The 144,179-nt window shown below is 44.3% G+C and overlaps 4 protein-coding genes across 5 annotated transcripts in view; 3 read left to right on the forward strand and 1 right to left on the reverse strand.

Moving 5' to 3' along the window:
* Window positions 1-10,686: 10,686 nt before the first annotated feature.
* LOC137414863 (TLC domain-containing protein 2-like) lies at window positions 10,687-28,308 on the forward strand. The gene is made up of 4 exons (XM_068100417.2): window positions 10,687-11,022; window positions 17,276-17,358; window positions 24,721-24,803; window positions 26,762-28,308. The coding sequence occupies exons 1-4, from the start codon at window positions 10,724-10,726 to the stop codon at window positions 27,167-27,169; spliced, it is 873 nt and encodes a 290-aa protein (XP_067956518.2). The 5' UTR covers window positions 10,687-10,723; the 3' UTR covers window positions 27,170-28,308.
* An 11,169-nt stretch (window positions 28,309-39,477) lies between these two features.
* C6H1orf50 (chromosome 6 C1orf50 homolog) lies at window positions 39,478-68,929 on the forward strand. 2 transcript variants are annotated; one of them, XR_010981950.2, is made up of 6 exons: window positions 39,478-39,627; window positions 40,983-41,098; window positions 41,214-41,300; window positions 51,567-51,698; window positions 60,467-60,635; window positions 67,463-68,929. XR_010981950.2 is itself a non-coding variant. In XM_068100418.2 (5 exons), exons 1-5 carry the CDS (start codon window positions 39,582-39,584, stop codon window positions 67,616-67,618), a joined length of 537 nt encoding a protein of 178 aa, XP_067956519.1. In that variant the 5' UTR covers window positions 39,482-39,581; the 3' UTR covers window positions 67,619-68,929. The 2 variants fall into 2 exon arrangements, 1 of the variants encoding a protein (XP_067956519.1); XM_068100418.2 differs by lacking the exon at window positions 60,467-60,635 and having other exon boundaries at window positions 39,482-39,627.
* Window positions 68,930-71,329: 2,400 nt separating this feature from the next.
* Window positions 71,330-118,689, forward strand: TPI1 (triosephosphate isomerase 1). The gene is made up of 7 exons (XM_068100419.2): window positions 71,330-71,722; window positions 89,708-89,831; window positions 89,953-90,037; window positions 101,578-101,710; window positions 102,013-102,098; window positions 103,915-104,002; window positions 118,251-118,689. The coding sequence occupies exons 1-7, from the start codon at window positions 71,611-71,613 to the stop codon at window positions 118,367-118,369; spliced, it is 747 nt and encodes a 248-aa protein (XP_067956520.1). The 5' UTR covers window positions 71,330-71,610; the 3' UTR covers window positions 118,370-118,689.
* Window positions 118,690-138,162: 19,473 nt separating this feature from the next.
* LOC137414867 (SPRY domain-containing SOCS box protein 4) overlaps window positions 138,163-144,179 on the reverse strand; it is a 293,071-nt gene continuing 287,054 nt past the window's right edge. The window contains exon 4 of the mRNA XM_078780885.1: window positions 138,163-138,557. Coding sequence (XP_078637011.1) covers window positions 138,430-138,557 — 128 coding nt within the window. The 3' untranslated portion in view covers window positions 138,163-138,429. The remainder of the gene's footprint in view (window positions 138,558-144,179) is intronic.

Genomic DNA, 144,179 nt, shown 5'->3' on the forward strand with positions numbered 1-144,179 from the left:
TTCAAAGCGAGGCCCAGCACGCACCGAGGGCCCGATTCGGCTAAAAGTCGACCTAACCTCTAACCCGTTTAATGTCGATGCTTCACCTGCATGCTTACACCCCGCAGCCCGTTCCTTGCTCACACATCCAGCCGTTTCCATGCCCCTCGTACCTTTCCTTACACACCTCGGTACACCCATTCCACTCACAGCCTTGGTCACACACCTGACCACCGAACACTTTGGCACACATTCGTTGTTCGCACACCTCACCAATACACCTCTTCGCGCCCCCTCCTCGGTCACCTCCTCTGTGACAATCACAGGTGTGCTCTCATTCGCACACCCAACCACGTGCCTCACCACCAACTCCAGCGTGCATTCCCACTCACGCTCTACCATTCCAGGTGTGCATCCTTCCATCCCAGGTGTACATCCTCGCTGACCTGTCACAACTAACTCACGCTCCTTGTCACTCTCAATACTCTCACCTCCACTCTTGACAGCGCACTCACCCTTACTCTTGACAGCGCACTCTTTCCTCATGCACCTGTCCGTTACACACCTTTCTCGCGCACACTCTCCCGTCACACCCTCTGTAACACTCACCACAGGTGGACACTCTTCCTTACTTCTGACAGCGCACTCTTTCCTCATGCACCTGTCCGTCACACACCTTTCTCGCGCACACTCTTGCGCACACTCTCCCGTCACACCCTCTGTAACACTCACCACACCGCGCTTCCATGTGCTCCCTCGCACACACGCTACGACCGACTCATTCTCGCCAACACCCTCACTCCTTGGCACGCACTTTTTCCTCACACACCCCAGAGTCGGACTTTCTCGCACACCTCCTCTTTCGCACACCAGACCTGTCGCACACTTCACCAACGGCCTCTCACGAACACCCGGGTCTATCTCGACCCCCAAGCTTATTAAATCACCTGGCGCATCATACGCACGACCATATTGGTCACCACTTACACCGGGTCCTCTTCCTCTTCGCTTCTCCTCCATCACCTGCGAATCCCTCATCCGGTTAACGAGCACATCACGATCCAAACACAGACTTTGGACCAATTCTTTTATCTCCTCTTTTAACTCTTTGTTATTCCCTCTCCGTCGCTTCTTAATTTCGCTCACCCCTTCTTCCACTTCTTCTAATTTGTGCCTCACCTCTTTTATTCCCCGGTACGTCTCCTCAAGCTCGTCCTCCAAGGCTACCTTGACCGTTTCCATGTGCGTCCTCACCTGCCGGTCCTTCGTCTCCATTACCTCTACCACCTCGTCCAACCTCGTTGTCAGTCCCTCACGTACCATCTGACATTCCCTCTTTGTCGCTATTAAGTCGTTTTTTATGTCGTTTTGTGTCGCTTTTAAACCTCCTAATACCGCAGTGTTCCTTTGAACCTGCTCCACTAACTCCGTTTGTCCCACCGTCAGCTGCTCCACCTCCTGCGTCAGGTCCTCTATGCCCCCTTGTAACTTTACAGTCCCCTTTCTCACCTCCTTCTCCATGTGCTCCTCACAGTGCCTCACCTCCTCGCGCACTCCTCCGACCTCCTCACTCACTCCTCTTCTGATCTCCTCTCCCATCACTTGCATCTCCTGCCCAGATGCCACCCTCATCTGCTCCATTTCCTCCCTGTGAGCATCCAGTTTGGTTTCTACCCCCATTCTGACCCCCTCTATCTGCTGCTCCATTTGTTTAACTTCCCTTTCCGCTTGGTCCCTCATGTCCCTCAATTTGCCTTCCATACTGTTTTCTAACCCCTCTAACCCATTTTTCACTCCCTCTATTTGATTCTCTTGAGCGGCCATTCTGTTTTCTACCCCCGTTAACCCATTTTTCACTTCTTTTATCCCGTTGTCTAACCCCTCAAAATTATTGTCTAACTTCCCAATTTTCTTGTCTAACTCCTCAAAATTATTGTCTAACTTCCCAATTTTCTTGTCTAACTCCTCAAAATTATTGTCTAACTTCTCACCGGTACCCCTCATTTGGCCCTCCAATCGCTCACCCTGAGCATCCATCCGGTTCCCCATTACCCCCATTTGGCCCTCTAATCGCTCACCCTGAGCCCTCATTCCCACAATTTGGTCTCCCATTCGTTCCATAAGGGCCCTCATTTGCAACATAAAAAGGTTCGGATCCACCAGGGGCGCTGCCACGGTCGCGGGCGCGGTGACCAGCGAGGCGCCATTTTGCGCGTCTGCTACCCTCGCTGCTTCGCTCTCCTCACGTCCCTCAATTTGGTCCTGGACCGACCCTGCCTCACTCTCCCCTACCGGACCCCAGCCGTCTTGATCCGCCATAGCGCGACTTGCAAAATTCGAGTTTCGTAAAACAAAACAAATTTCGGCCGCTCCAAATTTTGACCAAATTTTTTTTTTCCTCTATTCGTTTTTTTTTTTTTTTTCAAAATTTGGTCGGGCCTCGAATCTCACTCCCGACACCAATTGTTACAGATACGACTTTGATGGTATGGTGGGCCGAGCGGGATGGCCGCCGTATCCGTACAAGTTACCCGATTGTGCCCGAACGTTGACTAGCCGCGCTATGCTGGCTCAATAAGAAAAAGAAGACACCCGGCTGGATTACAATCACACAATACGACACCAACGTTTCGATTCTCAAGTATATTCGTACGGAAAAAGGTTAGATTACAGGGGCTAGAGGTATATTACAGGAAGACAGGCACTTAGACACACTCTTATATTAACCCCGGACAGACGACAGACACACGGGACAAAATGCTGACTCACACGGGGGTTGATGAAAAGGAAAGGCAGGTCGCGATGGCTCAAGGTGCACTCTTGGCTCAAGGCAGAATCGACTCGGTCCGGTCCAGAGATGCGGGGAGGTATCGTCGCGCTGGGGGTGGCGGTGGCTTCTCTCTCCAGTCTCCAAGCTGAGGCGCATCTGACGTCACATCCGGCGCGGGGCCGCGTATATCCGGCGGGGAGTGACACGCCCTCGGCTCGTTAGCTCCGCCTCGTGGAATCGGCACGTTGCTTCTCATTGGGTGCGTGCGGGGGGGGTTACTGGCTCCGCCCCTGACGAGGAGCTGACAGCCAGCCCCTTCGGGGTAACCCCGTGGAGCGCATGGTCTGGAGCTAATCGAGCCGGTGTGAGGACGCATCCTCCCCCGCTCCGCCGCCATCTCCTCTGTTGTTGTTGTAATTGTTGTTGTAGTTGTTGTTATTGTTGTTGTTTGGGGAAGAAGATGGGAGGAGGTATGGGAAAGGTCCTAAACTCACTACTGATGCCATATAATCACATTCTGGTGCAACGAAGAGTCATAATTAATGGAGACGAGGCCTTAACTGACATAGAATAAGAATAACTAGGAAGATGTCCGAAAGTTGTCCACGTGTGGTGCGGTGGACCTGGGCACGACATTTAATGGGGGAATAAGGGGAAGGTCGGCTCTACTGATTGTTATTTACATGCAATGGGACTAGGGAATGGGGGACTGGGGAAAGTTGGGGAGTATTGGAGGAAATAGGGGAATATTTACAAGCGGATATGGAGGCCAAATTCCATATTCGCAACAATATATATAAGTGATAAGATATATAAGTGATAAGATATATATAAGTGATAAGAAATATATATAAGTGATAAGATATATATAAGTGATAAGATATATATAAGTGATAAGATATATATATAAGTGATAAGATATATATAAGTGATGAGATATATATAAGTGATAAGGTATATAAGTGATAAGATATATATAAGTGATGAGATATATATAAGTGATAAGATATATATAAGTGATGAGATATATATAAGTGATAAGATATATATAAGTGATAAGATATATATATAAGTGATAAGATATATATAAGTGATGAGATATATATAAGTGATAAGGTATATAAGTGATAAGATATATATAAGTGATGAGATATATATAAGTGATGAGATATATATAAGTGATGAGATATATATAAGTGATGAGATATATATAAGTGATAAGATATATATATAAGTGATAAGATATATATAAGTGATGAGATATATATAAGTGATAAGGTATATAAGTGATAAGGTATATAAGTGATAAGATATATATAAGTGATGAGATATATATAAGTGATAAGATATATATAAGTGATAAGATATATATAAGTGATAAGATATATAAGTGATAAGATATATATATATAAGTGATAAGATATATATATAAGTGATAAGATATATATAAGTGATAAGGTATATAAGTGATAAGATATATATATAAGTGATAAGATATATATAAGTGATAAGATATATATAAGTGATAAGATATATATATATAAGTGATAAGATATATATAAGTGATAAGATATATAAGTGATAAGATATATAAGTGATAAGATATATATAAGTGATAAGATATATAAGTGATAAGATATATATAAGTGATAAGATATATATAAGTGATAAGATATATATAAGTGATAAGATATATATAAGTGATAAGATATATAAGTGATAAGATATATATAAGTGATAAGAAATATATATAAGTGATAAGATATATATAAGTGATAAGATATATATAAGTGATAAGATATATATATAAGTGATAAGATATATATAAGTGATAAGATATATAAGTGATAAGATATATATATATAAGTGATAAGATATATATATAAGTGATAAGATATATATAAGTGATAAGGTATATAAGTGATAAGATATATATATAAGTGATAAGATATATATAAGTGATAAGATATATATAAGTGATAAGATATATAAGTGATAAGATATATATAAGTGATAAGATATATATAAGTGATAAGATATATAAGTGATAAGATATATATATAAGTGATAAGATATATAAGTGATAAGATATATATAAGTGATAAGATATATATAAGTGATAAGATATATAAGTGATAAGATATATATAAGTGATAAGATATATATAAGTGATAAGATATATATAAGTGATAAGATATATATAAGTGATAAGATATATATATAAGTGATAAGATATATAAGTGATAAGATATATATATAAGTGATAAGATATATATAAGTGATAAGATATATATAAGTGATAAGATATATAAGTGATAAGATATATATAAGTGATAAGATGTATAAGTGATAAGATATATATATAAGTGATAAGATATATATAAGTGATAAGATATATATAAGTGATAAGATATATATATAAGTGATAAGATATATATAAGTGATAAGATATATAAGTGATAAGATATATAAGTGATAAGATATATATAAGTGATAAGATATATATATATATATATAAGTGATAAGATATATCAGTGATAAGATATAAGTGATAAGATATATATAAGTGATATGATAATGGGGTTCGGGATTTTAAGGGGCTATCGCTGCCTTTTTTATGAACATATAAATGATAGAACCAAGTATCAACCAGACTAAAGAGTGGAGGTGTAATCAACCTTGGTATATAAATGGAAAAAAAATGAATGTGAAAAATATCAAATAAGTCCTATTGAAAAGGGGTAAAAAAGTTCACAAAACAAATAAGAGAATTAATTTAAATACCGGTGAGTTGGATGAGATGGTGAAGAGAGTGGTAAGAGAATTAAATTATTTCCCACACATAAACAAATATTTGTAGGATCATTGTTTGAGTGGTCTACTAGATGATCTGCCAGTGTATAAGGACCTGTGCTCAGTGTCAATAGTGCTCAGCTGGGAGGTGTGACGATTTTCAGAAAACTCGTACACAGTTCTTTTTAGTCGAATTTCAATTTTTTTTTTTTTTAAAGACTACATATATAATGCCATTTAATACACTGTAACAAAGACATTTTAAAAATGTAATTCATGTTTGAATTGGGTATAACAATGCAAGTGGGGGGTCTAGCGCATGCGTGATGGCTGTTGGTTACTCGTTGAAAGGCGCCATTTCAGTAGCCATGGAGCTGTGGACGATTGAACATCGCGTCTTTGTTGTTGAGACGTTTATTCAAACGGGTAGTTCGGTGGTGCTTACACAGCACAGATTTCGTACTCACTTCAATGTTGGTCGACATGGCGCCGTTCAGTCTCGAAACACAATATTGAAGTGGGTAAAAAAACTTCAGGACAACTGGATCTGTGAGGCCGGGAGCAGCTCGGGGAGGTGATCGAACCGTTAGGACCCCGGAAAACATCGAAAGGGTTCGACAAGCTGTGGAGGCCAGCCCTCGTCGGTCGGCGGTACGGCATGCTCGCGCTCTACGGATGTCAGACAGATCAGTTCGTCGAATTTTGCACTTGGACCTTCATTATCACGCGTACAAAATCATGGTGGTTCAAGAACTGCAGCAGAATGATTTCGTACGGCAGTTTACGTTCGCAGAAAGAATGCTGGAACTGCTGAGGGATGCGGCTGTGCTGAGAAATGCTGGAACTTTTCCACGCGTCTGCAAGAATGCTTGGACAAGAACGGCCGCCATTTAGATGATGTCATTTTTCAAACATGAATTACATTTTTAAAATGTCTTTGTTACAGTGTATTACATGGCATTATACATGTAGTCTTAAAAAAAAAAAAAAATTGAAATTCGACGAAAAATAACTGTGTACGAGTTTTCTGAAAATCGTCACACCTCCCTGACGGACCCTGCACTTCAGCCAGCAATGCAAACACTTTAGCCAGCATTGCAAACACTTTAGCCAGCATTGCAAACACTTTAGCTGGCATTGCAAACACTTTAGCCAGCATTGCAAACACTTTAGCCAGCATTGCAGACACTTTAACCAGCATTGCAATCACTTTCGCCACCATTGCAAACACTTTAGCCAGCATTGCAAACACATTAGCCAGCATTGCAAACACTTTAGACAGCATTGCAAGCATTTTAGCCAGCATTGCAAACACTTTAGCCAGCATTGCAAACACTTTAGCCAGCATTGCAAACACTTTAGCCAGCATTGCAAACACTTTAGCCAGCATTGCAAACACTTTAGCCAGCATTGCAAACACTTTAGCCAGCATTGCAAACACTTTAGCCAGCATTGCAAACACTTTAGCCAGCATTGCAAACACTTTAGCCAGCATTGCAAACACTTTAGCCAGCATTGCAGACACTTTAACCAGCATTGCAATCACTTTCGCCACCATTGCAAACACTTTAGCCAGCATTGCAAACACTTCGGCCAGCATTGCAAACACTTTGGACAGCATTGCAAACACTTCGGCCAGCATTGCAAACACTTTAGCCAGCATTGCAAACACTTTAGCCAGCATTGCAACCACATTGCAAACATTTTAGCCAGCATTGCAAACACTTCAGCCAGCATTGCAAACACTTCAGCCAGCATTGCAAACACTTTTGCCAGCATTGCAAACACTTTAACCAGCATTGCAAACACTTTAGCCAGCATTGCAAGCACTTTAGCCAGCATTGCAAACACTTTAGCCAGCATTGCAAACACTTTGGCCAGCATTGCAAACACTTTAGACAGCATTGCAAACACTTTCGCCAGCATTGCAAACACTTTCGCCAGCATTGCAAACACTTTCGCCAGCATTGCAAACACTTTCGCCAGCATTGCAAACACTTTAGCCACGATTGCAAACACTTTGGCCAGCATTGCAAACACTTTAGCCAGCATTGCAAACACGTTAGCCAGCATTGCAAACACTTCAGCCAGCATTTCAAACACTTTGGCCAGCATTGCAAACACTTTGGCCAGCATTGCAAACACTTTGGCCAGCATTGCAAACACTTTGGCCAGCATTGCAAACACTTCGGCCAGCATTGCAAACACTTTAGCCAGCATTGCAAACACTTTAGCCAGCATTGCAAACACTTTAGCCAGCATTGCAAACACTTTAGCCAGCATTGCAAACACTTTAGCCAGTATTGCAAACACTTTAGCCAGCATTGCAAACACTTTAGCCAGCATTGCAAACACTAGCCAGCATTGCAATCAATTTAGCCAGCATTGCAAACACTTTAGCCAGCATTGCAAACACTTTTGCCAGCATTGCAAACACTTTAGCCAGCATTGCAAACACTTTAGACAGCATTGCAAGCACTTTAGCCAGCATTGCAAACACTTTAGCCAGCATTGCAAACACTTTAGCCAGCATTGCAAACACTTTAACCAGCATTGCAAACACTTTCGCCAGATCTTACGGACAGTCGAATGATTGATTTCAAATTGTTTGGAGATCTTTTTAAATCCCTTCCCAGACTCGTAGGCATCTATAACCTTCTTTCTGAAGGCCTCAGAGAGCTCTTTTGATCTAGTTATGGTGACGCCGCACACTTCAACAACAAAGAGCAAACCAAACTAAATGTCTGAGGTTTAAATAAGACAGGTTCCTCCAAGATCCTCTCTGACGATGTTCTAATCATTTGCACCTGAGCTGGTGCACCTGATTCTAATTTTTAGGTGTTTGAAGTTGTGATAAATGTCGGGGTGTACTTACTTTTTCCACATGCGAAATTTGCATTTATGTTTATTTAAATTATACAATGGACTACAAAATGTAAATGTTTCATGATATTTGTTATGTTATATCACCTTTATCTATCAATATTGTTGAAATGAAGATCAAATAGCTGTATGTTGAAATATGTTGAAAAAGTCAAAACTTTACATGGGGTGGACTTACTTTTTCACGTGACTGTATCATGTATATGTATGTATCGGATGTGCATTGGGGATTAAACAAATGTGGCTTGTTAACTTAACTTGACGTCGAGGTTGAAACAAACAAATTTCCCCCTGCACCCTCTTCTATATATATATAAAAGAAAGTTTTTCTTTGTTTGTTTGTTTGTTCGTTTGTTTGTTTGTCTGCACGAGCTAATCTCCTGAACTGTGAAAGATAGGAGGAAACCTCTGAAACAAAAAATGTCCGGACGGGCCCAGGGAAGGTTATAGGCTAGGTGGCGAGGCCGGTCAAGGCCTCCTCGGCCGGGCTGGGCCCATTTTGCAATAAACAGCTGAGCTGAATTATAGTAGTCAATCTTCTTCGGCCACGAGTAAAAGCTGAATTATAGTAGTAAATTCATTCAAAAAGAACTAAAAATGTTGGGACGGGCCCCGGGAAGGTTATAGGCTGGGTGGCGAGGCCGTTCGAGGCCGCCTCGGCCAGCCTGGGCCCATTTCGCAATAAATCTTCTTCTTCTTCTTTCAAAATTATCTTGAAGTACAACTTAAGCACTTAATAGGAATATTTGACTGATTGCAAAACATGCTTTCAAAATTCTCTCTCGCGGGGCCCGACAGAAGAAAGAACAAGGAATTGTTGAGCACTAACTGATACTAGGCTCGCGTCAAACCGATGTACAGAAGATTAAATTCATTCAAAAAGAACCCAGGCAACGCCGGGGTGCATACAGCTCGTCTTACTATAATTCACCAAATCTCCGTCTGTCCGTTCCCAGGTACCGCAAAAACGGCTGAACCGATCGCAACAAAATTCGCAACGTCAAATCGCAACGTCAACGCAGACTTTAACTTCAACGCAGACTTTTAAAATGTCATTCACGAAAAATCTCAAAGGTTTTTTGTGTGTGTATGTGTATATGTGTATGTGTATGTGTATATGTGTGTGTATATGTGTGTGTGTGTACGTGGATGTGTGTGTGTATATGTGTGTGTACGTGGATGTATATATGTGTAGTGTGTGTGTGTACGTGGATGTATATATGTGTGTGTGTGTGTGTGTGTGTGTGTGTGTGTGTGTGTGTGTGTGTGTGTGTGTGTGTGTGTGTGTGTGTACGTGGATGTATATATGTGTAGTGTGTATGTGTATGTATGTATGTATGTGTGTGTGTGTGTGTGTGTACGTCGATGTATATATGTGTATGTGTGTGTGTATATGCGTGTGTGTGTGTGCGTGTGTGTGTGTGTGTGTGTGTGTGTGTGTGTGTGTGTGTGTGTGTGTGTGTGTGTGTGTGTGTGTGTCTGTGAATAAGAGAGAGACAGAATTGTGAGGAACAGAACTGAAAAAATGAGGTGTGTGTGTGTGTGTGTGTGTGTGTGTGTGTGTGTGTGTGTGTGTGTGTGTGTGTGTGTGTGTGTGTGTGTGTGTGTGATTTGGGAGGGTGGGGTCGGGGAGGCAGAGCATTTCAGCTCTTGAAGTCACATTTTACATGAGATGTAATCACACATTTCAAACTGTATTTCCCATGTGCACGTACATGCATTCATATGTTATCAGAAGTAAATGCATTGTGTAGATGACATCATTTGTGCATCTGATAAATTTCCAGTAACCATTTTGTGAAACTGAATGTGCAGCATCAAACTCAAGATGTCCAAATGTGACACACGTCCATGCCCGTGGGATTCCCACGGGTGACCCCACTAGTCTTACTTTTATTCACCAAATGTCTGTCCGTCTGTCTGTTCCCAGAAACCGCAAAAATGGCTGAACCGATCGCAACGAAATTTTGGGTGGGTAATCCTGGGACCCCCTAGAATAAAACAGGCTATATTGTTTATCCAATTTTTTCCCAATTTTCCAATTTTCCAGTTTTTCCAAACATGATGGAATAATATTTACCGATATGAACCGTGATGAGGCTTTTGTTGAAATTCTACAAATAGTGTTTAGATTTTCATGATTTGCGTGTGATATGATTTAACGGATGTTTATATAAATCGTTTAAAATAAAAAAAGCCTTAAACTTCTGATATTTTGCCTTTTCATTTGGGCCTCCCAATGGAAGCTCCGCCCATAGGGCGGGTACCGTTGCTGGTATGATGAATACACTTTTTTGAATGGTTCCCAAAACAACTCGAAATGTTCCCGCCTTTTTTCCATTTCGTCATTTATGGCTCCCTAACAATTTTACTCAACTCGTCCCGTCTCTCGTCGATCGAGTCGTCACTCGCTCTGCGATGGAGCTGTTATTTGAGGTTGTTGTGGTCGCCTCTTTCGTCGGAGCTTTCCGTGTGTTCAGAGACTTTTTGGGATCGCTTCCCATCCCGGAATCGGCGGAGCGCAACCGCTGGAAATGGAGGAACAGTTGCACATCTCTCCTGCACAGCCTGAGCACTGGATTCGGAACCTTGTTTGGGTGAGAAAACTTGCGAGTCAAACGACTGTTTTTCCATCCTTTTGCTTTAAGTTTAACCGAGCTGTAAACAACGTGCTCTGATTAAGTGTACCTGTTGGATTCTTACCTTTAACCCCATTTGCTGTTTAACTCGTTTTGACAATTATTGGACGAATTTTGTTCCCAAACAAAACTCGGTGGTGTGATGTTTAGACAGTCCGCTCTGAGTCTGGGAGGTTGGGGCTGCGCATTTAAACGTTCAGGTGACCTGCTTGCTCAACATTAAAAAAACCAAAAAAACAGAGCACGGACAAACTTGGGAATACGTGGACACACTTTGATGAGACCAGTCGCCTATACCTGCATTGAAGGTCCTTGTCCTTGTAAGAGGAGATTGTTGTCTTTAGGATTGTAGAGTTACTGCATATTCAGGTTTTTGCTGTAAATTTCGAGCTGCTGACATGTCAAACTTTCTCACGAAGAGCTTGTGACGTCACAAAAATTACGAGTGCACCTCCCATAAGGGTGTTGGTCGGAACTGAACTGACACACGACAACATGGTTACGGGGCACTTAATAAATAAATAAATAAATAAATAACCAGTTCAGAAATATTTTTTTATTTTATTTTAAAGTAACATTAAATTCTGTTCATATTCTTCATTGAGATATATCATGTGTACACTTTAAAAAAAAACAATTTTAGTTATGGGCCCATTCTGCATGTGGGCCCAACGTCGAGGCACTATTTGCAAACCCAGTTTTGGTCCTGTCAAGTGTATTTAACGTGCAGGATTTTAAACTTAGGTTTTCTGTGTAAACTCTACAATGTTTTTCCGATCCCCGACATGCGCCTCGATGTACAGAAGGGTAATAGATGGGAACCCGGCGCCGGTTGCTGCCAACCCGAGCCACACATCCACCACCCAAAATACAAGCACAACCGAGAAGAGGTTGCAGATGTGACAAACCGCCAAACCGAGTTGCCCGGCTGGTTTTCTAATTAAGGAAAATAATAATACTGCACGCTGTTTGGTGCTTGTGTTTCATGGCGGAGCGTTGCACAATGGGGCACACCACCCTTTTGAAATATACTTTAAGTTGGTTCTCCAATATGTGTATTACATGTATATATATATATATTTATGTATATTTATATATATATATATATTTATGTATATTTATATATATGTATATATTTATTTATATATATGTATGTATTTATTTATATATATGTATATATTTATTTATATATGTATATTTACATGTATATATTTATTTACTTTTTCCACATGCGAAATTTGCATTTGTTTATTTAAATTATACAATGGACTACAAAATGTAAATGTTTCATGATATTTGTTGTATTATATCACCTTTATCTATCAATATTGTTGAAATGAAGATCAAATAGCTGTATGTTGAAATATGTTGAAAAAGTCAAAACTTTACATGGGGTGTACTTACTTTTTCATGTGACTGTATATATCGCTCTTTCACGAGCCTCGATTCAGTATACAAAAAAAAAACACAAAAAAAAATATCACGTGTATGTCTGTATATATATATATATATATATATATATATATATATATACATACATCTGTATATATACATATACATATACATATACATACATACATACATCTGTATATATATATATATATATACATACACGAACACACACATATATATATATATATATATATATATATATATATATATATATATATATATATATATATATATATATATATATATATTATATATATATATATATATATATATATATATATATATATATATATATATATATATATATATATATATATATATATATATATATATATAATTATATATATATATATATATATATATATATATATATATATATATATATATATATATATACATATATATATATATACATATATATATATATATATATATATGTATATATATATATATGTATATATATATAATATATATATATATATATATATGTATATATATATGTATATATATATATATATATATATATATATGTATATATATATATATATATATATGTATATATATATATATATATATATGTATATATATGTATATATATATATATATATATATGTATATATATATATATATATATATATATATATATATATATATATATATATATTTATATATATATATATATGGCAGTCAACAAATCCAATCCGATTAGGCATGGGTCACACACCTCTGCCAACCAAACTTCTATCTCCCTCTTTACCGATCCCAACTTGAGGGTTACAAAACCACGCACTAACCCTGGTGTTGGGCTAGCGGCTAGGGTGCCGGCTTAGGATCCTAGGATCCTGGGTTCGAATCCCGGTCGATCGCTGAATTAACGCCAGGGGGGTTGACTCAGCCTGTCATGCCTTCCGAGGTCGGCAAATTTGAGTACCAGTTCACTGGTAATTCCCTGTTTGTCGTAAAAGACGACAAAAAGGGTTGGCGGCAGGAAGGGCATCCGGCCGTAAAACATTGCTTCAAAAGGGGACCGAAAAACAACAACAACCACGGTCCCCGAAAAAGGCCAACCCCCGCTTTGCGGGGAAAAATGGCCTCTAAAGGTGGTTTTTTTAGTCAACAAATCCAACCCGATTAGGCATGGGTCACACACCTCTGCCAACCAAACTTCTATCTCCCTCTTTACCGATCCCAACTTGAGGGTTACAAAACCACGCCCCATGGTGGGGGCCGTTACCCCGGTAGCCAACTGCAAACTATGATTTTCCGACTTATATAGTGCACCGACTTATATAGGCACGCCCCGCGAACCTTCTAGAACTCACCAGATGCGCCTCTCCACGCCCTCTCATGCCATGCCGTTAGAGCCCTGGTTGGCTGGTGGCTCTTACCGTCATCGCCTCTGATGCTCCGCCTTGACGCCGCCCCCACCCCGACCCCGCGCTCCTCCTTCTTAGGCATACCTCGTGTTACTCGAATAGTGAGTGAGCAAAGGGCAGCAAATGCTGTGGGCAGCCAAAGCGTAACAACTGAGCGGGCAGCCAAATGGGGAGCGGGATCAATTACGCCCATAGAGGTGGAATTGGAGGGTGGACGCAAAAATGAGCAGGACCTAATCTCATGTCTTTACACAATGCAGATATTAATAGGGGAAATGGCCTATACTTACACATACTATGGCATAACTAATACTACAAGTGGGCCTACGTGTTGCTCGTGGAACTAACTATGGGGGGCAACCCTTTAACCTTGAATGATCAATATGTGCAATCGCAAAACCGTAGCAATATATATATATATATATATGTAGGAAAAAAACACGGGCCCAAAGCATCAAAAATCTACATATATCGAACAAACCGTTTCAAGTGAAGCAATTGCATCAGACCTGGCAATAAATCTGAATTTTGGTCCCAGCTTTCTGGCTCGATGACAGAAGACGCCATTTGCATTTTTGCCCTCTGTCCCTACATAGTTTAAATCCCGTGCAGGTACGGGAAACTTGGAAGTGATATAATGAATGGCTGGATAACACCTGGCCGTCTAACGCTGCACAGTGCTTTATTAACTTTGGAGTTGTCTGAATCTGTGAGCAGTGTGCCCATCAGAGGAACTTCCTGCATGTTTGTCACGTTCCAGCATGGCATGCTTTTGCAATGTGATGGAAAGATCAAATGGAACCGTGTGCTAACACCAGCCAGGCTCCTTTGGTTGCATTAACAGTTTTTGAGATAATGGACCATATTTGTAATTTTGAGATACTGTTTTTAAAATCTCCAAAAGCACTTGCTTCCATCACCATGGGTATCCTCAAGTGTTTGCTTTTTAAAACTTCTCTTCTGGTTTTTTTTTCACCAAATAGCTTTCCTCACTTGCTTCGCTAATTACTTCAGGGTGTGGCTGTGAGGCTTGGTGCAACATTTATACTGCCGCCCATACCTCAGGCAGCAGGAGACGGGGTTTTGCAATCGTGTATATGTGTCATTGGGTGTTAACTCAATATGTGCGTTTTGGAGGGTGGAACGGAGCCCTGTCAGGTCTCAAAGTATCCAACGGTGTGTGTGTGTGTGTGTGTGTGTGTGTGTGTGTGTGTGTGTGTGTGTGTGTGTGTGTGAGTTATTGTTTCCTGCTATCTCCATACGTGTGTGGCACACCTACCAGGTCTCAAAGTATCCCCCTCCTTTGGTGTATGTGCGTGCGGGCGTGTCAGTCCAAGCCATAACATTTTTACCATTCAATAATTATTCAACCTTTTTTAAAATCAAATTTTCAACCAAATGTTATTGTGAGAATATGGAGAACACCAACCAATCATGGGGTCAAAATGTCAAAGTCACCGTAAGTACAAATAGGCCTCATTATCCCATCTGCCACACAACATTAGATGGCCAGGGTTTAATTTTTTTAATTTTTTTTTATACAAGATCGAGGCTCGTGAAAGAGCTAACATTAATCACACAAAAAGTCAAACCGACACATAAAACATATAATAAGGGGAGCGGTAGAAAAGATGGGGAGAGAAGGGGAAGGACACATACACAACATTTGAGAGCAGGGACATCGATAGATCTGTGGGAGGGAGAGGGCTTGGAGGGAGGTGGGAGAGGTATAAAACACATGGACAAGGCAAGGACTTCCAGGAAAGAAGTTGGAATTTCAAAAAAGTAGATCTGGGGTGAATTAGCAGGGGGTAGAAAAGATCAAGGTTTTGGATGGGGGAAGATAAGAGATGGTGGTGAACAGCTGTTTTAAGGACCTGGAGGGAGGAGTGGGATTGAAGAGAGTGAGGGAGTTTGTTCCAGAGGCGGGAGAAAAGAGGAATGAAAGAGTGAAGGTGAGCAGAGAGCTTAGATTTCGGCAGTTTAACCATAAGAGGGTTGCTGGCAGATCTTGTGCGACCTGTAGGAATATTTGGGGGACAGAGCCCAGAGAGAGCTGGGGGAGCAAGACCGGAGAGGAGTCGATAGAAGACAGAAAGACCATCAACCTGCCTGCGGTGAGTGAGTGAAAGGCCCTCGGAGTTATCTTCATCGTGGGAGATTCCAATGATTCTGAAATCTTTGGTTTCAACAGCGTGAAGCCGAGCTAGGTGTGAGGCAGGAGCACTGGCCCAGAGGGAAGAGCAGTATTCCATTGAGCTGCGGATGTAATGTGTTTTGTAATGCTTTTGCTGCATTTTGTAATGTGTTTTCTTTATTTATTTACCATTTCAGCTTTAGTGTGTCTATCCAGGCTGCAACTCGTTTATTATTTAAGCTTTTATAATTAAATCCTCAACAAACCTTCATTATGAGAATATGGAGAATACTAATTATAATTGATAATTAAAAATTTTTAAAAATTTTAAGCTGTTGTTTCAGAAAGTTTAGTTCGAGTACAAAGTGGAACTGGATGGGGTTTGCATTTTAAGATGTTTTCTAGTTAGCTCGTCTCCCCCAATCAGTTTTGCAATCGCTTCTGTGTGTGTGTCTGTTGGTCAGTCTATCTGTCCAGGCCATAACTGTTTTACCATTTGAGCTTTTGTCATTACATTTTCAACAAACCTTTATCATGAGAATATGGAGAAAATAAATAAAATTGGGTCAAAATGTGAAAGGACAAAGTCATAGTGACTATAATTATCCCTTATTAGCCCCGCCACATGGCGTCAAGCATGAGACGGCCCATTTTTTAATTGCTTCCTTGTTTTTTTTTATTTAGCCTGGTGTTGGCTTAGCGGTTAGAGTATGGCTTGGGATCCTAGGCTCCTGGGTTTGAATCCCGGGCGATCGTTGAATTAATGCCAGGGGGGTTGACTCAGCCTGTCACGTTTCCTAGGTTGACAAATTGAGTACCAGCTCACTGGTAATTCCCTTGTGTCGCCAGAGGCGACTAAGGGTTGGCAGCAGGAAGAGCATCGGCCGTAAAACATTGCTTCAAAAAGGGGACCACGGTGCCCAAAAAAGGCCAACCCCTGCTCTGTGGGGGAAAATGGCCTCTAAAGGCGGTTATTTCTTAATTTATTTACCATTGATCTCCAGTGTGTCTGTCCAGGCTTTAACATTTTTTACTAATTGAGATTTTTATCAAATCTTCAACAAACCTTTATTATGAAAATCTGGAGCACACAAATGAATAAAATGTACATTTTCAAACGGTCGTTTTCATCAAGTTGAGTTTGAGTACAACGCGAACATGGTCGCGCTTTGCACTTTGAGTGGTTTTCTACTTTCACTGTGACTGTGTGTGGTTTACAATGTGCCAATGTTGTCTGCATGTGTAGATTCTATTTGCATCCAGAGATGGCCGAAGACATGATCAATACACACGGCCTCTTCTCATATTACCTCGTTTCGTTTTCTATAGGTGAGTCCAAGATTCACCAACCCTATTATCTTCCTCCTCTTCAGTTTGCTACCGAATTGCTTGCTTTGAATTACACGTGAGTATGTGCATCTGTTCCTCAACCTACACCCTCTTGAATCTTTCATAAGTGTTCCTTTACACAAATGGCAAGAACGTGATTCATATTCTGGTCTTCTGCCGGAAGGTTTCTTCGCAAGGGTTACACTGGGTGGTTTGCCGTTGCCTTTGCAGCAGTAGTTAGGGCAGGAATTTGGAAGTTATTCGGGGTACTGGCGATAGGTCACCTCCTCTTCATGTAGGACACTGCGTGATATTTAATGTCCACCAACTAATGCCAGCAAATGGGACACCCGGTTTAACGTCCATCTGCGGGACGACACACATTGACGAAGCACTCTGCCTGTTTTCCCCGGGATGCGAGTTTATAGCTGGGTCGGGATTCGAACCCAGGCTAGACAGCTTAGAGGTGAGTGTGTGGCCCTTGAGGCATGGAGGCCGTCTTGCCAACTCAAGAACATGATATTACACTTTAAACAAATCGACTCAGTATATGCGATTTGAATTGTATGTCACAGCATCATGTCACACAGTTCTCAGATTGAAACGCTTGAATTTCTTAAGAGCACGAAGAGCTTGAAGCCTGAATTTAAGAGCCGGAAGAAGGGCCTAATGACCCTAAAGTCTTGATTTTCTTAAGAGCATTCATTGTATATTTGTGGATAAAATGAGGACAATAACTTTGGTTCTGTGAGTTTGTTTTGTAATGCACCTATTGTTTAACCCTACATGTGTAACTGATGATGAGCAGCCCTTCCACCATAACTCGTCTTCGTCATGTCACAAGATGCACAACTCGAGCAATTGAATGCACATGACAAAACAACGCACTTGCCTGTTTCGTTTAACCATCTGATAATGCACCGTGTAAACTCTATTCACTCCAGGGTACTCTTACTTGGTGCAAAATCCAAAATGGGACAGCATTATAGCAAGCTAAATGAGCTCTTAGGGGACGGACATGTCCATGCGGCACGTACAATTTTATGCTCTAACCAAGCAGCACATTGCCATTTTAAGCAGATGTTCTAACCATCGCACCACCCTTATTGCTCTTGATTTGGAATGTTGCATTTCTGGAATGATCACATGTCCCAAAATATTACTAAAAACAAGGCAGTGAATGTGAAGAACACCCTTATGGTGTTGCGCAAGTCTGATCACATGTTTTGTGCTATGTCTGCTTTTTCATCAAGCATTTAAAAATAGTCACATACAATTGATCTAAACAAGTAAACAAGAAAGATGCTTTGCCTAGCGCGATACTTGGGAGTGCAAGACCAGAAAGGAGGTGGCATATACATAGAGACCAACAACCTATCTGTGATGGTGAAGTTATCGACTCCGATTCATCACAGGAGATTCCATTAATCTTGTAGGCCTTGGTTTCCATGGCCTAAGGCTGAGCAACATGTGAGGCAGGGGAACCAGCCCATAGGGGAGAGCAGTATTCCATCAAGCTGCGGATGAAGGCATTGTAAGTGGATAGGAGATTAGGCGTACCAAGGAAGGACTTTATATGGTGGAGAATGTCCAGTCAGTAGCTGTCTTTGGGGGCCAACTTTGAAATGTGTTTTGCCCAAGAAATATCATGGCTGAAAGGGAGACCCAAGAGTTTGAATGACTGAACTTCCTCCAAAGGATTGTTAATAAAGTAGATGGGAGGGTTTACCAGGCGCTCCTTTTGGAGAGAGATAGTGAGAGTGTGACATTTGTCAGGATTGAAAGACATGTTCCAAATGTTTGAACAGCTTGTGATTTTTCTCAAAGTCTGCAGAGAGGGAAGAGGCTGTGGCCTGCCTATCTGAAAGATGAGGGACATTACAGCAGACGTGGAGCCATCAGCAAATTGATGAAGAGGATTTTTATAGTTTTCACTGTGATTTATTATCCAACCAATCAGAACTTTCAATGCAAGTGCAAAAACCTTTAAAATCCAGGCAAGTCACACAATGCCCAAGAGTAGTAATGCGTGTCCAGAAATGGTGTCTGGAACTGAAGTACTATATACGTATAGCATGTACAAATCAAAGTTTTCACTTGTTAAGGATTTGAAACATTTTGACAATATTCCCTGTTTCATTTTGAACTATATATGCGAAACTCTGAAAAGGGCACATGAAACATTGTCTTGTAGAACTAAAAAAATTAACTGGTCAAGTGAGAAAGCCGAAAGTGACGTGAAAAGAATCTCAGGATTGGATGTGATGAAGACAACCTAAGTCGTCTTTCATCAAAGTTGTTGGTGCAAAGAAACGTCCTTTTTGGCCATTCTTGTGGAAAAGAAATTTTGGAGGATATGCAGCACAAATCATATTTGGACTTTCGCACAAAGATCTTCGTTTTTACGATCCCGTGAAAAACGAACATAGAGCCTCAACGGTTTGGTGTACTCGGGGACGGTGGACTAATATAGCACAGGAGAATGCTGCTATGAATCATTCACATGGTTTCATTCACTTTTGGTTTTGATAAGTTGTAGAAGATGCCACGTGCTCTTTTCTCTCTCCGCAGTGAAAGCAGGGTGAGGGGGAACATGCCCGGTTCATCTACGTGACCAGTTCTGGAAAAACAAAGATAGACAGAGATGGACAAAGATAGACAGAGAATGGTGTGTTTAATTCCATCCTTTTTTAAATTTGGCTTTATTTTCAGATATATCAGACATCACTATTTTTTCCATGTTATATATCATACTAAAATACGCAATTTGGTGTCTGTATGTCTGTATGTCTATGGCTGATGCATTCGGTCGTTACTTATCCAATCTCAACCAAAGTTGCTAGGAGGACTAAAGGTCATAATACAAAGGTTGTAGCTATGTGGTCCTCCTCTCCCACCCACCCCACTCCCCCTAGGTCGTCTGAAGGTGGGGCCAATGCAAATTCTCGGCGTAAATGTATACCGTGTAGCGCCGCTCCCAGTGGTGGTAGGAGAGGGTATTACAGTGTCGCTTCAGAGGCCTCAATTGTATCACGAGTAAGAGGCCTTCATTTTTTTATTTGACTAGTTTAGCCTACGTTACTTTAGACTCGACTACAAAAAATCCGGAGGAATTTCTTTGTTTTATCCCTTTTTCTGCCATTCAAAAACACCATGTCAATGTGTATATAGCATTTTGAGTATATACATATGTTTGAGTTTTGTGGCGTTTTCTTCCAAGGCTGGTTCCGATAACAAAAGTAATATCCACAACATCAGCAAGGACAATTGATAACATCAATAATTTCATAGCAATAATAATTGGCAATAATAATGATAAGGATAATAACATAACCCCCACCGCTTCCCTCCTCTCCCCCCCCCCCCCCCCCCCCCCCCAATTTCAACCCTGGCCGCTCCTGTAGGGAGAGTGAGTTTCTACTGTGTAGAGATTTAAAAATCGGAGTGTCCCTTCAGATATCTGTGTTATTTGTGTTATGAAGGCAGATGTACAGATGGTTATTTTGTAATCTGTACTTTATCTTGTAAATTTTGGATTTAATTTAATTGCCCAACATATATGTATATATGATCCACCACGCGGTAACCCGGGTTGCCCCGTGATTTTTAATCACTTAACATAATTAATTAATCTATTTTAGGGGGAGTGTAACCTGGGTTCGTGTGATAAGAAAATCCTTTGTGTCACAAAAATTTCCTATCACGTGAACCCGGGTTACACTCCCCCTAAAATAGATTAATTAATTATGTAAAATGATTAAAAATCACAGGGCAAATCGGGTTACCGCGTGGTGGATCATATGTATATATGTATATATATGTTGGAACCCATCTGTGGATCGGTCCCATCGGCCGATGGGTCTGACCCATCTGTGGATGCACGAGAAATGACAATGCAGACCCATCGGCCGATGGGTCTGCGCCATCTGCGGATGTGTTGTTCACCTTGAAGGAATGTGTATGCATCAATGGTGGATGAGCATGTTTATTTGAACCTAAAAATAAGCAATTGATGTCATAAATGTTTATAAAGCAGTCCGTGACATGTGTTTTGTCGATAACCATTTGTCGATAAGATAAAAATAAGATAGTCACTCCTTTTAAAAACGCTGGTCTACTTCGCTGGTGGCACTGGCAGACTCAGCTCTCCATTGTTTATATAGCAATGTTGAAATAACGCTGAAAAAAACGCTGAAATATGTGCTGTTCATAAATAGATGGGTAGAAATAGATAATAAAACATTTAAAAATCATCTCTGTTAAATTCCTACCACATGTAATTCCAATGACTGTGTACCTGATTGAAGAGCACCATTCTGTCAAGACATTCCTTCAAGGTGAACAACACATCCGCAGATGGCGCAGACCCATCGGCCGATGGGTTTGCATTGTCATTTCTCGTGCATCCACAGATGGGTCAGACCCATCGGCCGATGGGACCGATCCACAGATAGGTTCCAACATATACATACTAGCCGAAAGCACCCGGCGTTGCCCGGGTTCCTTTTTAATGAATTTACTACTGTAATTCAGCTTTTACCTGCGGCCGTAGAAGATTGACTACTATAATTCAACTCACCTTTTAATTGCGAAATGGGCCCAACCCGGCCAAAGCGGCCTCGCCCGGCCTCGCCACCAAGCCTATAACCTTCCTGGGACCCGTCCCGACATTTTTGGTTCTTTTTGAATGAATTCACTACTATAATTCAGCTTTTACTCGCAGCCGTAGAAGATTGACTACTATAATTCAGCTCAGCTTTTAATTGCGAAATGGGCCCAGCCCGTCCGAGGGGGCCTCAACCGGCCTCACCACATAGCCTATAACCTTCCCGGGGCCCGTCCCGACATTTTTGGTTCTTTTTGAATGAATTCACTATTATAATTCAGCTTTTACTCGTAGCCGTAGAAGATTGACTACTATAATTCAGCTCAGCTTTTAATTGCGAAATGGGCCCAACCCGGCAAAAGCGACCTCGCCCGGCCTCGCCACCAAGCCTATAACCTTCCTGGGACCCGTCCCGACATTTTTGGTTCTTTTGAATGAATTCACGACTATAATTCAGCTTTTACTCGCAGCCGTAGAAGATTGACTACTATAATTCAGCTCAGCTTTTAATTGTGAAATGGGCCCAGCACGGCTGAGGCGGCCTCGACCGGCTTCGCCACCTAGCCTATAACCTTCCTAGGGCCCGTCCCGTCAGTTTTAGTTCTTTTGGAATGAATTTACTACTATAATTCAGCTTTTACCCACGGCCGAAGAAGATTGACTACTATAATTCAGCTCGGCTTTTAATTGCGAAATGGGCCCAGCCCGTCCGAGGGGGCCTCAACCGGCCTCACCACATAGCCTATAACCTTCCCGGAGCCCGTCCCGACATTTTTTGTTTCAGAGGTTTCCTCCTATCTTTCACCGTTCAGGAGATAAGCGCGTGCAGACAAACAAACAAACAAATGAAGTTTTGTACTTGTCGAATTATCAAATTATGACGTCATAATGGAGGACTTGGGCCGAGAGAGTTAAAAATTGGGCACAGTCTATTCCATGGCAAGACAAATATGTGTGTGAAGTTTGGCGATTCTATGTGCAACGGTCTAGATGTAGTACTGCGAACAAACAGACAAAAACTTTCTTTTATACAGACTTGGCATTTAATATGGCATATTTTTTTGTGGGGGTGAACTTACTTCTCAAGATGTCTTTGCCCCAAAAGTTCATTGGAAATATGTTGAAATTATTCTAGATTTTGTTAATGTGACCTTTAAAAGAAACAAAAACCACATTTGACATTTCGAAACAAATAAATTGATCCTTGAAAGTGATGTAAACTGATATCGAACTCAATTCATGGACAGTACTGTTAAACTTCTGTACGTTTTCCAGAAGTATCTGTTTATTTTGCACATTAGCCAAATTTTTTTTTAACAAAAACAAAAGTTAAATTACGACTGGGATTACGGACAGTAAAATTACAGTTCAGTACTTCGTGTAACCCCCACGAGCATTCAGGAGAGCACGTACACGTTGAGGCATGCTGTTCACGAGATTTGCCAAGGTTTAGACAGGAATTGCTTGCCATGCAGTGACAATAGCCTGCTGCAATTCACGCACAGAGGTCGGCTGCTGGTCCAAGTGGTCGATTTGACGTGTTAATTCTGCCCACAAGTTCTCGATCGGATTCATATCCGGGGACATGGCAGGCCACTCCATATGCTCTACACCACGGTCAGCAACACAGTGTTGGATCATGCGAGCACGATGAGGCCGTGCATTGCAATCTTGGAAGACAAAGTTTGCTCGAAAGGCTGCACGAGCAAATGGAAGCAAAGTTTCTTCCAAAATGGCCCTGTACTTGAACTGGTTCAGGTTTCCATTCAGAACAACCAGGTCAGTTTTGCCCCCTGCATGAAAAGCAGCCCAAACGGTCACCCCACCACCTCCAGCTTGGACTCTTGGCACTATACAATCTTTGTTGTAGGCTTCATGCACTTGTCTGCGCACTCGGACGCGGCCATCTTGACGATAGAATAGAAATCTAGACTCGTCACTGAAGATCACGTGATTCCAGTGTCTTGGCTGCCATTGACGGTGCTCTCTGGCCCACTGCAATCGGCGCTGGCGGTGTTGTCTGGTCAGGCGTGGCTTTCTCAGGGGATGCTTGGCACGATAGCCTGCTTGAACCAGTCGTTGTTCGACTAGCCTTCTGGATACAGGCACATTTGTCAGTTGCTGCCACTCAGCCCTATGCCGATTAGCTGACTTGGTACGGCCATTGCGGACTAACCGGTGCAGCTGGCAATCATCCATCCTTGTGGTTCTGCGGGGACGTCCTGGCCTCGGTATTGGAGTAGGGACACCCCTCTGAGCATTTCGTTTCAGGATCTTTGACACCTGACCTTGAGTGATGCCATACTGCCGAGCATTAGCACGCTCTTTCATGCCATAATTTCGTAAAGCCACCACTACATGACAAACAGCATTGTCGAGTTGACGGAACATCTCCAGAGGAAGCGGCAATAACTTGTGGAGACGTGCAGCAGTTGTTTTCCACTAATACAGAACGCAACAACCCTTGTATACCCGACTGTGCAGCCAATCGTCAAATGCACCTGTCCGTACATTTTGCCACGCCACCTGTTATATAATCCTGTTGTTGACTTCTTGCTGCGACATACAATCAGTGACATGGTTCTTTCAACAAATAAATCACCAAAGTGTAAAAGAAACTCACCAGATTGATATACTGAGTTAAGAAAGTAAACCCAAGTCAAGAAAAAAAAAATTCCATATTAAATGCCAAGTCTGTATATATATATAATACAGATAGATATAAATGTATATTTAAAATGATCTACATTTCCTAGGTTACTTCGTCCATGATATACTCGACATGGTGCAGAACCAGCGACTGCAGCGATGCTGGGAGTTGCTCACACACCATCTGGTGGTACGTCGTCCAATTCTCCGCCTGTTTGACACCCGTGTCCACGTGTTTAAGCCACTCTTCTAGTACTTTATTAGTCCGGTTCACTTACATGTTTCGCTGCTATTGCTGAAACCGGGCATGTCTCTCTCACTGGTGATGCTCTTATAAGTATTGAGTTCATTTCTAAAATTCGGATAAGAAATATGGGCTTCCTCCTCCCTTCTCAAGCTCACCATGTTACTTTTTTTTTCTTTGTTCTCAGACTCTCCTTTTATTTCTTCAGCTCCTCATCCGTATCCCTTATATCTAATACTTCATTTGTCCATTATTTGTTAGTGTACCAATTTATATCCAATTCCTATCTGAACATATTGCACACAGCATGGTGTGACAAGTTGAGGTTATGGCTGAATGACTTCTGTATTAAAACAATTTTTGTTTCAGGTCTACAAGAGCTGTGCATGGTTGTTGCTGCTGTTTTTGTTGTTGTTGCTGTTGGGGGTCAATTTTTAAAATGTGCACCCATTGGTCGGGTGCCTACCTGCCGGACTCCGCCCACATTTGTCGCTTCACTCCACCCACCATGGCACCCAGACAAAATAATATGGCCGCAATCTTGGTTTTCTGGTGGGCCAATGACATCAGGCTATTACATCAGATTTTACACTGCCATGGGGTTGTTGCGTCAGATTTGCATTGGCTTTGTTTGGGTCGAATGTTGATTGAAGCGGGGTGAGGGGTGTTTTCAAGTGTTACGTAAAATCTTAGGGGTGTGAAACCACACCCAGCTGTCCGTCAGACTCGTAATTCATATTGAACCAAATCATGAAGACCCTTGGAGATTAATTGTATAACACCTTCAACAGTAAGGATGAGGGAGTTGAGTGTACGGAGGATATTAATCAAATATCTATTTCTGTCTCACATGTTGCGACCACTGTGCAGTCATTCTTGTTACCTCCGCCACCAAAGGTGGATGGAGGTTATGTTTTCACACCTGTCTGTCCGTTTGTCTGTTTGTGAACAAAATATCTCAAGATGTGGACGGATTCGGACGAAATTTGGCAGAGATGTAGCGTACGTCACGAGGACAAAATTATTAGATTTTGGGGAAGATCTGGATTCGGATCCAGCTACTAGAATTTTTAAAGTGATTCTTCACCATTGGGAGATCTGGGCCAAAAAACGATACATAGCAGGAAATCTCAAAAAGTTATGGACGAAACTTGGTGAACCGGTTGGGTGTCTGACAAGGACGATTCGATTCGATTTTGGTGAAGATCTGAATATGGATTCGGATATGAGAGTTATTTAATTTTTTAAATGATTCTTCACCATTGGGAGATAGGACCAAAAACGATGCATAGTAGGATATCTCAAAAAGTTATGGATGGATTTGGACGAAACTTGGTGGGCAGGTTGTGTGTGTGACGGAAGAGTCGATTCAAATTTGGCGAAGATCCGGATTCAGCTAGTAGAATTTTAAAGTGATTCTTCACCATTGAGTGATATGGCCAACCAGGTGGAGGTATGCTCTCTACTGAGTGCTGTTCTAGTTATTTTAATGATTTCCTTTACGTCCAATCTCATTTTGGTGAGTACAGATTGAAAGATATTTTCGGATCTCTTGGCCAATAGCTATTCATGTGATACCCTGAATCCAGTTATAATTGTGAAAATAATTTATTAATCACCTTAATAACCGCACTATCAGACCAAAGCATATGTGCCCCAATCCTACTCTTGGCTCGAGATTCTTACAGGTCTCCAGGGCAATGGAGGAATATAAAGGTGATTATGAGTTCTGTGAGTTCTACGACAGTGACAAGTCCCTTTGCTTGTCCCCTGGTTTGTTTGGTACAAAAGTTACTAGTAGAAAGAACTTGACTTGGTTGGTATTTGAATGAAGTTGACATGCTTCAAAATGCCCATGTTGAATTGATCACAAGCCCCCTCCTCTCTTACTCCATATTCTTCAGGTGGTGACCTGTTTTGGCGTTGTGGTGCTGAGTCGCCGCTATGTGGGCTTTGCCATGGTTGCATTGCTTGTTGAGCTCAACTCGATACTTCTGCATACACGGCAGCTGCTGATAATGGCAGGATACCGTTCAGGCACCACCGCTCGGGTCATTTGCCTGCTCAACATCGCCTCTTTCGCTGTGTTCCGTGTCCTAACCATTGCATGGATGACACGCTGGCTGGTGCTGAACTATGATCGGATTCCTAGTTCGGCGTACATGCTCGGTAGCGTGGGCATGGCAGTAATGACGGTTATGAACACGGCGTTGTTTTACCGACTACTACGTAGCGACCTTCCACACGTCGGATGTAGCGCACATCACATACAAGATCCTTCCAGTTGTCAGGGAAAGGAGATGGGCTTGTAAATATTTTGGCGTGCTTTGTTCTCATCTAAAACGGGTAGAACTTTGAGATTAGGTTTTTTTAAACGTTATACGTGTTAAACGTTATAAAACTATAAACGTTATAAAAAGCTAATCTCCCAATGGTGAAGAATCATTAAAAAAAATTAAATAATTTAAACGTTTAAGCATTCAGAATCATTGGAATCTCCCGCGATGAAGCTAACTCCAAGGGCCTCTCACTCACTCACCGCAGGCAGGTTGGTGGTCTTTCCGTCTTCTACCGACTCCTCTCTGGCCTTGCCCCCCCAGCTCTCTCTGGCCTCTGTCCCGCAAATATTCCTACAGGTCGCACAGGATCTGCCTGCAACCCTCTTATGGTTAAACTGCCAAAATCAAGACTCTCTGCTCACCTTCACTCCTTCATTCCTCTTTTCTCCCGCCTCTGGAACAAACTCCCTCACACTCTCTTCAATCCCACTCCTCCCTCCAGATCTTTAAAACAGCTGTTCACCACCATCTCTTATCTTCCCCCATCCAAAACCTTGATCTTTTCTACCCCCGCTAATTTCACCCCAATTCCACTTTTTTGAAATACCAACTTCTGTCCTGGAAGTCATTGGTGTCCTTGTGTTTTATACTTCTCCCTCCCCCCCCCCCCCCCCTTCCCACGCCTCCTCCCCCCAAGCCCTCTCCCTTCCACACTTCTCCCTGCTCTCAAATGTTGTGTTTGTGTGCTTCCCCTTCTCTCCCCATCTTGTCTTCCGCTCCCTCTTTTTATATATTTTGTTTGTCTGGTTGATTTGTTTGTGAAGTAAATGTTAGCTCTTTCACGAGCCTCGATTCAGTATACAAAAACAAAAATAAATAAATAAATAAAAATACACATTTGGCGGATTTTTATAAACTTTTGCATTGTAATGAGAGAGTTGACCAATTTAAGAGGTTTCACAGTGTTTGTGGTAAAAATCAAGTTGAGCACGCTCCAGTGGAGCCCAACCAAACTCGGCGACTGCGCATCTCTGCTGAACAAAACGATCAGAGTGCACATTGAAAATGTTCCTGCAGAAACCTGCTTCATGAAATATTTGCAATAGTGGAAATAATTTCTGTGAACATGATACTATTGGATTGTTGCAATAAATGTTCATATTTTTCTCTAACTGTTTGAGTGCTGAATTCTTTTTCAGTATGAATGCAATATGAAAATATGGTGTTTTTTGGTTTACAAGGCAACCAACAATAACAATAAACACGTAAATAGGAACAAACAATACAGATTGTTGAACAATGACACGGGAATGTGAGACATGAGATCAGGGCCGCTTATCTGGACATATCTCGTGCTTTTCAGAGTGTGGCATCCTGCTTTACTCTCTCTGCTTGTGGCATCCAAAGCCAACTCCGCACATGGCTTACTGACTTCCTCTGCTCTCGTAGCCAACATGTGGCAATCAATGGAATCCTTTCATCTCCTCTCCCTGACAATGCTGGAGTGCCGCAAGGCAGTGTTCTGGGCTCAGCCCCATTCCTGATATTCATCAATGATCTCTCTGACTTGAAAGTTCTCCATATCTGTTTGCTGTTGACTCCATCCTCTGCAGTGACATCCCTCATCCTTCATACAGGAAGGCTTCAGGCTCTTCCCTCTCTTCAGACCTTGAGAAAATCATAAGCTCGTCAAACTCCAGGAAGATGTCTTTCAATCCTGACAAATCTTAGTCTCACTATCTCTCTCTCTCTGAAATGACCATCTGGCAAACCCTCCGAGCTACTTTCTTAACAATCCTCTTGAAGTTCAGTCATTCAAACTCCTGGGTCTTGCTATCAGCCATGACCTTTTTTTTTTTTTGTATACAAGATCGAGGCTCGTGTAAGAGCTAACATTAATCGTACAAAAAACAAACGGACACAAAAAACATATAATAAAGGGAGCGGGAGACAAGATGGGGATAGAGGGTGAAGCACACAAGTACAACATTTGCGAGCAGGGACATCTGTGGGAAGGAGAGGTCTTGGGGGTGGGGGGGGGAGGAGGCGTGGGAAGCGGGGTGGGGGGGGGGGGGTGGGGTGGGAGAGGTATAAAACACATGGACACTGCTAGGACTTCCAGGAAAGAAGTCGGTATTTCAATAAATTGGATCTGAGGTGAATTAACGGGGGTAGAAAAGATCAAGGTTTTGGATGGGGGAAGACAAGAGATGGTGGTGAATAGCTGTTTTAAAGATCTGGAGGGAGGAGTGGGATTGAAGAGAGTGTGAGGGAGTTTGTTCCAGAGGCGGGAGAAAAGAGGAATGAAAGAGTGAAGGTGAGCAGAGAGTCTTGATTTTGGCAGTTTCACCAGAATAGGGTTGCTGGCAGAACTTGTGCGACCTGTAGGAATATTTGGGGGACAGAGCACAGATAGAGTTGGGGGATCTAGGCCGGAGAGGAGTCGGTAGAAGACAGAAAGACCACCTACCTTCCTGCGGTGAGTAAGTGAAAGGCCCTCACAATCAGCTTCATCGCAGGAGATTCCATTGATTCTGAAAGCTTTGGTTTCAACAGCGCAAAGCCGACCGAGGTGTGAAGAAGGAGCACCAGCCCAGAGGGGAGAACAATATTCCATTGAGCTGCGGATAAAAGGCTGAAAGCCTTGTATGTGGTGAGGAGCTCAGGTGTGCCGAGGAAGGACTTCGCACGACGGAGGATGCCTAGTCGGCGACTGGCTTTGGAGGCCAGATTTGAAATGTGGTTTTCCCAGGAAAGATCATGGCAGATAGTGAGACCGAAAAGCTAGAGTGACAGAACATCTTGGAGAGGATTGTTCAGAAAGTAGATGGGAGGGTTGTCCAGATGGCATTTTTGGAGAAACATAGTGAGTGTTTGAGATTTGTCAGGTTTGAAAGACATGTTCCACTTGTTTGACCAGTCTGTGATTTTGGCCAGGACAAGAGAGCCCATCTGAGGGATGAGGTGTGGTGCCGCAGAGAGTGGAGTCATCAGCAAAGAGATAGAGAGGATTTTCCAGAGAGCCGGAGAGATAATTATTGATGAAGACCAGAAAAAGCACAGGGCCCAGAACACTGCCTTGGGGATCTCCAGTCTGAACAGGAAGGGGAGATGAGAGAAATCCATTCAGGGCCACACGTTGACTACGAGCAGAGAGGAAGTCCGGAAACCAAGCGTGGAGATTTCCATGGATACCATAAAAGGAGAGTTTGGTTCGCAGATTGGGGTGCCAGGCCATATCGAAGGCATGTGATATGTCAAGGGAGACAGCTCTGATTTCCTGTTTGACATTGAGGACCTCCATCCATTGTTGAGACAGCAGAAGCAGCATGTCCAGAGTAGAGTGACCTGGTCTGAAACAAAATTGAAAATCAGAGAACAAGCCATTTGAGAATGAATGAATGAAGCGATGATGGATTGCATGGCATTGCTGATGTTTAGGGGGAGTTTAGGAGGTCGAGGGGGGAGTTTAGGAGGGGAGGGCCGAGTTTGCATTTTAGAAAGTGTTGGACGATCAATGGAAAACGAACATTTATTGCAAAATGAGTTTCTTGTGATTTTCGAGTAAAGTTTTCGAGATTTTGATTTATTGGGCAAAACACATTTCATAGTTGGCCTCCAAAGCCAGCTGCCGACTGATAATCCTCCCTCATCTTTGTTTAATGTTATAAACAGCATTAGCGACTTTAAAAAGCTAATCATGTGTGTTTGTGGTTTATAATATTTTACAAGCCCGGCTTCGCCGCTGTTTGATTTTTGGTCTTGTTTTCAAAATATCGGCTTTCAAGCTAATATGGCTGCCAAACCACGTGACATGACAAATGTACACTGCATACGTATGGGTAGGGGTTCACGTTTGTGAAGTTTCGTGTTGATCAGATAAGGTTCATTTTATATCCAAGATCACTCCCAAACCACGTGACATGACAAATGCACACAGCATACGTATGGGTAGGGGTTCACGTTTGTGAAGTTTCGTGTTGATCAGATAAGGTTCATTTTTCTATCCAAGATCACTCCCAAACCACGTGACATGACAAATGCATACTGCATACGTATGGGTCGGGGTTCACGTTTGTGAAGTTTCGTGCTGATCAGATAAGGTTCATTTTTCTATCCAAGATCACTGCCAAACCACGTGATATGACAAATGCACACTGCATACGTATGGGTAGGGGTTCACGTTTGTGAAGTTTCGTGCTGATCAGATAAGGTTCATTTTTCTATCCAAGATCACTGCCAAACCACGTGATATGACAAATGCACACTGCATACGTATGGGTAGGGGTTCACGTTTGTGAAGTTTCGTGTTGATCAGATAAGGTGCATTTTTCTATCCAAGATCACCACCAAACCACGTGACCTACTTTTTTAAATTCTACTTTTCATCCTATTTATTCAAGATCTACAAACATGCAATCCAACCCCCCCCCCCCCCCCCCCCCCACTCCCTTCCCCAAAATGCACAGTGGTAGGTCCATAGATAGGCTTGGCATGTGGCTTGGCAAGATCCTCCTCTTAACTAACACTCCATGTTTTCATCTTTATTTCCCTCTTCCTTGTACTCTGCAGCCACTGCTAACACAACAAATTAGTTTGGGGAGGTTGACACAAGAGGAACGAGTAAAACTGAAAATGATGACCTGGATAGTATTTGCTCGAACACCACAATAGCATTGTTTACATGGAGACCGCCATGTTGTTAAGTGGTGCCGATCATTCTGTTCCGTTGTAGTGTTTGCTTGAGCGCTCTGAATCTGCTTGGCAAAACCCCACATGGCATATAATGTATTAAAATGTGCATGTTTAGGGTACCAATAGCTCAGGCTGTGGTACCCTATTGTTTCTGTACAGATTATTTTTCTTCTTCTGCAAAATCCTTAAAACAGATTTCATCTTAAAATAATTGGTGGTGGAATTGAGTGACCTGATAGTAAGGGAAACATATGAAAATCTGTTAACTAAATTGTTACCAAAAAGTTTCTTCACCAATATGTTTGTAAAGGTGTGTAATAACATGTGTTAAAATGTTGAAGGTCAACTCCCGTGGGAAACCCAGAAAAAAAGCTGTTGAATTCGGGTACCGAAAAAATATTTTCGAGAATTTTTATTTTTTTAATTCGCCCCTTAAGTAACTTATGAGGGGTCAAATAAGGGTTTTTCATGATTCTGAGTTGATTGTTAACATTTATATTTCACCACAGACACTCCTTTGTGGAAAAATAATTTCTAAATATATCTCATTTTCTACTTTGCAGGACATGGAGTCTAGCAATATGGATGAAGACGTTACTCCACCTGTGCTCAATTGCTTCATCTGTGCACGCTCGGATACACCAGCTGAAAGGCTCATACAGGCAACTCCAAAGGGATACTCAACTTTATTGAAACAAGCAGAAACTGTCGAAAATGTTACTGTTGTGCAACGTATGAAGGAGGCTCAAAAGGAAGGAAAACTGAGGTACCACCAGAAGTGTAAAAATGATCTGTACAACAACTTTGTTGCAACCACCAAGAAGTCAGCTCAAGCATCAAAGGCAGAGAAAGAGTCATCAAAGTTGAAGAGAAGACGCACTACTTGTGAGTTCAGTTCATCAACTGGCTGCAGTTCTAGAAGATCACAGTCAGTTGACCTCCTGTATAAGGATGTATGCATTCTTTGCAACCAACCAGCCCAGCTCTACAAAAATAATCCAGCACAAGCGAGAAAGAAATACAGAGTGCCAGATAATTTGACTGCAGATACACTGAAGGCAAGCTTGCTGAAGACAGCACGGAGTCGCGGGGATGACTGGGGCACTGAGGTCACTGGACGCCTGGAAGGGATCAACGACTTGGTAGCAGAAGAAACACTGAACCATTTGCGATGCAAACTTATGTTTGCGAGAGGTGACAGTTTGTCCAAGACTGATGAGGAAGGAAAAAGGAAGAGAGGACAGAGGAGTATTGATGAGGAGCGAGAGGCAGTTTTTATTGAATTCTGCGAATGGTTAGACTCAGAATTAGAGCATGGGGTAATGAACATGGACCAAGTCCATGAAAAGCTGCAGGAGTTTGATCAGTCACCAGAGAAGAGCCTTTCCTATTCAAAGCATTGGCTAAAGATAAAACTTCTAGAGAAATACGAAGACACCTTGTATTTCACAACACAGGAAAGAAGGGCAGATGTACTCTGTCTCAAAGATGGCACCGACAATATTCTGCGAGAGCATCATGCTAATCTTGACCATGGAGATGAGAAGACTCAGATCATAAAGACGGCACTCAAGTTCATATCCAATGATATTGCCTTGATTGATTTAGGTCCAAAGTCATACCCCACCACACACAGTATGACTGACATCGATAGTCAGCTGACACTTGTTCCTGCAAGCCTTCAGATGTTCTTGAGACCGATTGTCAAGACAGACGAAAGAGTTGCCGTTTGGGGGCAGAATTTTATTAAGGCCTGTCGACCTCGGTCTGGAGTATTGCCACACCAAATGGGGCTGGCCATACAACTTGATCATAGATTTGGGTCAAAATGGATGCTCAACAAGTTCCACCGGCTGGGATACACTGAGTCTTACACGGAGACACAAAACTACAAATACTGCTTCCTTAATAGTAGGAGTGGAGATGATGTTCCAGATACTTCTGGCACTCTTGACACCATTGTGGAGGAAACCGATGAACAGATCAATGATGAGGTTGCGGTTGATGCTGCGCTTGAGGATCAATCAGTGATGACAGCCAAAGTGCCAGCCAGTGCAAGTGAAATGTCAAGTAATGATCAGGTGGTCTTTATGGAGGTTGGGGAAACAAACAATGCAGTCACTCAGTTTGTTGGAGACAATATAGATTTAAACATTGTCTCTATTCACGGAAACACTCCCTTTCACTCAATGGGTTGGATCGAAGTCACCTCTCCGGCACCACCTTTGCCAGATCCACAGACAACAGCAGCTTTCCCCCGGGTGAAGTTGAAGGCACTCGACAAAGCTAAGATCCTGAGAGGAACTGAAGTAAAGATTATTCCATTTACGAACAGGAAACGGATAGGAACGAACGCGATCATGTTTCTCCCCCTCGCTGAGCTTTCCTCCTCCCTGGCTCATGATCAGCCACTCCTCACTCCAGGTGACACACTCTGGGCAGCGGGGTGGGTGATCAAAGCCAACGATCCTGAGTTCCCACACTCCAACTGGAATGGCTGGATGAAGAGAATCCATGCTAATGATGCAAAGCAGAGCACACAGATCGAGTTCCTCCCAGTTATTGAAGGAGACCCTAATGACCTCAACACCATCTTCACCACTCTGAAAGAGTGCATACGGCGCGCTGGGGTCGCTATAGTGACCTTTGATCTTCCGATTTGGCTGAAGGCTGTGAATATAATAAAGCAGGCAAATCTACCCATCATTCCAAGGTTGGGTGGTTTTCACCTGCTGAAGTCTTATCTTGGATCAATGGGTAACATCATGGAGGATTCTGGACTACTAGATGTGATCCAGTTGATCTATCCTGGAAGTACGACAGCCAACCACATCATGGATGGAGGATGTTTTGACAAGGCAATCCGTGTTCACCTCCTCATCGATGCAGCCATCTATCAACACATCATGAAACTTGCCTTCACTGAGGAGGAGCGTGGTGACATGAAGACCTTCATGGAGAAGGTGGCTGATGGGAAGATGGGAGCCAGACACTCAGACCCAGTAGTGCCAATGTTTGAGCAAAGGTTTGAAGAAACCTTCAAACGTCAAATTATCTGGCACTCTGTATTTCTTTCTAGCTTGTGCTGGATTATTTTTGTAGAGCTGGGCTGGTTGGTTGCAAAGAATGCATACATCCTTATACAGGAGGTCAACTGACTGTGATCTTCTAGAACTGCAGCCAGTTGATGAACTGAACTCACAAGTAGTGCGTCTTCTCTTCAACTTTGATGACTCTTTCTCTGCCTTTGATGCTTGAGCTGACTTCTTGGTGGTTGCAACAAAGTTGTTGTACAGATCATTTTTACACTTCTGGTGGTACCTCAGTTTTCCTTCCTTTTGAGCCTCCTTCATACGTTCCACAACAGTAACATTTTCGACAGTTTCTGCTTGTTTCAATAAAGTTGAGTATCCCTTTGGAGTTGCCTGTATGAGCCTTTCAGCTGGTGTATCCGAGCGTGCACAGATGAAGCAATTGAGCACAGGTGGAGTAACGTCTTCATCCATATTGCTAGACTCCATGTCCTGCAAAGTAGAAAATGAGATATATTTAGAAATTATTTTTCCACAAAGGAGTGTCTGTGGTGAAATATAAATGTTAACAATCAACTCAGAATCATGAAAAACCCTTATTTGACCCCTCATAAGTTACTTAAGGGCCGATTTAAAAAATAAAAATTCTCGAAAATAATTTTTCGGTACCCGAATTCAACAGCATTTTTTCTGGGTTTCCCACGGGAGTTGAACTTCAACATTTTAACACATGTTATTACACACCTTTACAAACATATTGGTGAAGAAATTTTTTGGTAACAATTTAGTTAACAGATTTGTGAAATATCTCATAAAATGCCCTTACTATGATGTGCAAATCCTCTTCAAATTTCAAGTCAATCGGATGAAAATTTAGGATTTTGGAAATTCGGCCTGCGTTGACATTTTGGCTAATGTAGATCTCAAATATACTTGGTGGTGGAATTAAGTCACCTGGTATGAAAAACTTGTTCAAATTTCAAGTCAATCGGATGAAAATTGAGGATTTTGGAAATGCGGCCTGCGTTGACATTTTGGCCAATGTAGACCTCAAATATACTTGGTGGTGGAATTAAGTCACCTGGTATGAAAAACTTGTTCAAATTTCAAATCAATCGGATGAAAATTGAGGATTTTGGAAATGCGGCCTGCGTTGACATTTTGGCCAATGTAGACCTCAAATATACTTGGTGGTGGAATTAAGTCACCTGGTATGAAAAACTTGTTCAAATTTCAAGTCAATCGGATGAAAATTGAGGATTTTGGAAATGCGGCCTGCGTTGACATTTTGGCCAATGTAGACCTCAAATATACTTGGTGGTGGAATTAAGTCACCTGGTATGAAAAACCTGTTCAAATTTCAAGTCAATCGGATGAAAATTGAGGATTTTGGAAATGCGGCCTGCGTTGACATTTTGGCCAATGTAGACCTCAAATATACTTGGTGATGGAATTAAGTCACCTGGTATGAAAAACCTGTTCAAATTTCAAGTCAATCGGATGAAAATTGAGGATTTTGGAAATGCGGCCTGCGTTGACATTTTGGCCAATGTAGACCTCAAATATACTTGGTGGTGGAATTAAGTCACCTGGTATGAAAAACCTGTTCAAATTTCAAATCAATCGGATGAAAATTGAGGATTTTGGAAATGCGGCCTGCGTTGACATTTTGGCCAATGTAGACCTCAAATATACTTGGTGGTGGAATTAAGTCACCTGGTATGAAAAACTTGTTCAAATTTCAAGTCAATCGGATGAAAATTGAGGATTTTGGAAATGCGGCCTGCGTTGACATTTTGGCCAATGTAGACCTCAAATATACTTGGTGGTGGAATTAAGTCACCTGGTATGAAAAACCTGTTCAAATTTCAAATCAATCGGATGAAAATTGAGGATTTTGGAAATGCGGCCTGCGTTGACATTTTGGCCAATGTAGACCTCAAATATACTTGGTGGTGGAATTAAGTCACCTGGTATGAAAAACTTGTTCAAATTTCAAGTCAATCGGATGAAAATTGAGGATTTTGGAAATGCGGCCTGCGTTGACATTTTGGCCAATGTAGACCTCAAATATACTTGGTGGTGGAATTAAGTCACCTGGTATGAAAAACTTGTTCAAATTTCAAATCAATCGGATGAAAATTGAGGATTTTGGAAATGCGGCCTGCGTTGACATTTTGGCCAATGTAGACCTCAAATATACTTGGTGGTGGAATTAAGTCACCTGGTATGAAAAACTTGTTCAAATTTCAAGTCAATCGGATGAAAATTGAGGATTTTGGAAATGCGGCCTGCGTTGACATTTTGGCCAATGTAGACCTCAAATATACTTGGTGGTGGAATTAAGTCACCTGGTATGAAAAACCTGTTCAAATTTCAAGTCAATCGGATGAAAATTGAGGATTTTGGAAATGCGGCCTGCGTTGACATTTTGGCCAATGTAGACCTCAAATATACTTGGTGATGGAATTAAGTCACCTGGTATGAAAAACCTGTTCAAATTTCAAGTCAATCGGATGAAAATTGAGGATTTTGGAAATGCGGCCTGCGTTGACATTTTGGCCAATGTAGACCTCAAATATACTTGGTGGTGGAATTAAGTCACCTGGTATGAAAAACCTGTTCAAATTTCAAATCAATCGGATGAAAATTGAGGATTTTGGAAATGCGGCCTGCGTTGACATTTTGGCCAATGTAGACCTCAAATATACTTGGTGGTGGAATTAAGTCACCTGGTATGAAAAACTTGTTCAAATTTCAAGTCAATCGGATGAAAATTGAGGATTTTGGAAATGCGGCCTGCGTTGACATTTTGGCCAATGTAGACCTCAAATATACTTGGTGGTGGAATTAAGTCACCTGGTATGAAAAACCTGTTCAAATTTCAAATCAATCGGATGAAAATTGAGGATTTTGGAAATGCGGCCTGCGTTGACATTTTGGCCAATGTAGACCTCAAATATACTTGGTGGTGGAATTAAGTCACCTGGTATGAAAAACTTGTTCAAATTTCAAGTCAATCGGATGAAAATTGAGGATTTTGGAAATTCGGCCTGCGTTGACATTTTGGCCAATGTAGACCTCAAATATACTTGGTGGTGGAATTAAGTCACCTGGTATGAAAAAGTTGTTCAAATTTCAAGTCAATCGGATGAAAATTGAGGATTTTGGAAATGCGGCCTGCGTTGACATTTTGGCCAATGTAGACCTCAAATATACTTGGTGGTGGATTTAAGTCACCTGGTATGAAAAACTTGTTCAAATTTCAAATCAATCGGATGAAAATTGAGGATTTTAGAAATCTCACCTAAGGTGTTGACCTTTGGGCCATATTGACCTTTCGATCAACGTTGACCTCAAAAACCATTGGCAGTTGAATTGAGTGACCTGACATGCAAATACTCTTCAAATATAAAGTCAACGTGATGAAATTTGACAATTTTAGAAATTCGGCCTGTGTTGAGATTTTGACTTCAAAATCAATAGGCCTCTTCTTTATGATCAACTCCATTATTTGGTGAAATTTCGTGATGATCGGTTAAAATTGTGACCTGGAGGCGAATGGAATACAGACAGGCAGACAGAATAGACCAAACACGGGTCCAACCAATATGCGTGAGAAATCGTAGATTTTTGCAAGAAACAAACACACAGACAATCAAGGGTTAAAACATAACCTCAGTCCACATTTGGTGTCTGGGTTCATAAAAGGCAGATCGATCAACAGATCCATGAGTTCTTGTCATTGCTTGAAAGAGAAAGCGATGATTGAAATGAGATCCATAGCATGCTGGGCGCATTACATTACAATATTATTACATTAATTGTTTAATTAATTTTAATTAATTATTATAAAATAATTGATAATATAAAATATTTTTTACAATAAAATTTTAAATAATTTTAGATTGATTTTAATTCATTACATTATTTATTTAATGAATGCATTATATTATTTATTTAATTAATGCATTATATTATTTATTTAATTAATTCATTATTAATTATCACATTACATAACATCTTAATTGCCCCGAAAAATGTAATTTTGATCATTTACTCTGAGAATAGGAGGTCCGTGGCTTTAATTCGCCTGAGTCATAACAAAGAGTTTCGAAATGGGATTAGTCGCTTCTTTACTTGATGCTCAGAAAAGATGCGGAAATATTTTCAGCAGAATAGACAGCGATATGATCAGAGGCCAAAGGTTAAACGTGAAGGAGCGTTATGACGTCATTAGGGCAAGCGATATGACGTCATGACGTTATGGCGTCTTTCACTCAGAGACGTTTATTTAATTACGCATGGAATGGTCTCTATGGAAGGAGATTAGATTTAAAATTGAATTATTTACCGATAAGCACTCGGGATTGAGGGGTACATTGATATTGACCGATGCCGATGAACGTGATCGCGTCACGCGTTAATTAACTTCCTTGTACAGCTTCCAATATATGATGCGATTTGGCACAGATAAGGCGTTTTAATTGCGGATTTTACAAAAAGATTACATTGTTTTTGTTGAGGCAAAAGGTAGACACCATTCAGCTTCGTGGAATTAAGAGGCAAAATGTTCTTCTTCCGTTTTTTCCGGAAATTAACGATAACAACCGGAAACGTATAAGAAAAGAGGAGGAGATAGAAGAAGATAGAAGAAGAAGAAACATTGTTGTTTGTTCATCAAACCGAGTTTTTGTTTTCTCTAAAGTGAGAAAGACATGAAAATGAACGATTTGGAAGGAAGAAATGATGTCGCCACGAACGGTTTGTTTAATGTTTGTTAATAACTTCTTACTTTCCTGTTCACCTGTGTGAACACAAGTGCTTTTGCGTGGTGTGGGGATTCCCGTTTGGTAGATCCAGCGCTCCATATGGCCGAATGTGATTGTGCTATGTAATCCTTCCCCCTATATGACAGAGGGAGGCTTATACCCATTACAGGGTTTCTTTCTGAAGTTGGTACCCCCGATTTTTTTAGGTACCCCACCCCAGAGTTTATTAGACCCTTAGGAGTACCAAAATTCCTTCACTGCCAATTTCCGAGCTCTATCCCGGAGCCGGCTTGGACTTTTAGAATGAAATATTGCATCCATAATGGGAATGAATACATGGTATGTGGTGTTGACGTCATTGTTGACCTTGACTTGACCTATTTTTTGACCTTTACCTAATTTAATTTACCTTGATTTTTTTCCCCTTGATTTACCTTGATTTACTTTGATTTGACCTTGATTTGTTGACCTTGACCTAATTTTAAAGGTCATGATCCAATTATAGACATTTTCCCATTTTCACCAAAACTCAATGAAGACTCGGCTGATCGGAACAAAATCGCCCTTTCTAGATAGTCTCGAGCAAGGCACATTTAGGCTTAATTTACATCATAGCCCTCCAGGTTAAAGGTCAAAAACACCTGTTTTCTTTTTTTTCCTCATCGCTCAATTTTTTTCAAATGTGGAATCTCAAAGACCACTTGGCCTTCCAAGATGTTATTGCATCATAATAGTGTACCTGCACTGAAGTTGTGCACCTGATATTTGATTAGTCATTGACCTACTTTTTTCACATTGTGACCAAATTACAACAAAACACGTTTTTGATCATAACTTAAATAATTCTCCTCTGATTTTCATAATGTTGTGTTTTATTGATCTATTGTAGATGGGGACACTTTTTCTTAGGTTACACTATTTCCCTAAATGTTGAAGGTCAAGGTCATATGGGGCGGCCATCATTGAAATAGATTGGATGTCGTCTTTGCATTGAAAAGTGTTATTGAACTCGGATTGAAACCTTGACTTCGTGAAAATTATTAAATTCTCATCTAAAACATTAGGTGTAACAAGAATTCCTGAAGGTTCGGGAATATTAAATATTTAACAGTGCAGGTAATAAATAGCGAGTTGGAAAATATAAGCTGGAAGGATTTCCTTAACTTTAGATGCAAGTCGCTGGTAGCGTAGCTGAAGTATCCACGTGCTAAGAAATCCGTAAATGGAAGCGTGAAATAGCAAATGTACGTTATTTCCTGTGGTTCGATTTACAGCGATTTATAAAAACCATGGTGAAGGTTCTTGTAGGGTAAGTAAAGGTTTCCTGTTTGCGTCCATGGGTCTCAGGTGTGCTCGTGGAGACAAGTGAGAGCCCAGCAGGATTACCACTCGTCAGCTCTTACCATGTGTGCAGGCGATCAGACCCCATGGACTTGGTGGTTTTGGCTGAACAAGTGCAGAAGGTGAGCTTTCCGCTAGCAGGTGAGGAAGATGAGCTCGTTAAGGTGAATTTGATTATATAATGAAAAAATATTACCGTCTGAACTACATTAATCTCCTTGTTTCGATCTTGCACAGGCAGATGATTTTGTCCGAGCAAATACGTGTAACAAGCTTTCTGTGATTGCTGAGCAGATCCACTTCCTCCAGGAGAAAGCTAGGAAGGTGAGACTCTTGATCCGGATGGTCTTTGACCCTCTCCCTCTCCTCCACCATCCTTCCACGTCCCCGCAAATGATTGAAAACGATCCTCACACACGATGCCGCGAGCGGACAGCGTCCGTGTGCCTATCCACGCTCTAATAGTAGGACACTCTGTGACAAATTGATGTTCTCCAAAGGTCCAGCCAAACACGGTCAAAAACTGGCAGATGCTGGTACGTGAAGGCAAAACGCAGGAAGACATTCCTTGCAAATAAATGATTTTACTTCAAAATAATATTGGGGATAAGGAAAGACGAGACTCTATAAACTAGAGAGTTCATAGAACACGACACCCAACGTAGTGCTGAATTGTATACAACAACAACAACAACATGCATTTTAAGGCCATGTTCCCTGCTAGAGCAGGGGGTTAGCCTTGCGGTCCCCATGACAATCTTCTCCATTTTGCCCTATTTTCTGCATCTCTCCTTGTTAACCCCCTTGCCCGCATTTCTTCTTCCACCATCTTTAGCCAAGTCTTTCTCGGTCTTCCCCGTCCTCTACTTCCTTCTACATTAACTTCCATCACTCTTCTCAACCAGTCACTTTCATCCTTCCTCAATACATGACCAAACCATCTCAACCTGTTCCTCTTCACAGCATCAATCACAGGCAATATTCCCATCATCTTTCGCAATTCATCATTTGTCTTCCTCTCTCTCAACGATACTCCGCACATCCATCGAACCATTCGCATTTCCACCCTTTCCAGCCTTCGTTGCTGCTCTACGTTCATTACCCATGTCTCGCTCCCATAAATCATAACACTTCTCACACATGCAGCATACACCTTTCCCTTCAGCTTCAGCGACACTCTCCTCCTCATCAGCACGCCACTCAGTTCCCGAAACTTCTTCCATGCACATCTCACTCGAGCAACCTCAATCTCACTACAGACTACAGATCTACAGACTCTCAAACTACAGACTCGAGCAATCTCAATTGTATAACTCAATTTTAATGAAATAATTGTTAAAAAGATTGTTTTAAAAATCCTGAAGTTTAGCGCTAGTGAAGCAGTCCTATACATCACCTTTATACATTAATAAGATGACATTGGGTCACAGTTTAGGAAATGGAGGATTTATTGATCACCATAGAAGCCTGGTGTTTGGCTTAGCGGTTAGGGTGCCGGCTTGGGATCCCAGGATCCTGGGTTCGAATCCCGGTCGATCGCTGAATTAACGCCAGGGGGGTTGACTCAGCCTGTCATCCTTCTGAGGTCGGCAAATTGAGTACCAGCTCGCTGGTAATTCCCTTTGTGTCGCAAGAAGCGACTAACAGGGTTGGCGGCAGGAAGGGCATCTGGCCATAAAACATTGCTTCAAAAAGGGGATCAAGGTGCTCGAAAAAGGCCAACCCCCTGCGCTGTGGGGAAAAATGGCCTCTAAAGGTGGTTCTTCTTCTTCCTCTTCTTCTGCTTCTTCCTCTTCTTCACAGAACACAGCATCAATGGGGATCTGCATCTTTCATGCTACATATTGCCTCAACTCTGTGTTTGCCTCAAAATCTTGTGTCCCAAACCCATCTCTCTCTGTACCCACCTTACCCAGTCGAACCCAGCTGCTCCTGGACTCTGTGTCCTTCTCTCCTGACAAGGTGGAGAAGTTTTTGTCAAACCTCAACTCCTGATTCTGCAACTGGACCAGACGGCATCAGCCCACGGGTCCTAAAATCCTGCTCTGCCGCTCTTTCACACCCTCTCTCTGTTCTCTTCACCTTCTCATTTGCTCAAGGTCATATGCCATCAGCTTGGAAATCGGGCAACATTACTGCTTTACACACAAAAGGTGCAAAAACAGATCCTTGCAACTACAGACCAATCAGCCTGCTCCCAATCATCAGCAAGGTCATGGAATCCATCATCACTTCTGACATTAAATCCTTCCTCTTCTCCAATGGCTTGTTCTCTGATCATCAATTTGGATTCAGACCAGGTCATTCTACCATGCTTCTGCTTTCTCAAGAATGGGTTAAGGCCCTCACTGCCAGACATTATATCAGAGTCATTCATCTTCCGAGACATATCTCGAGCTTTCGATTATGGTCTGGCATCCCGCACTGCTCACCAAACTTTCTTCTTATGGTATTCATGGCAATCTCCATTCATGGCTTGCGGACTTTCTCTCCTTTTGTCTTCAACACCTGGCTCTCAATGCAATTCTCTAATCTCCCTTCCTGTCCTGGCTGGAGTACCTCAGGGCAGTGTTCTGAGCCTTCTACTTTTTCTTATCTTCATCAATGATATCTCTGACTCTCTGGAAAATCCTCTCTATGTTTTTGCTGATGACTCCACCCTCTGCCATACCATCTCTCATACCTCAGATCGACAGGCAGCAACCTCATCACTCTCTGCAGACCTGTATAAAATCACAAACTGGTCAAACTCTTGCAATGTGTCTCCATCCTGACAAATCTCACACTCTCACTTTGTCTCTCCAAAAAGACTGTCTGGAAAACCCTCCCATCTACTTTTTCAACAATCCTCTTGAAGAAGTTCTGTCACTCAAGCTTTTGGGTCTCACTATCTGCCATGATTTTTCCTGGGAAAACCACCTTTCAAACTGGCCTCCAAAGCCAGTCGCCGACATCCTCCGTCGTGCAAGGTCCTTCCTTGTCACACCTGAGCTCTTAACCACTTACAAAGATTTCATCCACACCTTGATGAAGTACTGCTCCCCCCTCTGGGCTGGTGGTCTTTCACTCTCTCACCGTATGCAGTTCACTTCTACTTGCCGACTTTTCCACCTTGAGGCTGCAGAATCTAATTTATATTTTGTGAGAGGAGGCTGTGTCTGTGTGATCTTGTTGTTCATCACAGGCAGGTTGGTGGCCTTGCAGTATTTTACAGCTTTACTGCATGCTGTTATTTATCCCTGCCCTTTCACATCTGTCTCCGCTTGGCATATGGCATATGTTTTCTGAGAAACCCTTTCCTTGTTACCTCCCTCCCCACCCAACCACCCCTTTCCCCCTTAGCTTAAACTTCATTGGTCACCTCCATTCATTCATTGCTCTTTTCCCTTATCTGTGGAACTATGTTGTCTTTTCTTCTTCCTCCCAGGATTTAAAGTCTGCTGCACATTACCTCATGTTTCCCCTATTTCTCCCTACAAGTTTTGTTATATTCACCGAGACATGTCCTTATTACCCCGCACAAGCGAAGTGAAAGGTGGGGTTAAGCAATCAGTTTGTTCACGTCCATTTGTTTGTCTCTGCCTGTCTTATCAGTTTATGATCAGCAGTTTACGATCGAGGAACAACCAATTTAAATTGAATGTTATATTTTGAACACGAATCGGAAGACGAGTTTTTCATTTTAACGTACCTCGGCTCGGATTTCATCCAGATCGCACATGTGCAGAGGAGTGAGGTAATTTTATTTTCTCTTTCTGTCTGCCTGACAGCCCTGACAGCCCTGACAGCCCTGACAGCCCTGTCTGCCATGTTAGCCCTGGTGTTGGGCTAGCGGCTAGGGTGCCAGCTTAGGATCCTAGGATCCTGGGTTCGAATCCCGGTCGATCGCTGAATTAACGCCAGGGGGGTTGACTCAGCCTGTCATCCTTCCGAGGTCAGCTAATTGAGTACCAGTTCACTGGTAATTCCCTGCTTGTCGTAAAAGGCGACAAAAAGGGTTGGCGGCAGGAAGGGCATCCGGCCGTAAAACATTGCTTCAAAAAGGGGACCGAAAAACAACAACAACCACGGTCCCCGAAAAAGGCCAACCCCCGCTTGCGGGGAAAAATGGCCTCTAAGTCCTTCCTTGGCTTAGAGGCCAAAAATGGCCTCTGCCTGACAGTCAAACAAAATGGAAAATCATTTCAAACAGGAAACCTACAGTTTTTAAGGATGTCATAATGGACACAAACATGAATCACTAATGTAATGTGTTAGATAGGGTGGTGTAATAGACACTGGATAAAATGGCGGTAAAAAACGGAATTAATTTATTTATACGACTTTTACAATCTTTATTTTATTCTAATTTAATTATATACTTGAACACTGTATAACACAAATCGCTTGTCACAATACTTCGAAGAACCTCCAGTTTTTCAGTGTGTACTTCAATTTAAATATAGGTTCAATAAGATACAATAGGGTGTTATTGGTGACTGATTCTGGAGTACTTCAACACAACGAAACTTTTAGATTTTTTTTAATGATCGCTAAAATCATTTCATTAAAATTGAAGTAGAATTTAAGTAACACTGCACGCGGTGTATCGTTCTCTATGAACTCTCTAGTTTCACCTGCAACTCCTTTGCATGTTATATGTGGTATGAATGTGTTGTTGTCTTTGTTTCACCTTCCCTCTATCATGTGTTGTTCATTTGCTCCCCGCTGTTCTGTACTTCCTTGATATTAAACTCCTGCATTGAGATATATTATAAAAAGCAAGGTCTTCAAAAAAGTTCAATTTTTAAATATTTCGACTTGTTAAATATTTTGTGTGAAATGATCAATTAAACATCGAGGGTATGGTTTCTATGAAAAAAATATAAAACTAGATGGTATTCGTAGCATACTTACCCTGCGCAGTCAACTTGGTGCAAGTCAACTTTTCTATTTCTGAACGTTATTTTTTTCCTTTGATCAAATATGACTGCCAGACTACGTGAGTGATTACATTCACAACATTTTCCGTTTCCGGTCCGGTCGTGAGAGGACGCTGGCGTCACTTGCTCGCCGCTTCTCTGACTGGACCATTGTCCGTATCTTGCTTTCCTGGTGGTCGTGGCGGATTTTTGGCCATTGAGTCTGCCCTCTGCACGGTCCCGGCTCTGCTGCTCCTGGCTTCACCTGCTCGGCTCCTTCGCTGTTTCCTCGGGCTCACTCTCGTGGGTTGTGCCCATTGTTTGCAGCGGCGGTGGTGGCGGTTTGCCGCCGTGATCTTGATTAGCGGCGGCGGTCGTTTGCCGCTGCATTTGCCGCTTTGCCTCCTCAACCTTGGCCTCGTGCTCGTCTCTTCGCTCCTGTCTGCCCTCTGCATGGTCCCGGCTCTGCTCCTGGCTTCACCTGCTCGGCTCCTTCGCTGTTTCCTCGGGCCCACTCCCGTGGGTTGTGACGATTGTTTCGCCTCCTCACCCTTGGCCTCGTGCTCGTCCCTTCGCTCCTGCTGGCATGGCTCTGCGGTACTCCGCCGCAAGGCTTCTCCTGCTTAAAACCCGCTCCACCCCATCATGCATCTCTGCAATCAAATCGAATGGACTCCTGCGTCGACCCAGGTACATTCACCGTGGCTCCAGTCGTAAGTTTGTTTATTTACAATCAGGTCACTCCATCCCCATCCTCTGGTCGGCTCAGCGCACTCCCACTCATCGTCCCAACACACCTGGTCACAACAACGCACAAAATCGCACCTCCTGTCTGCGAACCCTGGCCAAATCACCTGGATTCATACCCGCCGTACAAAACAACATCAAGCTCACCCTGTTCAATACCCAGTCCCTCAACAACAAATGCCTCATCCTGAACGACTACATCCTGGAAAATAAACTGGACTTTCTCTGTCTCACTGAGACCTGGCAACAACCACTGGACTACTACACGCTCAACCTCACCACACCCAATGGATATTCTTACATCAATAAACCACGCTCGGAGGGCCGAGGTGGTGGAATTGCCGTTATTCACCGACAAGACATCAAGACCAACCTCATCTCCATCTCATCTGCTCCATCATTTGAACACCTGGCTTTTAAACTCTCTGGTCACACACAGTCAGTCATGGCTGTTGTCTACTGCCCTCCCAAACCACACCCATCATTCCTGTCTGACTTCTCCTACTTTCTGACCCAGCTATGTTCCCTCTCCCCCTCAATCCTCCTCCTTGGTGATTTCAATATCCACATGAACTCCACTGACTCCACGCTAACCACTGACTTCACTGATTTACTCACCTGCTTTAACCTCACTCAACATGTCAACTTTCCTACCCATAACCGTGGTCACATTTTGGACCTTGTCTGCTCTACTGGACTAATTTTGCACCATCTCTCTGGCTCCGACCTCACTCTCTCTGACCACCTAGCCATCACTCTGACCATCAACATCCCCACCCCAGCACCAAGGCATTATCGCACTATCAACTTCCGTAAGCTAAACGCTCTTTCACCTACCTCATTCTCATCGACCCTCTCTGAAAAAATGTCGACTTCTCCCTTCGTTGACCTCCACACCCCTTCTGACCTCACTGACTACTACAACCACACTCTCTCCTCCTGCCTTGACCAACTTGCGCCTATAAAAACCAAAACAGTTTCTTTCACCCATTCTGCTCCCTGGTTTACCCCTGAACTCCGCCTGATGAAAACTCGTGCTCGCCAACTTGAAAGACTCCGCAATAAAACAGGTCTCACAGTTCACTCCCAGGCCTACAAGGACCACATACAACACTATAAAGATGCCCTCTCCCACGCCCGCTCCGCCTACTACTCTCAAATTATCCACTCTGGCTCCGGAAACCCAAAAGCACTCTTCTCTACAATAAACAAACTCCTCAGCCCCCTGAACACCACCACCCAGTCATTCACAATAGACAACTGCATCTCCTTCCTTTCATTCTTCCAACGCAAAATTGAAAACATCTACAACAGCTTGACCACCGCCGCACCCGCTCCCCCTCAAACCACCTGCCCCCCCTTATCCTGCCATCCCCTGTCTCAATTCTCCCCAGTCTCCCCTACTGACCTCTCTGAACTCCTCATCGGAATGAAAACTGCCACCTGCACTCTTGACCCCATCCCCTCCAGCTTTGTCAAGGCCTCCCTCCCTGCTCTCTCTCCACTTATCATTGCAACAATAAACTCCTCCCTGTCTACAGGCATCGTCCCACCATCCCTCAAAATTGCTGCTGTTACCCCCATTCTGAAAAAACCTGGACTAAACCCTGACACCCTAAATAACTTCAGACCCATCTCCAACCTACCCTTTCTGTCAAAGGTTTTGGAACGCGCTGTAGCCACTCAACTCAAACATCACCTCTCTGCCAATAACCTGTATGAAACATTCCAATCCGGATTCCGCTCCAACCACAGTACTGAAACTGCTCTCCTCAAAATCACCAACGACCTTCTCCTCTCCTCTGACGCTGGCAACCTCAACATTCTCATCCTCCTCGACCTCAGCGCCGCCTTTGACACCATCGATCACACCATCCTCCTCACCCGACTTGAAACCACCTTTAACATTACCGGCACTGCCCTCTCTTGGATTAAATCGTACCTCTCTGACAGACGTCAGTTCATCTCCATCAATAACTGCAAATCCCCCACTGCTCCCCTCCCCCAAGGTGTCCCCCAAGGTTCAGTTCTTGGCCCCCTCCTCTTCATCCTTTACCTGTCCCCCCTCGGTCACTTAATCCGCCGTCATGGTCTCCAATTCCACTGCTTCGCCGATGACATCCAGCTTTTCATCTCCACCAAGTCCATCTCCACCACCACCCACTCTATCCTGACAAACTGCATCACTGAAATAAAATCCTGGCTTCAAATCAACTTCCTCAAACTTAACTGTGATAAATCTGAAATAATCATCATTGGCCCAAAAACGCTCACCAAGTCCACCCATAACTTTGCCCTCAACATCGACGGTTTCCCAGTATCCACCTCCTCACATCCGGAATCTTGGCATCATCTTTGACCAAACCCTCTCCTTCGACAAATACACTAAACAGATCACAAAGACAGCCTTCTTTCACCTGAAAAACATCGCCCGTCTCCGTCCATCCCTCTCCTCCGTGGCTGCAGAAACCCTCATCCACGCCTTCATCACTTCCCGTCTGGACTACTGCAATAGCCTCCTTTATGGTTCACCCTCAACAATCACCAATAAACTCCAATACATTCAGAACTCCGCTGCCCGTCTACTCACCCATTCCCGGACCCGTGACCACATCACCCCCGTCCTTTACAAGCTTCACTGGCTCCCCATCTCCCAGAGAATCCAGTACAAAATCCTCCACTTGACCTACAAAGCCCTCCATAACCTGGCCCCATCCTACCTGGCTGACCTCCTCTCCAGACACACTCCCACCCGCAACCTCCGCTCTGCTGGTACCAACCTCCTGACCCCCCCCCCATCCGGACCAAATTTAGATCCTGGGGGGACAGGGCCTTCTCCATCGCTGCTCCCACCCTCTGGAACTCGCTACCTCACACCATCAGAGACTCCTCCTCACTCACCACATTCAAAACATCACTCAAGACCCACCTGTTCAACACTGCATTCAACATTTAACCCACAGCATCTAACCCCTGCCTATCTCCTCTCCTTCTCCCTCCTTTGTGCTTTGAATATTTCCCTATTGATTCTTCTTTTTTGCAATTGTTTTTATGTTTTGCTATGCATTATGTTTTGCACTCTGTCAAAGCGTCTTTGGGCTTCCTGAAAAGCGCTATATAAAATAAATGCATTATTATTATTATTATTATTCATGTATATTCTCTAATATAATTGTTGTGTAGATCACGCTCAACAAATTTCAAACTGATCAGACTACGCGTTGTCCCTGTCGAATTATGGCGTCATAATTACGGCACAAATGACGTCATCGTTAACGGCACCTATTCCCCATGTGGAGTTCTTTACAAAGAGCCAAGTTTCAATTTTTTTCCATGGAGCAGTTTTGGAGATATAAAGGTGGAACGTTTTTCGTTTTTTCCAAGATGGTGTCTCTACCACGTGACCTATGACGTCATAATTATCATTAAAGTATTCTACAGGAGGAGGCGCTCCTATGGTGAAAATTTAGTGTCAATCGGACCAAGGATTACAGAGAAAAAAAATTCATACTGAACGGATGAAGCGTTATACTTGTGGAATTATGACGTCATAAAGAAGGCACCGTTGACATCATTAAAATATCTTATTCCCCATGTGGAGTACTTGACAAGACACCATGTTTCAATTTTTTTCCATGGAGCGGTTTCAGAGATATAGAGGTGCAATGTTTTTGATTTATCCAAGATGGCGCCTGTACCACGTGACCTATGATGTCATAATCATAATTAAAATATTATACAGGAGTCGCTCCTACGGTACAAATTTAGTGTCCTTCGGACTAACAGTTGCAGAGGAATTTTTTTTTTTCATCGTGATCAGATCAAGCGTCGTACTTGTTGAATTATGACATCATAATGAAGGCACCGGTGACATCATTAACATATCTTATTCCCCATGGGGTGTACTTGACAATGAGCCTTGTTTCAACTTTTTTAATTGAGTGGTTTGGGAGATAGAGAGGTGGTAACGTTTTTCCAAGATGGCGTCCGTAGCATGTGACCTATGATGTCATAATTCTGAATAAAAAAATTATACAGGCGGAGACACTTCGATGGTAAAATGTGTCAATCGGATAGACGGTTGCCGAGAAGATGACTTTTAAAAATGCAAATATGCATGTACGTACGTATGCAACCAAATGCCTAATCCTGATTTTCGCTTCGCGAGCGCAGCATAAAAAAATCAAACGCAGAAGAGTTTTGTATATATTTAACTTTTTGTTGGTCAAGGTTTATACAACAACAAACAGGAGCATGATGGAGTTGTACATTATTAATGTTACAAGTCAGGAGACGACGATGGTTCACGAGCGAGCGGTATTCAATGACAAAGGACTATAACCGAAATAGGCCCGGACAGGCCAGGCTCGGAAATGTCAAAACGAAGGTTACTGACCTTGAAATGAGATAGAAAATAATGTATAATCACTTATGAGGTTAGTTAGCTACGCAATCCCGAAAATTCGGTGAAAAATGAAAAAAAAAATGAAAAAAAAAGAAAAAAAAAAATGAAAAATGAAAAATCGAGCTCCGTGGGGCTAGACACATGACATTGGCCTAACCAAATACCGAAACCCCTGTCAGATTCCACCAAACCCCTCGGAGAAGATGTAGCTTGAAATCGATTACCCCCTAAAAAGACATCTTTTTCGGGCGTGGTTCCGCCCACAATGGGCGCAATACGCCCACTCTAGGCAGGACACAACTAGATCATGATATCAACCTCCCACCCAAGTTTCATCAAGATCGGATGATATCGTCAGTTAGTTATGCTGCGGACAGACAGACACACACACACACAGACAGACAGACAGACACACACACATGACGAATATAGTGGTCACTTGATAACTCGTGAACCAATAAATTGACGTATTTAGGAACAGCTAAATTTCCAAACGCTCTATGTACACAACTAGGATGTCTAAATGCTTCGTTGTAGGTGCTTGAAGAAGCCAAGCGTGACGCAGAACTGCACCACGCGGCCTGCAATATGGTGAAGAAAGCAGGACAAGTTTACTTCCTTTACCAACGGAATTCTGGCCAGAATTACTTCTCCATCATCTCGCCCAAGGTTGTAGCACTGATGATTACCAGGAAAACTTCCCGTGGCTCTGTTGTCATTTTTTGGGCTCTAGTGTGCATGTGCATGTTGGTTGCAATGAGGAAACATGGTAGAGACCAATTTATATGAAAATTGACTGGCCTTAATGGGGAAGATTTCGTTAGAATGAGCTGTTTGGTACTTTTTGGGGAATCGTTGTGGAATTGTGTATTGTTATTTAAATCGCATAGTATCTTTAGAAGAACATTATCCTACCTCACAAAAAATTTTTTTATTACCATTGCATATGTAATACATAGATAGGCCCCTAATTTTTCAGAAGTTTTTAACATGAAAAACAGAATATATTCTCGTTTCATAAAAGATTTCATAAAAGTGTGTTTAACAAACTTTTAAAATTATCAAAATTCCCTCGAGAACAAACTATGTCACAAATCTAAAGTGTAAGTTGTGATTGGTGAGTAAGAAGAGTCACATGTTTAGTTCATACTTTGGACATGCTGATTAGGGGCCTATCGATTTATTACATATGCAATGGTGATATCAATGCAATGATATACATATGATATACATATGATATACATATGCAATGGTGATATGCATTATCCCACCTCAATTTCATCCAGGGGCTATTTCCTTTAAGGGCCTTAAATATGGAGTTTGCCCAATCCACTCCATGTGCAAGGTGCAAGATATACATATGATATACAATATACATATGATGATACTCCATATGATATATGATACATATGATATGATACATATGATATTGTTGCGGATCTCGAGCCTGTCGACGTACTGAGGGGGGATTAAGCCCTGCTCCGCCTCGAGCTTCGAGTCCACGAGGCCGCTACCCACTCTACATTTGTGGGGGCGGATTGCTGAGCAATTCCAGCCGCCAAACCCGCAGCGAGCGCGTGGAAGGGTTTCCGGTCACAACCCGAGTACCTTCGATACACACGCCGCCGCGAGGACGGGGGCTGGACCTCACACGAGTCACGCTGGTCTGATATGCCCGAGCGGTTTGCGTGTCGCGTAACTCATGCCGTTAATTACTTTGAACCCGAACAAGCGGTTTTATCTCGTGCAATGCGAGGCCAATGGTGAAGGGACGTAAACGGCCAAGTTGTAAACAAGCACAGGTTTATTCACAAATGTACACTGGTGAGAGAAAAGGGACACAGAAGAGAAATTTAACAGTCCTTACTTACGGTTCCCAGACAAGGGCCCTCTGACTCGCTCGGGGAAGGGGAGGAAGAAGGGGACGCGCACAAAGCGCGGCCGCTTAGTGCAGTTTGCCCCGGACGGCTCGTTGGGCGTTTCCCCTCGAGGATGTTCGCGGCAGGGACGTCGACTTCAGTCGTGCACGAACAGGAATCCACGCAGCGTGTCCCGAAGTCAGCAAGGCAAAAGCGCACGTGCAGGGAGTCCAGGCAGAGAGATTGTCGGAGTACAGGGCCAACGAGAGAGATCGTCCTGCGAGAGCCTGAAACCCAAGAGAGCAAGGGCAAAAGAGAGACCAGAGCCAGGGAGAACGGGGGGCAGCAGAGAGCGAGCTCGGGGGTCCGGGCCGGGTCTTATATCCCCCCGGACCCTCACTAGAATGTTCCACGGGCCTCCACTGGCCGCCGGGCGTCACGTGTCGTGATAGTCTCTCATCAGTTACTCCCTTTAGTTCTCATTGGCCGCCGTTGCTGGCCACTCCCCTTTAGCTCTCATTGGCCGCCGTTGGTGGCCTCTCCCCTTTAGCTCCCATTGGCTGTTTGCTGCTTACCAGCCACGCCCTCCGACTCCTCCCTCGGGCCTCCTCGACTTGTCCTAGGCCCACCACATGGCATTCCAGGCCCAATGAGGCCTACCCTTACTTACCTGCCTCAACGCATACTAACACTGGGAAGGAGACTATACTTCACATTTAATAAGAAATAACTGACTAAGCGAGGCTACATGTTGTGGTGCAACTAACTAAAAGGGGGGTTGCCTTTATTCCAAAAACCACAACAATATAATACATATTGTTGCGGTTGTGAGAATAAAGATAACCTCCCCCCCCCCGCCCCCTCTTAGTTAGTTAATTAATAATAAGTGAGGACCAGCAGGAAGGGTTGGTAGAAGAGGAAACTGAAGAGGGTGCCGCAGTAGGGGAAGACAATGGCGGCGCCTCGCACGTGGCGGCGGAAGCCGAGCCAGTGGATTGGGGCCTATTTATGGCACAAATGACGGCATTTATGGTCAAGTCGGGTGAGGACATGAAAGAAATGAGGGAGGAATCCAAGTGTAATATGAAGAAGATGAGTGAGAAATCCACCAGGGGAATGAACAAAATGGGTGGTCAAATGGCTAATCAAATGGACGCCATGAGGGACGAAGCAAGGTGTGACATGAAAAAGATGGGGGAGGAGATCGGGCGCAAGCTGAGCGGGGAGGTCGCGGTGGTACGTGACGGGTTGAAGCGGTGCGTGGAGAGCGGGATAAAGCGGAGCACAGCCAAATTGACGGGGGCTATGGGAGTAGTGACGCGGGGTGTAGAGGAGCCGACGATCGTCGAATTGGGAAATAAAATTTTGGGGGCGCCAGCGAAGGCTGAGTTGGAAAAGGAAATTTTAGGGGCGCCGACGATCGTCGTGTTAGAAGAAGAGACAATTGGGGTTGAAGAGACGGGAGAGACAGAGAATAAATCACGGGAGGAACCCATGGAACATGTGCAAGGTTCGTGTTCGCACCGTGATGCTGTGCTTGCTAACCCCATAAACAGTTTGCAGGTGCTGGCGGAGAAGGGGGGCCCCGAGGTGAGTAATGCGCGAATGTGTTTGGCGCGAACGGGTGCTCGGCGAGCTTGGGAGAGAGGCGAAACCCGGGCGTTCGCGAAGGGCCCATTGTGCGGTATGCGAGGGAGTGCGTGGAGCGAGAGGGTGTTACGGAGTATGAGCGAGAGTGCGTGGAAAGAGAGTGCGTACCGGAGTGCATGGAAGGAGAGTGCATACTGGAGTGCATGGAGATAGGGTGCACACCAGAGTGTGTGGAAAAGGAGTGCGAGAAAGTGTGCACCGGAGTGTGCGATGGCTGAGTGTGTGGAGAGGGAGTGTGCACCGGAGTGTGTGATGGCCGAGTGTGCAAAAGAAAAGTGTGCACTGGCGTGTGTAAAGGAAGAGTGTGCACCGGTGTGTGCGGTAACGAAGTGTGTGGGGGGTGCGTGTGCGCCTGGGTGTGCGAGTGTGGAGTGGGTCGCGCGTGGTGAGGACGCGGCCCGGGCATCCACACCGACCGGGGTAGTCCTTTGTGGGACGGGTAGCATACGCGAGCCCCCGGTGAGTTGTGTGCTGCAGGGACCGGAGGGGATCGCTGCTGTGTCGGTCTCACAAAGACCGGCGTGCACGATTCGTGCCTTCGGCCCCCGCACTGTATGGTTGGCACTGTATGGCGGCAAGGGCGGTCGGCCGGGTTCGAGGGGAGGTTCGAAGTATCGGAGCCACGCACCTTGTCAGGTGAGGTGCCCGGATCATGGCCGGTTGGGTCATCGTGCGTGGGACCGCTAGGCCCCGCGCAGGGATGGAGCCCGGCACCTGGGCCCATCAATTCCTCCCCCCTCGGATCGTCAATGCCGGCTGGCTACCGCATACAGGCGACCAACCACCCGCATGGATCGCTCAGCCCTTCGAGGCCGAGCTGTGACAAAGCACCTCCATAGATGGGGGCTCATAGTTTAGAGGACTGAGAGTAGTGTACCCCACGTGGGGGAATGGTAGTGCAACCATTCCTCACACGGGGGGGGGGGGGGGGGGGGCATGAGCACTAGTTTAGGGGGATGGCAGTGTTAGGCCCATGGAGGGGCCAGCAATGGTTGCCTCCATGGGGAACCAAAGCTCGCTGAGGGAGGGCTAGGATAATAATAGGGATTTAGAAGACCTTAGGGACAAGAGCTGAATTTCCGCACGTGAAAAAGCTGAATGCCTCAACTCTGTGTTTGCCTCTAAATCTTGTGTCCCAAACCCATCCCTCTCTGTACCCACCGTACCCAGTCGTACCCAGCTGCTCCTGGACTCTGTGTCCTTTCCTCCTGACAAGGTGGAAACGTTTCTGTCAACCCTCGACTCTGATTCTGCAACTGGTCCTGACGGCATCAGCCCACGGGTCCTAAAATCATGTTCTTCTGCTCTTTCACTCCCTCTTTCTGTTCTCTTCACCCTCTCTTTTGCTCAAGGTCATCTGCCATCTGCTTGGAAATCAGCCAACATCACCGCTTTGCACAAAAAAGGTGCAAAAACAGATCCCAGCAACTACAGACCAATCGGCCTTCTCCCAATTATCAGCAAAGTCATGGAATCCATCATTGCTTCAGATATTAAATCTTTCCTCTTCTCCAATGGCTTGATCTCTGATCATCAATTTGGTTTCAGACCTGGTCACTCTACTCTGGACATGCTGCTTCTGCTTTCTCAACAATGGATGGAGGTCCTCAACACCAAACAGGAAATTAGAGCTGTCTCCCTTGACATTTCACGTGCCTTCGATACGGTCTGGCACCCTGCTCTGCTCTCCAAACTCTCCTCCTTTGGTATCCATGGAAATCTCCACGCATGGCTGGCGGACTTCCTCTCTGGTCGTAGTCAACGTGTGGCCCTGAATGGGTTTCTCTCATCTCCTCTTCCTGTTCAGGCTGGAGTTCCCCAAGGTAGTGTTCTGGGCCCTGTGCTTTTTCTGGTCTTCATCAATGATCTCTCTGACTCTCTTGAAAATCCTCTCTATCTCTTTGCTGACGACTCTACTCTCTGTCGCTCCATTCCTCATCCCTCAGATCGGCAGTCTGCAGCCTCCTCACTCTCTGCAGACCTGGACAAAATCACAGACTGGTCAAACAAGTGGAACATGTCTTTCAATCCTGACAAATCTCACACTCTTACAATGTCTCTCCGAAAGGACCGACTGGACAACCCTCCCATCTACTTTCTCAACAATCCTCTCCAAGAAGTTCTGTCGCTCAAGCTTTTGGGTCTCACTATCTGCCATGATCTTTCTTGGGAAAACCACATTTCCAAGCTGGCCTCCAAAGCCAGTCGCCGACTGGGCATCCTCCGTCGTGCGAAGTCCTTCCTTGGCACACCTGAGCTCCTCACCACATACAAGGCTTTCATCCGCAGCTCAATGGAATACTGTTCCCCCCTCTGGGCTGGTGCTCCTGCCTCACACCTTGCTCGGCTTCACGCTGTTGAGGCCAAAGCTTTCAGAATCATTGGAATCTCCTGCGATGTAGTCAACGCCGAGGGCCTTTCACTCACTCACCGCAGGCAGGTTGGTGGTCTTTCTGTCTTCTACCGACTCCTCTCCGGCCTTGCTCCCCCAGCTCTCTCTGTGCTCTGTCCCCCCAATATTCCTTCAGGTCGCACAAGATCTGCCTGCAACCCTCTTATGGTGAAACTGCCAAAGTCTAGGCTCTCTGCTCACCTTCACTCTTTCATTCCCCTTTTCTCCCGCCTCTGGAACAAACTCCCCCACTCCCTTCAATCCCACTCCTCCCTCCAGGTCTTTAAAACAGCTGTTCACCACCATCTCTTATCGTCCCCCATCGAAAACCTTGATCTTTTCTACCCCCGGTAATTCACCCCAGAGTCCTTGCAGTGTTCATATGTTTTAATCCTCTCCCACCTCCCCCCAAGTCCTCCCGATGTCCCTGCTCTCAAATGTTTTGTGTCCTGCCCCCTCTTCCCCCTCTCTTTTGTGTCCTTCCCCCTCTCTCCCCATCTTGTCTGCCGCTCCCCTTGTTTTTTGTGTTTTGTGTGTCGGTTTGTCTTTTTGTGTGATTAATGTTAGCTCTTTCACGAGCCTCGATCTTGTATACAAAAAAAAATAAAATAAAGTAGGACACCTGAACTGTAGAGGTGACGTAGAGAGTTTAGGTGGTTGTTAAAGGAAAGGGTGTGCATAGTGTAAAGGGACAACGAGGGAAGCACGAGTTTTAGGGGAAATTAGTTAGATAGATGATGCTGTGTGTTTGAGGAATTGTGTAATGGTGTGTGAAAGTAGTGGTGTGTGGAAATAAGTGGTGTGCAAAATAAATGGTGTGAGAATAAAAGGAGTGGAATGCTTGGTGTGGAATGCATTGTGCGAAGGATTGAATGGGGGGGAATGGAACCCATTCGTGAAAGCCCGGGGGGGGGGGGGGGTTAGTGTAAAGCCAGGTAGAGGGCATAGGTAAATTGAATGGATATTGACACCTGTGGTGCGGGTAGTAGCAAGTAGTGTTTTTTCGGGTGCATGAAACTGTGGAATGGCTGGGCATGGGGCTTAATTGGTGCGTGTGGTTATTGGGGCACTCTGTCACTGGTAGCTTGTCGGCCAGGTATGGCCGCAGGTAGTCTCTGGGAGCCGGTTAGTTGTAGTGAGTGAGTGGGGCCCGAGGATCCAAGGGAAGGACCCGGGTTACCCGATGCCGGGGGGGGGGGGGCATCGTGGGGGTAAGTGCCAGTGAGGGCCTTCCCCGGTTTGTGTAGTCGCAAGGAGCAGGCAAGCTCGGGAGGCGGCTTCAGTGGCTGAGGTGCGCAGGTAGGTGGACCTGCTGGTAGAGCCACACGACCCAGCCCCGAAATTGTGCGAGGGCACAGTGCGAAAATTTGTGGGGTGAGACCCAAATTTGGAGGGCACCACAGTGTGGGCAATGGGAATTCGGGTTCTTAGAACCACATAGTTTAAAGAGGCAGATTGGCAGGGTACGACCCCGGGTAGTTTAAAAGTGTAATGTTATTAGTGTAGTTAGGATGAGAAATTCCTTCGCACCATCCACAGCCAGTCACGAGGAGGACGAGCTTCACACCGTAAGGCTCTGTAAGCCGTTTGGAAGTAAGACGCATCATGACGTGAGAGAGACATTGTGTTTGTTCCATCCTTTCCTTCCTGGGAGGGATTTGGAGACGAATTTGGTATAGAGGGGGATATGGGAGACAAGACGTAGAGACGGATTGTAAATACAAGGGGGGCTAGGGTAGTGTAGCCAACGGTGGGGGGTACGGACGGCTAGGGACGAGCTTGCTCCGCTCGCTCTTCCGTGTCCCTCGCACCGCACCAGGTATGGTGGTGCCTGGGCACCTTGTTTTTCGCATGCTACCGCGTGCCTTTCCCTTTGCTTGTTGCGCCTTGTCTTCCCTCCCCGCCCCAGGACAATTTTGGAGGCCGAACTGTGCAGCACCATTACTCCTGTGCAGCACCATTACTCCTGTGCAGCATCCATGCTGCCATGCTACACCTGTGCAGCCGACCTGTGCCGCACTTTGCTGCCAAACCCATTTTGCTGCACCCTTGTCACACCTGTGCAGCACCTTGATGCTAGTCCTTTTGCTGCACCCTTGCTACACCTGTGCAGCCGACCTGTGCCGCACTTTTGCTGCCAAACCACCTTTGCTGCACCTATGAACCACAAGCCTTGTGGCTCGCACCTCTGCTGTGCAGCATCTTGCTGCAACTTACCTTGCACCTTGGGACCACCTGTGAGTGGCACTGACGCCACGCAGTTGGACCACATGAGAGTGGCCCTAAAAAAAAAAAAAAAAAAAAAAAAAATATATATATATATATAAATGATCGTTTTAAGGCCATTTTCCCCGCTAGAGCGGGGGTTAGCCTTGCGGGCCCCATGAGCTCATGGTTCCCTGTTTGAGGCAATGTTTTTATGGCCGGATGCCCTTCCTGACGCCAACCCTTAGTCGCCTCTTACGATGCGCAGGGCTACGGTGTACCTATTCTAACCGGGGTACACACCGGGTGGACCACGTGAGAGTGGCCCTGCTGGCCAATAAAAATAAATTGTGTGCTATTGTGTGCTAGTTATGAAGATTGAAGACTTAGATGGCCCTGATGCTTCATATGCCCTGTATGCTGGTCAGGGCCAGCCGGTTTTGTTAGCCGCACACTGAAGATGCAAGATGCAAGCAGCAAGTGCCACATTGAGTGCTTTGTTTCTCTCCTCCAATTTCTTCCTAAAGTACAGGTCCTGGGTTGTAGATTTGTAAATAAACGTTATGTCTGTGCTTGTAAATATATGTGCTTGTAAATATAAGAATGTTGCCCACCGGCTATGTGTTTAGTTTACAAAATTCCGGAAATACTCGGATAGTTGTGGGTGTGAGTCTGATAGGGTAGCTGCTCAACGCATTAGGGGGGACATATCTAGTGTTAAAATGTCGCACACGTGGGTTAGAATAAATGTTAGGGGGATTACACCTATGTGCCACATTAAAAGTAAAGGTAAAATTGCATGCCAGACTCTACTGGTCGTTCCGATGTTGGGGTCGACTCTGGACGAGTCTGGTGAGAGAGGGGGGTAGTGTTGCAGTTGTGAGAATAAAGATAACCCCCCCCTCTTAGTTGCACTACAACATGTAGCCTCGCTTAGTTTAGTTATTTCTTATTAAATGTAAGCATAGTCTCCTTTCCTGTGTTAGTATGCGTTGGAGCAGGCCAGTAAGTGTAGGCTTCGTTGTTCATTGGGCTGGAATGCCATGTGCTCTTTGGGCTGGAATGCCATGTGCTACGCCCAGAACGAGTCTGGGTGGCCCAAGGGAGGAGCTACAGGGGAGTGACCGGTAAGCGGCAAGCAGCCAATGGAAGCTCAGGGGAGTGGCTAACAACGGCAGCCAAGGCTTGGAACTTTCTAATGGGACTCTGGGAGGGGGCTATAAAAACCCTGCCTTGATCCCCCAAAGCGCAGTCTGTGGGTGGTTCTCTCTGTGATCGAGGCTCTCTGTGCATTAACTCTCCCTGCCCTGCGCTCTGCTGCCTGTTAATAGCGCTTGCGAGGACGATCTCTCCCGGGGTCGCAGACGCCAACGATCTCCCTGCCTGAGCTCCCTGCACGTGCCGAGAACATCCCAGGGACACGCCCAGCGAGCTGACCGGGGCGAACGGCACCAACGACCACGCTTGGGGCACGTCGTCCTTCTTCATCCTTTTCCCCGCGTGAGTGAGTGGGCCCTTTTCCGGGGATTAAGTAAGGACGATAAGTTTCTGCTCTGTGTCTCTTTGCCCTGATCATTTGTATAAATTGTATAATAAACCTGTGTTCTTTCGCATCCATTTGGCCGTTCATGTCATTTCCCACCATTGGCTTCGCACTGTACGAATAAAACCGCTCAATCCGGTTCAATAATAATTAACGGCACGAGTCACTTGACACACGAATCGCTCGGGCGTATCAGACCAGCGTGACTCGTGCGAGGTCCAGTCCCCGTTCTTGTAGCGGCGTGTGTATAGAAGGTACGTGGGGATTCGACCCGATAACCTTCCGCACGCTCGCTACGGGGGTGGCTGTTGGAATTGCTCTGCAATCCGCCCCACGAGTGTAAAGTGGGTCGCGGCCTCGTGGACTTGAAGGCCCGAGAGGGAAAAGGATTTAACCCCCCTCTGTACGTCGACGGGCTCGAGATCCGCAACAATATGATATGATACATATGACTCCATATGATATATGATACTCCATATGACACTCCATATAAGATATACATATGATATACAAATGATACTCCATGTGCAAGATACTCCATGATACTCCATGTGCAAGATATACATATGATATACATATGCAATGGTGACATGCATTATCCTACCTCACAATTTTATCCAGGGGCTATTTCCTTTAAGGGCCTTAAATATGGAGTTCGCCCAATCCACTCCATGTGCAAGGTTTAACCACATATTTCATTAGGTTAACCCTATTGGAATATTCCTATGGCGGATGTCACATCAGAATGTGGTACCACTTTTTTTTCTAAAGGTCAATGATTGTGATTAGGGATGCGGGGGGATGGAGGGAAGTGGGAGTGATTGGGTGAGTTGTAACATTCGAGATGATTGAAATGGTTGGGAGGACTTCAATTTGAAAGTGTTAGGCAGCAATTGATCCATAAATTCACATATTTTTCTTTTCAGGGCAATAGAGTACACACGGATATATATACTAGTGAGGTACCCGTGCTGTGCACGGGTAGGAAGCCTAAATCAAACAAAGAATGTGGAAACGGTGAATGCTAAACCATGGAACCAATAAATTCCACATTCCTGTGCCCCCTTCAGTCACACGTCAGACATGGACAGCAGGTTCGTGAAAGACTTAGGTTTAAAAAAAACGGCAAATGGGAAACCATTAACCAATAAATTCCACATTCCTGTGCCACCTGTATTCAAACATCAAGCATGGACAGCAGGGTTCGTGAAGGACTTGCACGAAAACGTACCCGTTTGAATGGTTCAATACCCGTCAATGGCGAATCCGCGAATGTCACGGTTAGAAAGTAGAAACCCTCACTTCATTTCCTAATTCACTTGAACTCAATATCTCTATTTTCATTCCAAACAGCATAACTCCAATCACAAATTAAATAGCATTAATACAAAAAATAAACTTTTTCCAACACTCGTGACGTAAACAAGTACTGTATTTAGGTCCGTGCTGACGTTGCATCCGAATGTGGAGCAGTTCCGTACGGTTGGAAATTCAAAATAATAATTGTATTCACTCAATTTCAAACAGCATCACTCCAATCATAAATTGATACAATAACAAAATACTGTGTTAAATGACAATTGTATTAAGATATTATCAAACCAGCTCATTATCGTCATTACACGTGTCATACATGTCATGTATTGTCATACATGTGTTCACTTCCGGATTTGGGGCAGCTCGGTATCGAGTCAATTTCAAAATCATAATTTTATGGAGGAACTTATGAAACCTCTTACCTACCTTACGACATCCACTGGGACCCCAAAACGTTCCACTGAATGTTTGCAAGGCTATCCCCAAAACAGACGGAGTAGTTTGGAGACGGACAGACAGACACTCCTGTTTTATAATATAGATTCCATCACACAACTGATGGGATAACGAATTCGGCAGACAATTGTCACTTGCCGCCATTTTCTGTTTTTTCTTTGCATTCAATCATTTGAGTTCTGTTTATCTGATCTTTATCACATGCAGCTTGCACATAGGCCTACTGTTTGAGTAGGAACGGTTCCAATTCACATTGAAATCGGCCTGTTAAAGGTGAAAGTCAGTTCTTATCTGCAGACGACTTACACGAGTGCACTCGAATCCTCGACACGCAAATTTACCTTCGTTCCCAGAACGATTAATATTTCATCCCAAGTATCGGTTGTCTTTCATGTTTTGCAGAATCGTTGTAGTTTTATCCTCTCGGATGACAACCAAGCGACCAGTCTATGAAGCATGTTTATGTAGATGTATCTACCTGTGCGTCAGTAGTTTGTTATAGTGCAATGTATTATGCCTCCTATGTTCTAATAAATCAGAACTGTATTATTCTGTCGCAGATATGACTGAGACATGGCCAGTAGAGACTTGGTACTTCCAAGAGGTACTTTACACTGATGGTACTTGGTACTTCTGTACACTGATGCCATTCTAATTGCTACAAGACTTTCCCTAGCACAAACATCTCTCATTCAGAAGAGACGCGGGCCATCACCTTGCTACTCTGAGGCTTCAGGATCTGACTTGACAGAAATTGGGGAAAACCACATTTCCAAGCTGGCCTCCAAAGCCAGTCGCCGACTGGGCATCCTCCGTCGTGCGAAGTCCTTCCTCGGCACACCTGAGCTCCTCACCACATACAAGGCTTTCATCCACAGCTCAACGGAATACTGTTCTCCCCTATGGGCCGGTGCTCCTGCCTCACACCTAGCTCGGCTTCACGCTGTTGAAACCAAAGCTTTCAGAATTATTGGAATCTCCCGCCATGAAGCTATCTCTGAGGGCCTTTCACTCACTCACCGCAGGCAGGTAGGTGGTCTTTCTGTCTTCTACCGACTCCTCTCCGGCCTTGCACCCCCAGCTCTCTCTGTGCTCTGTCCCCCAAATATTCCTACAGGTCGCACAAGATCTGCCAGCAACCCTCTGATGGTTAAACTGCCGAAATCTCGGCTCTCTGCTCACCTTCACTCTTTCATTCCTCTTTTCCCCCGCCTCTGGAACAAACTCTCTCACTCCCGTCAATCCCACTCGTCCCTCCAGGTCTTTAAAACAGCTGTTCACCACCATCTTATCTTCCCCCATCCCAAACCTTGATCTTTTCTACCCCCGCTAATTCACCCCAGATCCACCTTGTTTGAAATTCCAACTTCTTTCCTGGAAGTCCTGGCAGTGTCCATATGTTTTATACCTCTCCCCCCCCCCCCCTTCCCATGCCCCCCCCCCCCAAAGCCCTCGCCCTCCCACAGATCTCTCGATGTCTCCATGTCTCTCGGTCCCTGCTCTCAAATGTTGTGTTTGTGTCCTTCCCCCTCTCTCCCCATCTTCTCTACCGCTCCCGATGTTATATGTTTGAAGTGTCGGTTTGTCTTTCTGTGTGATTAATGTTCGCTCTTTCACGAGCCTCGATCTTGTATACAAAAAAAAAAAATATCTCAGTGAAAAGTTTTGGACTGGTCTAGGTGCATATTCTGAAAAGCAAAGGTCACAATAAGGTGAAGTAAATGCTGAATGTTCGCACATTTGAAGTTTGTGGATCTATTGAACATGCAGCAAAGGCGCAAGGTGACGAGGATATGCTGCATGTACTCCGTGGTGTGAACATTGATCTTGTTTAGGCTGAAGCCAAATATTACAAGGTATACTTTTCAAATTACCCCAGCACATGTAACATCCAGCATTGAGCTTTCAAGGCCAGTGAATGAAAGACAAATATGTTCGTGCTTTCAGTGTACCAGTTGATGATCTTAAATATGAATTGGTGGCTGGTCGGGCATACGACGTGGGCAATCTACTCGGCAAGTACAAGTCTTTTCTTGAGATTCAAGGTATTGACACTGAGAAGGCCACCATGGACCCGAGGCAGCATTTTAAACTTTTTTTGGGGAGGGCATGAGGTGGTCCCATGTCAAAAAATGTCAGCCAGAAGTGGTGCAGTTTCTCTCTGGAAGATGTTCTGAATGCAGCTTTCAAACAAATGGCTGATCCATCTGTACCCAGAGCATCTACGGATGATGAACATATTTGCGACCAGGCCAAGCGCACCAGTCTTTAGCACCGCACTGCGATGCTGGTAAAAGGCGATATCGTCCAGTGCGATTGGATTTCTATAAAACTTATGAACTTCACGGATTTGAATCTTGCCTCAGCAAAAACTATTTTATTTTATTTTTTTTGTATACTGAATCGAGGCTCGTGAAAGACCTAACATTTATTTCACAAACAAATCAACCAGACAACTATTATTCCAGACAGTCTCTATTGGTGCTTATTCTGGAGCATTTATGCTGAAGACCTTCCTCCAGAATGCAGAAACCAATCAGATCCACACAATATGTTCTCCACTGCTCGTTCCATGCAGGAGTCAAGACCTCAAAGCACACAAGTCTTGCCATGGCGGTATACCATATAACCGGCTCAAAATAACTGTCGTATCAAGACTGGGTGTCGTCGGTCTGATTTAACATGCCGGGTTATTGTATTGGACTTGCGTGTACATGCATTGGTGACAACTGTGGAAACCCAAGGAACTTCTTGGATTATGATGATTCTGGTGGTGAGTCAACCCATGCCATGCAGACTTAAAACATTTTTCATGATATCCACTTTCCAGTGTTGCCTCCTCCTCTTGTATTTCTTTCTAGAAAGTCATCCTTGAGTAATTTAAACCTTTCTGGCCTGGCAGTGATAAGCAGGAGGATGACGATGATAATTAAAATTCAACCGATACAATAGATAAGCCTGGTGTTGGCTTAGCAGTTAGGGTGCCGCCTTGGGATCCGAGGATCCTGAGTTCGAATCCCAGTCGATCGCTGAATTAACACCAGGGTGGTTGACTCAGCCTATCATCCTTCCGATGTCGGCAAATTGAGTACCAGTTCACTGGTAATTCCCTGTGTGTTGCAAGAGGCGACTAACAGGGTTGGCGGCAGGAAGGGCATCCGGCCATAAAACATTGCCTCAAAAAGGGGACCATGGTGCCCAAAAAAGGCCAACCCCTGCTCTGCGGGGAAAAATGGCCTCTAAAGGTGGTTCTTCTTCACCAATGAGTGATATGGCTAACCAGGCGGAGGTATGCTCTCTACTGAGTGCCGTTCTAGTTTGTTGCTGTCTTTATGTGGTTTTTCATGACGTAATCCAATATGGCTGCCGAACCATGTGACCGATGACATCATCAATTAAATTCTCCCATTACAATTGTTGTGTAGATCACACTCAATAAATTTCAAACTGATTGGACTAAGCATTGTACTTGCTGAATTATGATGTCATAATGAAGCATGAATGACATCAACATGAATATATGTTGTTCTCCATGGGGAGTACTGCACTTGACAATGAGCCATGTTTCAATTTTTTCCATGGAGCGGTTTCGGAGATATAGAGGTGCAAAGTTTTTTGGTTTTTCCAAGATGGTGCCCATACCACGTGACCTATGACGTCATAATTATCATTAAAATTATACAGGAGGAGGTGTTCCTCTGGTGAAAATTTCATGTCAATTGGACCAACGGTTGCAAAGAAAAGCATACTCGTATTTTTTTTATTTTTTTTGTATACAAGATCGAGGCTCGTGTCAGAGCTAACATTAATGACAAAAAAACAAACGGACACATAAGACGAAATAAATGGAGCGGGAAACAAGATGGGGAGGGAGGGGGAAGCACACAAGTACAACATTTGAGAGCAGGGACATCGGGAGATCTGTGGGAGGTAGAGGGCTTGGGGGGAGGAGGCGTGGGAAGGGGGTGGAGGGTGGGAGAGGTAAAAAATCACATGGACACTGCTAGGACCTCCAGGAAAGAAGTTGGTATTTCAGAAAAGTGGATCTGGATGAATTAACTTGTGTAGAAAAGTTTGTTTAAATGTTTAATTAAATGTTTTGGATGGGGGAAGATAAGAGATGGTAGTGAACACCTATTTTAAAGACCTGGAGGGATGAGTGGAATTGAAGAGAGTTAGGGAGTTTGTTCCAGAGGTGGGAGAAAAGAGGAATGAAAGAGGGAAGGTGAGCAGAGAGTCTTGATTTTGGCAGTTTCACCAGAAGAGGGTTGCAGGCAGATCTTGTGCAACCTGTAGGAATATTTGGGGGACAGCACAGACAGGGCTGGGGAGGGATAGGTCAGAGAGGCTAGGCCAGTGTTCTGTGTGGACAAGCAGACAGACGAACAAACAGACCCAAATGCAATACCCTCTCCTATGATGAGTGTAACTAGAACGGCGCTCAGTATAAAACATACCACCGCCAGGCTGACCAGTTTACGTTTTGTATCTCACTGATAGGCCGGATCTGGAGCAGGATCTGAACCAAAATCTAATCGGCTTGTTCTCGTCACCTAACCAACTCGTGCACCAAGTTTTGTCCGAATCCATCCATAGCTTTTTGAGATATCCTGTTCACAGACACACAGACAGATAGACAAACAGGGGTTAAAACATAACCTCCATCCACCTTCGTTGACAGAGGTAATCAACCTAACGTGTCCCTGTTTACAATGGAAAGGTTTATCCTACATGAGCACACAGGCCATTCTATTTTAACAGTTCTAAGGGCTTCCTCCCTCCCCCCCCCCCCCCCCCCCCCCCCCACACACACACACACACACACACACACACACACACACACACACACACACACACACACACACACACACACGTAACGACTAGCAATACCTTGGTAAATGGTGAAAAAAGACAAAGTACCTGTGATTTATTTGGGATTGTGACACATGATATGATACATTTGTCATTTGGGACTCGAGAGTAAAAGTCATGCCTTCCCTCTTATTTGCAGGAATGGGGCTCAAGTCAACCACACAAGTTTATCGGAGCATTTCAGCTGCAGCAAGATATGTCATGGATGCCACTGGAACATGGAGATGAGGAAAATTCTCAAAAACATGCTTTGCAAAAGTTTCTTTCTGAACCACTTTTCCAGGATGCATTCTGAAGAGTTATGCAAGGCTAGAGTTCAACAGGAGGTTTTATAGAAATTAATAATGATAAAGAATTGCAATCTTTTGCTTCATTCGTTAATTGAGGAACTTGGCCGCAAACCGAGTACCGACCAGCACTTTGCAAACCGACTGTTTTGTGCACCCAGCTATGATGTGGTGTGCACCTTGCCCATTTTGATGGCTCTTGGAATGGTGTGCTGGGATATCTGCCTTGCACCCCCTGCATGCGGATAATTTTTGAATCGGACTGAAGACATTTTGGAGTGTTCCATTTGTTCATTTGTCCATAATAAGTACAGTTCAACTTTGAAGTGCCAATGAAGAACTCGTCTTGCTCGTGAAGGCTTGTGTTGGTCTGCGTTGGTGAACAGAACGACGAATGGAATTTCTACACTGATGAAGGGTTAACGATTGAAATATCAGCTTCTCCTTCCTTCTCATGGCTGTGTACATCATGCTATCATGTCATGTGCATATCACGTATAATGTCATGTGTCACGTGTGCGTCACCTCATACCGTCATGTCATATGCAGATCACATCGTGTATCATCTGTGTGTCACGTTGCACTATCAAATAATGTGTTTATCGCATGTAATGTCATGTATCATGTTTGCATCACATCATGTTATGTCATGCGTGTATCACATGTTTGCATCACGTCACTCTATCATGCCATGTGCATAATCACATCTTGTCACGTCACACTACCACATCATGTTATCACATGTGCATCATGTCAAGCTATCATGTCATGTATCATGCGTGCTTCACAACCCACATGTCATGTATAATGTGTATGTCACATCACACTATCGCATGTATGATGTGTTTGTCACGTCACACTATCACGTCATGTAGCATGTGTGCATCATGCTATCACATCATGTGCGTATCATGTGTGCACATGTATCGTGCGTGCGTCGTCCTATAACGTCATGTGCATATCATGTCATGTGTGCATCACATCATGCTATCATGTCACGTGCATATCACGTCATATATCATGTGTGTCACGTGACGCTATCACATCATCGAGTGTATCACATCTATCAGATGTGCCTCACATCATGCTCCATCGACGTTCTGTTTATTCCATACATTGTTCATTCAATCCCCATATGTTGGGCTAATCGAGGTTTTCCTGTCTTTGCTTCTTGTGAGATTCTGCATTATAAACGATCCTCCAACTTTCATGGAGATGTCTAAATAAATTAAATCGACAATTTTTCATTTCTGTAGTACTGTACTTCTCTCTAGCCTAAAGCACCTCGTGGTACATTAATAAATATGAGAATGTGCTGATGAATGGCTCCGTGTACCATGTTTAATGCATTGGGAGTTTGGTGAGCTTGCATTCTTGTAATACCTAAAATGGTGTCATCAATGATGTAAAACCAATTACAAGTTCTCTTCTTCCTTTGCATTATGGGCACTACCTCGTCATACATTTTCTGCTCGGAGATCTGGACAAGCACACCAAGCCAAGGTTCTTAATTGGGTAGCACAAATTATACCCGTTTTCAATTCACCTGTTCATTGTTTTGTCTGCTTTTGTTGATCATGTATGTACCTGGCAAATTTTTACTCGAGTGAAGTCCATGGTGCGCCATCGCAGATCCTCACGCTTCCCACCTAATGATGTTGAAAGATGGCAAAATGTTCCATCAGGAATGACCCAATATCGAGTTTAGTTCAACCTTTTTGCATTTTGACCTCATTTTGACCTTTTCCACTGTTCCCTGAAGTCCTCACCCTCTGGGACATGAACCGAGGGGGTCTATTCCAAAAAGTCCTTCCATATTTCATGCGTTCCCCCAATACTGACTGTATATACAAAGTTTATTATATAATTACATTTTTGCATTATTTTTAATTACATTTTTTTCATTTTTTTTATATTTAATTGCATTTTTTGTTTTTTGACCCCGCCCCAAGGGGCGGGGCCAAAGTGGTGCTGCTCTTGCACCTTTGTGCTTCAAAAAACTGCTTCAAAAAATGGGACCGAAAAACAACAACAACCACGGTCCCCGAAAAAGGCCAACCCCCGCTTTGCGGGGGAAAATGGCCTCTAAAGGTTTTTTTTTTTTTTTTTTGTTTTCTTGCACTTTTGTGCCATGTGTTGATCATAGGTGGGGTTTTGGGGAATTTCTGCACAACCATTTAATTTTAAGGACAGATGGACAGACAGAAGAAGCTGATTACAATATCCCCCATTGTTTCCAAAGCACATGGGGATGATAATTAAATGAAAAATCACTCATAGAGCGACACTTGGCAAAACAGAATAAAGTGGAATGGCACTCAGTAGAGCATCCTTTTAACCTCAAAAATAGTTGGTGGTTGAATTCAGTTGGCTGATATGAAAATCCTATTCAAATTTCAAGTCGATCGTATGAAAATTGAGGCTTTTAGAAATTTGAAAAAAGTGGTTGACGTTGGGCCTATGTTGACCTTTTGGCCTATGCTTATCTCAAAAATAGATTTTGGTTGAATTCAGTTAACTGATGTGTATATCCCATTGAAATTTCAAGTGAATCGTATGAAAATTGAGGCTTTTAGAAATTTGAAAAAAGTGGTTGACGTTGGGCCTATGTTGACCTTTTGGCCTATGGTGATCTCAAAAATAGTTGGTGGTTGAATTCAGTTGGCTGATATGTAAATCCTATTAAAATTTCAAGTCGATCGGATGAAAATTGAGGCTTTTGGAAATTTGAAAAAAAGCGGTTGACCTTTGGCCTATGTTGACCTTTTGGCCTATGGTGATCTCAAAAATAGTTGGTGGTTGAATTCAGTTGGCTGATATGTAAATCCTATTAAAATTTCAAGTCGATCGGATGAAAATTGAGGCTTTTGGAAATTTGAAAAAAAGTGGTTGACGTTGGGCCTATGTTGACCTTTTGGCCTATGCTTATCTCAAAAATAGTTTTTGGTTGAATTCAGTTAACTGATGTGTATATCCCATTGAAATTTCAAGTGAATCGTATGAAAATTGAGGCTTTTAGAAATTTGAAAAAAGTGGTTGACGTTGGGCCTATGTTGACCTTTTGGCCTATGCTGATCTCAAAAATAGTTTTTGGTTGAATTCAGTTAACTGATGTGTATATCCCATTGAAATTTCAAGTGAATCGTATGAAAATTGAGGATTTTAGAAATTTGAAATTGTTGTTGACTTTTGGCCTATGTTGCTCTTTTGGCCTATGGTGATCTCAAAAATAGTTGGTGGTTGAATTCAGTTTGCTGATATGTAAATCCTATTAAAATTTCAAGTCGATCGGATGAAAATTGAGGCTTTTGGAAATTTGAAAAAAAGCGGTTGACCTTTGGCCTATGTTGACCTTTTCACCCCAAAAATGCATCGGAATTTGTCGGACCACGAATTCTACCATTTTGTAAAGTTTCGTGAAGATCGGTTTAAAATTGTGACCTAGAGGCAAGTACAAGTGAGCGAACAGACAAACACACACACAAACCGGAGAGATCAACATACGTACTTGCAAAAAAATTTTTTTTTTTTTTTTTGCAAAGTGATATTAAATTCAAGGAATCTCTCAATGCCCTTTGTTAGTCTTATGCATGACATGATATGACATGACATGATATGACATGACATGATATGCTTGCTCTGCGTATGTTGGAGGGGGAAGCCCCTTGTGTTGTGACTTGTGACCACAACGTTGTTGGTGTGAAATTGAACTGTACTTCGACTTTGTGGTGACGTCATCATGTTAGTGTGTCATTGTAATAGGTCAAACGTTGTATTGATCACATCCCTGTTATTAATATGTTCGATGTGATATTTTGTGCTTTTGATCGCGTTTTACCAATCGGCAGTGCGGTGACGTCACGGTGATCCGCCCCGCACCCCTCTGCGCATGCGCGACGAGGTGCTGGTAAACGTTAAAATACCCACGACGGTTCACGTTCGTCCTGCTTTCGTTGTGCGCGTTCGCTTGTAGAATAGTTATCGAGCACCGAGCACCACCATGCCAGGCCGCAAATTCTTCGTTGGAGGGAATTGGAAGATGAATGGAGACAAGAAAAGCCTCGGCGCGCTCATCGAGACTCTGAACAAGGCAGCGCTGGACCCCAACACTGGTAGGTGGGTTCGTGGTCTAGGTGTACCCGGCCGTGGGTAGTTGATGCATCGCACGCGGCTCCCTCACGGGCCGAGCGGCGCTGCTCACGGCTCTGCTCACGGCTCGGATAGTCTGCTTTGTGGAATGGCGATAACGGGAGATTACGAGCCTTGTGAAGGTGACATAACCTGCAACAGTTTGCGTACCTGCGGTTGTCGTGCGAATAATCCGGCTCGGCGGAGTGAGGGTGCTGAGACAGTCCGGAGGTTCGATTCGAACTCAGACCAAAAGCATAGAGTATGGACAAAGCACCATAGGTTGGCAATCATAGCGGAGGCTTTGATGGGCCTGACGGCGTCCTGCGTTGAATTTCCCTGTAATGGAACTAAGGAAGTATTTTAAAAATAGATTATAATCATAATTAAAGTGTTAAAGTGAAATTATTATTGTTAAATTTAATTAAATTATTATTAAATTAAATTCATAGATTAAAAAAATTAAATTATATTAAATTAAATAAATTATTAAATAATTATTAAAGTGAAAAAGCTTTATTTATTGAAAGAACGACTTGGTGGAGGTGCGTTCGGGCCTTCAAAAAAGCGCTTCCTGCTCTCTGAGGTCAAACGCAAGGACGTGCCGTGGGCGTGGGGTCTCTGCAGCGTCTTCACGGACGATTCGACCGATTACCCTGGGATCTTCCATAGACCTTTTTTGGAGTCCCCCAACCGGACGAGCTATTTTAAAGGCAACCCGAGCCCATCCCCACGTCCTTCAACCTCATGCCCCGTTGGGCCGCCTACCCATCCTCACGTCCTTCACCTCATTTTTCGATGGGCTTCCTACCCATCCCCACGTCCTTCACCTCATTTCACCGATGCGATGGGCTTCCTACCCATCCCCACGTCCTTCACCTCATTTCACCGATGGGCTTCCAACCCATCCCCACGTCCTTCACCTCATTTCACCGATGGGCCTTCTACCCATCCCCATGACCATGTCCTCCACATCATTTCCCCGATGGGCCTCCTACCCATCCCCACGTCCTTCACCTCATTTCACCGATGGGCCTTCCACCCATCCCCACGTCCTCCGCATCATTTCCCCGATGCGACTCCTACCCATCCCCACGTCCTTCACCTCATTTCCCCGATGGGCCTTCAACTCATCCCCTATGTCCTCCACATAATTTCCCCGATGCGCCTCCTACCCATCCCCACGGCCTTCACCTCATTTCCCCGATGGGCTTCCTACCCATCCCCACGTCCTTCAAACTCGTTCTGTAGGGGTCCACACCGACCCCATCCCCACGTCCTCCACATCATTACCCGTGGCCCCCGACCCCATCCCCACGTCCTCCACATCATTACCATGTGGCCCCCGACCCCATCCCCACATCCTCCACATCATTACCCCGTGGCCCCCGAACCCATCCCCACGTCCTCCACATCATTACCCTGTCGGCCCTTGACCCCATCCCCAAGTCCTCCATCTCATTCCCTGTTGGGCACCTGACCCCATCCCCACGTCGACCACATCATTCCCCATTGACCCATCTGGACCAGGTTCAACGGGTACACAACACCGGCCACCTGCATCTTGCCGAGGGAGGACGTCTTTGCCGAGGGCGGGCGTCTTTGCCGAGGGCGGGCGTCTTTGCCGAGGGCGGGCGTCTTTGCCGAGGGAGGGCGTCTTTGCCGAGGGAGGGCGTCTTTGCCGAGGGAGGGCGTCTTTGCCGAGGGAGGGCGTCTTTGCCGAGGGAGGGCGTCTTTGCCGAGGGCGGGCGCCATTGCCGAGGGCGGGCGCCATTGCCGAGGGCGGGCGCCATTGCCGAGGGAGGGCGCCATTGCCGAGGGAGGGCGCCATTGCCGAGGGAGGGCGCCATTGCCGAGGGAGGGCGCCATTGCCGAGGGAGGGCGCCATTGCCGAGGGAGGGCGCCATTGCCGAGGGAGGGCGCCATTGCCGAGGGAGGGCGCCATTGCCGAGGGAGGGCGCCATTGCCGAGGGAGGGCGCCATTGCCGAGGGAGGGCGCCATTGCCGAGGGAGGGCGCCATTGCCGAGGGAGGGCGCCATTGCCGAGGGAGGGCGCCATTGCCGAGGGAGGGCGCCATTGCCGAGGGAGGGCGCCATTGCCGAGGGAGGGCGCCATTGCCGAGGGAGGGCGTCATTGCCGAGGGAGGGCGTCATTGCCGAGGGAGGGCGTCATTGCCGAGGGAGGGCGTCATTGCCGAGGGAGGGCGTCATTGCCGAGGGCGGGCGTCATTGCCGAGGGCGGGCGTCTCTGCAGAGGGAATACCAGGCCTCGCGGATGGACCAGAACGGAATTACTGGATGCGATGCTCAAATATGGATTTTGCTTTTGTAGCGTGGGAAGGAGAAGGGAAGAGGAAGCTGCGGTAAAAGCGCGTACCTGTGGAAGGCGAACTATCTCAAACAAAACCAGATTTGTGGGGAATGAAAAATAATACAAGGGTTTATTGTAATAAAAGGTAGGGACAGGAAAACGTGATACTAAATAAAAGTCCTAAGTTGGGATTACACACACCTCACTTCGAATACGCCACACAGGGATGAATTAACAAAAAGGACCGTTCGTTATGGTGTGTATGTGGTGTGCGATCTTATCTGTCCGTCGTCTTGTCCCCACTTGGCTCCAAACTCCGGCGTGGAGGAACCCTCCGTCCGCCTCGCACGCTTTGCTAGGCCCGAGCCAACGCCATCTCCGTTCGCACACGAGGTCCCGCCCGTTCACAGCACCGAAAGAACTGAGCACCGCTCCAAGCACCATGCAGATGGTGAACAATGACCAACAGGACCTCTCAAGACCAAGAAGGGAAGCGCAGAGAGCACAAGACTTCGTGCAGCGTCGAGACAGCGAGAGAGGGACGTGCAGCACAAGAGGCAGCGAAGAACCCAAAAACTAGAGCTGCGCCAGAGAGAAAATGTCTTTCGGCGCACCCTTATATAATCTGGGTTACAATGTCAGCCTTGGCGTGCCACCCAATCAGTGCCTTGTACCGAACCTCCAGCGACTTCCCTCCAATCACAGGCCTCCTGGGCATGTTGCTATGCAAGTTCGTGATGCGACCGGCGGCAGCCATCATCGGCAGTGTCCTGGCCTGGTTTCCTGCCCGTTTTCTTCAAAGTCATTGTCAGGGGAAGGAATTTAATTACTGTATGCACTACAGGCCCTGTCTAAGTGTTTATATGGGTATGCATTGCCATAAGGGACAAAGGTTTGGCTACCAGGTTTGACACACAGGGGTTTATCTTAATCCCTACACAATCTAACACCCGAACATCCTCGTATGTTCACAGTTATACTCTTACCCGACAAACCGGACTAAACACACAGAACTTAATACAAGGTAGATTCCCTATCGCGACAGACGAAGCATGTTACCTATTCAGATCTACCTGACTCTAGATATTGCTCTACCCTACTGACATAATAATATATATATATATATATATATATATATATATATATATATATATATATATATATATATATAATATTTGCCGCTTCACTTCCGTTGAACTTGGGGCCGACTCAGAAGAAGACCTTTGTTGGTCGAAAGCTTGTCGACAATTAAAGATCGACGTCCTGAAGCTACGGCCGCGTCTTATTTAATCTAACGATTATTTATTCAATGCAAATGAGACGCCCTGCTCGTACTGTGGAGTTTCTACTATTTCTTACAGATATATATATATATATATATATATATATATATATATATATATATATATATATATATATCTATATATATAAAGTAGAGTTGGCCTCTATCTATGATCTCTAAGATCTCGAGAACCCGTGGACGGATTTGCGAGCGGAAAGTACTGTTCGACTCGGGATTGGTCCCAGGAATGTCACGGAGACATAAACATTTAAAAAATTTCGGGTTTTAAAATTAGCGTATTATTAGCACTAGCAGAAGAGAGAGGGATTCGAAGGGAGGGAGCGCAGCGCTTCTAGCGCTTCTGACTACAGCACACCTTAAAATTAAAAAAACTTCGGGTTTTAAAATTAGTGTGTTACGCGTAATTAGCGCTAGCAGAAGAGGGAGGGAATCTAAGGGAGGGAGCGCAGTGCTCCCTCCAGCGCTTCTGTTAGCGTAATTAGCGTATTTCGGAACGTTAATTTTTCAACTTCATTATTCGGAATCAGTACGTCCCAGAGAACCTTCGTAACGTTAATTTTTCAACTTCATCCGATTGACATGGGACCAACGGCATGTGACAAAGAGTGAAACATACAGGCTACATTTATTTGACGACAATGAGTTCCGACTTCCGACCTCGGTGGGATGACAGGCTGAGTCAACCCCCCTGGTGTGAAGGGGGAGGAGGAGGGGAGGGGGAAGAGAAGGGGAGGGGAACGAGGGGGAAGGGGATGGGAGGGGGGGAGGGGGAGGGGGAAGGGGAAGGGGGAGGGGGGGGAGGGGAAAGGGGGGGGAGGGGGAGGGGAGGGGCCCTTCTTCCCCTGGGCACCCCCCGCACCCTTCCCTCCCCCCTTCCCCTCCCCCCCTCCCCCCCCTTCCCCCTCCCCCCCCATTCCCCTCCCCTCCTCTTCCCCCTCCCCTCCTCCTCCCCCGCTTCCCCCTCCCCCCTCCCCCCGTTCCCCTCCCCTCTTCTTCCCCCTCCCCTCCTCCTCCCACTCCCGTGCAAAGCCGGGTACCTCTGCTAGTATATATATATATATACTGAAACGCAAAAGAAACTTACCACCTTTGAAACCTTTAAATATCAACAATAACACTGCGTGTAGTAAATGTGTGAACTTATTTGTGGACAATAGTGTCCTCACTGTCAGACAAAACGGTCACGGATGGTCACTTGAACCTTCAATGGTCACTTCATAGCACAGCTGTTGAACAGCCGTTTTGACTGTCAGTGATTAGCCAAGGGGTACGGGATGATTTTAATGAGCTGCACGTGATGTCTTGATATTGGCTTTAAAATATATATATACAGTAGTGACCCCTAATTCCGAACGCCCCTCATCTCGAACTACTCTAATTCCGAACCGTAAATTCGAGAAAATTTTGTCCCTAATTCCGAATGTATTTCTACAACCGAACCGCCAACATAGCGTTCATATTTCCAGTGCTGAAATTGGAGAACTGTGCTTCCATTGGTCTAAAACAGGCCATTGTTGAAAAGTGGCACCCTAATAAAGCAGTGGTTAACAGGAGCATGAACTTGTTCAGTGACAATGTGATTGACCACTTCAGAAAAATTAAGAAAAGTCGCCAACACCAGGCAACTTTGGAGAGGTGGTTCTCTAAAGAAAGCAAGCCTAGTGAGCCCCAACCCTCTACAAGTGGTGTTAAGAGACAAAGAGAGCAAACACCAGAAGCACAGTCATCTGATGTTAGCTTGGAAAGGTGCCTCACCTTCCAAGCAATAAAACCCTCTCCTTCCTTCTCTCCAGCTTCCACATGCACCATCAGAACTCTCCACTAAGGTAAATGCAGTTATTTTCATGTTTGTACATTTATTTCTTGTTTTTATTATTATTATTATTTGATATTTAGGGCATTTACTCATCTTATTTTACCTTGAATCATGTGTATTTGCAGTTAACAGTGTCTTGATAATGGGTTTTTGGGGTCCAGGAACGGATTAATTCACTTTCCATTATTTCTTATGAGGAAAATAGTTTCTAATTCCGAACTTTTCCCAATCCGAACTGCCGCTGGAACGAATTAAATTCGGATTTAGAGGTCCCACTGTATATATATATATATACTAGCTTGGCTCGGCTCACTGCGCTCGCCTCACCAAATTATCTGTAGATCTTTTTATATCCCTACCCAGACTCGTAGGCATCTATAACCTTCTTTCTGAAGGCCTCAGAGAGCTCTTTTGATCTAGGCATGGTGACACCACACACTTCAACAACAAAGAGCAAACCAAACTAAATGTCTGAGGTTTAAATAAGACAGGTTCCTCCAAGATCCTCTCTGACGATGTTCTAATCATTTGCACCTGAGCTGTTGCACCTGATTCTACTTTTAGGTGTTTGAAGTAGTGATAAATGTAGGGGTGTACTTACTTTTTCCACATGCGAAATTTGCATTTATGTTTATTTAAATTATACAATGGACTACAAAATGTAAATGTTTCATGATATTTGTTATATTATATCACCTTTATCTATCAATATTGTTGAAATGAAGATCAAATAGCTGTATGTTGAAATATGTTGGAAAAGTCAAAACTTTACATGGGGTGTACTTACTTTTTCACGTGACTGTATATATATATATATATATATATATATATATATATATATATATATATATATATAAGCAAAGATTTGCGGTTGGGAGTATATCCAAATGACTCCATGGTAAGATCTCCAACCTTTAATTGAACAAACAATGACTCAACGTTTCGATTAACAACATGTGAAGCCACACGCCTCCGTTAATCTTCCTCAAGAGTGATAAAATCATCTCAACATCCCCTTACATGCACAGTGGGCGGGGTATATGCAAAGTGGGGGTGGGCAATGCTGGGCAGCCAATGAAACCGTATCACACCGCTCTCGTGAACGGAGACGTTACCGACCAAATTCAAAAATCAACCGCATATTAACAGCTCAAAATAATCCTGTAAGCAATGCTGGATTATAACGCAAGTGTTGAGAAAATCCAGAACAATCATTACATTTAATCAAAAGTTAAACTTGCAAACAATTAAATTGTAAATTAAATTAAAACTGTAAATATATTAAAGCCATAAATTTTTAAGACAAAATAAAATTGTCACATTATCAAGATCATCACATGTGGCCCTATGCAGTAAAGGTGAATGCGGGAAGGAGGTTGGTTTTAGGGGGGATAAAATGGGGGGGGGGGGGGGAACCAGAGGGGGTTGGAAGTGGAGGGGGGGGGGGTGTGGGAGAGGGGTGGGTTGGAGGGATTGGAGGTGGGAGGGGGCAATTTGTCCGAATAAAAACCTTGTGTGATATATTATGTGGACTCGTTGTTCAAAGTACGGAATGCCTGCTTCGTTTACACAAGAGTGGGTCAAACGCTACCGGTAAGTCAACGACCTCTTGTGTGATCGAGGTAACAGTTTCTTCTGTGTGCCAAGCCTCCAAAACACGTCTTCTGTTTCTGTTGGGTGTGGAGCCCAAAATATCAACCCTGTCCCATAAAGGTGTGTGGCCTTCCTTAAGGCCATGTTTGGCAATAGCAGATCTGCTAGGATAATTACATTCAAATGCTTTTTGGTGTTCAGTAATACGTTGACCTAAGGTCCTCCCGGTTTCACCCACATACTCAGCTCCACAACCACAGGGCACCACGTATACCACCCCTGACCTATCCTTCTTCGGAAGCTTGTCCTTGACCCTCATAAGGGCTTGGCGAAGGGTGAAAACCGGTGTGAAACTCACCCTCACTCCTGCCGATTTCAAAATTCTGCCGACCCTCTGTGAAACCCCCGGTACAAAAGGGAGAACACACCAACCCTTTGGTTGTTCTCGCGGTCTCAGCCTGTTGTGTGGGGAAGCCCTTATCGTTTTCCTGTTGGGTAGCAAGCTGTCAGGATAGCCATTTGCCCTTAACACATTTTGAAGATGGTCCACCTCACTCATCTTGTCTTCAAAGGTAGATGGTAAATCACGTGCTCTTTTTGAGAGGGTGTGCACCACCGATCTTTTGTGTTCCATTGGATGGCAAGACTTGAAATCAAGGTAGCGATCAGTGTGTGTAGGTTTTCTGTACACCGTTACCTTTAAGGCTCCTTTGGGATCCCTTGCTACGAGTGTATCCAGGAAGGGAAGGGCTCCATTTTTCTCCTCTTCAATGGTGAAATTAATGGAGGAAAAAGTTTTATTTATGGTCTCATGGATGATGCCCACCTCATCAGAATGACAGATGACAAATGTGTCATCCATGTACCGGAACCAAACACGTGGTTGCACTAACAGGGCTGGAATGGTGCGTTCCTCCAAATCCTCCATCACCATGTTGGCAATCACAGCCGATACCGGGGAACCCATGGCGGTGCCATAAACCTGCTTGTAATATACCTCATTAAATACAAAGTAGGTGGAAGAGAGGCAGGTAGAAAGCATGTCACAGACGTCCATCGGGCTTAAAGCTCCCGCAGTCTCTTTCCATCGATCATCCTCCATCAAACGCCGGTCTGCCACCTCAATCGCCAGGGCTATGGGCACGTTGGTAAATAAAGACACAACATCAAACGAAACCATGGTCTCGTGTGCCTCGATGGTGAGCTGCTTCACTCTTTCAGCAAATGCTGTGCTATTGTGTACGGTTCGCTCTGTCGTCCCCACCAAATGCTTCAAAATGTTTGCCAAAAACTTGGATAGCGCATATGATGGACCATTAATACAGGAAACGATTAACCGTAGCGGAAATCCCTCTTTGTGCACTTTCGGTAGCCCGTATGCCCTGGGAGCCACGCCCTTACTGCTGTACAGACGTTTGTATGCCGCAGCTGATAATCTCCCAGTCGCTTTTAATCTGGCAAGCATTGAGTTTAACCTTCGTTCCTCCTTCTTCGTTGGATCTGCGGTTAACCGTTCATAAGTACTTTGGTCAGCCAACATATCCTGCATTTTGTTCGTGTATACAAGACGATCCATGAGCACCGTTGCCCGTCCTTTGTCCGCTGGTAAGAACACCACATCGTCCATGTTGCGTAACTCTCGTAAAGCTTGTTGTTCTTTCAGGTCCAAATTGAAATTGTTGCGTGAAAATTGCGGAGGGCGAAGTAAAACAGCAGCCACACGTGATCTGATTTCGTTCTTGGTGGTGTTATCAAGATTCATCATCGCAGATTCCACCCGTGATACAATGGTGTCTTTCGGAACAAATCGGGGAGTGATGGCAAAATTAAGGCCCTTCTGCAACAAGCTGGTCAGGGTGTGGACCCTTTCATTAGTAGTCTCATGTAGTTTGTAATGTAGTTTATTTTTAGTCTGGCGTAAACCTCATCCTCTCTCACCAGACATGCTGGTTGCTTAACAACGCAATTAATTTACATCTTATTACCATCGCCAGAGGAGAGGGTATTGCATTTGTCCGTTTGTTTGTCCGCACAGAATAAATATGATTTTCTCTGCAACTGTTGGTCCGATTGACAGGAAAGTTTCACCATAGGTACGCCTCCTCATGTATAATTTTTTAATGATAATTATGGCGTCATAGGTCACGCGGTACGGGCGCCATCTTGGAAAAACTCTGCACCTCTATATATCCATTATGACGGCCTTTATTCGACAAGTACAAAACTTCGTCTGATCAAGATGAAATTTCTTGAGCATCATCTAGGGATAAATTGGTGGAGAAAAAAAATATTATGATGACGTCATTGGTCACATGGTTCGGCCGCCATATTTGTTTTAACACAAAATCATTAAAAACCAATAAAAACACATCCTGGTGAGGGTCTGCAATCTCTTATTTCTCTTTCATGTTCTGTATTGCACCTCTGAGTTGTACTGCTTTTACTGATTTTTGGTTTAATTGTGTGTGTAACTTAGTTGCGACGCAATCATGAACATATCTATACCTCCTGACCCTTTAATGTTAAACGGCTGTTGAGGCTCATGGAAGAGCAGACATGGGCAGTGGATCAACAGATAATGGGGCAAAGTGAAAACAGTGGTACAACACAAGGAGAGGAATTGTAGGAGAAGGGTGAGAAGGTTTCAGTGGGAGTTGTAAACCTCATTTGTGAAAATGAGACCGTCATGTTGCAGTGGGCAGCAGACTTGAAATCCTGTAGGAAATTGCTCTCAAGATGTACTCAGACAGAGTTACACAGTTGATAAAAGGATGGTGGTGACAGTTGAGTTTAAATTTGCGGAGGGTGACTTTATATTTATTAAGCCTGGATCCTTAATTTAATGTGGAATGTCAAATTTGGCCTATATTCTCTGCCATTTCTCATATGGTGTGTTCCCCTTTCAGATTTTGTGGTTATTGTTGACTGCTGTTTCAAATCCCTAGCAGTTACCATCTTGGTTGAAACAGAGTTGCACAACTCTGTCCAGGTTCCCTTTCTACTGCTACGTTGCTCATTTATGTTGAGCAATGATCTCAAGTGTGTGTCAGGCCATCCAGGCAAAGGCCAAACCTGGCTTTGATCCTCAGATGTGGAAACCACGAGCGTGAACACAGTTGTGGAGACGTGGAGTGTAATGGAAGAGCTCCTGTATGCATAACACACATGGATAAACTACCTTTTGAAATGAACCTTCGTTATGTTGATTACCACGAAACAAATACATATTATGATAATTGATGTGAATGTGGTTGCAACGTTTGCTTTTTCATGCTACAATTTGTACAAAACATGGAGCAGATAATACTGCACTTTCAAAATTAAGCAATCAGCCCCAAAATGCTTGGTGTGCATGCGCAGAAATTCCAGGAAGCTGAAGATTTTTGGGCAAAATAAAATGTATTTTGTGTCTGGGATAAGGATTGTGAATTGTAATGTTTCACCAAGCTTCTAAAAGAAGCCAAAAACACGTGGAAAAGTACCTGAGAGAAAGGGATGTTCTTCAGCACAACGAAAGACTTTGAGAACTTTCTCAGCTCGCCAAACGGGCACCTGGTCGTAGTACAAACCCCCAACCAGGTGGGTCGGTAGAAGGACGTGTGTTACACAAACCCCCAACAAATCATTACCATTGAATGGATTGTGTATCTGGATTGTGTATCTGGATTGGATTCTTCTGAACAGCATTGTGAGGGACAAATCTGGGGCTTATACATTGTACAGGGTAAGTTTCACATGATATTTATTATTTATCATATTGGGAAGGGGACGGATGGGATATTGGGGGCTCTTCAGGCTGTGAGGGTTATTATAAATAAACAGTTTGTGTTTTGGTCCAGGTCTGCAAGAAATTTTTAAATGGATTTTTGCATTAGTTGGTAAAAGGAGAAGTGTGTATGTTAGTGTTTTTTATCCACTGCCGATGCTGGAATTGCACTACCTATAAATGGTATGAACTGCTGCTTTGCAAGGATAAGGATGAGGATAAGGAGTTGCTGTCATCACAAGTGCACATTTCATTACTAAAAATTCAAATCTACAGCAAATAGTTATGGGAATGTACTTCAGGAAGTTGATGGTGCAGCACCACAGTACCCACAAAATGTCTGCGGTACATGTGGCTATGAAACTGAGAACGACATAAAATTATCCTTTAAAAAAAAAAAGGCTTTGGCATGGGGTGGAAGCAAAATATCCATTTAGAGTTTGCAATGAAGAACTATGGATCTACAGGAAGGACTTCAGGCAGATAGATCTGAATATAATTGAGCCATTCACCATTTGCCTTATTGAATTCACTTTAATGAGACTGGCAAGTAAAAAGAGCTGTTCGTATTGTTCGATTTGTTTCGCCATGTTTGTCTTTTAACCAAGACTTAGCTGAAATCTAAAAGTGCCTTTAGACATATTATGTGGTATTTTTAAGCCAGACATATTTATTTTTGGGTGAAAAGAATATTTGCTCATTCTTCATTCACTCCATTTCCCGGTGTGTACCCTGGTTTAGAATAGGTACACCGTATCCCTGCGCATCGTAAGAGGCGACTAAGGGTTGGCGCCAGGAAGGGCATCCGGCCATAAAAACATTGCCTCAAACAGGGAACCATGATTGTCATGGGGTCCGCAAGGCTAACCCCTGCTCTAGCTGGGAAAATGGCCTTAAAACGATCATTCATTCATTCATTCATTTCATTCATTCTTCATTCACTCCATTGACAAATTTGAGTTTTCATACTGAAATCGGCTGTTGCCTTAGTTTGCTCTCTTGCTATCTTTCAAAGTAGTCAATGCGAACGAAACTACAAGTTTGCTTTTCATACTTACCTTGACTTGATCCCAGTTATCTTATGTGACCGTCTGATTTACCACGCTGATGCGAACGTATGCAAAAGGTAGTTGCTGAAATGAAACGGAAGATCGTGATAGCCTCTTCCACCATCCAGTGGCAAGTGCAAAAGGCTGAGCTAATTTTAGCATATGGCATTCTGATTCTTGAAATGTCACCCTGAGTTAACATTCTTGAAGGGTCGAGGTTTCAAATACACTGAAGCTTGAAGGATTGGATTACATGTGTGCTCTCCTTATTTGTGTTCCTTGTCTCGTGCATTTCCCGGTGTGTACCCCGGTTTAGAATAGGTACACCGTATCCCTGCGCATCGTAAGAGGCGACTAAGGGTTGGCGTCAGGAAGGGCATCCGGCCATAAAAACATTGCCTCAAACAGGGAACCATGATTGTCATGGGGCCCGCAAGGCTAACCCCCGCTCTAGCGGGGAAAATGGCCTTAAAACGATCATTCATTCATTCATTCTTGTCTCGAGTGCATTAATTGTGCGAGTGTGTGTACATACAAAAATTGATAGACGAGAGGTGTAAATGAATAAAAAATCCCGCTTTAATCATGTGGGGGGTTCAAGGTGCTGATCCTGATGATCGACCTTTGTTATTTATGCTTTTGACTGTCCGTGGTGCTGAAATGGAGAAAAATACCTTCAAGGACTGCCACGGTACTTCACTGCATAGACGTCCGGATAGATTGAGGTCGTGGTCATGGAGCCGTTTGCCCAGTCTTTACTCGGTCTCACCAATAACATCTTGCAGAGAGAATACGTGATTCCGATACAATTCATATTGTACCTCTTCGCCGACGCCGATTGACACTAGCCTTAACGAAGACCAATTTTCCATCATAGTTTATACACTTTGGAAGTTTCTTTGGGCATGTTTGTGATTCATTCAATTTTGGGTCGAGTAAATCGTAGACGACAATGTAGATTAATATTTTGACAGATTTATCTCATCTATTCCAGGCCATGTTGGACATATGGGTATGTCCTTGTGTGTGTTCATAAACTCGATTTTTGTGTACTTTTTAGTTTATTCTGCCTTCCATGTTTCAGTTCAGCTTTCCTATGTATTGCGCCATTAAATATTGCAATTTAATTTATTTATATTATTACCATGCGCTCGCAAATCAAAACGGGGTTAAGTATTCAGTTGCGTGTGCGTGCCGTGTCTGCATTTTAAAAATTCATTTTCTCGGCAACCGTTGGTCCGATTGACATGAAAGTTTCATCATAGGAGCGCCACCTCCTGTAGAATATTTTAATTATTATGACGTCATAGGTCACGTGGTACAGGCGCCATCTTGGCAAAACTTCGCACCTCTGTCTCTGAAACCACTCCATGGAAAAAATTGAAACATGGCTCATTGTCACCTACTCCCCATGGGGAATCAGATATGTTCATGATGTCATCGGTGCCTTTATGACGTCATAATTCGACAAATACAACACTTATCCATCCGATCATTAGTAAAAAAAATTCAGCAACTATTGGTCTGATGGACACGAATTTTTCACCATCGGAACGCCTCCTCCTTGAGAATATTTTAATGCTAATCATGACGTCATAGGTCATGTGGTACAGGCGCTATCTCGGAAAAACCGAAAAATGTTGCACCTCTATACTGTATCTCCAACACCGCTGCATGGAAAAAAAATTGAAACATGGCTCATTGTAAAGAACTCCATATGGGGCATAGGTGTTGTTGACGTCATTGGTGCCATAATTATGACATCATAATTCGACAGGGACAACGCTTAGTCTGATCAATTTGAAATGTATTGAGTGTGATCTGTGCAACAATTATATTAGAGAATATAAATTTATGATGTCATTGCTGATGTGGTCTGTCAGCCATATTCGATCAAAGAAAAAAAAAATGTTCAAAAACAGAAGAGTTGGCTCGCAATAAGTTGACTGCACAGGGTAAGTATTCTATGAATAACATCTAGTTTTTTTTTTTGTTTTTTTTTGAAGCTCACTTTACATTTTGTGACAATCTACTTTACACCTTTTAACCAGACTCGTTGGCATGACGGTTAGAGCATCCGCTCCGAGTCCGGAAGTTTGGCAGTTTGATTCCGACCCTGACCGTGTCGTACCAAAAACTTTAACTAATGATGCATTGCTGCTTCTTTACTCTGACGCTCAGCATTCAAGGGATAGAGCATGGACAAATCCCAAAGGTTGGTTTCCTGGTGACGAGGAAATTCCTCAATTGCCCCAACAAGTGCGGAGAGGAAGTGATGTCATAAAAGATTGCCTCGCTTGTATTAGCTGCTCCATGAAGTGATGTCACTTCACCCAAGTTCATTGCTTGTTTTTGTCGGAAGGCAAATCTGGCATCATCTCTTGTACTCGTCTATATATTGTATATTGTTGCGGACGCGGTTAAAGATGTTATTTTACCGAGCGGTTGGTATTACCGCGACCGAACAGTTATTCCCCGATTAGAACCCGATTCCACCCAAACGTTGGCCGGATCGCACCGCGGCTGCTCAATGAGGGAAAAGACTAAAACGACGAATGCAAAGAGGAAGACGAAGGCAAAGAAAGGTTTGGAAATACTACTAAATTTATTTACTATTTACACACATAAGCAAAAAGAAAGCAGTCACGTTTATTTACAGCACATAAGACGCAGGTGACACAGTGAAAATACTAGCTTACCTACAGTCTTAATTAACCCAGGACAGAACAAACAAAAGACAGACTCACGCGGGGAATGATGACAGGAATCGCAGGAGGTGGATGGCTGGAGGTGAACGCTTGGTGGAGCCAACGCGGAGCTTGGTGGAGCTTTGGTGGAGGTGAACGCTTGGTGGAGGTGAACGCTTGGTGGAGCCAACGCGGAGCTTGGTGGAGCCTTGGTGGAGGTGAACGCTTGGTGGAGCCAACGTGGAGCTTGGTGGAGGTGAACGCTTGGTGGAGCCAACGCGGAGCTTGGTGGAGGTGAACGCTTGGTGGAGCCAACGCGGCTGGTGGGGGGTTGGTGTGACGGGTTCTCTCTCCTTCCCTCACAAGCTTCAGGACTCTTTCTCTCTCTTTCTTAGTCCCACCCAGTCCAACAACTTCCTCTCTTGCTTAGTCCAACTCAAGGCCTTTCTGTCTTCTGATCTCCTCCCTCCTCGACTCCCTCTGGGGGCCTCTGCCTCGGGTTATATAAGCCCCACCCTTGACCCTTTGCGAACCTCCCCAAAACGTTCTCTCTCCGCCCTCTAAAGCCAACCCCTCGTTCTGGGTTGGTCGGCAAGGGCTGGTTCACTCCTCCCCTCTATGACGAGGTGGGGACCCGCCTTTCTTCCCCAACCCTGCCTCGTGGTCAATGGCGGATGAAGGGAAAACCGCCCAAAATGCAGTTGGCAATTGACGAAAAGGGGGAATGGAGGTTTTGGGAATGGGAATGAAGGGAATCTATCTCTTTCACTTGGTGCAATGGAGTACTTCTATTAATGGGAGACACCGCCTTACCCTAAAACACAGAATAAGATATAACTATCGAACAGGGGTATTCTATGATTGGCTGACGTGTATGCTTGTGGACTAATTATGGGACGCCCTTTGACCTTTACACAGCTCCGGAGGCAGGAGGCGCAGAATAACAATAATAATAATAATAATAAAGCACACAATCAAAAAAAAATACAGTCCTCATATCCGCAACAATATTAATGTGTTTGCGATTTGTGTTGTCGCAGCTCCTCCAAGATCCTTTGAACCTGTAAACCAAAATAAAACTGGGTTGGGAAGCCTCTTTAAGTGCGTGGTATTGTACTGATTAATTTTGTCCACGGTTTCTTGGTTTTTTGTTTATCTTTTATAAATACTCAACCATGAATGATTCCTTGTAAGTTTGAAAAATAAAATGGAGGGGGACAGGCAGTTTGGTGGTCTTTTTGTGTTCTACCGACTCCTCCGGCCTTGCACCCCCTGCTCTGTCATCTGTGCTGTCTGTGCTGTGTGTGCTTCTGTGCTGTGCCCCCCAAATATTCCTACAGGTCGCACAAGATCTGCCAGAAACCCTCTTCTGGTGAAACTGCCAAAATCAAGACTCTCTGCTCACCTTAACTCTTTCATTCCTCTTTTTCCCACCTCTGGAACAAACTCCCACACTCTCTTCAATCTGACTCCTCCCTCCAGGCCTTCAAAACAGCTGATCACCGCCATCTCTTATCTTCCCCCATCCCAAACCTTGAACTTTTTTCTACCCCCGTTGATACACCACAAACCCACTTCCTTCAAATTCCCTGTTCTCTTTCCTGAAAGTCCTTGTAGTCTCCATCTTGTTTATCCCGTGTACGCCTCCCCAGCGCTCTCTCTTCCACAGATCTCCTGATGTCCCTGTTCCCTCTCTCTCTTCTCCTCTTGTCTCCTGCTCCCCTTATTATTGTCCCCCGTCGCATCGCGGAGCGAAAGGGGGACTATGGTTTTCCGTGCGTGCGTGCGTAAGCGAAGGACCGAATGACCGAATTCTAATTTGGTGTGTGGGTGCAACCCACGTCAAAATCCAAAATGGTCGCCGCCATGTATGTCTGACGCCATGTATGTCTGAACCTTGTGAGCGGAATATCTTGAAAAAAGCGTAGTACCAACTTCTAATCTGGTGTGTGGGTGTAACTAGGCATAAGGAAGAACGCTATTGAAAATTGGGTCGCCACGTCAAAATCCAAGATGGCCGCCACCATATATATGTCTGAACCTTGTGAGCGCAATATCTTGAAAAATAAACGAACTACTAACTTCTAATCTGGTGTGTGCGTGTATCTACGCCTAAGGGAGAACGCTATTGAAAATTGGGTCGCCACGTCAAAATCCAAGATGGCCGCCTTGCCTCTTCCACTTTGTCAACTCATCACTTCACCAACGGGGACCTTGGCGTAACGCTTGTATATTTATGTATTAGCCCTTTCATGCGCTTCGACGTAGTATCAAAAAAAAAAAGTGCCGATTTTGAAACGCATCGAAAGCACTCTTAAAAGCTGAACAGCACGAAAGAGAAACACGCATTTAGTGCACTATTTAAATAATTGACTCGACACCTCTTATCCATGTCGCCCTCTCCATGGTTATATCAGAACGAGCTGAATTGTTACACAGTCACACACTGCTTAACCCCAATATAAGGCTAGTCAAAAATTACGCAACACTATCATTTAGTAATTTTCACAACTTAATGCTTCATTACATAACGTAACGTAACACTTGATTGTCATGTATACTGATGTACTGTGCATTCTGATGGGCTTGATTAAACCTTACTAATATTTTAGATATGATTAGATTTTACAGGGTCCCTCATCATGAATAACACTCGACCCAAACAAAGCCAATGAAAATGTGATGCAACTGTCTGAATAATAATCCAATCCAGATACAACAATGTGTCGGCTCTTATACAAGTCTTGGTATACAAAAAGAATCTTGTTTGGATTCTTTGTTTGGTTTCTGCTTGTTTGGATATCATGAATGTGAAGGGCTGACAGTATGGCCTCAAGGAGGGTACGCACACTTACCTCTGAGCTGTCTTGCCTGGGTTCAAATCCTGACCCAGCTATAAACTGTCACCATGGTGATTCATCAATGTGTGTGCTGTCCCTCTGATTGGCCTTAAACGGGCGTTCCATCTGCCAGCATTTGTTGGTGGACGTGAAAGATGCCATGGTGTCCTTCATGAAGAGTAGCCGAGCTATCTCTGGCACCAAGGCCTAATTCCAAATTCCTGCCCTAACCAGCAGGGTGCATTACATCAGCAGCGCAGCCACACCCTCAGCCAATGATGCTACCACGCAATCTTGTACTGCATACGAACGAAGATGAATGTGAAGTTGTAATACTTATTTTTTTTTTTTTTTACAAGTGGAAGATTTAATACAGAGCATTGGGCATTATGGCCTAATATTTGTTTGGTGTCTTAAATTCTGACATCTTCAACTATCGATTTTCATTTTTCTACTTGTGTAACGAACTCCTGTTTGCTCCCATAGTATGAACCCCATAAGCAATATCTGGTGATTTGAGAAGATCAATGAGATTTGATTCTATATATCGTGGGTGTCACATTAAACTTACGGGCTGTCACCTCCTTGTCACCATGATCCACAGAGGTCGTCTGCGGTGCTCCTCCGATCTACATTGATTTTGCTCGTCAAAAGCTGAATGCTAAAATCGGTGTCTCTGCACAGAATTGTTACAAAGTTTCCAAAGGAGCTTTCACAGCAGAAATCAGGTGATGTAAGACTTCAATAGTGTATTTATGACCGACTGCTTGATGTTTGTTTGTCTTGAACACTTTGAGCCGTGACATCTTGACCTGAGTGTTGTGCCATGTTTGTTTGGGTCATTCACAGTCCTGCCATGATAAAGGATTGTGGAGCTTCCTGGGTCATTCTTGGGCACTCGGAGCGCCGACATGTCTTTGGAGAGACCGATGAGGTATGAAACTCAATAATTGCTTGTTGGTGTTGGGCTAGCGGCTAGGGTGCCGGCTTAGGATCCTAGGATCCTAGGATCCTGGGTTCGAATCCCGGTCGATCGCTGAATTAACGCCAGGGGGGTTGACTCAGCCTGTCATCCTTCCGAGGTCGGCTAATTGAGTACCAGTTCACTGGTAATTCCCTGTTTGTCGTTAAAGGCGGCAAAAAGGGTTGGCGTCAGGAAGGGCATCCGGCCGTAAAACATTGCTTCAAAAAGGGGACCAAAAAACAACAACAACCACGGTTCCCGAAAAAGGCCAACCCCCGCTTGCGGGGAAAAATGGCCTCTAAAGGTGGTTATATATATATATTTTTTATAATCAAATTATTTATTTATTTAATCATGCAAAAGTATGTGTTAGGAAAGATCTGCATCCATATTGTTTTCTTCTTCCTTTTTATTTATTTATTTATTTATTCTTCCTCCCCCCCTTACCAAGTATTTTGCTTGTAAACCTTTGTTTACATGTTTGCTTTTGCTCGTTCTTTTTGTTGAGCTTTAGTGATGTAGAAAAAGTAATGTAGGTGGTGTGTATTGTTTTGATGTAGAATACGAGGACACCATGCAGTTACTCAAAAATCCTTGCACATAAAATTGAAATGATTTTTCACGAATGCCAGTCAACAACTTGGATGAACAATGTGCTCAAAATGGTACAAGACATGCCATCTTTTTTTACCTTCGATACAACGTCCCTTGACTTCAACGCTCTTGCTCCATTTGTCCTTCGAACTTCCTATACCAGTAAAGCGTCTATTCTCAAATTGTTCCTCTAGCCACATCTTGATTGCTTCAATCAGTCGGCAAATCCTCAGCACCATAGGTTGGAATTCAAATGTCGAATTGAATGATAGTTGCTGTGAGTGTGGTGGGAGAAGAAGAAGAAGAAGAAGGAGGATGCTCCAGCTGCTTGAAGCTCCAGTCATGAATGGAGGCAAATTACTTTTTCGTACAATGTTTATTTTTAATTAAACCGCACAATATTTGCATGTGTGGCATAATATTCCCTAGTGATTGCACTTTTCTGAAGCAGATTGCCAATTTGCAGGAATAGTATCTCAGAAAATGATTCCATGATGTTGATGGATGAGTATTGGGTGCGACGATTCTTGGCTCTAATCCTCTGTGCTTCCCGGAAATGTATTCTAATTTTGGTTCAGAATCTGTGATGAATCCACGTTTCTTCATTTCATTCATTTTGTTGGGAAATTTGAGAATCTTGCACATGATGCCAGCCATTGCTGTCGATCGTGCGTGCTGAAGTATCAGGTGACGCATCTTGCTGTGACCTTGGACATGCTTTTTTTTTTTTATCTCCATGGATGACGTGAAAATGTTGCCTTGAGATTTTCCAAGCTTTGCGGATTTGTCGCCGATCCTTCGTTGTCAACTTGGGCAATAGTTATTGAGTTTGGTACATCTGCTGATCATCCTGACCTGATGTATTTTAAAGGACTTGCATCCACATTTGTAGTTTGCTGCCCATTTGGATGTTGTAGAATGAGGGTAAATCTTCATCATACATGGTCACCATACATTTGTGAATATATATTGCAGCTTTACATCTTCACAAAGATGATTCATTCCTTTTCATAAAAAAATTGATACATTTTTTTTTTTTTTTTTTTTTTTTTTTTTTTTTTTTTTTTTTTTTTTTTTTTTTTTTTTTTTTTTTTTTTTTTTTTTTTTTTTTTTTTTTTTTTTGTATACAAGGTCGAGGCTCGTGAAAGAGCGAACATTAATCACACAGAAAGACAAACCGACACATAAAACATATAACATAGGGAGCGGTAGACAAGATGGGGAGAGAGGGGGAAGGACACAAACACAACATTTGAGAGCAGGGACCGAGAGACATCGAGAGATCTGAGAGAGGGCGAGGGCTTTGGGGGGGGGGGGGGGCGTGGGAAGGGGGCGGTGGGAGAGGTATAAAACATATGGACACTGCCAGGACTTCCAGGAAAGAAGTTGGAATTTCAAACAAGGTGGCTCTGGGGTGAATTAGCGGGGGTAGAAAAGATCAAGGTTTTGGATGGGGGAAGATAAGAGATGGTGGTGAACAGCTGTTTTAAAGACCTGGAGGGAGGAGTGGGATTGAAGGGAGTGAGGGAGTTTGTTCCAGAGGCGGGAGAAAAGAGGAATGAAAGAGTGAAGGTGAGCAGAGAGCCGAGATTTCGGCAGTTTAACCATCAGAGGGTTGCTGGCAGATCTTGTGCGACCTGTAGGAATATTTGGGGGACAGAGCACAGAGAGAGCTGGGGGTGCAAGGCCGGAGAGGAGTCGGTAGAAGACAGAAAGACCACCTACCTGCCTGCGGTGAGTGAGTGAAAGGCCCTCAGAGATAGCTTCATCGCGGGAGATTCCAATAATTCTGAAAGCTTTGGTTTCAACAGCGTGAAGCCGAGCTAGGTGTGAGGCAGGAGCACCGGCCCATAGGGGAGAACAGTATTCCATTGAGCTGCGGATGAAAGCCTTGTATGTGGTGAGGAGCTCAGGTGTGCCGAGGAAGGACTTCGCACGACGGAGGATGCCCAGTCGGCGACTGGCTTTGGAGGCCAGCTTGGAAATGTGGTTTTCCCAAGAAAGATCATGGCAGATAGTGAGACCCAAAATCTTGAGCGACAGAACTTCTTGGAGAGGATTGTTGAGAAAGTAGATGGGAGGGTTGTCCAGTCGATCTTTTCGGAGAGACATAGTAAGAGTGTGAGATTTGTCAGGATTGAAAGACATGTTCCACTTGTTTGACCAGTCTGTGATTTTGTCCAGGTCTTCAGAGAGTGAGGAGGCAGCAGACTGCCGATCTGAGGGAAGAGGAATGGAGCGGCAGAGAGTGGAGTCATCAGCAAAGAGATAGAGAGGATTTTCGAGAGAGTCAGAGAGATCATTGATGAAGACCAGAAAAAGCACGGGGCCCAGAACACTGCCTTGGGGAACTCCAGCCTGAACAGGAAGAGGAGATGAGAGAAACCCATTCAGGGCCACACGTTGACGACGACTAGAGAGGAAGTCCGCCAGCCATGCGTGGAGATTTCCATGGATACCAAAGGAGGAGAGTTTGGTGAGCAGAGCGGGGTGCCAGACCGTGTCGAAGGCACGTGATATGTCGAGGGAGACAGCTCTAATTTCCTGTTTGGCATTGAGGACCTCCATCCATTGTTGAGACAGCAGAAGCAGCATGTCCAGAGTAGAGTGACCTGGTCTGAAACCAAATTGATGATCAGAGATCAAGCCATTGGAGAAGAGGAAAGATTTCATATCCGAAGCAATGATGGATTCCATGACTTTGCTGATAATTGGGAGAAGGCTGATTGGTCTGTAGTTGCTAGGATCTGTTTTTGCACCTTTTTTGTGCAAAGCGGTGATGTTGGCTGATTTCCAAGCAGATGGCAGTTGACCTTGAGCAAAAGAGAGGGTGAAGAGAACAGAGAGAGGGTGAGATAGAGCAGCAGAGCAGGATTTTAGGACCCGTGGGCTGATGCCGTCGGGTCCAGTTGCAGAATCAGAGTCGAGGGTTGACAGAAACTTTTCCACCTTGTCAGGAGGAAAGGACACGGAGTCCAGGAGCAGCAGGGTACGACTGGGTATGGTGGGTACAGAGAGGGATGGGTTTGGGACACAAGATTTAGAGGCAAACACAGAGTTGAGGCATTCAGCTTTTTCACGTGCGGAGTCAGCTGTGTAGCCGTTTGAGGTAAGGGAGGGGATGGAGGGGGAACAAACACCAGAAACGGATTTGACCAGACGCCACCAGGATTTGGAAGAGGGAGACAGATAAGAGAGTTCGGTCTTGAGAACGGAGAGATATTGTTTCCTGGCTCTCCTGAGGGTGGACACACACTTGTTTCGGGCTTTGTGAAAGGAAATGAGATTTCCTTCCGTTGGATTTGCTTTCCAGGAGACGAAGGCAAGTTGTTTCTGGGCAACAGCCTCACCACAAGATTCCGTGTACCATGGACGGGAGGAAGGGTAAGACAACTGAAGACGAGATGGGATAAATCTGTGCATGAGAGAGAGCAATTTACTTTGGAAGAATTCCCAGGATGAGTTGATGTCAGAGGTGGTAGAAATGGGAGACCAGTCCAGATGATTGATGGCTGCTTGAAGACCGTGCCAGTTGGCCTGAGTGAAATGCCAGACTCGTCGACGCTGAGCAGGCTCCCTGAGGATGGTCAGAGAGATGTCCACTTTAACAAGGACATGATCAGATGATCCGATCGGAGCAGAAGAAGAGCAGCAGACATTTTCAGGGAAGTTAGTCATAACCAAGTCCAGAAGAGAAGATGTTCCGTTGACTGAGATCCGGGTCGGGAAATTGACAGATTGTGTCAGTCCCAGTGAGTCGCAGAAGTCCTTTGCTGAGGAGCCATGGCTGGTGAGAGAGGTACCCACACCCAGCCAACTGGCATGATGACAGTTGAAATCACCACATATGAGGAAGAGAGAGTTGGGATGAGTAGATAGAAGTTGGTCCATATCATCAGACAGCGAGATGTAGATGGAGTCATCACTGTTTGGTGGACGGTACAACACACATATGAACAAGAGGTGGGAGCGAAGGGGAAGCCGTAGCCAGAGGTATTCCTGGGGGTGAGGTGGAGAGAGTGCAGTGCAGGGCGAGTGAGGAAGAGAGTTTTTGATAAAGATAGCAACCCCGCCTCCAGGACGAGGCTCAGGTCTATCATACCGGAGGAGGGAGTAGCCCGGGAGAGATACTATGGAATCAGAGACATCATAAAGGAGGAAAGTTTCTGTTAAGCAGATCACGTCTGGTTTGACAGAAGCAACCTGTATGGAGAGATCAGTTAAGTTTGAACGAAGGCCCCGGATGTTTGAGGTCCATACCGTTAATGAAGAGGAAGGGGGAGCATCAGATACAGAACAGGGGGGAGGAGGGGTAGGGTAAGATGTGGAAGAGGTGGAAGAGGTAGGGAGAGCTGTTGAAGGTGTGTCAGAGATTTCAGAATAGCTCGGAGAAAGGGAAGGATGGGGCGGACAAAAGGTTTGATGGTGATTGGGTGAGCCACAATGAGGTGTTATTTGAGGAGGGGGAAGAGCGAGGCAGAAGGTTGGGGGAGATGGAGGTGAGAGTTTGAAGGGGGAAGAAGCGGGGAGGACGCTTTGAGGAGGGGGAGTGAGAGGGGGGAAATTGAGAAGCAATGAGGGTGGGGAGATTTGAAGGGGAGGGGTGAGGGGGAAGTTTGGGAGGGAAGGGGCAAGGGGAGGGATTTGAAAGGGATGGGATATGGGGGAGATTTGGAGGGGAGGGGTGAGGCAGGAATCTAGGAGGGGAGGGGCGAGGGGGCGTCTTGGCGGGGAGGGGTGAGGGGGTAGTTTAGGAGGGAGGGGGCAAGGGGGGAGATTTGAAAGGGATGGGTGATGGGGAAGATTTGGAGGGGAGGGGTGATGGGGAAGATTTGGAGGGGAGGGGTTATGGGGACGATTTGGAGGGGAGGGGTGAGATTGGATTTTTGAAAGTGTACGATTTATGGGAAACGAACATTTATTGCAAAATGAGTTTCTTGTGACCTTCGAGTTAAAAATACGTTTAAGGACGCTGGATGGAGGATGGAGTGCAGGAGAGTTTAGGGAATGTAGAAAAAAGGCACTATAGGAGATGGATATTTTTTTTGGGATGAATTGATTTGGTGAGCAAGTCGAAAGCAGCCTTTTAAAGAAGAAGAAGAAAAAGGTGTTATAAAATATGACGGAATACATAACTTGAGGGGAAAGTGTAAACATTGAAGGTTAATGAGTGAAAACTATCTGGGGAAATGGGGGAGAAACACGTGGTCGAAGAACGAACGAACGAATAAGAATGAATAAACGAATGATAACAGAGAAGGAAAATGTTTTTTTTTTTTTTTGTTTGTTTTTGTTGAGTTGAGATTTACACAAGGAAGTAGGCTATGGGTGAAAAGACTGGGAATACAGAGAACGAAAGTTATTGGATCACAAAAGACGGACCGCTGAGAGAAAAACAAAGCCTCAAGGTTGTACAGTGCACACTGTACAAGGCCTCAAGACACGACACGGCAAACAGACGATCAATTTATGAAAGATAAACACCGAGAAACAACCAAAGTTGCACACAATAACTTCACACACCGAAAGATAAATACAGTTTCGACAAAATACAATTGTGAACAGACTTAACTTCGAAAAACGTGGAGGCCGTGTGGAGCTTCGAAAATCCCTGCCGCCGTCTCCAAGATCTCGCGAGATCTCTTTGATGTTAAATTTGAGTAAAATCCATTTATTTAATTTTTTGGGCATACAAAGTCAAGGCTCAAAGCTATAGATCTATATATCAAAATCAAATGGCTATAGATCAAAGTTGAAACCATGAAAAAAACAAACTCCGAGAGCAGGGTGGAGGAAAATTTGGAGGAAAAATGGATGAGAAAGAATGAGAGCAATGGGATGTGGAGGTAAGTTTACCAGCTCAATACTTTATTGAGCTGCTGCTGAAGGCCGAGTACATTGCTGGAAGTTCGTATTCGCCAAGGGAATGGTTTGTCCATAATAAATCCTAGCGGGTTTTGAGACCCAAAAGTTTGGCAGGATGAACCTCTTCATGAGGTTTAAAGAAGTAGGTGGGAGGGTTTGCCAGATGGTCCTTTTGGACAGAAAGGGTAAGAGTGTGGGATTTCTCAGATTCGAGACTTATTCCGACTATTGGACTACATCATGATTCTATCATGGTCTGCAGAGGAAAGAGGCTTCTGCCTACCTTCCTGTCTGAAGAATGAATGAATGATCGTTTTAAGGCCATTTTTCCCCGCTACAGCTGGGGTTAGCCTTGCGCGCCCCATGACAATCATGGTTCCCTGTTTGAGGCAATGTTTTGAGACATGGTTCCCTGTCTGAAGGATGAAGGATACTATGGTAGAGGGTGAAGTCATCAGCAACGATATGGAGGATTCCCCAGAGAATTAGATGATTAATGAAGAACTAGCCGAAACCCGTGGAGCATCCACGGAAGGGAGGATGTGGTGTATGGATAGAGTGTACCATTATGGATGGCATAGGGGATTTGCTTGTCCGAGTAAGAGTTAGGAAGAAAGATGAGAATGAAGAGTGCGTATATGAACAACGATCGCCGACACCGGCGCAAATGCATGCTCTGGATTGTCCACTCAGTGGACGGCTTGCTTTCGCCTTCGACTGTCCAATCAGCGGACGGCTTGCTTTGCCTTCACCCAGCAGACGCCAATACGATGGCGTCGTATCGGCAGTTAATCGGATGCTTTTGGGCCCCAACGTCGGCTAATTCAGATTTTTCGAGTATGGCTGTACGTGATAAACAAAGAGCGCGGTTCGTAGATCGTAAATCCATTAGTGCCGTGGGAATCGGGTCACTGGGTGCGGCGTAAAAGGGATAACAAAGTCGAGTCCTTACGCTATTATTATATAGATAGGACCGGTCCCAAGACACTGCCTTGGGCTGCTCCAGTCCTGACAGGAAGAGGAGTTGAGTGAGAGGATCCCAATGAGAGCAACATGCTGACTGAGATTGGAGGAAGTCAGTAATCCATGAAAGGATGTGGTCTTGGATGCCGTAGGTTGACATTTTTGAGAGTCATGCCAGACTGCGTCACATGATCAAAATATCTCCAGAGTGATGGTCCTGATCTCTTGTGAGATTCATAGCCTCCATATCTTGGCCGGAGAGAGAAGGCAGCATGTCTAGGATAGAGTGACCAAGTCGGAAACCAAACCGATGGTCTGAGATCAGACGTTGCATGATGTAGCGTGACGGCCATAGTGTGATGCAGCAAGTGTATTTTATACTCAAACAATAAGTAATATCAAAGCAAATGTACTAATGGCATATATGAAACACATGTATGTTTTTGCAATGAGTGTCAGAATATGGCTTTAGAGTTTAAGTACCCCATAATTTAACTTTTAAACATTCGTCCTATTGGAGAATCCTAAGCAAGATGGAAATTTCTTCTCATCCACACTTAAAATATCTCCATGTTCAACTTCTCCTTCCTTTGGTGTTAGAAAAGGCCATGAGTAATTCTAAGTGCAGCAGAAGTAACCAATTTCATTTTTCCAAGATGCAAAGGCACTTTGGAGTCTCTGACTCTTGAGAAATGGCATCTTGTGTTTTGACCACTGTGTGTGTGGGAGCCCACAAGCAAAGCTCTCCAGCTTGTTTGTATCGGACTGTTTGCTTTCTGCCACATCCTATTGGGCGATCTATCGCTTTTCATTTGTGCGAATGATCTGTCGATTTTTAGCGGCCAGCTCACCTATGCGAGCGTCATCAGTGTACACTTGTTTCTTACTACTTTGCTTTCATCAGCACCGAGTTCGTTAGTTCGTATGCGGCGCAAGGCTGCGGGGTAGCATCATTGGCTGAGGGTGCGGCTGTGCCACTGATCCAATGCCCTCTGCTGTTTAGAGCAGGAATTTGGAATTTGGCTATGGTGTCCGCGATAGCTCGCTTGCTCTTCATGAAGGACACGATGGGATCTTTCACGTCCACCAAGAAATGCTGGCAGACGGCACGCCCATTTAGCGTCCATCTGAGGGACGGGGCACCGAATTGATGGTCCACCGACGATGATGCTCCCCTGGGCTGCGAAAAACCTCATGGTGATAGATTCTCAGATTAAATTGCCACATGATCTCCTGCGTGATTTGTCCATCCTTTAACTCTTGTGAATGTTGACAATCGCCAGATGTTTTTGTCCCTGACAAAATAAAAATTGCAAACGGCAAAATTCGATTTGCTAATTAAATAATTTCCAGGTTTTTATATTTTCTTATTTTATACAGAGTAAAATCTTGTGGAATCGCTAGAATAGTGAACCGAACAGGGCAAAAGGAACAGCCGGGGGTTGGGGGAGAGAGGGAACACCAGCAGCAGAGTTGAAGGACAAGATGGAGGCAGACTTGGACAAACAATTGGTGTGGGAAGGAATGAGGGACAGGAAAGGATGCATGGGGTGGATAAGATGGATACAGAAGGGAAATCTGAAAATTTGGAAGGAGGGCGTGGGGTGGGGGTGGGGTGGTGGCTCGTGATCAGTGTATAGAATATCATGGTTTTGGATTAGGGATGATCGGAGATGGTGGTGAACAGCTGTCTCGAATACCTGGAGGGAAGAATGTGATTGAAGAGAATGTGGAAGCTGGTTCCGCAGGCTGGAGAAAAAGAGGAACAAATGAGTGGAGGTGAGCAGTGATCCTTGATTTGGGTAGTTTCACCGGAAGGTGGTTGATGGTGGACAGTGTGTGCCCTGCAGAAACCTTGGAGGGGTGGGGGAGGAGAAGCACGGAAAGAGCAGAGGGTGCAGTTGGAACTCCTCCTTCCTATTTGTCCCACCATTGGCCAATTTTTAAACCTCAGCAAGATGTATCTCCATGAAAGGCCAGATGCTGTCTGTACAACACAAGATGAACTTTTGTAGAATTCGCCACTTGCCTCGTCTAGGGAGCCGGATTTTTCAAGGTGACCTGCAAAGTGGACATGATAAAACGACTGCCTCGGCGGAGGCTTTCACCATGAATGAATGAATGAATGAATGAATGATCGTTTTAAGGCCATTTTTTCCCCGCTAGAGCGGGGGTTAGCCTTGCAGGCCCCATGGCAATCGTGGTTCCCTGTTTGAGGCAATGTTTTTCCCATGACCTTTGGACCAATGGGGGCTTTCACCATGACCTGTGGGAATCTTTCATTCATTCACAAACAGTATTTGAGGGGAAAAAAATAAATAATTGTCCTGCAAGGAAGTGATGTACAACATATATGTCATTGCTTATTGCTTTGATGAATATTACTATTTCACATTTTCAAACCATGGGTCTTGTGACGTTCTTACCTGCAGACATTGCAGGGAAGATTATATTGCACTTTCAGCAGGGAAGTGTTGCCTGTAATTCACAGGTTCTCATCTGGTATTTCAAACTTTGTGAAATATAGGAACTGTCTCATATGTAACAGTACTCGTATAACCCGAAGCACATCCTGCCTCTGGGACGCTTATCTCGCTGTTTGTTTATACAGTACGGTGGAGATGAATCTTTTGAATTTGTCCCTTTTCTCCAGAAAGTGACGCAGGATTCCAAGGTTACCTCCAATTATGGAGGTTTGACAGATTGAGAAAAAAAAAAAAAATTAAAATTAAAAAAAATTAATAAAAAAAAGTAAAAAAAAAAATTAAAAATTTAAAAAAAAATTTAAAAAAGAAAAAAAAAGTTTGACAGATTGAATAAACGAGGAAAACTTGCGTGCGTTCCCTACGGTGTTGTTTAACTGTTTAACCCTTGGGAATGTTTGCTTGGCTGAGGATAAATATTTACCGGCACCTCGTCAGTGTCATTTTCGGGGTATGTTCATGACCTCTTATTTTATTTTCGGTTACGGAGTTTGTGGCTCGTGTAAAAGCTGATGATGGAGGGTTGAGGGCATCACATCAACAATGGAGCAGAGGGGACTGGCTTGCAATTACTACTACTACTACTAGTTTCACCTTCATGGTATTGCCAGATAATTGGGCAAGCAATGAGCAGGCGGGCAACATAATAAGTAGGGACCGGTGTGTGTAGCGAGAGGATATGATCAGACGAGAAAAGCTAACGCAGTAAATTTGGAATGTGGGGGAGCATCTGTGAGAGTGGAGAAATGGGTAATGTAAAGTAAATGCGCCAACCAGTCGATAAGAGAATATCATGGTGTGTAGGGAGGTGGGGAGAGAGAGGGGAGGGTGTGCACCGTTCCTGTCACTCGGCAAAAGTGGGCAGCATCTGCTTGAGCAAACACCATTACTCTCGGCAGACACTGTGCGGTAACGGCAGTGCCTGTTTCCTCTGACCGACTCCCCTTTACACAAGTGCTGTTCTTGGAGGTCGAGCTGCCATACCTTCCATTCCCTCAGTATGAGGCAATTTGGGACGTCATCCTTCCTGGCTGAGCCTCTTCTGTTTGTTTGGAGTCTTATTATTTTGTTGCCATCGTTGCCGTTACCGTTCGGGTGTTTCCCCATGCATGTAATTGTGATGGTGGGTGGCACTAACGCTCAGCCGGACGAGGTCCAGGACACCCACAAGTAAAACGGACTTTTTCTGATTGGAGATTTGCACAAATCGATGTCGATCAGTCTACACGTGTTGCGTAGGTTTTTCAAATACGGATCCGAGCCATCCGGTTTGAGTCTACCATATACTTTGAGCTATGGTAATTTTTCCATATGCCAAATTTTAAATTTTCTTGGGAACTGTTGTCTCATTTGGTGAGAGGGGGAGTTGCATGGAACGTTGTTGCAAACTTGTTGTGTACTCTTGTACTCGAGCCATTAGAGGGCGCCATTGTTCTGTTAGACGTGCACAAGCAGATGTTTGGATTCGTATGGGGGAAAAAAAATCCTATTTTTATACCATTGTGCTATATTGATTGGTTATAAAAAAAATTTCTCTTTTGCATTTAACATGTTCCTTTCATCTCTACCATCAATCTTGATTCCTTGTGTGATGTTGTCCAACAGCTCATTGGACAGAAGGTTGCTCATGCCCTAAGCGAAGGCCTCGAAGTAATCGGCTGCGTTGGGGAGACGCTCGATGAGCGCGAAAAGGGGGTGACCGAGAAGGTAGTGTTTGAGCAGACCAAAGCTATTGCAGGTGCGTGGCGTAGACGAACCATTTTTTTGTCTCCAGGCAGCTCAAGTGTCCGCATGCATTTGATGCTCAGTATATACGTGCTCGTAGTTGGGAGATTCTTCAAATGTTGTATAGTCTTTAATTCTGGAAATTTCACGGTATTGCTTGTCATTGTGATTCTTTATTGCTCCAAATGAATCGGCGTTTAGGGTTTGAGTCTATTTTGCATAATGATGGGGCATCCTTTTACTAATACATGCTTTGGGAGCTTTAATTAATTTATTTTTTTTGGAGTATTTCCTGTTCTGCTGTGTGATGTGCAGATAATGTAAAGGACTGGAGCAAAGTAGTCATTGCTTATGAACCTGTCTGGGCAATCGGAACGGGAAAAACGGCAACTCCAGAGCAGGTGAGTTTTTCTTTTGTTTGTTTTTACCTGCGACATGTCACAGATCTATGAGAGCTCCACGTGGTTGTTGTTGTTGTTGTTGTTGTTGTTGTGGTTCTCGTTGTGGGTCGATTTTTGAAATGTGCACCCATTGGTCTGGACAGCTGCCTTCACCTACCCTGGTACCAAGACAAAATAATATGACCGCCATCTTGATTTTTTTTTTTTTGGTGGGAGTAAGATATCATGCCTGTAGGTCTCTGCTGATTATACGCTGCCCGGGATTGTTGCGACAGATTTCCATTGGCTTTGTTTGGGTCGAGTGTTACTCATGATGAGGAACCCCCAAAAATGTAATCGTATGTCAAATAAAAATTATTAGTAAGGTTTAATCGAGTTTGTCAGCGTCGATGGTAGGTGCCTACCTAAAAAATAGTGTTATGTAATTTAGAATGGCCCCATATTGTGGTTAAACTATCCGTGACCGTGTGATGAATCAGCTCGTTCTCTTCTGATGTAACCGTGGTGGAGGCTGTCATGGATGAGGTGTCAAGTTAATCTTTTAATAGTGCATTAAATGTGTTTTTCCCAATCGACCCGTTATCGGATTTTGCCTCGGGTTGTGTGACCACACAGTGCGGTCATTCTTGTTTGTTCCTGTTAAGTTGCGTTTTCACTGATATTGGTTTACCATGGCAATTGCAGTACATGGGGTCTTTGGATTGAAGGAGCTGATCCCTCTCTCTGTTTTTGATATGCATGAAGATGGTCATGATGCAATTGCACAACAAATTCGATAAATAAAAACTTTCATTTAATTTCAAGCAAATGTGTCAGAAAGGTCCCACTGTGTCCTTCGTGAAGAGTAGGCGTGCTATTGCCGTCAACCTCAACAAATTCCAAATTCCTGCCCGAACCAACCAAGGGCATTATATCAGCAGCACAGCCGCACCCTCAGCCAATGATACTACCCCGCAGCCTTGGGCTGCATATGAACAAGGCGGTGTAATGGTTAGTGCATACCTCCACCAGGCTGAACAGTTTACGTTTTGTATCCCACTGATAGGCCGGATCTGGATTCGGACCTTAACCAAAATCTAATCGGCTTGTTCTTGGTGCCTACCCAACTCATCCACCTAGTTTTGTCATAATCCGTCCACAACTTTTTGAAATATACCATTGTGCTATATATCGTTTTTGGCCGTATCACTCAATGATCAAGAATCACTTAGAAATTTAAAAAAATCTTATATCTGGATCCATATTTGAATCTTCACCAAAATCGAATCGATTCTTCCTTGTTGCACACCTAACCTGTCCACCAAGTTTTGTCCAAATTCGTCCATAACATTTTGAGATATCGTACTGTATATCGTTTTTTCCCCCTTTCAATGGTGAAGAATCGCTTAAATATTCTCGTATCCAGATCTTCACCAAAATCTAACAATTTCTTCCTTGTCACACACCTGTCTGCATCGGTCTACAACTTTGAGATATCCGGTTCAGACAGAGAAACAAATGTGTGAAAACGTAACCACCTTCCACCTTTGGTGGTAGTGGTAATAATTTGCATTCGGTGATGCATTTTCCATGATGCGTTTTCCCCAATATTTTGCTGGTTTGTCTATTTGCTTGAATTTGTCTTGTTTGAATTGACAAGACAATGTCTTCGACCAATCGAAGCACTGATAAATTGCGATGAACTCGGCCTTGTTTGACTTGCTTCCGACAGATACCTTTGTCATCCTACAAGGGCGACCCTCGTGTGCATTATGCTTTGATTTGGCTCTCTACTCGTATGACGTGCTTGCATGGCTATTCTTTTTGTTGTGCGCAGGCTCAAGAAATCCACGAGAAGCTACGTTCCTGGATGAAAAAACACATCTCCGCGGACGTTGCAAGTAACACCAGGATCATCTATGGAGGCAAGTGGTGATCCGCTTCCTCACACCACGCTTGCTCACCATGTCTATTGACACATCCAGGCACTTCGGGAAAATTGATCTTAAAGGGAGCTCTAAGGTGGTGCAATTGGATATAGCGGGGGCACGGATTCGGGAAGTTTGCGTCTGCACCGCTTGGACATGCTCGTTTGGTGGACCAAACCTCATTCGCACCACAAAGCATTCCGTTCTAAGAGGGCGTAATCCCTCTGCTGCCTCCAGAGCCGCGAGTAGAACCGATCGTATCTACATCATGGATCGATGGGTTCATGCTTATGTAGTCGTAGGAGTTGGTATGCATGGCACACATTCACGCCATTTGATATTCCCACCAAATAAGCGGACAATATTATTCCCTTTGGCTTTCATGCTGCTAACCATGTGGGGGACGGCTTTGATGGGGCAACTTAAAAAGAGCGATTAGATGCTCAAATTGCAGGAAATGTCTGGAACAGAGAGCTGGGAATGTGATTACCTTTGTTTAATTATGTGTGATGACACTCCGGGACAAGCTGTGAACGCTTTCTGCGAGAACCAAGTGGCTGCCCCTGTGGAAGTTGGGCTTTCCTTGTGGAAGGTGACATTTGGGAAGAGACTGGGATCTTTGGTGTTGAAAATGATAGCAAGGTGTTACTGTCCTTGTCTGCAAAACAAACATGTTTCACCCAGACATCATTGACAACTAAACCTTATTTTGACGGTGAAGCTTGAGCTGGTTGAGAAACGTGGAAAGCACTTGAAAATTCCCAAATCGAGATAGATCTAGCCAAGGTGTGTTTGTTTGTGAAGGATGTGAAGTACTTAATTTTTTATATTTTTTTACTTTGGATCTTGCACTCCCACGGATTGTAGGCAATGTTTGGCTCCCCTGCGTTTCATTGTGCGTTGGCTTTGGTGTGCACATCTGGTCGTGTTTGGCGTGTGTGGTGCTACTGCTGTCCGCTTCTCATGGTTTTGTGGTGAAAAAGAACTATATTTTGACAATTCCAAGAATTTCAATTTCCTACTTTTTAATGTATTTTCTTTTTCTCCTTGCTTTCTCCCTTTTAAATATAAATGTGAATCTCATGTTAACCCACCTGCTACTTTCACATGGTATGTTGTGTCTAATTTTGTGGTGGTGGTTGGTGGTAGTTGTGATTCTCGAAACAGATCCACACCAGATAGATTCGTCATTTCTCCATGCACCAATTGGGCAGAAATTCCCCTTCTATTTACTTATTTTTCTCTTTGCAAGATTGAGACTCATTGGAAGAGCAAGGTGACGGGAGGAAGGAAAAGGAGAGGAGGAAACGGCAAGTGAGAGGGATAGCGTAGGCAGGGTAAATGGAGGTATAAAAATATTGTAAGGAAGAGGGTGACAAGAGATGGTGGTACACAATGTGTTTGATGCCCTGGGGGTAAGAGGGGAGGAAGTGGGATGACACCGCCTCTGGAAGGTGGTTCCACATGCAAGGAATACGAGTTGATTTGTGCGGTCGGCCTGGATAATCCCACATTTCTATTTCACGTATCAAGCATCCACGTGGACTTCAAGTACATTGTTTTGCTCAAATATAATTGCCTTTTAAGGGGCATTATCCTTTTACAATTCAAACGATGCAAGGGAAACTTCTTTTTTTCTTCTTTTTCTTCTTTACTTCTGTCTTTGAGCAGGGATAATTGAGGTCAATGGGGGGGGAAACCAGCAGCAACTACAACGGCACTCAGTAGAGCGCATACCACCGCCAGGCTAAATAGTTTACGTTTTGTATCCCACTGATTAGCTGGATCTGGATGCGGGCCTGAAGCAAAATCTGATTAGCTTGTTTTTGTCACCTACCCAACTCGTCCACCTAGTTTTGCCATTCTCCATCCATTACTTTTTGACATATCGTGCTATATATTGTTTTTGGCTCGACCAATCGATGGTGAAGAATTACTTAAATATATCCGATTCGGATCTTCTCCAAGGTCTAACCAATTCTTCCTTGTCACACGCCCAACCTGACCACCAAGTTTCATCCAAATCTGTCTGTACCTTTTTGAGATATCCTGCTCACAGATCGACAGGGGTGAAAACGTAACATCCGTCCACCTTGGGTGCCGAGGTAAAAATACTAAAAGGTAATTGTTGCTCATGGAAATGATAATTTGTGGTTTTTATTTTAAAGGTGGTTTTTTTTTTTTTTACAACTTTTTTGCATCAAGCACGATTACTGTCTACGCTTCCACGGGTACAACAATAAATATTTACGTTCGCAAAACAATAAACATTTGACACTTATTTACTCGGATGTAACTTTTGCCGAAATGACTTGACAGATCCACACCACAAAAGATGAGTACCAGTACTTTACAATACATGTTTTTCAATAATGTTGCTTGGAGGAGGTTAGAGTGGGGGTTGAGGCCGTGACGCCTTGCCTCGTACTACCAATTTTTCTTTGCCTAGTACTTGCTGTATTACCTAATTTCTGCATAGACACCCTGAAAAACTTAGCACTCTCTGTGTGCCAACTGCCAGTTGCGTTAAGATTGACTTCCAGGCATATGTTCAAAAGCAGAAGTTGTACATCCCTGCTGACAGCAATAATCTTGTGTCAGAAGCAACCCAAGATGAGAGTTTGCCTCCCCTTGGCAGGGAAACGTCCTCGCCTACACTGCAGGCATTGTTTGGTTTGAGCAAAGGGCTGACTGAGTCCATTCGCATACTGTGTGCAAACCCGAGTCACATAAACGTGCCAAGGACCACAAGCACCCTTTCCTTTCTATTTCCTTCCCAAGCTACGATATTGACGACGCTGCCTTAAAACTTCGCCAGGCAAATGATCTTTCATCAGGCCAAATAGTGCATGTTATGATGATTCGCGCTAAGTCTAAACAGTTCAACAAACATGATTTGCAAAATAATTGTCAATATAGAAAGAGGCATTTCATCTTTTCGCAGATATGGAGATTCTTGGTATTTCCTTGTGAATGTTTTTTTTTTTTTTTTCTTCTTCTTTACAAGAGCAAGGTAGAGTGGGACAACAAGGTTGAACAAACAGGAAAAGAGGAGAGGTAGGGGAAGAAACACCAAACTTGCAAGTAAGATTAATGGGGGTAATAAAGATCATCGGTCAAACTTGAGAATGATAACATGATGGTGCTCTGCTAGAGTGAGCCAGAAGAGCATCTGGAAGTTTCTTCTATAGATGGAAGAAGCAAAGAATAAGAGCTGAGTTTTGCAATCAGCCTGAAGTTTGAAAGTTTAACCAGGAGGGGGGTTATGAGAACGATGCATGCAAACATTCTGGATTACATGGGGAGGGTCGTACGACTGAGGGCAGAGGGGCAATGTCACAGAATAGATGGTAGTAAACAGAGACCAGTGACCAACCTGTGATGCAAGAGGAACATGTGCTTTAGCCTCGTCATGGGAGATTATAATGTTGAGAGCTTTAGATTCTACAGAATTTAAGAGACAGATGTGATGCTAGAATACCAGGCCATAGCTAAGAGCACTACATTGAGCTATGGACAAAAGCCTTGGAGACAGAGTTTCGATTTATTTAGTTATTTATTTTCCTCGGGTGAGGATACATTCAAGTAGATACTTGTTACATCGCTGTAAGATGGAGACAGAACAGGATGGGTCGGGTACACACAAGATGTGGAGGCAAACACGGAGTTTAGACATTCTGTCTTATCACGAGCAGAGTCTGCAGTACTGCCGTTTGAGTTGAGGGATGGAATGGATGGGGGGACAAGTGGTGCGAGATTTGTCGATTGATAGACATTCCAAGTGTTTGACCAGCTTGTGATATTTTTTTAAAGGTCTGAAGGGAGGGAAGAGGCAGCTGCTTACGTGACTGAAGAATGTGGGGTGTTACGGCACAGGGTGGAGTCATCAGCAACTAGAGAAAGGGGATTTTCCAGAGTCAGAGAGGTCATTTATGAAGATCAGTAATAGGACTGGGCCTAGAACACTGCTTTGGGGCACTCTAGCATCAACAGGCAGATTTGATAAAAGGATTCTGTTGAGCCACACAGTGGCTACGAGAGAGGTCAGGAAGCGATGATGACCTGTGGAGTTGGCTTTGGGATGCTATAGGTAGAGTTTGGAGAAGGCAAGATGCCAGACTATCAAAAGAACCAGACATATATTGAAAGAGACGGCCCTAATCTTGTGTCTGACATTGAGGGCCTCCATCCATTGTTGGGTGAGTAGAAGCAGCATGTCCAAGGTGGAGCGACCTGGTCTGAAACCAAATTGGTGATCTGAGATTAGGTTGTTGAAGAAAAGGAAGGATTTCATATCAACTGTGATGATGGATTCCATGACCTTCCTGATGATTGGAAGTAAACTGATAGTTGTGTAGTTAAAATGATCAGATTTTGCACCTTTTCATGTAGTGCATTGATGGTGGATTTCCAAGCAGATAGAAGATGACCTATGCAAATGATAGGGTGAAAAGGGCAGAGAGAGGATGTGCAAGAGCAGCAGAGCAGGTTTTTAGGACACATGAGCTGATGTAGAGTCAGAGTCTAGTGTTGAAAGAACTTTCTCCACCTTCTCAGGTGCAAAAGACACAGAGTTCAGGTGCAGTTGGGTATAACAGGGAAGGATGGGTACCAAGAGTGAGTGTTGGGTACACAATATTTGGGCACAAACATAGCATAGAGGCATTCGGCCTTCTCACAAGCGAAGTCTGGTGAGATGCCATTTTAAGAGAGGGAAGAGAGGGAAGGGAGGAAGGGGAGCATGGGGAGCATGCACCAGAGATTGACTTAACAAGGCATAACTTTGACTTTGAGGAAAGGGACTGGTTGGAGAGTTTCACCTTGAGATTTGTGGGAGGATGTTTTCTGGCCTACCTCGTGATGGGGCACGCACTTGTCAGCATTATGGAATGAACAAAAAAAGCTATCCTCAGTCGAGTAAGCTTTCCACGCTGTGAAAGCAAGCTTCTTGATGCAACTACCTCCCCACAGGATTCAGTGTCCCAGTGGTGAGAGGATGGATAAGAAAGATGCAGATGGGATTAGAAAATCCTGATGCAAAAACTGAATCAACTGGCCCTGAAAATGGATGGCAGTCCACATCCGCGGTTGCTGGAAATGTACCCTTTGTGCGTCACCGTTCCTCGTCCGTGCGCTATCCCACGATAAGTAGGAGAGTCGCTGCGCTGCTCTTGAAGCATTCAGTGCAGGTGTGGATCTTGGTGGTTGTACTTGGCAAATATTTAAGTGAGAGATTTTTAAAACCAAGGCGAGAAGGGTTCCATGTGAACAGTGCTCGGACATGGCTTGTTTTTTTCTGTCTTGGTTCATTTTTAAATTGTTTTTGCACAAATTTGATTTGATAGCCTGTTGAGGTTTTTACAAAATTGGCCAATCGTACAGTTGCTCTGTGCACTTGTTGGACTCTAATAGACCACTGTCTTGGCAGGTATATTTTTGGGATGCACTGATTGTTTGTTTTTTTCCTTGTAAAACATTTTGTGGATGGTGAGTTTCCTTATTTTTGTGTCTGACATGTTGATTTATACCTGTGGCCTGTTTCCTGTTTTCCAGCTATTGGAACATTTTGTACTGTCCTGCGAGCTGGTTTATCGCTTTGATTTGTTTATTTTTCTTATGGAGAGGAACATTTCCAGGTTTAGCCGAGTTCTGCATCTCGGTATTCCTTCGTAACTGTTTTGTGTATTTTTTTGTGACTGGTTTGGTGGGCCTCTTATCTGAGGTATTTGTATGATGCTTCGTTTTTGAGCTTTTATGTCATTGTTCCTGGGTCGATATTTTTGTTCTTGTTTGTTGGTTTACCTTCTAATGTTTACCTTCTATCAGCACTTCTAATGTACATGCTCATCTAATTTAAAGCACCTATTTGTTTCTTCTTGCAATCCATGGACTATTTAATATTTGTCTCAAGCACCACATTTCAAAACTGTCAATTGTTTTTCGTCACTGTTATTACCCTCACATGAGGAGAGGGTATTGCATTTGAGTCCGTTTGTTACTTGGCAAAAAAATTTTTTTGACAAGTATGTTGATCACTCCGGTTTGTGTGTGTGTTTGTCTGTCCGCTCACTTGTACTGAGTCGGATCCATTACGGGCGGAGCTCCTCTCTCTCTCCAAAGAGAAATTACAATTTGCGATGTATACTGACTTCTGTGAGATTGACCTTGAATTTGAAATTATTGATTGATCGATTGATTTAATTGAATCAATCAATTGAATCAATTGATTGAATCTGACTGGTGTGTACCCCGGTTTAGAATAGGTACACCGTATCCCTGCGTGTCGTAAGAGGCGACTAAAAAGGATTGGCGTCAGGAAGGGCATCCGGCCAGAAAAACATTGCCTCAAAAAGAGAACCATGACAATTACAACGACATATGGGCAGGGTACAGCCCGAAGTACCCCGTGGGGGACCCCACTCCCTTGTCAAAACTCAAGGTGGGGAACCCGATCGAAGCAAGGGTGGAAATCACTCCATTTATGACGACGAAACGTCTGATGCCCGAAGTGGATATCGGTTTCTGAGGTTTGGGACATGGAATGTAGGGACAATGACAGGGAAATCAGGAGAAGTGGTGGCAGTATTGGTCAGAAGAAGAGTGGACATATGTTGTGTGCAAGAGATGAGATGGAAGGGATGTGGTGTGAGAATGGTGAAGGGTAGGCAGGGACAGAAATACAAGTTTGTGTGGCAAGGGTGCCCGGAGGGCATGCATGACATTGGTGTCCTGTTTTCTGAGGAGTTTGTAGACAGTGTGGTGAGTGTGACTAGAGTGAGTGATAGGTTGATGATGGTGAAAATGATGATTGGAAAGCTCTTGGTGAACGTCATCTCGGGATATGCTCCGCAGGTTGGTCAGAGCGATGAAGAGAAGGACAAGTTCTGGTGTGCGATAGAGAAGCTGATGGAAAACGTGAAAGATGAGGAAGTTGTTGTGGTGGGAGGAGACCTGAATGGACATGTGGGAAGGAGTATGGACGGTTTTGAGGGAGTTCATGGGGGTTACGGATATGGTGTGAGAAATGGAGAAGGGGAAAGGATTTCGGAGTTTGCTGATGGAGCTGATTTGTTGATTTGTAATACTCAGTTCCAGAAAGAGGATAATAAGCTTGTTACATACGCATCAGGTGGGTCGACGACAACCGTTGACTACCTGATGGTGTGTAGGCGAGATAGGGGGCACCTCCGGGACACAAAGGTGATCCCGGGGAGGAGGCTGTTTCCACTTGGTTGTCTGCGACATAAGGATGAAAGGTGCGAGGAGAGCTTGGCGGGTGAAGTACGAACCGAGAATGAAGGTGTGGAGGTTGAAAGAGGTGACAGTAAGGGAGGCATTAAAAGAGAGGCTGAGTAGGGTAGAGGATGATGTGGTTGAGCTTGAAAGTGGTTGGATGTCAATGAAAGATAGTCTGTTGGGAGCCGTTGGTGAGGTATGTGGATGGACAAAAGGACGAGGCACTTGGAAACATGGTGGTGGGATGATGAAGTTGGAAAGAGGATTGACGAGAAGAGGAAGAAGTTCAAGGAGTGGCAGAAGGCGAAGGGTACGGGGGCAGAAAAGCAGAGCATGAAAGTTATAAGGCAGCCAAGAAGGCTGCAAAGAAAGGTAGCAAAGGCGCAGGAGGCATGTAGGAAAATGTTCGGAGAACGCTTGGATTCGGAAGAGGGTCAGAGAGCGGTATTCAGGATTGCAAAGCAGATAGCGAAAGAGAGGTGTGATGTGATGGGGGTGAGTTGCTTGAAGGATGAAGTGGGACAAATCTTTGTGGACTCAGATGGAAATAAAGGAAGATGGAAGAGATATATGGAAATGCTGTTGAATACAGAGAATGAATGGGATGGCAACATAGAGAGTAACCCAGTTTTTGGACCGGCAGAGAAGATAACTGAGAAGGAAGTTGAGGAAGCGATAAAAGTAATGAAGAGTAGAAAAGGCAGAAGGCCGACAGGAGTTGTGGGAGATATGTTGAAGGCAGCAGGAAGTTAGGGTGTGAAGAGAATGACAGAGATCTGTAATCTGGTGGTGAAAGAAGGCCACATTCCAGTGGATTGGGAACTGAGTACCCTCGTCCCTCTATACAAGGGGAAAGGTGACCCTCTGGACTGTGGCTCGTATCGAGCGATAAAGTTATTGGAGCATAGAATGAAGGTATTGGAAAGGGTGTTGGAGAGGAGGATAAGGAAGAAAGTGAAGATCGACGAAATGCAGTTTGGATTTATGCCAGGAAGAGGAACGACAGACGTGCTTTTTATTGTAAGGCAGTTGCAGGAGATGTACATGGAGAAGAGGAAGAAGTTGTATCTTGGGTTTGTTGATCTGGAGAAAGCATTCGATAGGGTTCCACGCGAAGTAGTGACATGGGCATTGAGGGAGTTAGGAGTGGAGGAATGGTTGATCAGAGTAGTGATGGCAATGTACAAAAGAGCGCGCACAGCTGTAAGGACGAAGGACGGGAACAGTGGTGAGTTTGAGGTGAAGGTGGGAGTGCATCAGGGGGTCGGTACTAAGTCTACTATTTGTAGCTGTGATGGAGGTGCTGGCTCAGAATGTAAATGAGGGTTTACCGTGGGAGTTGTATGCAGATGATCTGGTGTTGATTGCGGAAAGTATGGATGGACTGAAGGAAAAGATGAACAAGTGGAAGGAATGTATGGAGACAAAAGGTCTGAAGGTGAATATCGGAAAAGCGAAGGTGATGGCTCGTGGTAAAGCATGTGGTGAGGTGGAAAGAACTGGGAAGTGGCAGTGTGCTGTGTGCAGGAAGGGTGTCGGAGTGAACTCCATTCAATGTACAATGTGCGCTGAGTGGGTTCATCAAAAATGTAGTGGTCTGAGAGGGTCATTAACCAGTGTGGCAGCTACATTCAAATGTAAGGTGTGCACAGAGGGAGCTGCAGTTGGAGGAAATGTTGAGTTGGATCTTGCAGATGGCGTGAAGCTGGAAGGTATGAAAACATTTTGCTACCCTGGAGATGTGCTGAATGGAGAAGGTGGATCAGACTCGGCAACGGTTGCTGGAGTGAGATGTGCATGGAAGAAGTTTCGGGAACTGAGTGGCGTGCTGATGAGGAGGGGAGTGTCGTTGAAGCTGAAGGGAAAGGTGTTTGCTGCATGTGTGAGAAGTGTTATGATTTAATGGAGCGAGACATGGGTAATGAACGTAGAGTAGCATCGAGCAACGAAGGCTGGAAAGGGTGGAAATGCGAATGGTTCGGTTTATGTGTGGAATATCGTTGAGAGAGAGGAAGACAAATGATGAAATGTGAAAGATGATGGGAATAGAGCCTGTGATTGAGCCTGTGATTGATGCTGTGAAGAGAAACAGGTTGAGATGGTTTGGTCATGTGTTGAGGAAGGATGAAAGTGACTGGTTGAGAAGAGTGATGGAAATGAATGTAGAAGGAAGTAGAGGACGGGGAAGACCGAGAAAGACTTGGCTGAAGATGGTGGAAGAAGAAATGCGGGCAAGGGGGTTAACAAGGGGAGATGCAGAAAATAGGGCAAGATGGAGAAGATTGTCATGGGGACCGCAAGGCTAACCCCCGCTCTAGTAGGGAAAATGGCCTTAAAATGCATGTTGTTTGTGTTTGTCGTTTGTTGGTTTACCTGCACTATGAATGTGCACTTGGCACATTTTCAACTTTAATTTCCTGGTGGTGCTGTTTTCCTCACTGTAGCTGTTCAGATATTTTTTGGTTTGGTGTGAAGAGTTTTAAAGTGTCCCATGTCGGTCGGGTTGGTGTCTCTTTTCTTTGTTCCTTTGGATGTTCTTCCATTTGAAGTTAGGCATGATCCATGTCCTTGTTACCCCACGCCACGCCACCACCCCTGTTTGGCTGTCTGTCTCTGCGAGCAGGATATCTCAAAGTTGTAGACTGATTCAGACAAAACTTTGTGGACAGGTTTGGTGTGGGACAAGGACTAATCGATTTGATTCCCATGAATATCTGGATCCGGACAGGACTTTAAAAAAAATTCTTATTATTAACTGAATCCTCACCATTGAGAGATCGGGCCAAAAACAATATATACCATGATATTTCAAGAAGTTGTTGACGGATTATGACAAAACTTTGTGGATGAGTTGGGTAAGGAACAAGAACAAGCCGATTAGATTTTGGATGAGGTCTGAATCCAGATCCGGCCTATCAGTGTGATACAAAAAGTAAACTGTTCAATGTGGCAGAGGTATGCGCTCCACTGTGTGCCGTCCTTGTTACCCTGCGCTCGCAAAGCAAAAAAGGCAGGGTTAGGCATTCGGTTGCGTACGTCCGTACGTGCCTGCATTTTTAAAATTCATTTTCTCGGCAACCGTTGGTCCGATTGACACGAAATTTTACCATAGGAGCGCCTCCGCGTATATAATTTTTTTTTATTCATAATTATGACATCATAGGTCACGTGGTATGGACGCAATCTTGGAAAATCGTTACACCTCTATATCTCCCAAACCGCTCAATGGAAAAAGTTGAAACATGGCTCATTGTCAAGTTACTCCCCATGGGGAATAAGATGTGTTGGTGATGTCATCGGTGCCTTCATTATGACGTCATAATTCGACAAGTATAACGCTTCATCCGATCAGTATGAATATTTTTTTTCCTGCAACTGTTGGTCTGATGGACACGTAATTTTCACCATAGAAGCGTCTCCTCCTGTCGTATATATTTTAATGATAATTATGATGTAATCGGTCACGTGGTACAGGCGACATCTTGGAAAAACTGAAAAATGTTACACCTCTATATCTCCAAAACTGCTCCATGGAAAAAATTTAAACTTGGCTCATTGTAAATAACTCCGCTTGGGGAATAGGTGGTGTTAACGATGACGTCATTGGTGTCGTAATTATGACGTCATAATTTGACAGGACAACGCTTAGTCTGATCATTTTGAAATTTATTGAATGTGATATATGCAACAATTATATTAGGGAATATAAATTCATGATTTCATCGCTCACGTAGTCTGGCAGCCATATTGGATCAAAGAAAGAAAAAAAACGTTCAAAAACATAACAGTTGACTCGCACCAAGTTGACTGCGCAGGGTAAGTATTCTAAGAATACCATCTAGTTCATTAATGAGGTTACGTGGTGGGTCAAGGGCCAGGGGAAATGCTGTCTACGTGGAAGATGCCATGCCAGATCTTCACTCCTCAGATTTAAAAAAGAAACCCCTCACCACTTTGACTTGTTGCAGTATTAAATTGGTGTTCCATTGCCCCATTGCATTTTAATTAGTCTAATTATTTGGGAATTGATCCTGTATATTTGCATACATGTTTTTACCCGCGAGTGTGGCACACTCTCAAACATCTTTTTGTAACCGATCCACCTTATTCGAAGTTTGGGATTTGTCATCCTGCAGTTTTCTAGTGTGGCTTTGTTGAGCCATTGGTTCCAGCTGTAGTTTCTTCCGCATCCTTTTTGCTCTGCTTCCAGCCTTTTGTTTTGTTGGGTACCGATAAATCTCTTCTGCGATGATTCCTGTTAACCACTTGTATGATTTCAAAAGATGACTGGCTTTCTGAAGTCATTTCTGCGTCCTTTTTGCACCCATTGTCGCTGCTCTGTCCACTATCTCGAATACAAATGTACAATTTGATTCTCTAATTTTGAAAAAGTTTTGGGTTCTTTCACAGTGACCAATTAGCTTCAACCATTAGTGCAGTAAAATTCACCCCCTTTTCCTCGTTTTCGATAACCGCAAAAGTAGTTTGTGCTGGAAATGCCTGAGAGATGGGGATTTGTTTTGCATTTCAAATTGTTTGCATTATAAAACCACCTTTAGAGGCCATTTTTCCCCGCAAAGCGGGGGTTGGCCTTTTTCGGGAACCGTGGTTGTTGTTGTTTTTCGGTCCCCTTTTTGAAGCAATGTTTTACGGCCGGATGCCCTTCCTGACGCGAACCCTTTTTGCCGCCTTTTAACGACAAACAGGGAATTACCAGTGAACTGGTACTCAATTAGCCGACCTCGGAAGGATGACAGGCTGAGTCAACCCCCCTGGCGTTAATTCAGCGATCGACCGGGATTCGAACCCAGGATCCTTGGATCCTAAGCCGGCACCCTAGCCGCTAGCCCAACACCAGGGCAATGTTTGCATTCACGGGGGATATTCCTTAACGGTTTCGTCTAGTGTTGGGGAGGTGAATGTTTCCTCACACGACTGCTGCAATTGTGTTGAATGGCATGTCCGACAATGAAGAATCCTAACAAGTGTCGTTTGATGTAATGGATGTTGTTTGCCGCTATGGGCGTGCTTGTGAGTTTGCTCACAACGTGGGCTACGGTTTGGTACGGTGGTGTGGGAGTTCTTGACGAATAACGTCTCAAGACAGGTGAAATGTTTTGAGAGTACAATCGGCCTTCGCAATGTTTGATAGGTACCCTTGTGAAAACGGTTACCTGGTTGGCATGGCCAGAATGGAAATTAAATATTGTGGCTCCAAAGCTTTGTTTAACCGCACCTAGACTCTCAACCGCCATGTTCTAGTAATCTCGCCGAAGTTCCGGATGTAAAATTGAATGCAGGTGATCGTCCCCTGTCTCCACCCTCCTCACGTACGCTATTGTTTGTTTGTCTAAGTGTATTAGTATAAACTCTGTACATGGTGCAATATGTTTGATACAGTACTCCAGTACAGCGCTTGTATGAATGAGCAAATAGGTGGCCCAGTAGGTACTACACTGATGCCCTTTACACATTGTGATGAGATCCATTCCTTTTCATGCCGAATTCCATTGTAAACACCGGGCCATGCAATGTCAGATATTTTATACCGAGACCTTTTTCACTTCACCCAAATGCGGGAGGGATTTAAAATTGAGTTGCATTTGGGATTTTGTGGGCAAAGGATGACGTCAAAAGAAATGTGATTTAGTGTTTTGTTGTTATTGACATGATTTTCACAATTATTCCTTCACTTTGTCAGTCCTTCTTCTTCTTTTCTTCCTCTTATTCTTCCTCTTATTCTTCCTCTTTTTCTTCCTCTTCTTCTTGCCACAATTTTTTCCCACATTCTTGTTGGGTTTGCCAGATGAAGCTCGGCCAGGCCTGACGTGCGAATAAGGTTAAGGTGATAATTTAGAATTTGGCCATAGTGTCAGCGATGGATCACCTAGTCTTCGCGAAAGACACCGTGGGATCTTTAACGTCCACCAACTAATTCCTGCAGACGGGACATCCAGTTTGACGTCTATCCGAGGGACGGCACACACATCGAAACACCAGGGTGACAGTTTATAGCTGCGTGTTGAATTTTTGTGCATTATACATCATCTCACTCGGAATTTCTTCAGCACCATATGTTCGGATGACTGACGTCACCATCTAGTGACAATCTGCTCATTATGAAATGCTTTCTCGTATCACCTTTACTGTCCTTGTCCCCGGCACATCTGTTTGGGACTTTGCTTGAAGGTTTTGGGAAAACTTTTGTTGAAAACATGATTTTGTTGCAAGAGGATTTTGCTCTAAATTTTGTATCTTGTTAAAACCATGTGCTCCTCTTCCTCTTCCCCCATTCCTCTGCTAATCTCACTTTTTTTTAACTTGCAAAATCGTAGATTTTTCAATTATATTGGTTGTTGTTGTGTGTTATTCTGTCTGTCTGTCTCATTCGCTTACAGGTCACAATTTTAAACTGATCTTCACAAAACTTCACCAAATGGTAGAGTTGGTTATTAGGAAGAAGCCTATTGATTTTGAGGTCAAATGCCAAAGGTCATCTTGAAAGGTCAAATTTCTAAAATTTTCATTTTTCATCCGATTGCCTTGAAAATTGAACAGCATTTGCATATTGAGTCACTAAATTGGAAAAACCAACTATTTTTGAGGTCTAAAAGTCAAAGGTCAACTCGAGGTCAAACTTCTAAAATCAATTTTTATCTGAACAATCGATTTCCATCTGATTAAACTGAAAATTAAACAGCAATTACGTAGTGCATCACTGAATTGGGAAACCAACTATTTTTGAGGTCAAAAGGTCAACTCGAGGGCAAACTTTTAATACCACTTTTCATCTGAAAAATCATCCATTTTTATCCGATTTACCCGAACTTTGGTTAAGATCGCCAATTTTAATCTGCATGAAATGGACAATTTCATGTATCCATGGCAACTTTTTATTTTGGGGGAGAGGTGGATTTTGCAAGTATCGTGCTCTGCATGACATTTTTAAAATTTATACATATATATATATAATTATTTTTTTTTTCTTCCATTTCACTTTCTTGCCCAGGCTCAGTAACAGCTGGAAACTGCAAAGAGATTGCAGGAAAGGCAGATGTTGACGGCTTCCTCGTCGGTGGAGCTTCTCTCAAGCCAGAGTTTGTGAACATCATCAATGCCCGCAAATGAATGCATGAAAGGGAGCGTGGCCGCGGGTTACGGAGGGACCTTACAGCCTCTGAGTGTAAGCAATCGCCTTCGTTGCTTTAACTACTGTCTATGGCGACTTGAACAATAATTACGTGCAATGCTGTTCGGGTTATCATGTGTGCATCTGTGTTTAAACGTGTTCCTGGCTGCAATGCAGCACCACATGCTAGGTCCGTTGTTTCCCAACTTCCCTGCCCATTTGTGAAGCTCTCCAAAAGCTCGGTTGGAGTGTTGTCAGAAAACCTCTACCCTGTGGTTGTTCACCTTTTTGTGAAGGAAATAAATGTGTACCAACAAAATGCCACTTGTAATTTTCTTTCAACTTTCATACTCAAACTGCTCAACGTTTGGTCCACACGTGAGTCTCTATGTAAAGAGAGAGTAAGAATGTTGCAGCACAAAAAGAGGAAAAATAGGAAGTCCATCTCTAGATCTTGTCAACAAGTTCATTTTTATGCCTGACATCTAAACACCTGAGGCCTATATAACAATTGGTGATTTTATGAAGGTGTAAGAGCAGTACCATTTTTGCTGCCTGGGGCAGGGTCAAAACATCAACAACAAACAACAACATGCATTTTAAAAGCCATTTTCCCTGCTAGAGCGGGGGTTAGCCTTGCGGTCCCCATGACAATGTTTTCCATTTTGCCCTATTTTCTGCATCTCCCCTTGTTAACCCCCTTGCCCGCATTTCTTCTTCGACCATCTTTAGCCAAGTCTTTCTCGGTCTTCCCCGTCCTCTACTTACTTCTACATTCATTTCCATCACTCTTTTCAACCAGTCACTTTCATCCTTCCTCAAAACATGACCAAACCATCTTAACCTGTTTCTCTTCACAGCATCCATCACAGGCTCTATTCCCATCATCTTTCGCAATTCATCATTTGTCTTCCTCTCGCTCAACGATACTCCACACATCCACCGAACCATTCGCATTTCCACCCTTTCCAGCCTTCGTTGCTGCTCTACGTACATTACCCATGTCTCGCTCCCATAAATCATAACACTTCTCACACATGCAGCATACACCTTTCCCTTCAGCTTCAATGACACTCCCCTCCTCGTCAGCACGCCACTCAGTTCCCGAAACTTCTTCCATGCACATCTCACTCGAGCAACCATTGCCGAGTCTGATCCACCTTCTCCATTCAGCATGTCTCCAAGGTAACAAAATGTTTTCACACCTTCCAGCTTCATGCCATCTCCAAGATCCAACTCAACATTTCCTCCATCTGCATCTCCCTCTGTGCACACCTTACACTGGAATGTAGCTGCCACACTGGTTAATGACCCTCTCAAAGCACTACATTTTTGATGAACCCACTCAGCGCACATTGTACATTGAATGGAATTCACTCCGACACCCTTCCTGCACACAGCACACGAGCTGGTGCACCTGATTCTAATTTTAGGTATTTGAAGTAGTGATAAATGTAGGGGTGTACTTACTTTTTCCACATGCCAAATTTGCATTTATGTTTATTTAAATTATACAATGGACTACAAAATGTAAATGTTTCATGATATTTGTTATATTATATCACCTTTATCTATCAATATTGTTGAAATGAAGATCAAATAGCTGTATGTTGAAATATGTTGAAAAAGTCTAAACTTTACATGGGGTGTACTTACCTTTTCACGTGACTGTATGTGTGAGATACTAAGTTTACGTGTTATATAGGCTGGGTTCATCTACATGATAATAAAGATTGTTTTATGATTGGATCTATCGAATGCGGTTTATATTAATGCAAAATGCACCAAAATACACATTTTGATCTTGAAACGACCTTCAAATTCAAGATTGAGGGTGTCATCCACCTACATATTGTTACGGTTTTGCGCGACGCCCGTTCCCTTACCAAGGGGAGATTAAGCCCCTTGTTCTCCTTGGGTCGTCGCAACCGCGAGACTTGAGTCGCCACTTCCGGTCAGACGCGGGACAGGGTTTCGGGACAATCTTCGCACGTACCTAAGTACCCACGCCGCCGCAGAAGCGGGGATCAAGTCTCGCACGAACCACGCGTAATTTGAGTGCACCCGAGCGGATGGCGCACCACGTGGTCCGTGCAGTTACCTTGGTTTTGGAACCCGATTAGAGCGATATAATTCGTACCATGCTCTGTCAATAATGGAGAGACGAAACGGTCAAATCAAGGAAGAACACGATTTATTTATACTAATATATACAATGGTTTGGTAGGAAAGAGCAGAGACAGGGCAGAACTTAGTCAGTCTTAACGTATCTTCCAGACAATGGGCCCATTCACACTCACAGGGGGATGAAGGAAGGAAATGTTCATGCGCTGAACGCGCCGGCTTGGTCGTTCAGGAACAGCTCACCCGGCGTGGCCCTCTGGCGGTCACAGCACGTCCCCCGACGAAGGCAGGCAGGCGGTCGGGAGGGATCCTCGCAGCGCGTATCTCGAACAAAGGCAGGCAGGAAAATATGCGCGTCTCTCGCCCGGCACGGCGTTCCTTCACAGCGCGATTAATACAACTGAGCGCGTTCACTCTCGTAACTCAACGGAGGATCTGACTCAAGCTCAACTGCGAACTCAACTTGTAACTCGTCTGCCTCCCTTCCCACAACTTGGCGCTCCGAACCGACTCTCACAACTTGGTTCAACAGAGGACCCCGGCTCATAACTTGTTCAACACCGCGCACTCTCAGAACTTGTTCAACACCGCGCACTTTCAGAACTGTTCAGGTGGGGGCTTTGGGCACAGGGTTATATTGCCACGCCCTGGCCCGTATCGAATGTTCCAAACCACGCCTTTTGCCGCAGTGCTAAGCCGCTCCTCTCGAGCCCTGATTGGCGGCTCGTGCCTACCGGTCACTCCCAATTCTCCTGCCCCGCCTTCCTTTGGCCTGGATCGACTTGTCAGGCCGGTCTCGTGGTATTTTGCGCCAAAACTCAAAGCATCGAGGCAGCATACGCATTGGAAGGAGACCTAACTCTCATTATTCTACTCAACGCAAAATTAACACAGGAAAAGGACTACGCTTATATTTACTATGAAATAACTGAACTATTGCGAGGCTCCGTGTTGTCGTGTGACTAAACTATGAGGGGAAATTAACCTTTATTTGTAAAACACAAAACCGCAACACTACCCCCCTCCCTGGTCAGTCTCGTCCCCGAGTGGAACCCAACAACTGAAACGACCTGTTGGAGAATGACATGCAAAATTAACTTTACTTTTACATGTGACATATTGGTGTGGTTCCCCCTAACATTTACTCTAACCCGTGTATGCGACAGTTTTAAAACACTAGATATGTCCTTCCTAATGCGTTGAGTAGCTACATCTCAGATTCACGCCCACAATTAACCGAATTCCGGAATTTGTCAAACTAAACACACAGCCGGTGGGCAGCATTTTTATATTTACAAGCACAAAAACTTAACCTTATTTACAATTCTTTGACCCAGGACCTGTCCTTTTTGGAAGAGAAGATTGGAGGGGAGAGAAAGCACAGCAAAAACACAAAACGCACTCATAATCATGACACTTGCTGCTTGGTTCTTGCATCTTGCTTCTTGCATCTTCTGTGTGCATATATCAAACCGGCTAGCCCCCGGACCGGCACACAGGCCATTTTTAATCTTCAGGGCTACCTAAACTTACACATCTTCTCATCCCTAGCACACCATAATAAAAATGCACAAAAAATGCTTTTATTTCATTTCTTTGCCAGGCAGGGCCAACCTCATGTGGTCCTACTGCGTGACATTAATGCCACTCAAAACAAGTGGTCCGAAGATGCAAGGTGATTTTGCAGCAAAGTGCTGCACAGCAGAGGTGCAAGGCCACAAAGCTTGTGGTCCATAGTGTGTAAGGTGCAGCAAAGGGGTTGTGGCAGCAAAGTGCTGCACAGGTGCAGCAAGTGTGCAGCGAAATTACAGCAAAAGGATATGGCAGCAAATGCTGCACCGCCGGCTGCACATATGTAGCAATGTGCAGCAGGGGTGCTGCACAGGTCGATGGTGCTGCACAGTTCCACCTCCAAAATGGTCCTGGGGTAGGGGGGAAGAGACAAGGCACAACAAGCAAAGCGGAAAAGACGCAACAGCACACAGAAACACAAGGTAATGCAATGCGAGGGGCGCGGAAGAGCGAGCAGAGCAGGCTCGTCCATAACCGTCCGTACCCCCCACCGTCGGCTTACACTACCCTAGCCCTCCTTGTATTTACAATTCGTCTCTACGTCTTGTCTCCCATATCCCCCTCTATTTCAAATTCATCTCCCAATCCCTCCCAGGAAGGAAGGGATGGAACAAACACAATCTCACACTACGTCGTGATGCGTCTTACAACTCAAACGGTTCACAGAGTCCTGGTCTGGAGCTTCGCCCTCCTCGGTGATTGGCTGTGGATGGTGCGAAGGGATTTCTCATCCTAACTACATGACTGACATTTACTCTGTTAAACTGCCCGGGGTCGCACCCTGCCAATCAGCCTCTTTAAACTATGTGGTTCTAAGAACCCGAATTCCCATTGCCCACCCGGTGCCCTTTGAATTTGGGTCTCACTCCCACAAATTTTCACTCTGTGCCCTTGCACAATTTCGGGGCTGGGTCATGTGGCTCTACCAGCAGGTCTACCTACCTGCGCACCTCCGCCATTGAAGTCGCCACCCGAGCTTACCTGCTCCTGCGACTACCTAAACTGGGGAAGGCCCCTCCTGGCACTTTACCCCCTGATGCCCACCTTGGCATTGGGCAACCCGGGTCCTCTCCTGGGATCCTCTGGCCCCACTCAACAACTCACAACTACCCTAACTGGCTCCCAGAGCCTACCTGCGGCCTCACCTGGCCGACAAAGTACCAGTGGCGGAGTGCCCCAATAACCACACGCACCAATTAAGCCACACGCCCAGCCATTCCACATACTCACGCACCCTATAAAACACTACCTTTCTACTACCCGCACCACAGGTGTCAATATCCATACAAACTTTGCCTATACCCTCTACCTGGCTTTACACTACCCCCCCGGGCTTTTGCGAATTGGTTCCACCTCCCTCCATTCACTCCTTCGCACCATGCATTCCACACCTTTTATTCCACACCAAGCATTCCACACTACTTATTTGCACACCATTGATCTCACACACCTTTTGTCTCACACACATTTTGTCTCGCACACCTTTTGTATCGCACACTTTTTGTGCTCTCACACCTCTTTCCATACACCTCAACACAGTTCCATTTGTCTCAACATAAATCCTCACTCACACAGCATCATCTAGCTGACTGGTTTTCCCCTAAAACTCGTGCTTCCCCGTCGTCCCTTTAGACTATGCACTCCCTTGTCATTATCAACTATCTAAGCTACCTACGTCCCCACTATAGTCCAGGGGTCACTACTTAAATCTTGTCCCTACAGTCTTCTAGATCCCTATCATTATCCTAGCCCTCCCTCGGCTAGCTTCGGTGCCCCATGGAGGTAACCATTGCTGGCACGGCGGCACGCCCATGTGTCTATCACTGCCATCCCCCTAAATTTATACTCATGGGCCCTGGCCGAGGAATGGTAACACTACCATTCCTCCACGTATGGTACACTACTCTCATCAGTCTGCTGCACTCGAGCCTCACCAAGTGGATGTACATTGTCGTCACGGCTCGGCCTCGGAGGGCCAAGCGATCCATGCGGGTGGTTTGTCTCCTGTATGTTGGTCCGTCCGGCATTTTCGATCGAGGGGAGGAGGTATGGATGGGCCGAGGTTCAAGGCTCCATCCCTGCGCGGGGCCTCGCGGTCCCACGCACGATGACCCAACCGGCCAAGGTCGGAGCACCGCACCCGCCAAGGTGCGCGGCTCCGAAATCTCCTACCTCCCTTTGAACCTCGCCGATTGCCTTTGCCGCCACGGCACGGCACCAACCATACAGTGCGGGGGCCGGCACGAATCGTGCACGTCGGTCCTCGTGAAACTGCCGCGGCACCGATCCCAGCCGGTCCCTGCTGCACACAACTCACCGGGGGCTCATGTCTGCTATCTGTCCCGCTAAACGCTACCCCGGTCGGTGTCGATGCTTGAGCCGCGTCCTCACTACTCGCTACCCACTCCGCACTCGCACACCCAGGCGTCCCCGCGCCTCTCATACACTCCGTTACCGCACACTCTTTCCGCACACAGTCTGGTGTGCATTCTCCCTCATGCTCCGTACTCATACCCGCACACCTAGGCGCACTCACGCCTTTCACACACCCCATTATCGCACTCTCCTGTGCACACCCTTCTCTTACACACTCAGGTGCACACCACCCAGGCGCACTCATACCTTCCACACACTCCGTTACACACTCTTCCCGCACACAGTCCGGTGTGCATTCTCCCTCATGCTCTGTAACACACTCGGTCATCGCACACTCTTCTTCTACACTCTCGGGTGTGCATTCTCCCGTTACACACTCCGTAACACCCTCGGGTGTGCACTCCTGCACACACTCTGCAACATGCTCTGGCGTGCACTCCTGCACACACTCTGTAACACACTCTCCCGTTACACACTCCTTTACAAACTCGATCAACGCACACTCTGGCGCACACTCTCTCTCGTACCGCGCACCAGTCTCCCACGTACACCACACAATGGACCTTCCGCGACCGCCCGGGTTTCGTCTCTCTACCAAGTGCGCCAAAAGCCCGTTCGCGCCAAACACATTCGCGCCATATTTCCCACTCACCTCGGGGTCCTCCTTCCCCGGCTTTTCCGCCAGCACCTGTAAACCTTTATTGGGGTTAGCAAGCACGGCATCACGGTGTGAATACAAACGTTGTGTGCATTCCATTACCTTCTCCCGTGATTTGTTTTCTGTTTCTACCGTCTCTTCGGCCCCAATTATAATCATTTATTCGATGACTGCCGGTGCCCATAAAATTTTCTCGTCCAATTCGGCGACCGTCGGCTCTTCTACACCCCGCGCCGCGATTTCCATAGCCCCAGTCAACTTAGCCGTCCCTTGCTCAAGCTCGCTCCCCACGCGTTCCTCACATCGCTTCACCTCGTCGCGCCCCATTGCGACCTCCTCGCTCAACCTGCGCCTAATGTCCTCCCCCGCTTTTTTCGTGTCCCTCTTTGACGCTGCCATCATTTTTTCCAATTCCCGGGTGGATTTGTCCCCCATTTCTTTCAACTCCCGGGTGGATTAATCCCCCATTTCTTTCATTTCTTTCATTTTTTTCCCCCCATTTCTTTCAAAAAAAACCAAAACATTTCCTTGGTGGATTTGTCACTTTGGGCATCCAATGTTTCCTTCAATTCACCCTTCATTTTATCCATTTCTTCTCCCATATATGCCCTGAATTGCACCATAAAAAGGGCCATATCCATTGGCGCCGCGGGCTCGGCCCTCACCGCCACATGCGAGGCGTCGCCATTTTCTTCGCCAGCTACCGCACCCTCCTCGGCTTCCTCCACTACCAACTGTCTCTCCTGCGAGTCCTGGGTCATTAATTCTTCCTCTATTTCTACCCCCACCGGCATTCTACCGCCTTGGCCAGCCATGGTACGAATACAATTTTGGATCTAAATACTAAATTTCGTTCGCTCGTAATTTTGAGTGCGTGAAGCGCACTCCAGGTCCAATCCCACTCCCGGACACCAAACGTTGTGGTTTTGCGTGACCCCCGTTCCCTTACCAAGGGGAGATTAAGCCCCTTGTTCTCCTTGGGTCGTCGCAACCGCGAGACTTGAGTCGCCACTTCCGGTCAGACACGGGACAGGGTTTTGGGACAATCTTCGCACGTACCTAAGTACCCATGCCACCGCGGAAGCGGGGATCAAGTCTCCCATGAACCACGCGTAATTTGAGTGCACCCGAGCGGATGGCGCACCACGTGGTCCGTGCAGTTACCTTGGTATTGGAACCCGATTAGAGCGATATAATTCGTACCACGCTCAGTCAATGATGGAGAGACGAAACGGTCGAATCAAGGAAGAACACGATTTATTTACACTAGTATGTACAATTGTTTGGTAGAAAAGAGCAGAGACGGGGCAGAGCTTAGTCAGTCTTAACTTATCTTCCAGACAATTGGCCCATTCACACTCACAGGGGGATGAAGGAAGGAAATGTTCATGCGCTGAACGTGCCGGCTTAGTCGTTCAGGAACAGCTCACCCGGCGTGGCCCTGTGGCGGTCACAGCATGTCACCCGACGAAGGCAGGCAGGCAGGCAGGCAGGAGGGATCCTCGCAGCGCGTATCTCAAACAAATGCAGGCAGGAAAATATGCGCGTCTCTCGCCCAGCACGGCGGTCCTTCACAGCGTGATTAATACAACTGCGCGCTTTCACTCTCGTAACTCAACGGAGGATCTGACTCAAGCTCAACCGCGAACTCAACTTGTAACTCGTCTGCCTCCCTTCCCACAACTTGGCGCTCCGAACCGACTCTCACAACTTGGTTCAACAGAGGACCCCGGCTCATAACTTGTTCAACACCGCGCACTCTCAGAACTCATCGGCTTGTAACTCAGCGCACGTCCTCCTCATAACTTGGTTCAACACCGCGCACTCAGAACTTGTTCAACACCGCGCACTCTCAGAACTTGTTCAACACCGCGCACTCTCAGAACTTGTTCAACACCGCGCACTCTCAGAACTGTTCAACACCGCGCGCTCTCAGAACTGTTCAGGTGGGGGCTTCGGGCACAGGGTTATATTGCCACGCCCTGGCCCGTATCGAATGTTCCAAACCACGCCTTTTGCCGCAGTGCTAAGCCGCTCCCCTCGAGCCCTGATTGGCGGCTAGTGCTTACCGGTCACTCCCACTTCTCCTGCCCCGCCTTCCTTTGGCCTGGATCGACTTGTCAGGCCGGCCTCGTGGTATTTTGCGCCAAAACTCAAAGCATCGAGGCAGCATAAGCATTGGAAGGAGACGTAACTTTCATTATTCTACTCAACGCAAAACTAACACAGGAAAAAGACTACCTTTACATTTACTATGAAATAACTGAACTATCACGAGGCTATGTGTTGTAGTGTGACTAAACTGTGAGGGGAAATTAACCTTTATTTGTAAAACATAAAACTGCAACAATATTCTTCCTCATCCTTTGAATGACTGATTTATCATGGTTACCTGCCATTAACAAACAATGCCGTCCAAGGTGTAAAATCACATGTTTGGCTGGTTCACTAATATGACACTGTCTCCTTTGAATTGAATTCCTTCCATTCATGTTTCCCATATTGAACCACACCATTGTCTGCTGTCCTTCCTTTGTCCTTCATCACTCACCATGACCATCGTATTATTAGTCCCCTACCGGTGTACACCGGAGGGGACTATAGGTTTGTACGCCGTCCCTCCGTCCGGCAGTCCGTCAGTCTGTCAGTCCGTCTCGCAAAGAACAGTTTTCCGGACTTTTTTTCGAAACGCTTAACGCTAATGATTTCAAACTTGGCACATGGTTTCCTCATGATAAGTTACAGATCCAGTTCGAACTTCACGACGTTTCGATCATTTTTGACAAAGTTATGGCACTTTGAACTTTGGGAATTCTGATAATTCTGATGCTCCTTAACTCAGTGCCATTTTAAGTTTTAATTTCCTTTAAAAAACAATTTCTCTGCAATAATTGGACCGATTGAGATCAAATTTTCACCGTAGGTGGGACTCGGTCTGTAGAATATTTTAATGGTAATTATGACGTCACAGGTCACGTGGTTCGGCCGCCATATTGTTTTTCGTGAAAACATGTAAACTCCTTTTTCTCTACAACGGCTGAACAGATCGAGGCCAAACTTTGCAGGCAGAATCGCATACCCATGACGAACAAAAAAAGTTATCGAGCATGACGTCATGCGTCACATGGTTTCAGAGTTATGACGTTTTTAAGCATGAACCTTTAAAACCGAGCCCCTCCCTCATTTTTTATCTAGTCGAGGGGAAACTTCACAAATCTGTTCAGCATGTCGGTCTACTAAAATGTCCTTTTGGAATTTGCGATAGGGCACGTGGTTTGGCAGATATCGTTAATTAAACGAAAATATTTTTCCTCTTTTCTCCCGCCTCTGGAACAAACTCCCTCACTCCCTTCAATCCCACTCCTCCCTCCAGGTCTTTAAAACAGCTGTTCACCACCATCTCTTATCTTCCCCCATCCAAAACCTTGATCTTTTCTACCCCCGCTAATTCACCCCAGATCCACCTTGTTTGAAATTCCAATTTCTTTCCTGGAAGTCCTGGCAGTGTCCATATGTTTTATACCTCTCCCACCGCCCCCTTCCCATGCCCCCCCCCCAAAGCCCTCGCCCTCTCTCAGATCTCTCGATGTCTCCATGTCTCTCGGTCCCTGCTCTCAAATGTTGTGTTTGTGTCCTTCCCCCTCTCTCCCCATCTTGTCTACCGCTCCCGATGTTTTATGTGTCGGTTTGTCTTTGTGTGTGATTAATGTTCGCTCTTTCACGAGCCTCGATCTTGTATACAAAAAAAAAAAAAAAAAATGGATATCTCTTGAATCGCTAGTACCTCAGACCGTGAGTTGGTAATTATATAATTCACACAGTGCAATACGTGCAGGCCACTCCATGGAGCGACCTTGGGGGCTTATCAACGAGGCGCGGCGTGACACATATGTGTCTCAGCATACCTCAGATCTCAGCATATCTTGAAAACCAGCATCAACCGTGCATAAATTTGCATATACGATCATTTTTGACAAAGTTATGGCACTTTGAACTTTGGTAGGGGACATGTATTGCAGCGCAATGCTCAGAATGCTTGTTCACATTGGCAGGTAAACCTTTCTTCTCTGTTGCATTTTCCCCATTTTTGAAACATCACTTTTGCCCCTTTTTCACTTTCAGCATTCAATACCAAGTCGTCAGCGTACAATAGCTCGCAGGTGGATCATCAATCACCTGTGCCCTGAACAAGTTACAAATGCGTGCCACCTTCAGTCGAGCGCCAGGCCTGGTCAAATTTAGAGATTTAAGCCAAAACCTTTACCTGGCTGAACCCACAAGTTTGGAATAATCCACTGTTGATCCACTGAAGGTGGACGGAGGTTATGTTTTCACCCCTGTCTGTCTGTGAGCAGGATATCTTAGTTTTTTTTTTTGTATACAAGATCGAGGCTCGTGAAAGAGCGAACATTAATCACACAGAAAGACAAACCGACACATAAAACATATAACATAGGGAGTGGTAGACAAGATGGGGAGAGAGGGGGAAGGACACAAACACAACATTTGAGAGCAGGGACCGAGAGACATGGAGACATCGAGAGATCTGAGAGAGGGCGAGGGCTTTGGGGGCGGATTATGACTAAACTTGGTGGATGAGTTACGTAGGTGACAAGAACGAGCCAATTCGATTTGACAAGGACGAATGGTCCAGATGTACAATACCGGTCAAAAGTTTTAGAACACCTCAATTTTTCCAGTTTTCATTGAAATGTACGCAGTTTAATGTCTCGATGTACTCTGAAATTAATCATAGAACAAATAAACAATTGGAGATAAAAAAAGAAATCATAGAATCATTTTGTTTAACAAAATTTAATTTAAAATTTTGACAGTAAAGTCGCCACCTTTTGCAGATATAACCGCCGAACACACTCGTGGCATTCTTTATTCAATGGAAATCAAATATTATTCGGGAAGATCTTCCCAACACTTGCAGAAGTTCCCACAAATGTGTTGCACTTGTAGGTTGCTTTGCTTTCACCCTTCTGTCCAGTTCATCCCAAACCAGCTCGATGGGGTTTAAGTCTGGAGACTGTGCTGGACATTCCATGATATGAAGCCCACCATCATGTTCTTTTCCTCGAAGGTAATTTTGACATCGCATGACATAGCCGGTTATACCTGCAAAAGGTGGCTACTTTGCTGAGTCAAAAATTGGTTCCCGAGTTAACAAACAGAGTGACCACTATATTCGTCATGGGTGTGTGCTACAACCTCGGATCCGCCCTGCTCAAGTGCTGTTACAACATTCATGAATTTGAATTTGCACTCCTTTCATGAACGGCAGGACTCGTGGCCAAAAAGCGGATTTACTTTGAAATGTTCATGAGAACTTCTGAAGGGTGTTATGGTCTCCCATCCGCCATAAAGAAGTGCTTGAACATGTTCAATTAGCGGTGACAGTCAAACGGAGAGATCTGCAATTGTTAAAGCAAACGGCAAATGCTGCTCTCGTGAGCTAATCCCTTCCCATGTTTCTGTTTCAAATGAAGTGGATTAAAGGTACCGCTGTGTGGCTAAAAAATATTCTCATTTGTAAACAGTCTGGCTTTTCCAAGTATTCCTGGTATGTAAGCATTTTGGATTTCCTGTTCGACCTGACGGGAATGTGGAAGCTTTCTCTGGCAGGCCGATCTCTCCGAATTGTGCACACGAGATGTTGAAAATCTCGTTGAACCATGTTTGGGTGGATATCAGGAGAGGTCACAAACTACGTGGATTTGTTTCGGAATAACCTGAAGGATGGTGATCTGGTGTCCATCTTTCCAGAATGGTTTGGTCTTTCATCTTATCTGAATCACCCTTAAAGTTATCACCTGCTTGTTGCTTTTTAAAGGTCTAGGTAATCGCCAAATGGCGTGACGTCTCAACTACACCGTTTGGTTTGGTTTGGTGTAGTTACCATTAAAGCCTGGTGTTGGCTTAGCGGTTAGGGTGCTGGCTTGGGATCCTAGGATCCTGGGTTCGAATCCCGGTCGATCGCTGAATTAACGACCAGGGGGGTTGACTCAGCCTGTCATCTTTCCGAGGTCGGCAAATTGAGTACCAGCTTGCTGGGATGAATGATCCCGGTGTGTACCCCGGCTTAGAATAGGTACACCGTATCCCTGCGCATCGCAAGAGGCGACTGAGGTTTGGCGTCAGGAAGGGCATCGGGCCATAAAAACATTGCCTCAAACAGGGAACCATGATTGTCACGGGGCCCGCAAGGCTAACCCCTGCTCTAGCGGGGAAAATGGCCTTCAAACGATCATTCATCTATCTATAATTCCAGTAATCTCTGTGTGTGTGTGTGTGTCTGTGTGTTTGTTTGTTTGTCTGTGACCGCTGTTTCTCGACAACCACGGGTCCGATATACTTGAAACTTGCCAGGTATATTGCTGGGGACCTGAGGATGTGCCTTTTCAAGGTTTCATATTAATCGGAGAAGTAGTTACCGAGCTATGGCGATTTAGCCGTTCGCCGTTCGCTTTGGCTTTGCGAATGGACCAAACCATTTCATGTAAATAGAGGGGGGGGGGGGGGGGTTCTACCGTACTCGCAAGCCGTTCGCTTTGGCTTTGCGAATGGACCAAACCATTTCATGTAAATAGAGGGGGGGGGGGATATAATTTTAGATATATATAATAGTACGGGCACGCCCTAGTATCTATAATCTCGGGATTAGAAAGTGGCTTTGGATACCAAGGATGTGGTTGTGAGCTTCAGCAAATCAGACATTTCAAGTATTTTTAAACTCATTGTGATGATAGATAGATAGGTATATACATAAATATTAATAATAAATAAATATTAAAAAAAAAAATTTATAAAAAATAAATATTAATAATAAATAAATAAAATTATAATAAATAAATAAATATAAATTAATAAGAAAATTAATAATAAATTAATTAATAATAAATAAGTATAAAAAATAAATAAATAAATAGTAAATATTAATAATATATAAATAAAAAATAAATATTAATAATAAATAAAAAAAATTATAATAAATAAATAAATATAAATTAATAAGAAAATTAATAATTAATTAATTAATAATAAATAAATAAAAAACATCCCGATGAAACCCACCAAATCGTTTTTAGAAATTATAAAGGACATTTTGTTATTCAAATTTGGTCAACGGTTGGATGAAGTGTGTTGGAGAGATGGAGATTGTGAATAATGCGATTATGAAAAACTTTTTGGGATGGGATGACGTATTTTGAGTTCCACGAGATCAGAGCCGACAATGTTAATGAATAGGGTGTCCCTTAAGTAGGTACCCTTTTTTATGGTTCCCGCAGGAGGGCATTGTGGTTTTTTTTTTCTGTGTCCTTGGTGTCCCACTTTTTGAAGAATAAATTTTCTATTATTTAATTTTTGTTATTCATTTAATTATTCCATTTCCCCTCCTTCCTCCCGCACTCCCAATATTTTATTTAATCCTTCGAATATTTTTCCCACTTTTTTTTTCAATTTTATTTTTTCTATTTCCCACATTTTCAAGTATTTATTATTATTTTTTCAATTATGGTTCTGTGAGAGAGCCATAAGTGTTTAGTGTTGGTGTTGCTGGTGTCTTGCTTTAAAAAAAAAATTCACATTTTTCAATTTTTTTTTAAATCAATTAAAAATATCTTTTTTTTTAATGTGGTTCCTGCAGGGAGACATTCATTGTTTCGTCTTGGTGTCTGTGGTGTCACTTTTTTGAAAACAAAAAACGTGTTTTCAGTTGTGCTCAAAAAAAAAAGTTGTGCTCATCGTCACCAGAGGCAGAATTTCAAATGCCGCCAATTGGCTCATGTTACAAGTTGTCTATACCAGGAACCATCAACCCTCTAGTTATTTATTGAATACAATAGACCCACAACTTTTCAGTTGAGACTTAAATATGGAACAGTTGGATTGTTTGAAGTTTTGTTTAGTACTCAACATGTCCACCTTTCAATACACCTCTGGTGACGAATGAAATTGTTCATATCTTTTGAATAGAGATTTGCCCTGAGCACCATTAGTGATGCAATCTCATGGTTCTTCCAAGGAATGTGGGTGCATGCCATATACTCTGTTCTTGATGAAACCCCACATAAATAAATCCGAGTCATTTCTGGAGTCCACCATGGCCAATCCATGTGTTAGGGAATGTTCAATCAAGGAATTCATGAACAGCTCATTCATGAAAAAAAAGAAAGAAAACGAACATCAATTGAAAGATTATACTGGGAATTTTTGTTTGTTTGTTTGTTTGTCTGCACGCGCTAATCTCCTGAACGGTGAAAGGTAGGAGGAAACCTCTAAAACAAAAAATGTTGGGACGGGCCCCGGAAAGGTTATAGGCGGTGGTGAGGGCCGGTCGAGGTCGCTTCCGCCGGGCTGGGCTGGGCCCATTTCGCAATTAAAAGCTGAGCTGAATTATAGAGGTCAATCTTCTACGGCTGCGAGTAAAAGCTGAATTATAGTAGTAAATTCATTCAAAAAGAACTAAAAATGTCGGGACGGGCCCCGGGAAGGTTATCGGCGAGGTTGGGAGGCCGGTTGAGGCCGCCTCGGCCGGGCTAGGCCCATTTCACAATTAAACGCTGAGCTGAATTATGGTAGTCAATCTTCTACGGCCGCGGGTAAAGGCTGAATTATAGTAATAAATTCATTCAAAAAGAACCCGGGCAACGCTGGGTGCTTTCGGCTAGTATTATAGAAATAAAAAAAGAAGGTGCCCATTTAAGGGAGATCCTGCAATACTTCAGTTAAAATTTCAATCTAACCGACATGTGATGAAATTTTGATGGCCATGTCGAGTTTCCACCTTGAAAATTATCAGGAGGAATGTGCCGATTGGCCTTCTTGTTTTGTATGCAGCACAAGGCTGCGGGGTGGCATCACTGGTGGGGGCGTCGCTGTGCCACTGCGATGCAATACCCTCTGCTGGTTAGTGCAGGAATTTGTAATTTGGTCATGGTGCCGGCAATAGCTCGCCAACTCTTCGCAAAGGACACCATGGGATGGAACACCTGGTTTAACGTCCATCTGGGGCACAGCATGCACATTGATCAATCACCCTGCCTGTGATGCACCAGGATGGCAGTTTATAGCTGGATTGGGATTCGTACCCCGGCTGGACAGCTTAGAGGGGTCTACATCTTTGCTGTCTTGTGAGACCATGTGACTAATGGTAAACGGCATTTAATCCCATGTTCCAGTTTTCCTGGAAAAGGAGAAAAGATGCCTCACATTCCACACTAATCTTCTTTCAAACATCATTTCACAGCATAACAATGGGGGATAATCCAAGGCATTCATGTGCTCCACAAAGCACTGAAATGTGACTTTATTTCAAAATAATTCACATTCTGTGCCTGGGGCTACAACGTTAAATTACCAAGCGCATGTAAAGCCTGGGCAGGAAATGAAAATATTGCAAAGCAACAGCTGCTACAAAGCAATTCATAAAAACAATCAGGTCTCTGCACGACTGGTTGAACAACCCAAATGAGCATAAAGAGGGCAGTGCGGCTCGGAAGGCTGTGATGACATAGCATCACTCACACGGCAATTTGAAGGCACCTCAAGACCCCGGACGAGGGACTGCAACGCCACATGCGTGTGCTGGCGACGAGGATGTAAGAAGCAATGGCGGTGAATCTGTTTGTCATCCTCAGTCCCACGTTCCATCGTTGTGCTGAGCTCAGAATTGCATTGTGCGGTCAAACCTGAGCAAACCTGGCCTCCGTGGAGCCGAGACGCCGCATCCATGGTGATGCTTTCACACAGCGAAAAGAAAATACAAATAGGAACCAAGTCCGAAGGCCTGATCAAAACTTGCTCTCTTTAGTCGAGTAATCGGATACAAAGGTTTGATTTTTATTTTGTAGGCCTGCAGATGCTGTATTTTGGCAGCAGTAATGGGGATTCGGTGATGGGGGAAAAGAGAGAACGAGAACAATGCGACTGTGTCACCAATATGCCTCCGCATAGTCCCACAACAGGTAGATGCCATCACGCTGCATTTGTATGGGTATGGGATCACGTTTGTGAAGTTTCGTGTTGATCGGATAAGGTTCGTTTTTCTATCCAAGATGGCTGCCAAACCACGTGACCTATGACATCATCATTTTCAAACCATATGCAACAGTGCTGTTAGATGATATTTGTAAAATTTTGCATCGATAGGGAGAAAAATGATAATACAGTATTAAAAAAAAAAATTGTAGTAAAAAAAAAAAGTAATAAATAAAAAAATTGTAATAATAATAAATAAAAAAAACTTGTAAAAAAGAAAAAAAAGATTACATTTTGCAACAGCCAGTTTGCAGCAATTCCTGAAATGGCAGCTTTATATGCACATTTTGATGACCGTTAAGATGTGTAGTTTAGACATGCAGATCTGCCCTGGAGTTGAGGGTGCGTTGTCACGAGACCAAGGGGGGTAAGCTTCGAAGCGTACTGCAGCTAAATACAGCAGATGCGGTTTTCACTACAAGTCCAAGGAATGGCTACATGTTCCCAAGAGCGGTTTGTGTGCGCCTGGCGCTGCTGCTCGCCATGCGGGGTGAGATATGACCGATGTGCTTCTCTTGGCCTCTGGCAAGGCCGCGTTCCTGAATTGGCTTTTTGAAAACGCTTCCAAACCCGGGTCACTGACTGGCTATTCTATAGACACGTGCACGTTTGAAGAAGGCTTAGTTTCTAAAAAGTCTTCAAAATCAAATCGCTCCCAATGGCTTTGGACATGTTCCTTTGGAGAACAGCTGTGCTTCGATGTCATCGAGATACACGGAACAGTGAATAGCTCATCTGGCTGCAGCTTAAACGATCTTGAAAGAAGAATCCTCTTGAAAGAATGATCTCGAATGAAAGATTTATGGACATTTGGAGGTTGTGAGGGGATGTATTTCAATAATTGAGTTGAATTACTCCCTTAGGTGCGAGAGATGTGACCTTGACGGATGTGCTGAAATATGACAAATTGGAAAAAGTCTTAATTTGACAAAATAATTTGGCTTCAGGAACAACGTCATTCACCTTTATCAGCACTTCAGACTCCTCACAAGTATCTGGTAACTGAACTGAAGTTACCCAAGGTGTGGATTGTTCCGAGCGATATCCTTGAGCTACAAGATGTCAACGCCAGCGAGGCTTCCCAAAGATTTGGTCAAGGAGGCCTACTCGGGTTGGACCTTTGAGAGCTTCTGCAAAATAAAATTCACCCACAACTAAATACCTATGTCACCAATAAATATAACCTACATATATATATATATATTCCCAATTAATCGATTTCAATGAACGTACCAAGGAGTGGGAGCTGTGCACCGAACGAACCTTCCTTGGAGAACAGTTGTGGCTTCGAAATGTGAAGTCGCAGCACGAAGGATTCAGTGAAGGTGATCATCGGTCAGTCTTGGTCTCACCTCTGACTTATTGATGTTTTATGGTCGGTGGAGAAGGTTTTCTCACAAATGTATCTGCTTCTGATGAGCGAAGCCGTTCAAGGGCCGTTCGGGCAAATCCCCGGATCGATTGGTGGTGCCAGGCTTTTGAGAATATACAATTACCTCATCTTTACCTCTGCTCTCCTGCAAGACAACGAGTCAATTCTACCTGCATTTCGAAAGGAGCAATTTCTGGGTCACATCTAAAAGGATCTTGGGAAAAATGGCAGCAGCTTGCTCAAGGGATCTGAAATCCTCGAAACTCCACCTGAAATCTTCCTGCAAGGTTTCCACGATCTGAAAGTACTTGTCCAAGCACAAGAGGTCGAACACATTTTCTGAAGACTTCTCTTCCTTGAAATATCCTGGAAGGAGATTGACTTCCAATGCCCCAAGCTGGTGTTTCATGGGCCTTCCATCCGACATTGCCCCCAAGTCTTTTCCTTCTCGGAGAATATGGGATTTTTTTTTCCTTTTTGAAGCGTTGGACAAGCGCCAGACAACACACGATATTGTGTGGAGCACCTATCTGGTACTTTGGAAACTGCAACTTTCGAAGAGAATTCTTCTATCCGTTTATGAGGGAAACTGGATGCAACCAAAGCCAACTCCGCAATTGTAAATGTTTTGCTTTGGACTTTCACTGATACCAGGGGAGTGGTTGTGGGTAAAAGTAAATAGAATTCTACGTTAACTTCCTGATCATTTGTGGTGGTCCAAGCAGATATTGAGAAGCAACAGTTAGCTTCAATGCGGATATTTTGGCATTCTCACAAACGCACCTTTTCAGATATTTGGGGAAACACTTGAGTCGAGTAACTTACAGGGGGTAACTTACAAACAACCAGACTGCTGGGAATAGATTTTTCGGACCGTCATGCACAACACACCTGCATTTTGAAGTGACTAAAAGGAACAACAACATAATATACAGCAGTACGACGCCATATTTCCAAAACAAAATAAATAAAATCTGTTATGATTTGCAAATACGTCCTCGCCATTTCGTGGAAAGCAAAGGGGTTTCCCCTTTCTGGAAGTGACACACAAGCAGCATCCCCCACTTCCGCCTCTACCACCTTGCCCGTTTCAGCCTATGAAAACAACAGATGACGATCACGTGGCCACACGAGCGCTCTGGAGTGCATCGTTGGCAACGATCCATAAAGTTCCAACTGACGAGGAGAAAGCCACCACAGGAACTAAGCAGGAGAAATTACAGGAGGCCAAGATGGATGGGCTGAAAAAGGGAAAGCCCTTGGACAGCGACGGCCCCTTTCCCTTGTTGCCCGTGTTTGGGGGGATTTTGAACTAATACAGCTTATGAGGTTTGCAAAAACGAGGTCTGTAACCTTGGAAGGCCCGACAGATTCTGCGCTCCAAACAGCAGGGGAAATGGTGTTACTGCTTTCTCAGCTGTGTGAAGCTCACGGAAAACGCTTCCAAACCTGTCGCCGGATTGAGGGCGTAATGTCATCCTTGGCTCCCGTCCCAATCTCATTCACTCCCTGCTCCTTTTACCATCTGCATCCTGCTCGATATAGCTTCTCGGTTCAATTTGAAGGAAAAAAAACGCCAAACCATGGGAGTCATTTTGGTACCTAGCCGAGTTCAGCCCTTCAAATACACACTGGCAATCTCCTTCAATTATAAGACTTTTATTTCATTTGTTCTGTATGCCTGGGCCTAGTTTTTCCTGCTTGTCTCAAGACTCATGCAAAGATTTGACACATTTTCAAAAATTACCTCAACTTTGACCTGTAAAGCAGAACAGCATTACGCCATAGTCTTGGTTCCTCAATGGCTGCAGTTGAAGTGCTCCAGTGATCTTCTTCGATGGAGAAGCTATGAGTCGTGCATGGCGGAGAAGGCAGAACCGTTGCAAAGTAACAATGTTGATCTGCAACGTTCAGTGGTAGAGGAGGTAGTTTTTTAGCGTCGCAGGTAGTGGCAGTGAGTCTATTTCATGGAGGCGGTCACGACCCAGCGCTTGGCGGACCGAGCGGCGGCAGAGGTCCATTAGAGGGAGAGGTTCGGCTGCCAGGGACAGTGAGAGGGGAAAAAGATCAGTGATGTTATTGTTTATCAGAAAACTGAAAACTTCCAAGATGGCTGCTGTAAACTAGCAATGTTGCTCTATTTTAGATAGAACTAAAATGTAAAAATGTGCGTTGATTCACTTTTACTAGATGCAGAAATGCCATAGAACAGAATTTGGCTGATTATCAGGGTAGGCCATTATGTGTTCTTGAAACCCTGGTTGTTTCTGTCCGAGGACAACAGAAAACTTCCAAGATAGCTGCTGTAAACTAGCAATGTTGCTCTATTTTAGATAGAACTAAAATGTAAAAATGTGTGTTGATTCACTTTTACTAGATGCAGAAATGTCATAGAACAGAATTTGGCTGATTATTAGGGTAGGCCCTTACGTGTTCTTGAAACCCGAGTTGTTTCTGTCCAGAACTTCATGAGCCACCTTGAATGTCTTTGCATTATAAACACGTTCAGGGAAAAACGAGCAATAAATGTCTAAATGGGCACGTGAGGGACCTGGGATTCCATTAGCGATGGAAATCGTGCGTTTGCTGCCAAAAGCCGCAGCGAAAGGAGGCTTACTGCGCCATTGGTCGAATTAGATGGAAAGGCCCATGGCAATTGGTCCTCTTGTTTTCCCTCCACTCCATACTTCATATATAATGTGGTCCTGGGCTGGCAGGATGGCCTAGAGGTATTTTTTTTAGCTATCATCTATCTTTCTTACATCTGGGTATTTTTTAGCTATCATCTATCTATCTTACATCTGGGTATTTTTTTAGCTATCATCTATCTATCTTACATCTGGGTATTTTTTAGCTATCATCTATCTATCTTACATCTGGGTATTTTTTTAGCTATCATCTATCTATCTTACATCTGGGTATTTTTTTAGCTATCATCTATCTATCTTACATCTGCGTATTTTTTAGCTATCATCTATCTATCTTACATCTGGGTATTTTTTAGCTATCATCTATCTATCTTACATCTGGGTATTTTTTTAGCTATCATCTATCTATCTTACATCTGGGTATTTTTTAGCTATCATCTATCTATCTTACATCTGGGTATTTTTTTAGCTATCATCTATCTATCTTACATCTGGGTATTTTTTTAGCTATCATCTATCTATCTTACATCTGGGTATTTTTTAGCTATCATCTATCTATCTTACATCTGGGTATTTTTTTAGCTATCATCTATCTATCTTACATCTGCGTATTTTTTAGCTATCATCTATCTATCTTACATCTGGGTATTTTTTTAGCTATCATCTATCTATCTTACATCTGGGTATTTTTTTAGCTATCATCTATCTATCTTACATCTGGGTATTTTTTTAGCTATCATCTATCTATCTTACATCTGGGTATTTTTTTAGCTATCATCTATCTATCTTACATCTGGGTATTTTTTAGCTATCATCTATCTATCTTACATCTGGGTATTTTTTTAGCTATCATCTATCTATCTTACATCTGGGTATTTTTTTAGCTATCATCTATCTACCTTACATCTGGGTATTTTTTAGCTATCATCTATCTATCTTACATCTGGGTATTTCTTAGTTATCATCTATCTATCTTACATCTGGGTATTTCTTAGCTATCATCTATCTATCTTACATCTGGGTATTTCTTAGTTATCATCTATCTATCTTACATCTGGGTATTTTTTAGCTATCATCTATCTATCTTACATCTGGGTATTTCTTAGTTATCATCTATCTATCTTACATCTGGGTATTTCTTAGCTATCATCTAAGGTACTTCTAATACTTCTAAGGTATTTAAAAGGTATTTCCTAGCTATCATCTATCTATCTTGCATCTGGGTATTTTTTAGCTATCATCTAAGGTACTTCTAATACTTCTAAGGTATTTAAAAGGTATTTCCTAGCTATCATCTATCTATCTTGCATCTGGGTATTTTTTAGCTATCATCTAAGGTACTTCTAATACTTCTAAGGTATTTAAAAGGTATTTCCTAGCTATCATCTATCTATCTTGCATCTGGGTATTTTTTAGTTATCATCTAAGGTACTTCTAATACTTCTAAGGTATTTAAAAGGTATTTCCTAGCTATCATCTATCTATCTTGCATCTGGGTATTTTTTAGCTATCATCTAAGGTACTTCTAATACTTCTAAGGTATTTAAAAGGTATTTCCTAGCTATCATCTATCTATCTTACATCTGGGTATTTTTTAGCTATCATCTAAGGTACTTCTAATACTTCTAAGGTATTTAAAAGGTATTTCCTAGCTATCATCTATCTATCTTGCATCTGGGTATTTTTTAGTTATCATCTATCTATCTTACATCTGGGTATTTCTTAGCAATCTATGACTCATGTCTTAGCTATCTAGCCTGGGTTCGAATCCCGACCCAGCTATAAAATATAATCTCGGTGTTCCATGGGCAGGGTAGATTCATCAATGTGTGTGTTGCCCTCAGATGGGCGTTAAGCTGGGCATCTCATCTGCCGGGATTAATTTGTGGATGCCAAAGAACCCACGGTTTCTTTCGACAAAAAGTCGGCGATTTGTCGCCGGTTCACGGAGCAAATTGAAAATTCCCGTCCAAATCTCAAGAGGGATGCTACCTGCTGGCCGAACTCCTGATTGACTCACACCTTGACCAACGTGTACACCATGACCAAAAAATAGGGGATCCGTATTTGGATTTTTTCCAAAATCGATTTGATTCGTCCAAGTGACACACAACTTGTCCACCAAGTTTTGTCTGAATTCGTCCATAATATTTTACTTTTTGACATCCTGTTCACACCAAACAGACAGACAGGGGTGAAAACACAACCTACGTCTACCTTCGCTGGTGCAGGTAAATATGCTGACCGAATGAAGGAGATGGAATGCGTTCAGTAAAAACAAAGCGAGTGTTACGTGTGAGGCCTTGCTGCGTGGCTGTAATGTTCATAAATGTTTGTTTTAAGGATGTAAAAAGGTAACCATGCGGTAAAGAACCCCCAAAGGGCTGCCGGATGGTTGGAGGTACACACAAACACGCGTCTAAGCTGTCTAGCCTGGGTTTTGAATCTAGACCCAGCTATAAAACTGTCACTTTGGTGTTTAACATATCTTTGTTTCCATGGTTTAAAGCTCACAAAAGAGCAGTGTACACAAAAATCACACATATACACACACACACATATATATATACTCACGCACACATACACACACAAACAAACACACACACACACACACACACACACACACACACACACACACACACCTCCCACAAATAGGGGCCTCCCACATCGGCTAAAGCATCTTGAAAGTCCAGTTGTGTAACATAGACGTTTCCAATAACACGAGTCATGCATATCTACCGGCTCACAATCGCTTCACTGATGGATTTAATCAAAGGCATCATTTGCACTTCACAACCACATGGCATACCTACGTGTAAATCTCAAAGAGGTTGAAAAATACAATGAAACACACGAAAACCGGACCTTTCGTGGCCACATGAGGTTTTGCAGGGGATCCCCCCCACATGAGGTTTGCAAGGAATCCCCCGACATGAGGTTTGCAAGGGATCCCCCGACATGAGGTTTGCAAGGGATCCCCGGACATGAGGTTTGCAGGGGATCCCCCCCCCCACATGAGGTTTGCAGGGGCTCCCCGGACATGAGGTTTGCAGGGGATCCCCCCCACATGAGGTTTGCAGGGGATCCCCCCACATGAGGTTTGCAGGGAATCCTCCCACATGAGGTTTGCAGGGGATCCCCCCACATGAGGTTTGCAGGGGATCCCCACACATGAGGTTTGCAGGGAATCCTCCCACATGAGGTTTGCAGGGGATCCCCCCACATGAGGTTTGCAGGGGATCCCCACACATGAGGTTTTCAGGAGATCCCCCGACATGAGGTTTGCAGGGGATCCCCCCACATGAGGTTTGCAGGGGATCCCCCCCTCCCCCCCCCTCCCCCCCCCCCCACATGAGGTTTGCAGGGGATCCCCACACATGAGGTTTTCAGGGGATCCCCCGACATGAGGTTTGCAGGGGGCCACCCACTTGAGGTTTGCAGGGGATCCCCCGACATGAGGTTTGCAGGGGGCCACCCACTTGAGGTTTGCAGGGGATCCCCCCACATGAGGTTTGCAGGGGGCCACCCACATACCCAGCGCAGGCTCTGGGTTGGGATCAGGCCAAGCGTTACCAAAAGTCACAGAGCTTGGGGAAGGAAGGCGTCAAGAAACTCCCTAAACAGCATCATTTACATCCGACGCAGTTGCTGCACGCGAAATCAGGATGACATAAAGAAATCTCAAGGACATTGATGTTGCTTCATTTTGTGCTTGCGTTGCCCCTAAGTTGCGCAAAGAAAGTGTGCTGGGTTCGGCACGACGTACGAACAAACATTTACTGTGTACGTCGAGCACGTCCCTCGAGCGCTGGGATGTATCAGAGAATATGATCGTGATGAATGGCGATCGAGTTGTGGCTCCAGTAATAGTTCCATTAACCGCTTCCCTCCGAATATTGTGCTTTCCAGTAATGGTCCTGATGAGGCCAACGTGGCACCTTCAGCTAGAGAGAAGGTAACCGTGGCGTCACGCGCAAGAGGTACAGCAGGCACATTCTTCCCCGCACGCACCGATCACGCCACCACTGGAGCGTGCAGGTGGCGCCAAAAAGGTGCGCGACAATGGACTCCCTGTGCACGGTAAACGAACGCCGGATTCCGGGGATTCCCGTCTCCGTCTCGGGGGCAGAAGCTGCCCCGTGCCCTCCCCGTGCCCTCGCCGTACCGTCCGAACCCGCACACACGACCCCCTGTCGGCGGCACACGGGCGAGGCCGTCTGGGTGTGAAAGCCACAACAAATGATGTCTTGTTTGCCCTGCAGGTTCAACCATTTCTGTTCCTGCAAACGATATGGAGACGAAAAGGTCTGGGGTGATGTTAGGTTGGCGTTACTTACCAAGATCAGTTACCATCTCAGGTGAGCATCCCCAAGGTCGCGCACACAGATTTTTTTATCAGAACAACTGAAATCTTCTATGTTAATGGGAATATAATCTCATTTCACAGATAATGAATATTTAGAAACATCCAACCTCATCAAACAACAAGAACGGCCCTCAGTAGAGCATACCTCCGCCAGGTGAACAGTTTGTATCCCAGAGTAGACCAGAAAATCACATACAGAATCACATTTAATCAAAATCATCCGTCCACAACTTTTTGAAATATCGTGATATGTATCGTTTTTGGCCCTATCTCCCATTGGTGAAGAATCACCTCAAACATTCTAGTATCCTGATCTGGATCTTCACCAAAATCGAAGCACTTCGTCGTTGTCACATACCCAATCTGTCCACCATGTTTCATCAAAATCCATCTATACCTTTTCGAGATATCATGCTCAAAGACAAACAGACAAACAGGGGTGAAAACATCACTTATGTCTCCGTCCATGTTCGATGACGGAGGTAAATATTTCAAACCTTACCATTAAATATACGAATAATTATGTTTCTGCCTCATATGAATGAATGAATGAAGGAATATGAATGAATGAATATGAATGAATGAATGAATGAGTGTGTTTCTGTTGGTATTGGTTTGTAATTCGTACAAACTTGTGTGTAGTTAA

The sequence above is a fragment of the Myxine glutinosa genome, chromosome 6 (assembly GCF_964187855.1).
Source record: "Myxine glutinosa chromosome 6, kmMyxGlut1.1, whole genome shotgun sequence".
Taxonomy (NCBI): domain Eukaryota; kingdom Metazoa; phylum Chordata; class Myxini; order Myxiniformes; family Myxinidae; genus Myxine; species Myxine glutinosa.

What these genes read in the sequence shown, in the direction of transcription:
- TPI1 (XM_068100419.2), top strand. Translation starts at nt 71,611, where the DNA reads ATGCCAGGCCGCAAATTCTTCGTTGGAGGGAATTGGAAGATGAATGGA. An exon ending in GCTTTCACAGCAGAAATCAG is followed by an intron (nt 89,832 to 89,952) that starts GTGATGTAAGAC and finishes GGTCATTCACAG; the next exon opens with TCCTGCCATGATAAAGGATT. An exon ending in CACCAGGATCATCTATGGAG is followed by an intron (nt 104,003 to 118,250) that starts GCAAGTGGTGAT and finishes TTTCTTGCCCAG; the next exon opens with GCTCAGTAACAGCTGGAAAC.
- C6H1orf50 (XM_068100418.2), top strand. Translation starts at nt 39,582, where the DNA reads ATGAAAATGAACGATTTGGAAGGAAGAAATGATGTCGCCACGAACG. An exon ending in TGGCTGAACAAGTGCAGAAG is followed by an intron (nt 41,099 to 41,213) that starts GTGAGCTTTCCG and finishes GATCTTGCACAG; the next exon opens with GCAGATGATTTTGTCCGAGC. An exon ending in TCTCCATCATCTCGCCCAAG is followed by an intron (nt 51,699 to 67,462) that starts GTTGTAGCACTG and finishes TCTTATTTGCAG; the next exon opens with GAATGGGGCTCAAGTCAACC.
- LOC137414863 (XM_068100417.2), top strand. Translation starts at nt 10,724, where the DNA reads ATGGTTCCCAAAACAACTCGAAATGTTCCCGCCTTTTTTCCATTTCGT. An exon ending in GGATTCGGAACCTTGTTTGG is followed by an intron (nt 11,023 to 17,275) that starts GTGAGAAAACTT and finishes CTGCATGTGTAG; the next exon opens with ATTCTATTTGCATCCAGAGA. An exon ending in CCTCGTTTCGTTTTCTATAG is followed by an intron (nt 17,359 to 24,720) that starts GTGAGTCCAAGA and finishes TACATTTCCTAG; the next exon opens with GTTACTTCGTCCATGATATA.